Below are 144,179 nucleotides of genomic sequence, written 5' to 3' on the forward strand. Positions count from 1 at the left end.
CACCAGGGTTAGTTATATTAAGTCAATTACATTTTTACAATTGTGAGCGAGGGATGGTTAATTTAGTTTGACCCAGGAACCCCCCGACACTCCCCCAGATAGCAGATGGATGAGACGAGTGACCACGGGCGTGAGGGAGTGTGTGTCTGAGTGTGTGTGAGCCCACTGGATTAGTCTTCATTTGGTGCCTCTGTCATAAGGGAGGCAAAGACTGAACACTGTGTGGCAGAGCAAAGAAAACACACAGGGTCAGTCAAACACACACAAACACAAGCGTGCGCTATTAACCTCCCCCCCAGCTCATCAACTTTATTTTGCAATCTTCCCTCAGAACCATTAGAATACCCTGAAGAAATGACTTTCCAATTAAAGGGGATCTAGAAGAAGAAGGGTTTTTTCTTCTTTTTTTATCTCCGGCTCCTGGAGTTCTTTATTCCAATAATTTAAATTGGAATTGATTTTTCAATTTACCCGCTGACTGCTACGGACACAGAGCACAGGGCTAAATAGAGCTACCTTCCTAGAATATTTGTCATGACAGCGTGCTACATGTAAATTTGCTCAGGCCTCCTAATAAGTAATATATTTCCTCCTGTGAGAACAATCAAGCAGGACAACAAATTCAAGCCTTGTGTGATTAGAGCATCAGTTAGGAGGGCACTTTATGTGCTGTTTTTCAGAAAATGTGTTATTTTTCCCTCAAACAGGTCCCTACTAATTGTCAAACAGAACAATTCTATACATTTTTTTTTATCTAAACCAGCATGTACAACCATATTGGTCTAATTAAGAACTTCAGAGGCATAATCTTAGCAGTTTGTTTAACATTAAATTTAGTGTTTGTGGGTTCTCTGTCTAATATTTAAAGCCATAATTCAGGTCAAACTTTAATATCACACAGCATTTCCCACATGGAGGAAACAGTAGTCTGTCCCAGGCAGGGAGCTAGAGCCTCACATGTTTAAGTTTGACAAACTATGCCCATGAACTCCACAACAACAGCAGTTCCAGCTGCGTTCTAATGAGCATTTATTGTGTCTCTACTACAGCGAGCGCTTTGCACAGCCCGCTTCAAAGCCAACCGGATTCTACTCGAGCTGTTTTACAGATGCGTCTAGAAATCCGAGGCCGTTCTTCTGTGGACGAATGGTTCTGTCTTTTGCTCCTGACAGCTGCGCGGGCTTGTTGTTCGCTCTCTCCTGAGTTGTTTTAATAAAGTTGTGCTGCAGGAGTAGTGAGAGAAGATTAATGGACGCACAGGAAGTGTGGCAGTTGTGAGAGGATGCAGGACAGAGCGGGCCAGCAGCCATCTGTTCCCTCTCCTTTACAGCTCTCTTAATGGAGAAGCAAACCAAACAACATGGATCTGAGCCCTGCAGACAGACACACACAAGCACACACGCAGACACGCACACCTCAGTTGCACACAGCTAAACACAAAACATCACTTTATGTGACAGAGATGAGAGCTAGGCTTTTGTCATTGTATTCCCCCTTGTTGGAAGTGTATGTACGCCTGCTGGTGTGTGTGTGTGTGTGTGTGTGTGTGTACGCCTGCTGGTGTGTGCGCTTTTTTTTTTTGCTTTTTTTTTTTTTTTTTTTTTTACCTTTCAGCGAAATAAAGTTGGGTGTGAGCCACGGCTGTGAGATTTAGATGAAAGACACAGCCTGGATGGAACGTGATTAAGAGATATGTTCTTGAGGCAAAACAGGACTTGGCATTTGCTGAGACAAAACCTAATCAAATTAAAGCAAAACATGGCCATTGTTGTGGAGTGTGTTCTCTGCTTGTGTCACGTTTGAAATGAAACCATGTAAAATAGATACGGGCTGGTGTCTGCGCTGCATCACCAGCACAGTGGTTTTATTCAGATTTACACACAGGCACTGACTAATGATGGTTGTGCCCAATGATGCCTAAAGCACTTTATAGAGCTGTCTGGGTTATAAAAAATGTTTACTGTGATGGAGCTGAATGGCTTGCTGAAAGAGTATTATTGTTTACAAGTTATTGTTTTAAATTAATTCACTCAGCAGAATTGTTAAATTCTCTATCCAGCAGGCACGGCCACCTCCAGTTCATTCTTCCGTCAGTCAGTATTCGCTGATGAGCCTCCTTCTCCCGTGAGTTCCCGCTCTTTACCGCTGCTCCATATTTATTATTAGCCTATAATGAAATCTATAGTCCTACTGTTTCTCATTTTGTTTGTTTTGAATGAACGCAGACCATGTCACGTTAAATGACAGCATGCATCGTCTCCCTCTTTCTCCCAGTGAAGACATCTGTACGACATGATGAAGTTTCCTCTCTGAGTATCAATCCTGTAATTGAGCTCAGGGAGAGGAGACGTGATGTGCACACAGAGGAAGTGAAAGGCCTCCCTCCTTCCCTCACACACACACACACACGCATGCACACACACCACAGTCTAACGTCCCCTTTTTTTTTTTTTTTCTTCTCCGGCACACACAACTCTTGCTCTCTTCCTTTCTCTACCTGGCTTTTACATTAAATTTGTCAGTCAGCTCTCTTTAGATGCACATCAGCTGAAATGAGTGCATTAGCGTTAGCTGCCATAATATCACTCACTGTTCGGGGCACACTGCACTGTGGCCCGGGCCCCAACAGAGAAGAGAGACACAAGTGGAATTTCATAATAGTGTCTTCACAAGCTTTTCACAACACTACATCCTGAGTGAGACAACATCCTGCAGCTACAATGTCTTTACTCGTGTCTCTTTATCTGTCTTGTAATGTTGCTTTCACTTTCTGCTCTTACGATACCGTAGATCATGAAGAAACTGAAGTGAGACCGGATTAAATATTAACACAACCTGACACAGTCCCCACCGGAGCTGCTATTCCACTTCAAATGATACAATTAAAAACATTCCCACATGCACTGAGTGGAACACTGTCAAGAACATGCTGCATTACAGACTTAAAATAAATCTTATACTAATCTATGGAGAACCTGACAAGAGGAGGCCAAGGTTTCCATGCAGGCACTTAGCTGAATGGAGAGTTTAAAAAAAAAACAAAACAAAAAAAACAGAAAGAGTTGAGGGCCTTACATTATTTATACGTGCTAATGGTGGCTGGTTGTGTGTGTGAATGAGCAACAGAACAATCTTCTAAAATAGACACACAGCTGTAATCAAGGACATACATTTCCTCTTCTTCTCCTGTTCTCTGCTAACTGCAGGGTCAATTGGAGTCAGTTTAGTAGCATTTGAAACTCTCGCAGTAGATTATCTCCTTTTAATGGAGACGAAAGACAATGCAGGGGTAGATTGCAGTTGCAAAAAGAAAAAGATTACCTCTGCCAAGCTATCCTGAAAGTTCCTACTGTACATGAGATATTATTGTACATCTACCACAGATAAGAACAATAGCTCATGCGCTTAACATAGTTCTGTCCGCAAAAGGAATCCATTAGTCTCATTGTGTAGCCCTTAAGCTCAGCATCACAGGGGGGAACCCACCGTTGCTCCGCTAGATCCACGCACATGTGCCTCTCATTTCCTATGGCAGTCCAGAAGTATCCTTCAACATCCTATTGTAAAGTTTACCAGGGGAGAGGTTCAGTGTATTAAAGTGCCCTGAGAGAAACGCTAAATGATGTAAATGCAGGCAGCTGCTTGCTGCCGTACAGTAGACAAGGAGGCCCAGGCGAGGCTGGATGTGTACAGTATCTATATAACATTATAGGCTCTCTTTCATGTCCTCGTGCTCTCTAATGGGAACAATATGAAGACTAATGGTATAGTAAAAACAGGGAACAGTGCTTCAAACCAAACGGCAACATATTCTGTTTCTGCTGTTGTTTCAAATGTAACACATTTAGGTGACAAAAACTGCTATAGTTGTGTGCTTTATGAGGTTATAAATGAATGTGCCGAGGCGCCCTGGTAGCCTAATGGTTAAGGCATATACCACACAACCACAACGTCCATGGTGCGACCCACGCTGCATGTCATAACCCTCTCTCTCCCCACATTTCCTGTCTCCATCCTGTCTTTCAAATAAAGGCAAAAGCTTGAAATGAATAAATAAATGAATGCCAACTTAAGTCACATGACAACATTACCATGGCTTAAATCCTTATTGATCATTAAAAGTCTTGTAGTAACAGATGACTTTTGGCAATATGGTATACTGTACATCTTTAGTTCTAACCTTTTTGTTCTGACATACACCAACAACCCAGTCAGATGAACTACCCCTTCCCCACATGTCATGATTCAAATGAGTTCCTTTGAAATTATTTTACACTATCAAAGTAGATATTTTTGCAACTGTATCATATAAGTGACCTGTCAATGCCCTACGTCTAATTACATCCAATTTGTTTTTATCATTTCCTTTTTAGCTAACTATTTCCACTGTTTATCTACTGCTTTTAGCAAACTATTTCAACTTTTAATCCATTAGCTCTCTTTAACAATGTATCCATTGCTATTAGTTAACTATTTCAACAGTTTATTCTCTACTTTTACCTCTATTTCAACCATTCATCTGTTAATATTAGCAAATTGTTAGACTTCTCTGCTCGCTTGCTGATTCGCTTTCCTGCCCTCTCAATTGCAACATATATTGTTGAGGTGTTACAGCTGACTCAATATACGGATATATTTTTTAAAAAAAATATGAATTTCTATTATTTATAATTAATTGAGCTTCTGCACAATCTTTCCACGTACCCCCTGGCAACTGCATATGTACCCCCTTGGGTGCAAGTACCCCTGGTTGAGAATCACTACTGTAGGTTGTTTACTGCTGTACTATATTCCATTTTTTCATATCCAGGGGGTCATCTGTTCCAAATCTGTTTCACAGTCACAGTAACATTGAACATAAATGACCATGTAAGACACAAACTCATGAGAAACACTTTTAATCATGATAAAAATAAAGATAGTCCAACAAAGCACGATTTGGAAAGCAAATACAGCAACACTGTCTCTGATCATCATTTGATAGTGTGCTGACACGCAAACTCTATTAAGCTGTCTTCAAATATGCAAAAATGATATGATTTTACAATGATTACATATTCACTTCCCCAGCTGGCTGGCTCCAAGCGTCTCCATTTGTCATCGACTATTGTGTCCAATTATATGATTAGCTTTGAACACTCCAGCACTTCGAGAGCTCTCGTGTGTTCTGCCGCGCAGAGTGATTCACAAACAAAGTCATTACAACATGTATTCACACATATCAAATAACAAAACAGATGGCCACTGCGCTCGCCGCCTGATTTGTTTTCCACACGAGTGGTATAAAAAAAAAAAAAAAAAGTATTTTGTCTGAGCTGTGTTTAATGCTGACTGTTTTTATTCCCAAAGAAGAGCAGCTGGCTGTCGCGCTGTTAGATCAGCTCCTATGAAAGACAATCTTGTTTTCATTAATTTCTCTACAACAAAGGCACTTGTTGGGAAGATTTAGAATTACAGCGGGTAAAGCTTCCGGATAATTCATCACAGGGACTTGACAGGAAACTTAATTGTTTTAAATGCCAGTTGCTGTGAGCAGCGTGGCTGGTTTTTCTTTGATGTCTAACAGGTGGGACAGATAGACAACCCTCTGATGTTTCATTTGACCTTTGACCTTGCAGTTATAAATCCACATGTAGTCCACTAACCAATAAACCCATCATCATGTGATGAACTGCAGTTCCCAGAATTCCATGTGAGATGGAACTCTTGTAGTCTTCTCCTTCTTATTAAACACAGTGTCCTTATTCTAAAGTGTGCAAACCACTGTACAAACCAACCAAACACCATATGGACTCTCATTGCATTTGATCATTGTATCATACTTACTTATTACACTAATCAGAATCTCTTCAAGGAAATGCACAGTGAAAAACAGTTCATTTAGCTCTGTGTCTTCAATTGACTGACCAGTTCAGAAAGTTGCCGTGATGCATGCGGTTACACCACAGAGTGCCTTTACTGTCTAATTGCATGAGACACTACATAGTTACTCAGCTACACTGACTCACTGTCTAATCCGGTTAAGACTGTGTGGGTGTGACAGACACACTAACTCGATTATTTTAGCATTGGCAACACCAAATCGATTCTTAGTAGGGGTGATGTTTGTGCAGGACATCTATCAAAACAGTCACATTCGAACATGAGTTTTTTTCCCTTCGTTTAAATTAAATGGTCTCTTGCCAGAGACAGAACTGTCACACACAAGGCACCTTCTAACTCATCACTTGTTTGTCATTTGTGGAATAAATTGAAGATAAATAGCGGATCTTACATTGTGATGCTTACACTCGTAGCTGAGACCTGACACAAAAGTACCAGCCAGTGCAGAAAAAGGTTTTCTCTCTTAATGTTAAGGTTGCTTTAAATCTAGTGAATAGCCTCCCTGACATCTCTTGAGGATGTTACTGTAAATGCACTCCAAAGTGACTGAATCATTTAACATCTGATCAATACAATTCGCATTGCACCATAAACACACTTAAGTCTGATTGCTGGTTGAGGAAGCAGTAATGACAGTAGTTAACAACTTCTGTGTGGGAAGATGGAATCGAAGCTATTTCACAGGATAAAAGCCAAAATATTTGTTGTTGTAAAGCCAGATGAAATATTATTAAATGCATTAAAAAAAGAAAAAGAAAAAGGAAAATGATAAGCACATAAACAAAAACCTTGCACATCCACCTTAAAACTATAGAAAGCACTGTTTCTCTTGCTGTGGCAGGTGGATGGGATATAGTTGTGCCATGCTGCCATCACCTGGTCATTAAATTTACAGCAACTTTCAGGACACTTGGGATGTAGTTCTAATTATGTCCTGTATCAAGTGGTTAGGCTTAGCCTCCACTCCACAAAAATGACAAGATGAAGTGACAACAGTCAAACAAACTTAGTTTCTTTGCATGTCAAATGCATGACGTCATGAAGCATTGATGGTTCTATTTACTCAGTCATGATGCAACACTGGTTGCAGCACAGGTTACAAATATAGTGCAGCCGCCAACCTGCAACCCTGAACAACCAACCATCATTTCCTGTAGATATGCCCCTGTGGGGGATGTCAAGCCCTTTACAGTTCTTGGTTGACGTAGAGAGAAGGCGATGTTTAACACATAATAACATCACCAAGATACTGTGGGCTATGTTTTAAATGATTGTGAGCTTTATTTTCGCCTACATGTGTTACACCTGAGCCACAGATACTCTCGCTTTGTCTGCCAGAGCAAAGATGCACAGAAAACATTTCAAGTCTCATGGGTGAGTCAATCATCTCTGAACACAGATGTTTTTGCCATAACAGCAGCACACCCATACTGTGAGTGTAAATTACACCTTGGAAATTAATTGCTAGTTTTGATCCTTTTGATAATGAACCATGTACACAGTGAAGCATTCAGTGTTACATTGTTCCAAAGCGTACACAGTACATATCGGCGTGCTGTTTGACATGGAAATGATGGCTGTTTCATATCATTGCGCTGGTCAAGTTGCTCATTGATCGGACGCTACCCGTGTGTGTGTGCCTGCTCTTCCGTCTCACACTTCGCAGATAGTTCCTGTACAGAATCACGCTCATCACCCTGTCCTGGAACTGCTTGGAGACGATGTAGTACAGAATGATATCTAAGACTGTGCTCAGGTTCATCAGAAATGTGGTGAAGACTGCCCATGTGCTAAACCCCCCGTCTTCTCCATTCCCTAGCAAACGTAGCACTAAACAGATATGGAAAGGCACAAAACACACCAACACCTGGATAATGAGTGTGATTATAATCCGTATGGACTTCTGCTTCACTTTAGGTTTGAGTTTAGAGGTGCGGCCGTGGATCAGATTATCTATAATGACAATATAGCAGCCAATCATTATACATATGGGGACCAGGAAGAAGAAGATGAGCCGCACAAAGTTGACAAGGTTGTCATGGCGCAGGTAGATGATGTCTTGCATTTTGACGCAGGTGGTGGAGTTGGAGATGCGATCAGGGTCGTGGTCAAGGAAGAGCAGTGGTAGAGTGCTTCCCAGAGTCATGAACCAAACCCCAAGACTCGCCACCACGGCCTTGGGGACATTCCTCAGCTCCTTGCCGTGCTTTGGCTGGACGATGGCCATGTAGCGGTCAGCACTGATCAGAGCAAACAGCCACAGGGCCATGCAGGGGTAGAAGATGGTGAGAGCTGCACTGATCCGGCAAAAAAGATCTCCAAAGGGCCAGTAGTCATGGTGGTGATAAACCATCCTGAAAGGAAGCAGCAGGATGAAGGTAAGGTCGACCACCGCCACGTTTATCATGTAGACAGTGACTGAGTTCCTCTTCTTGGTGGTGAGGGCAAACACCCATAAAGCAGTGAGATTGACTATGACTCCTATGATGAAGACGAAGCAGTAGAAGATCAGGCTTGCCATGCGGTACTCCACCGGGCCCTGCTCTGGCCTCACAGCAGCAGACACCACAGACATGTTGGACGAGTTTAGATCCAGCTTCATACTGAAATTTAAAGAATTCAGCAGAAAAAAAACATTGTTTAGTGAGTAACAGTATGTGGCCTAACATAGCACTGGTGTTTGTTATCATTAAACAATTCCTTTATCGTAATTTTTTGCTATTTATGGGCCATTTGTTTTCATGATTTGAGTTGAAGTCCAATTAATTCACTTATGTTGAAAGGTCATGTGTTTCTAGCAAGGTCCTAATAAGAAAAAATGAATTTTGATGTCTATGTGGAAGGCAATACATATAAAATTAATAAAATCTAAACTGAGTAATTCTATAACCTGCTATCAGTTACAAAAATACTACAGAAAAGCGGAAACAGATGTGTTCTTTGATCGCAACTTTGACTAAAATAGTTTGTCAGATTTTAAGTTTGAAGTCCCAAAAGATCTGAGGAGGAAATAAAGCACCTTACTTTTGAACATTATGTAGAAATAATCTCTCATTAGTCCACGAGTTTGAAATCTACAGAAAAAAATTAAAAATGAAAAGAACAGAAGCACAATGATAAAACTCCATAAAACGGTGAATGTGACATGAAAAATGATTTTGTACAGAAAATCGGGAGTTGAAATAATCAAAGGCTGCTTCTAAATATGTACATGCCTGTGTTACAGTTTGGAGAACCTGCTGCTTGATCATTTGAATACTTATTTTTAAAAGCTGCGCAGCTGCGCTATGAAAGACACAATAAGATGAAGGGACCTTGTCTGTCTAGATGTGTCATTCCATAATTAAATATTACACAAACAAGCAGACAAATAGTAAATATATGCAGCATATGAATTACATTGTAGAAAGAATGACAATCTGTGTAATCTGTGGTAAAGGTACAAAATGGAAGTGGAAGTGATATTTCTTGCCCCCTGATGGTGTGTCTTGATAAGAAATCATGTGACGTCTGTGTTGAATACTTTTAAGTAATAATTTTTTTCCAGTGTACCCACTGCACTGTGTATTTTGAGAATTTCGATTGTAATCAATACCAGTAATACCAATTACTGTAAAGCTACAGAATAATGCAAATTAGGTGACTGAAACCAAAACTACCCCAAAGCACACATAAAGCAAATAGCCTATAAAACACTACTCTGCCAAAATGACTTGTTTTCTCCATCTTAAAAGTCAAAGAGATCAGGTAGCCTTGCCTGGACAATAAAAGACTGCACTTACCACAGAAATCACACAAACATGTTGACAAGCTTGTGCCAACAGGTTTATGAAGCGGCACAGCGATTTATCTGAGCACTCTGGTCTAACAGCCAAAATGGGGAAGTGAATGCTTTCTTAAAGGGTAATGCGCTGGAAATGGTGGCGAGACTGAACACAGACTAAAGCCCCCATCACTTCCTGTGTTGACTGTGTGTGGTAGTAGTTTCTGTACTTTAGATTCCTTTACAGTATCTACGTAGTCGGAACACAAAGGGCTACAGCTTTCCACTGTCTGCAATTACACCCCCTTAAAGAAAATGATGTGCCATTAGAAGTGGGAGTGTGTTTGGCAGGCAGAGAGATGGCAGATTTAGGGCGAGTTATTGATTGGAAAAGTGGGGTCTGTCACAGCACATTAGTTCTCAGGGGAGTAATCCACAGCAGGTTGCTGTGAGAAGCATCTGCTGCTGGAGAGAAGTAATTAAAAACAGGATGTTGAGGCAGTTGCCATATAAACAGGAAATAAGACGGCGGTAATAGACACTTCACGCTGATGCTGTGAGATGGTTTTACACCACGCCGACTTAATGGATGCAGAGCGCATACCTCAGGTGAAACACTCAAGGTCAGTCTGGACCCGGATTGAATACAGATTAATGTGTGTGATTAATGTGTGTGTGAATTGGTAACAACTATGAATTAGGAGGACATTTGCCCCAAAGAACATTGTCCAATCAAAACTTCTTCCCCTTATCTCCTATACGGTGTTTTCCATTGCCACTATAGAATTCTTATGAAATGGAAACTAAAAATCACACTTTCCCATATCCTGCATTTCCTCTTTTGCCTTGTGACTGCACTCCACTGTCCACTTGACCTCCACAAAAGGTCATATTGATTTGTCATGTTTGTTTTGATAATGCAGTTTTGAAAGTTGGTTCGCTTTGATGCTGATGATTTTTTTTTTTTTTTTTTTTGCTATATTTTCAGTACAGCGTTCATATGGAGTCTGCTCATTCTGTCTCATTCTTATTCCTGGGAAATAATTATCTATCGGCTCGTCCTCTCGATGTGTCTTAAAACTCTCATACCAGATGGTACTTTGTGTTCATTGCAATATGTTGTTATGACAACAGTCTGTGTGATGTTTTCTCTACTTGTCATGTGGTTGCTTCAGTAAGTCCTCCACTCCATAATAAATACTTTATTATTCACCAGTAAAATAAAATATATACTATGTGCATATATACTTACAGGTCTGACAGCATCAAGTTCTGTCTTACTGAGCTTCCCTTAACTGCCAATTAAATCATTTCCACACTGACATTCTTGCACTATATTTAACTGACAGAGAACAATATTTAAATAAAAGATTAATTGATTATCTTTTGTTGCGTCTGTCAATATTCATATTTGGTGTACAGCCCATCTAACTTCCTTTACAATCACCTCTTTACCTTGGACTACACTGTCCTCTAGAGGCTGAAAATAATCACTACAAAACTTGCAGAGACAGCAGTCTGTGCCCCATGATGGTTTTTTGTCTTAGGATACTTCTTAGGATACTTCATTTCTTATTATGTAAGATGATATTATTATATTAATGGATTCATATTTTAAGCTTTTCCAAACTAAGTTTTTTTCATTTTATGAACATGATGGCATGGAATTGTATCTTTGTAATCATCTCATGTATTGTTCTGTGTTATGTCTCCTTTCCCCCCACCTGTACCTCTTTTTTTATGTCCTTTTTCTCTTTCTCCATATCTTCCTACAGTTGGTAACTGAACTTAGATGCTTTAATTCAAAAGAGAAACTCAAAAGAAATGCAGATAACGTTATTCAATTAATTTAACTCTAATTAATTTCTGGACATTACATTTATATTATTTACATAATTATCTGTTTATATGCTACTATATCTGCCAGGTTTCAGAGGTGTAGCTACATTGTGTTAACTTCTTCCTTTAAAACAATCACAACACAACAATTGGTTACTTTTTTTGTCCCAATTGTCATAGACTATTATGTAACAGATAAGGTAATGCGCTTTAGGAAAAATATGTTTTATTGTAAAAGTGAAACTTAAGATCAAGAAGTACCGTATTGTGTTTTGTTCACTGTGAGAAAATGTTCTGCTCTGTGGTTTTGCTCGAGCCTTAGCAGTTGCTTTGCTGGCTGGTGAGCTTTGCAATCAACATGATGAAACGTACGCTGATGAACTTTTCCTGTACTTTGTCTTGCTTTCCTTTATCTTCACTTGTATCTTGTTTCTGTGCCATCTGTTGTCGAGGCCTGCTGGGTGTAGGGACGGGATGATACATGAGGAACGGCTGAGATGAGAATTGTTTCTGTTTTGCTTGCTCTACTTCCCCTAGTGTTGTGCAATGCAAGTATTGCAGCAAAGTTAGAATTTTTCTGATAACAGCTTTAAATAAATGATTAATGTCCATTCATCTCTCAGATAGACCAACAAACCTTATTATAATGGTAGTATCATGTCAATAAATGACTCTATGACAATTGATGTATGAATATGAAAAAGAGCATCTTGAATTGCATGAACATGATCAGCAACAAATAAAACAAATAAAACCATATCATCAGCATAAAGATGTGTTTGACATCAATGTGGAGAAGAGACGTCATTCTCATTCATCTGCTATTTAAGAAATACTACCAGAGAATCAGCACACACCTTCCTTTTAGTTTAAAGACAACACACATGCTCTATGTAAATGGGTCACCTGTTTTACCATACGATTCATTTTGTTTGTTAATCTGTTGATATTGTACTAATACTGTGGATAATTAGGCTGGGGTACTACACCAGCCCAGGATTTATGTTCATAGTGAACTATTCCGTTTTGGTTTTTTAAAACCGTAACCACATATAACAGCTCTGTCTAACCCCCAACCAAGTGTCTTAGTCGGTACCCATACCTAAACCATTTACCATAACCATAATATGGTCCTTAACCTTAACCACACCTTAACCGCACAGTAGTTACCCTGCATGTATTGTAGAAATAAATAATTTAATATAAAAATGTTAAATGTCAATATCACTTTGTTAGTATTTTTGCATGTTACATATTTAATTTGGAATAATGGAATTTCTGGTGGCTCCTATACTGGTGACAGTAGAACTGACTCACATTGAAACGATGAACAACACAGGGCCTAACACAAGGATATACTTTTGCTACATCATATGACTCCTATCACTTATCCAATCAACCCCCACACCATTTCACTGTCAAAGGACTTCTTTTGTAGAAAAGAAGAAAATAATCATACTACACATCAACAGAGTTGAGTTCTCTCACTGTTTTGCATTCAACAGTGACATTCAACCAAGATTGTTATCCACGTGACCTGTTGTATGTGTGGTAATTGCTGTATGCTGATCATACATGTGGTATCACAGTAAGTGAAACTAAACCCAACATAAAGACAAATCCCACATGAAACACATTGAAACTGCTACTTTGTACAAACAGAAACTATTCCATATGTCAACAGATCCAGCATTTTGAAAAAATGAATTGACACCTGATTTTAGCATGCAAATATGTTATTACTGCTTTCTTAACTACGTTGAAACCAAAATTGACAATGCTATTTAATATTTTGGTAGAACTCAAAAAACAGCTCAAAATACAAGCTTTGACAAATGACATCATCAACCACACCCACTTTTATCGTGAGGAAATAAATGCTAAGCAGACAAATATGGGGTGCCCCTCCAACCACTTCAGCTGGCAGGCAGGCTGCAATAATGAGTGCAGTTTATCAATTATCCTGAGATATTGCAGCTGAGTACTGAAACTTGAGGCAGAAAGGCTGAGGATATTTTGGAATGAAACTCATATCTACTGAGTAGATTAACAACTCAGTTATAAAAGTAACACTGTGAGGATGGGCTCAGATGTGAGGTTGCAAATGGTTGTTGCCTTCAAGTGAGTATACTGCTTTTAGGAATATAACTCTTCACATACATGTACTAAGTTTTCACTATTTTTTCACTATTTTTCTAATCAGCAGTGTAATTTGAATGTGGGTAGGACTTCATGTCAACTTGTTGATGTCTAATAATGTCTTTTCCAGCTCTTTATCAAGTGACAGTCTTCTTCCACCACTGCTCTGCTTTGGGCTCTACCTCACCAGCACTCAGGTTACTGGCAAGCATGCTTTCTTTCCTTGGCTGCAACAGTCTCTGCTTTCTTGACCAATTCACTAATTATTAATTAGAAAATATATAAACACAAGAGGTGCTGGATTGTCCCTCTTCTCAGTCATTCTGTTGATGATATTTCATAAACCTTCCCTTGTGTAAACAGATCTGGTCCAATACACCTGAATTCCTACAGAATGGATCCAGATGCTGAGTAGCTGCTTGGAGTCCATGATGGTGTAAGTGAGTCCATTTCAATGTTCAAAACCATTTGAGACACAAATTGACTTAGCTTGATCGATGTAAGCGCACTGAGACATAAAAGTATCTCTTATCTTGTGTAACTTTTCGTGCCTCAGTTTTACTCTTATCGGTGTGATCTCCTCTCTGAGTGTCTCTCACTGGTTGTACCTAGAGTTGAGTTGGTGAGTTGGATATTGTTGCCATCAATAATATCCCTGGAAGAGCCTTCAGGTGAAGTCCTCCCTACACTGGAGAAGGACATGCTGACTTGCAGCTTCAGCAGCCTCATGAGTTTCCTCTTGTAGCCCTTACAGGCAAAGAAATAGATAAAAGGATCCAAGCTAGAGTTGAGGTTCATCAGACACACAGTGATGTGCAGCGACACCTGAAAGGCTGTGAGGTCAGCACAATCAGGGCTCGACGACAGCTTGCGGATCATGTACTGCAGGATGTCAATGTGATAGGGGCTGTAACAGACGACAAACACCAGGGACACACAGCAGATTACACCGATGGCCTTGCGGTTCCGACCGGACTTTTCGGTCAAATGGTTGTTCTTGGCTGTGGAATGGAGTTTGGAGCACAAGACTGAGTAACACACCAGGATGGTGATCACAGGGATGACATAACCAATGAAGACAGCGCCAATCAGAGTAGTGGCAATATGGTCGATTTTCTCAAAGTTGGGGTATTCCATACAGGTGATGAAGCCATCTGGTTCCTTATTGGTCATGGGCATGCCGAGCAGGGGGAGTGTCTGTGCTAGGACTAGCACCCACACGCCAACACAAATGTAGCGCACATTACTAACCTTCCGGAATCGGGCATAGCGCAGTGGCAGGACCACAGCAATGAAACGGTCTACACTGAGGCAGGTCATGAAATTGACTCCTGCGTAGGTGTTGATATAGAAGATGAGGCCTGACATCTTACATATCACCTCACCCAGAGGCCAGTGGAAGCCCAAGGCGTAGTAGGCAATCCTCACAGGAAGAGAGAGGGTGAAGAGGATGTCGGAAATGACCAGGTTGAGTGAGTACAAGGTGGTGGAGTTGATCTTCTTCAGATTGGGACGGATGACATGGAGGGCGAGGCAGTTTCCGAACAGCCCCACAAAGAATACAATGCAGTAGAAAATAGGCATGAGGACCTTGGCATAGTCCCGGTGGGCATATAAGGTATCGCAGGTAGAGTCATTGCTGGTGGATGGAGGGCTATGAATGGTAGGCACAATGGTATGATCCATCTTGATAATTTAGGAACCAGTAACTGCAAAAGGGAAAACAAAATGTGTTAAGGCTTTTGTTAAATTCATTTTGATGCATGCCTTTATTCTTTCCTTTCCTCTTTTTTTCTTTTTCCTCCGATCCAAAAAGGCAATCAAGAAAATGTGAATCAAGTTAAGATAAAGGACACAAAATCAGACATGTTATGTCTATTTGAAAAGATACAATGAAACACAAAGAAGTTATAGTAGAAGTTATGGTAGTTCTCATTACTGCTTTCCATACTACCTGTAAGGCTAAAAGGACGTTTCCTTGGAAGTGTTTATTGGTATGTGTTCATTCACACTAATTATGGTATTTCTGTATTAATATACATGACATTTCCATTCCAGTTTTCTGTGAATTGTAACAAATTATATTTAATGTAAAATATACAGAATATAAATACAAAAAACCTTTATTTTGATGCTTTCAACATATAACAAAGGCTCCCATGAAGGCTGAATGAATCCATGAATTTGATTTGTTACCCTCATAAAATAATAATTTCTGTTTCAAGCACATGAACTCTCAGCGGATGTATCATCAGTATCTCACTGTCAAAAAATGCTTAGTGAGACACAACATGTTGTGGCAAATTGAAATTGTTTCTGTGGTGTGTGGTGCCTCCTTGTGGTTCTTACTAAGCAAACAACCTCTAACTTCAAGTTCTTCAAATTTCCTTTACCTTTGCACAAGGTTTTGAACAAGCACAATTCTAAAAATAAAAGGTGAAGTTAAGTTCAAGACAACAACTATTATGAGTACTTCATCACAAGTAAGGTACAAATCAGATGCTGTTTGATTGAGAATGTAAAGGACCTTAAAGGACCTTTTCAACTCTTTTCATTCGCTAGTTTGATATATCAAGACATACTTTATTATTTGAACATGGTTGCATGACACTGTTAATAATTTTAAGTAAAATTTAGTCCTGTTTATACATGAAGAGGACAATAAAAAAAAAAAAAAGACAGATTATTTACCCATTCAGCCACTAATGTGTGTGTTTGACTCATAGGACGTGGCTGTTTGTTCATGCTCTTTGTGGCGAAAAGTGACATGAAGGAAGTCTGTGAACAATAACAGGGCTTAGCTGTGATTTTGAATGCAGCTGCAACACGTTCACACTTACTCTCACACAGCAAAAAACGTGGTGTTGAGAGGCAGCCTTGTATATGAGGAAGTCAGCTTCCCAAGGGTGGTCTGTCTTCGAATGGTAGGCAGGGGGAAAGTCACATTATTTGAGCCAAAACTAAAACCCACTCCAACTACAGCTATATGCTCACGGCGCGGTGGAGAAATGTGTTTCCGGCATTCTGTATGGAGCAAACATGTGGCTTCATTCAAATGCCTTTCTTATTAAAATGATTTAAGTTAGTTAGTTAGTTAGTTATTGTGTTATGCACCTACAAGTGCCCAGCCCACATGGACTTACAAGACACCAAAATAAAGTTGCAGTGGTGAAACATTTGTCAAATAGAAACAAGAACTAAACATCCCACTCACAGTACATTGCAAACAAAGAACTTTGTCCTTTTATCAACTTCTACAAATAAAATCAGCCACACAAAAGATTCCTTTCCTGAAACACAGCTCAAGTTTTCAAAGTCTTTTCTCTGCAGGGAGAGCAGTAATTCTGCCCGTTTCTATAGCTAATGGAAATGTACCTAAACGTAACTGTGCGCGCAAAGATCTTTGACTATTGGATAAGTTCTGCTTCAGATAAGGCTCTGCACTTTTCATCAGACAATATGTTTTTGAAATTTGTATCAAACATCAACAGACCATCTATCTTTGTACATCAGGAACAGTTTTCATGGACATCATGAATATTACACATTAATCTGTTTTGGGAAATAAAAAAATAATCAGTCTTTCCTTCTAGTGAGCCGCTGTTCAGGCATATTCACAACTCTGTTCCAAAGTCCAATCATCTCACATTTATGTCTGACATGTCGTGGTTCCCATCATATCACTACTAATGGCCAAAACTGGTGTACATATATTTTCATAAAAAAATCTGTATTTTATGTCACAAACATATTTTCTATCTTTCCAATAAGAGTCAGACTGTTGAAAGTTTGAAAGTGGTTTCCTGCTGTTCATGGATGTTGTAACTGTGATTGAATGCTTTCGCTGTGCTATGAACATGTACTTTTAACACTGAACTTCTTTAGTAGACTGCCAATGTTATTTCAAAAGATCCACCATTCATTATTTCTAAACTAGAGGATACATTTTGCAAAAGTGTGGTGACTTGTCACTGAAAAATGGCATTCAAATTCAATGTTTTGTCACACTTTGTGCAAGAGTACGTTTCAGATGTTTCCATGTGGTAGATGTTTGACTCTGGAGTACAAGGTATTTTCCACAACTCAAATCAAGTCATTACATTACATTACATCATTACAAACAAAACTGCAAACTGTTTTCTTGTTGCTACGAGTCAAAGGACACACACACTCGCATATATATACCTATATATATATATATATATATATATATACACATATATACATATATACATACATCCAAATACACTTTCAATATCTTATCTACGTCACTGAGAATGATTCATGATTCACTCTATGAAAAAGAAACATACCTCAATGATGTATGATTTTTCTCAGATTTAACGCCTCCAGAAGTCAAATTGATCCACAAGACTTCTTCTTGTGCCAAGTCTATGTCAGTTACGCAAGTTGTCCTGGTAGCACTACAACCACTCTGCCCTGAATGAGAGCAGCATGACATATAGAAATCAAGATCCGCATCTGCTGCCAGTAACCATAGTGACAAAATATCCTGTCGTAGGTTTCCCTCTCTCTCTCTCTCTCTCTCTCTCTCTGTCTGTGCGTGTGTTTATCTCTGTCTCTCGGACCTCTCAGACTTTCTATCTCTCAGCACACACTTTTGAAACACCTACTGATTGCACCCAGAGAGTGTTACAAAATGTCAAGTGACGCAAAACTGTTGTATGAAATATTTAATAAGACCTTTGTGACTGATAAAACTTTTGGGTCTAAGTCATATGTGACATATATCAGGATTGAAAAATCTAGTTTTCATATAGCTGACAAGCCACGTGTGTACCCATGGGAGGATGTGGCTTCAGCTGCACAAATGAGGCCATCAAAAAGCTGTTGTTTTTATTAAACACCGAGCTGGTTGTATGAACTTGTTTTACTAATGCCAAAGTTGCTTTTTGAACAACAATTACATTACAATCTAACAATTTCTACTTCAACTTCATACTCTTTCAGTTTTTGACTGACTTCTCTTTAGATCATGCAAATGGGTGACAGAAACTTCCCCTTTGCTCCAGTTTTCACCTTTGTTTTGATGTTTTGAGCTCAGAATGACTGTCAGAAAAGGAAATCAATGTCTCATTTAACTTCAAACAATTATTTCTTTTAAAGCACTTTGAATTGCCTTGTTGTTGAAATGTGCTATACAAATACACTTGCTTTGCCTTGCCTTAAAGGATATACGATATAGTAATTAATCATTATTAAGCACTTTTTACAAGTGATTAGTGATTAATAATTAATTATTACTAATCACTAATTACTACTAATAAATTAAATATGATAACATTTTTCTGCCCAAAACCAGCAATGACTTCCTGGGGTGAGAGATCACTAAGGCTACACCAAAACAGAAAGCCTCACCAAATAAAACACATGGTTTATGATGTAGGAGTAGTACACCACTGTAAAAACACAACAGTGCTTTGGAGTGAAAGATCAGAGGCAATGTAAATGTGACATATGAATGCGGTAAAGCCTTGATCTTATACAAAAGAGCCTTTCAATGTTGTGTACCAACTGTTATCCTGCGGTTTTCACACCTTTGAATCACTCCCTCCCTTCTGGGTACTGCGTTCTACTATAACACATTTTAATGTACAGGATATGAGCTTAGGTGGCACATGCAAGAGAAGGGAGCATGAAAAATGGCACAATATGTGAAGCACTGTCTTGATGATTTGGTGGGTTTGAATGCAAAAATAATATTCTCCTTTCTTATTCACCACAACCTTCATTCGCTCAAAACAAGTCCGGCGGTGAGGCAGAGGAAGCATTTTAACTTCCTCATGGTCTGGCCTTGTGGGTCTGACTCACTGCACTTCAGACAGCCAGATCCCACCCATTGCTGACAGACAACAGGCATAGTGTTCTGCCATGGCTATTCATAGAAGACAATGGTGGGGAATACCAAAGTCACTCACAATATTTTTACACCTTGTTCTTTTATTTTCAGTTGAAGATATCAACCAGTTATTATCCTGATATGGTGATAATAAAAAAAGAAAACAACTGTGCAGGGACTAAAAACTGTGAGATAGTGGTCGATTTCACCAAGCTTTTGATGCTAATCAATGTTCTGCACATCCTGTACATAATAAGGAAGTTATGAGAGAGAAATGTCAAGAAGGAAATCCTCTTGAGTTGTATCTGTTGAAATATTCAGTAGTATACTTGATCTGTCATGGAAGAAGGTTGTGGATCTATTATAGCATTCATTTGATGCTCTGATTTATATGTTGCCTGTCAGGAGTCAGGAGAGGTGGTTGAACCTAACAGTGGCCAGTTTAGTTTATATTGTGACTACAGTTTTACAGCAATTGTAAATTTCCCAGTTTTAAAAACTGTGTTTCACAGCTGCCTTGGATGTCAGAAATGCTGTTGCTTTGAGGAACCAAGATGAAAATGTACGCTCCTGTGGCAGAAAATGAAAACATTATCTTTTTCAATACCTTTTTCAAGACTGAAAATAGCACCAGCCTGTGTATGTACAAAATCTTTTAGGGGTGCAGTTAAAAGGAAGCATTTACAGTGTACAGTAGGTACCATACATAATATGAAATAGTATTCACTACATGGTGATGAATGACGTCTTACTAGTGTGATGAAAGGCCTCTCTACTGTTGTCCAACACGTGGTTAAGCTCATATTGCGACAGGTTCACAGGAAACCTCTGCAGCTGCCTCTCTTACTTCTTAGGAAAGAAAATTCTGGCGGTTAATAAAATTCACACCAGACTGCTAACTGATCGGACATTTGAGCCCTTAACATTTACAGCACTTTTATTTTTAATAACGTGACTCAGAATGAACCAACCACAAATTCTGAGAATTACAATAAAATTCACATTATTTATTGAAACAAAATACTTTCAATTCACGGCTGTGTATACCCCAAAAAAAGTAGGTACATAAACATAAATCATGTATACTGGAGTGCTTCTACATTTTTACAACCATCATATATTAAATAGCTTCTTGTATTTACTGTTAACGCTTCACTTAATCTTTTGATTCTAGCACATGGAAATCACCCTTACACATCAAAGTTAGCACTTTAACCTAATAGTCATTGGTTCATCTGAAATTAAATGTGTTGGAGTATATCTGTCATAATATTACGGTACTGCAGGTGTCTGTCTCAGAGTTCATACGGCTGAAGTGACGTTTTACTGCTGATCAATTGGAAAAAAGGCTCCTGTTCAAGCAAGACACTCTGCAATAAGTATGCTGTCACTATTATTCCACTTATCAGCTTGCGTGCCATGCCACAATAATTTGTTCAAAACCGTATTTGTTTGGTTATTACATATTATATATTATTTCTTTGCCAATAGTAAGCCCTAAAACAATTTTAAATTATGTTAGGTAAATTTAAAATACCACATGGGCAAAAATATCCTTTTTTTTCTCTTTGCACAACATTTTAAGGCATTTTCATCTAAAACCTGTCACCACATATCAGATGAACAGTGCTCTCTTCTGGCAGCTGCAAAGTACTGCAGCTTTTGAGGCTTAGCTCTTACACAGCTGGGGTAAAGTAGAGCAGTATAGGTTGCAGGTTGGCACTTGAAACCTGTTTACAGTACACAAAAGACTTGTGCTGTAACTTCAGTAAGTCACAGGATGGCAGCAATATCTTAACTGCTCTGTCAGAAAAAAAATTCCCCTCCAAATAAATAAAAAACAGTGCTGCAGACAAAAGTTATAGCTTGGTACTTGCTCTGTTACTCAATCACTGTGCATACGCCCAGTGCCCAGTTATGAGTCAAGCATATGACTACATGTCGCCGACACAGATAGTCTGCAGGTCTGTGGTTAATGATCAAATATACAATGAGGTAAATAATAATTGCAAATCACATAGAGCACACATAGAAGAACTCACACTGCTTAACAGTGAATGTACTGTGGCTGTATTATGTCTAGCTTTACCAATAGCCTATTATTATTTTCTTCTGACCTATTTCATGGGGCAAATATCCAATATGTCCTTCTTCAGAGAAACCACAGAGAGAGAAGATAGTCTTTAGTGTCTTCTTTGAACAACAACCTTCTCTGCCCCACCTCAAGACCCCCATCGCAGTCTGCACCTCTCCTCTACTTCTCCTTCGACGATCTATGTGAGAAAAGACATGATAATTATACCTGTGGCTTTATTCCCTCCTGGAGCTGCTTGGATGTAAGAATCAACCATACAGCTGCACTGACTGATGTGTTCCTTTATAACAAAACATAATCGCTGTAGTTTATTTGGACTCAATCTCACATACACCGACCTGTTGCCTTAAATATGTACCAGTGCACCAAACGTGTATTGATATGCAGAAAACAATCCACAACAAACTACCCATTCACTCCTGTTTGAGTAACTTTCATTTTAAACTGCAGTACCCAGCTGTTTAGAGTATAAAATGTGCAACCCATTTTTAGAGATTTATGTCTCCAGTGGGAATGAATGGGCTTGGAGCTGAATGCCATAGACACAGTATGGAAATTGGAAAGTACTGAAAGATGGAAAGATTGGAGCAAAGGGCCTAAGAAGAAGAAGAATAAATATGGAAACATACAGTACTCACTTTTGGTCTTTTTATGGGATTAATAAGAAATACATACATACATATATATATATATATATATATATATATATATATATATATATATATATATATATATATATATATATATATATATATATATATATATATATATATATATATATATATATATATATATAATACCAGCCTTATCATTTAATACTTAATATTTAAGTGTTGTTAAAGCTTCAAACTCACTTCTTATAAACTTTGACTTGTTGGAAACTTATTGATGAGATGAAATTGCATAATTTCAACAAGAATTCTGAATTGCCTTCTCAAATGGAAAAAAATAGTAGTTTCAAGTTTCAAGGTCCAGGTTCATATTCTGAATCAAGTTCATATATTCACAGATATGTTCCTAAAATATGGTATGTCAAGGGTATTTGTAGTGGTGGTTCATGAATAATGATTGAAAAACATTTCAAGAGGATGTTGGTGTTTGACAGCAATGTGTCACAGGAAAAATGTAATCATCGTTTCCTAACGTTAATCATTACTGTGGTTTAGATAGATAAAAAACTTTTTTGAATGTGCAAAAATGCTGACTGATAAAGCATTCACTCTGTTATTTTTCAGAATATTCCCACATCACTATTTTGTTTGGGAATGTATCGTTGCATGCATGCTACAAAATTAAAAACATTAAATTGGTCAAAAATCAAAAATCGGCAAAAAAAGAAAAAAGAACAATTGAGCACAACATCTTTTTCAATGGATCCATATCGTAGCTAGATCATATTTTAAGCCGATACTTACAATATCTGATATGATTCAGGGGTCAGTTCCTGCTGACTTTTCCGATCTCATCAGCCCTTGCTATCCACTGTGTGTGCCCAGATCAGAGGATGCTGCTATCTCTGTGTGTGAATATACAATGTGTAAAAGCCAGGGCATTGTCCTGCTGTTCTCCATCTTCTTTTGAAAAACCGCTCTTGCTTGGAGAAACAGACTCTTTGTTTAAGATTGGAGGAGGAAAAAAATCACACTAACTAATACACAGGGTCTAAACAGTGTCTAAACACACACTATATGCTGCTATACTGTTCTATAAATTTAACAACTGTATGTATTTTTCTTTATTTCTTACCTCTCCCTTCTTTCTGTTTTAATTTTTTTTTCTATAAAGTGTAATTGGATTTCTCTCCCTACTCACTCACTCTCACTAGCAAAAAGAGCAAATGGACTAGTCATGACAGAGTTAAAAATACGATATTTGCTTCTAAAAACTGTAAGATTGAAGATATTTTTAATTCAGTTTGGGGGTTGAAAAGCAAAATCATGATAAATGCACACCTGCAGATGCAGAACTTCTATATTCTTTCATTTCCTGGACACTTAATCTAACCCTTACTATAAATGCCTTAACCTAACCCCAACTACAAACGCAGACGTGATGTTTAATTACAATAAAAACCAATAGCTCTTTGACGCTCTATAACGCACATGCATGAGTTGCAACACTGGGGGGAAGGTCCTCTTGCACATGAAACTTTTAGCACCCACAACAGCATTATATTTAGTAGAAAATGTTGCACATACTTCTGTGCTGTATTGTGTCTTTGTTCTCACGCTAACATTAATTTCTCATACTGAATCTTGTTATTTCACAAGTACTGCTGGATGATGTTGCGCAGTATTGTGTACTGTATACTGTGGGGGTCTCCCATGTGCCGACTGTGTCTTTAATAGTTTTTCTTTCCTTTTTTTTACTGTGTATGTTTTTATTTTCTGCATTTAATTTTTTAAATTATTTTATTTAACCTTTGTTTAACTACAAAGTCTCTTGAGATACATTATCTCTTTTACAAAGGAGACCTGGCTAAAATAAATTCACTGTCCACACTGCAAACCAATATCCCTCTGGCATAATACGATTGATCAATTAATCAATACATCATCATCAAAACACATTGGTAATCATTCAAACCAGTTTAACACTTCTTTGTTATGCTATTTATACAAAGTACTTTCTATGCAAAATCACAGAGCACCATTTCCAAAAACCCAGGAAATGTTAAAGGTTAAATTTAGATTTGAGACTTTGCCCACTATAAACAGAACTGCACCTGCTTAAATTTGTAACACACACACACACACAGAGACCTGGGACCCAGCAGGAATGAGGCCTGTTAGGGGGAGCGGTAAAGGTGGGTGAGGAAGTGGTGATGATATTCATCTGTGCCCTCCTACGCAGAAGTCAAATGTGGGTAAGAAAGAGAGATGTACTCCATGTACCCAGAGTTCTTGTATAATATGAGATATGTACTATGGGGACCATAGGAATAATGTGTTTGATAGTAGGAGAGCACAGATTACAAATAACCAAAGTTTCCATGAATAAAATTTATAACTTCCACTCACACTTAGACTGATGACTGCCACATGTCTTGAACTGCCTGTTTTTCTTCATATAAAGGAAGTGAAAGTTGCTGGTTAGAAACTTAGGTACTTTATCTAGGTTAGGGCAATTCAACCTACACACATACACATTCAAGCAAAGAGACATCTAATGTATAATATACAGACATTGATAAACCAAATTTATTTTGACACTGTGTTACTGTATGACACACACATATATTCACAAGAATGGCAATAAGAATAAGAAAAGCAATAAGATGCATCAAATTTTTAAAAAGAAAAATTTAATAGATATGGAATAATATTAAACTGCATACAGTGTTCTCAAACAAAGGTGAGAACAACACTTTTACATGTGAGGATACATTTTTGTTGAGCTGGAAATCTGATATTTCTTGCGTTTGCATCTACATCTACTGCATATTTACATGCACAACTATCACAATATCGTAAATGAAAGATTTATCATTCATTTCCAAAGAGAGCATCTATACAAGAGACAAAAACGGACGTTTTTGAGTTTAACAGAGTGAACTGGGCCTGTACTGTGACATTTGTAGGCATATCACTTGTAACCTCAGATGTGGTTTCGTTCAGGTGTTGCTGCTGCTGTTCTCAGCTGTCATTTTGGAGGAGGCACCGGAAGTATACAGATAATCCTTAAACAGGCTCATCACCCGCTTTTTGTAGGTCTTAATGGCAAAGAAGTAGATGACTGGATCCAAGCAGCAGTTGAAATTCATTAGTGAGACTGTAACCTGCGGGGGAGAGAGAAGGATTATGAAGAGGATAATTGATGGGGAATGCTATAAATCAAATGAACTACAAAAATTCTTACCTGTAAGGACACCTTAAAGGCCTTCAGATCCTCACAGGTTACCTGGTGGTGTATCTTCCTGGACATAAACTGTATAACGTTGAGGTGGTAAGGGCTGAAGCATATGATAAACGTGAGGAGGATGAGGAGAATGATGGTGTTGACCCTATGATTCCTCCTTGATCGGCCAGTCACAGAGTTCTGCTTGGCTGCAGCTCGCAGCTTCAGGTTGATCTTGGCGTAGCAGCCCAAGATAATGATGAGCGGACAGGAGAAGGAGACAGAACAGGCCAGAAGCAGGAGATAAGGCATGAAGCGGGAGCCCTCAAAGTCAAAGTACTCCATGCAGGTTCTTCTTTCCTGGTTCTTGTGCACCATGCTACGGAACAGCAGAGGAGCAACCTGCAGAGACACCAGAGCCCAGACCAGACAGCAGACCCTGCGAACCACCCGCACGCTCCGCAAACACTGCAGCCGGTGTGGATGCACCATGGCCAGATATCGGTCCAGGCTGATACAGGTCATGAAGCCAATACCTGGTGGAAATAAAATGGATTTGCAAAACAGTTTGTGCTTAACACATCCAAAACAGACAAGACAATAATTTCCCTAGATAACAGGCAAAGGTAGAGGTCATGAATCTGGGTCAAATAGGCTGGCATTCTGATACAGATTTTTATGCTCTACAGGATATACTGTAGATGTTGTGCTTACATTAAATAAAGCATATTTTAAACAATCAACTCTTCAGTTTTATTGTCCTATGTGAAGACTAATATCTTTCACACATACATTCTTCAACAGAAAAATAAATAATATATAAATAAATAATAAATAATCTATAAATAATATACCTGCATATGTATTTGCAAAGAAGAGGAGAGTGGTCAGTCTGCAGAGGAGGTCACCAAAGGGCCAGTCATACTGGAGGATGTAGTAGGTGATCCTGCCTGGCAGTGTCAGGGTGAACAGAGTATCGGACAGCGCGAGGTTGACCAGATAGATGGAGGTGGAGTTGAACTTCTGCTTTTTCTGGCAGATCACATAGAGAACCAAGCTGTTGCCGCATGCACTGATGATAAAAACCACAGAGTAGAAAATGGGGAAGAGGACCACTGCAGTTTTTTGGTAGACAAACACATCACAGTTGCTCTGGTTTGGAGAGGTTTCAGCAGTGTCCTGGGTGATGTTACCAACAGCCATCCTGCCTGTTATTGTGGAAAAAGGATCACAGTGCAAATGATAAATCATTACAGGCAGGAAACAAGTGTGCATAAGTAAAGGAACAAGAGACTACTAAAATAATCTATAAAGATCATCATAATAAAGAGTACTTACTATAAGAGAGAGAGTAGCCAAGTTGACTGTTTATGCTCCTGAATCTCTTGGTTCTGGTTGTAAATTGAGTTGTGATGCCTGAAATACCTCTGCAAAAGTTGCATGAAGTGTCAAATCCCACCTCTCCTTTTGACATCATATGTCTGTCAAACATTGTCATACAGTCTCAGTAGTTACTAGAGTTGATACACAATAGGCACAAGCTATTTCAGAGCTGTCCACTGACAATTTTGTAACAAATGTGTGTTTATAGCCCCCTTAATTATAATAGTGTATAGTGTGTAAGCTAAATAAATATAGAAAATATAAAAAAATGCAGTCCACATGTTTCATAAAACCATATCATACATTGTTTTACTGTCACTGAATGTTTTGATGAGTATGAAAATGATGTGAATCATATGCTATGACCTTCACAGTCGCCAGATCTCAACCCACTTGAACACCAATGGGTGATTTTGGACTGAAGTGTCAGACAGCACATCATCATTGAAATACCAAATGAGGGAATATCTTTTTGAAGGATGGTGTTCCTCCCTCCAGAAGAGTCCAGAGACTTGTAGAATCAATGCCAAGGTGTCTTGAAGCTGTTCTGGAGGCACATGGGGACCCAAAACCTTACTAAGACACTTTATGTTGGTTTTTCCTTTAATTTGTCACCCGTCTGTATATTTTTTAGAATATTTTTTAAACATTTATATTATATTTTCATATATTTTTATTGTTTGATATCGTGTACAAACAAAGTTTAATTAATTGGTGTACATTTACACACAAGGGACACTCACACAAACACACCACCACCCTGTTTGTGTGCATGTGCGTGTATTCAGGTATTCTTCTCATTGTGGGGATGTAAATCTGTTTACAGTCATGTTGTAGGGACTCGCCTCCCTTATGGGGAATTATGGATTTTAGGGTGAAGATTTGGTTTAAAGTTAAGGTAAGTTTAGGGTTATGGTTAAGGATAAGTCTCCAGGAAATGAATGTAAGTCAATGTAATGCCCTCTGAAGTGATGGAAAAACAGCTGAGTGTGTATCTGTGTGTGTGTGTGTGATCTTGGTGTGTGTGTGTGTGTGTGTGTGTGTGTGTGTGTGTGTGTGTGTGTGTGTGTGTGTGTGATCTGTCATAGGCTACTTTTGGGGACAAATTTCAGATTTTAGACCAGTTAATTTGGGATGTCAAATTGGAGACAATTGTCTCCAATTTGTCTCCAATTTGGGGTTATAGGGTCAGTGGTTAAGGTTAGGGTTAGGGTTAGGCAAGTAATGGTTATGGTTTAGGTAAGGGTAAGTCCCCAGGAAATGAGTGTCTGTGAAAGTCTGTGCAATGTTCCCATAAGTGAACTTGATCTGATAAATATATGGTGTGTGTGTGTGTGTGTGTGTGTGTGTGTGTGTGTGTGTGTGTGTGTGTGCATTTAACACAGATAGAAAAGGAGAGAGAGCAAGTACTGATTGTGTTAATGTTGCTTTTTTGCATAAATGAAATATTCATTTTAATGTGACTGCTGTTTAACACATGTATATGCATACATCTAAATGTACTTGCAGATAGTTACATTATTGTTATAATTGTTAAATTGCTTGTTCTTATGGAAGTTAAATGCACTTATTATAAGATGCTTTGGACAAAACTGTCTGCTAAATGAATGTAATGTAATGTAATATGTGCCATGGCTATAGTTTAATAAAACAGCCTCTGCACTACTGCTTGCAGTGAGTGCAGCATGTTTTTGCGAAAGGTTAGATGGAATGATACAGTGTGAGGTTTTATATTATGTTCCTGCCTCTGAGGTTTCTCAAGTTTGTACTCTGTGTAGCTGAGGTGAAAGCAGGCAGGCCTGAGGTAGAGCTGATGGAAGATATAGAAGGAAACTGAAGTATTGCTGGTGCTTGATAAAAACAAAAAAAAAAAAAGAGAGAGAAAAAACTGTCACAATGCTGTGATGTGTGATGAATCACTAACTGTTTCTAGAATGTCACATCTACATATATCTCAACCACCAGCACCCAAGAAAGAATATATGAACAATCTTAAAAAAACAGATTCTGAGAATAGTTATGGTGGTAAAAACCTTGCAACAAAAGTGAGAGAAAGGTGCAGCAGCTTTATTTCAGCAAGACTCAGACTCAGTTGGTAAATAACTTCATTATTTCAGTAATAGCCACTACTAAATGAAGAAAACACTCATCATTTTATAGAAATGATGAGTGCTCGGAGGAGGAGGTGGCACGACCTTTCAAAGACAAACAAAAAAAAAAAGACACCCATCAACACTTTATTATTATCAATTAAAAACTCAATTGAAATGCAAAATTTGACTCAGCGTATGTTCCAGCAGTATGCTTAATCATATCAAAGTAGTGTAAGACTAGGAGTACAGTACAGTTGTCAAGCTAACACTAGAATTACGGTACACGTACGCCGGCTGCAGTATCTCATCTCGCTCACCCACCAAAGCTTTCCAGGGTTGGTGTAATTGAAATGGATGGCTGCTGGATAGGCAAAAGGTCACTAATTGTCACCAGTCAAATGTGGTTATAATACAGCTCACTTAGGTCACAATAAGAGCTTCATGTAGACAATGTCACCTGCAGGTTAGGAGCCTGCTGCACTTCAGGCCTACATTTCATGCTCCATTAATTTTGTGCAGAGAGTTAAACATCTCGTACCATCTGAATGGTGTACTGGAAAAGGAAAAGACAGTCGTTTGTTGAGTGCTCACTGGGTGTCCTGAGGGTATCTCAGTGTTAAATACTGCAGGAGCGCAGGAGGACATGGAAAGAAGATGTTTCATTTTTGCCCCCAAAAAATTTCAGCAATGTAGACCTATGTAGCGCTGTCTAACTGTTAAGATTTATGAAATAGCCATGTCAATGACTTTCACCTTTCAATTGACCTCAGACATCATACAAATTGTGTTGTATTTTGTGTTCTGACAAATACCTAAATGTACTTCAATGTCTGAGACAGAACAACTGCTTACAATATATATCATTTCCTTTTACAGTGCTCTATTTTATATATCACACCAGCACCATGACAAGTTAGGATGGAGCACATGGTAGTGTGCAGTAGTGTTTGCAGTTTTCTGGGTTGATGGGTGTGTGACATGAAAGGTCTTAGGAAATTGAAAGTGACGACCCAGCATGGAACATGCATGGAAGTCACTTCTCAGAAATGTGACCTTTTTCTGGTTGTTAAGTCAGGGGTGGGCTAAAAAAGGGAGGAGGGGGGAACAAACTGATTTGAAGAGAATTATACAATAGTCAATGGTGCAACTGCAGCCCATAAAAGAACACCCCAGAAGGCATATCGTTTTAAAGGCACCCTCATGGTGGAGGGGGACCAGTGGTGTGTTGCTGAGGCAAACTGGGAATGACTTCTGGTGTCCACAACATGTGTGGAATAGCCAGCATGGTTCCACAAACGGTGCCTAACCAAATTTGGGATGTTTTTTGCTGCCAAAATGAATTGTGTATGAAACTTCCCCCACACAGCTTATATTTAAGTCTGGTTTATCAACCAACTTCACTGTGCTGCTGTCAACCAATTCAGCAGCCAAATAAAAGCAATGTTATTGTGTTGTGGTGGACAATAACTTTTCTGATAATGGTGATTTTTTTGTACACATAGACATGCACAAAACATTTGCATACACTATATATGTGTGTATACAAAAAAATGTACAGTTGCAATACAGACTTCTAGGGTTTACTGCAATAAAACATACCACCACTAGAGGGAGTGCAATCATTAGGAATCAGAAACAGAAAATAATACAGTGCCGTTTATAGTAAAAAAAAAAATTTCAAGCAAAATGTTTCAGGTTTTAAACATTTTTTTAATTTTACCATTCACATTTTTTGTGTTACATTTTACCATTTTTTACAAATTCAGTGTAGTAAGATCACAATTGCGTGCTTGTGTGCATGCGTGCATCTACTCTAATGCACCACTGTGTGTGTCTGTAAGTGTAAGTGTGTGTGCGTGCACATAAGAAGACTGCTGGACATACCGCAGGGGACTCCTGCATTGTCAGGGGGCCTCATGTGGCTCGTGTCTGTTCTCATCATCACCATCTCCCCCCATGCATCAGCCGTCGCCTGCCCTGCTCAGGCCCTCTGCTCCACCACGCTCGCGTGAAGACTCTCAGTTCACACTTTGCATCATGCTTGTCAGCTTTATCACTGATGAGCTATTTGTTGTTTTTCAGCCAAGACTTTTAAACCATTTGCTTCCCAAAGACAAGTGCTGCTCCACTCTACATGCCTTGTTTGGTGTGAGATCGAAACAAGAACAATAATCTGAAGACAAAAGTGTTCTTGCATTGTGTGAGGAAACATCGGTGGTTGTTACAGGTGTCTATAAACAGCATCTTAAAGAATGTCCACAATGCCTTTCATTTCATAGTAAGTTTTCTTAATCCAACATGTCACAGTGTTGACACTGGTGTAGCAGGTTGTGAAACACACACCGACCCATTGTGCCTGGTGTCTGTTTGAACTGCCCTTGACTTCACACCCGTGAACATGCTGTGAATTCTACATTTCTCCAACATTTAAGAAAGTCTCATGGTACATAAAATCATCAGTTTAATGGGCTCATCACACACATACACAACTCACAAGAGCACCCACAAACAGTAACTTCTGATTGGCCTGCACACATTGACGGATTCAGTGTTTTCTTGATTGTTAGAACTGTATAAAAGGATTGAGTTCAGTGATTTATACAAGTCTGATCAATGGTGCCAGAGGCATCATTGTGAGACCCTTAGAAGCTGCTTCTGGGTTTTGGACATTTTACCAAAAGCAGTGAGACAGAAAAAGCTTTTGTTGTTGCTTCAGACAGAAAAATGATGCAGCACAATGAAACACACATCATGATTTGAAGGCCAAATCCTGAACAGAAAAAACAGAACAGTTCCACCCACTGCTTGTCATTTAATGATATAATACTGCAATTTAAAACTGGCTTTAAAGTACAGACGCAATACAATGTTTTGTCATTTTTTTGAGTGCTGCAGTGCCAGTGTTTCAACCATTGCTGAATGTGGCATTACATTGTTCAGTTTTAATACAATAATACTCAGGGAGATTTTTGAAGCTTTGAACTCACAAACTGCTCATCTGTGTGAGTATCACTGACTCTATATTGTGTGACTATTTTGTTGTTCATTGTTCTATGATGAGGAAAGGTTAAAGTGTGCTGTACATCAAAAACAGTAGCGCATTAACAGTTGTTTTTTTTTTGCATTTCTCAAGCAGCTTTGTGTTGAAATGCAAATAATGCAAAAATTAATATAATTGCATTTACAAATTATACTATTCTATTTGTGTTGTATATTGAGCACTTTTATTCGATCTTAACAACATCCACATTGCTACAGGGGGTAGTGATATCTAGTTTATAGCCCAATCAATGGTGCCACACTCCCCATAATAAGGCCTTTCCAAAATAAAATAATTAAAACGTGACATGCATTATCACCATCTCATGACTTAAGAAAAAATAATGATATCTCACAACTTTGAGTATGATAGATCTAATCAGTTTTAGATTGCTTTGTTATTAAAGTTTGTGTGATCCATTATTGATCCTCTTGTCAAATTAGCCCCCTCCCACCCACTGGTGAATCAGAGGTCAGCTACAGTACAGCACCCCTGGGGACTGAAGGGATTTAGTGACTTTTCAGCAGCATGTTGAAACAGGATCTGAAACCAGTCGATAGGAGGTTTCTTAAACCCATTGCATCATAGTGCCGTACTATGGGTACAGCGTGGTTTTGGGTGTGTACAGTTTCCGGTAAAGTAATTCATTTTTTCAAAAGCCTGAAGAAACAGGAAATTCAGCTGAGCAGCACCATCTTCAGGATCTGCATTAAAATAATCATTTCAGCTCTGAGCTCTGACCTTTGGCCTCAGCTATTTCCAACTGGTGGCATTTGTTTAACTTTTTTGTACTGTCTTTAGTCATTTTGTTTTACATTAGTTCCTCTCTACACACAGTATATGATCTGAGTTTTTTATCTGTGCTTTTTCTGCAGTTTCTGATTTGGTGTTCAATGTAATGTCTATAACTTTAAAAAACATGATAAATGTTTAACTCTGTTTTCAAAATTAATGGAGCCTGAAATGTAGGCCTGAAGTGCAGCGAATTCTTAAAGCATAGCTTAATGACCGTGTGTGTATGGATCAAAACTTATGAACAGAAGGTCAAACAAAAGATGTCTCAACAACGGCTATGTTTTTGGTCACTGTTCCTCTTCACTGATGTTACCCCAACATATACATACTACACTTAAACAAAGCCTGTATTCAACTGTGGCCAGAGACTCAAGGCTACGTTTGAAGATGTGGCCTTGTTCCACGGTCCATGCCGTGGCAGGTTTTCAGGTCATCTGAGGCGATGTGCATATTTTGAATGTCATCTCGGCTGTTGTATTATTGTTTTATTCACAGGGCATGGACTAATTATTTCAACAGCTCTCTTCATTGGGGAGCAGACTGACAGTTGCCGTCATTGGAGTGATCAGTCTGTTTCTTGGACTCGGCTGAGGCCATTTGATGTATATTAACAATAATTGGTGCCACCGCCACAATGATGTTTAGTAAACCTTTGTGCTATTTTCCAGGAGGATGCCCATGAGGAATTTTTGAGTAGCTGCTCAGTCTGCAGAGACAGATGGGAGGACTGCTGTCCTCTGCAGATCAGAGACACCACGACCTAATCATCATTATCACCTTAAAGGACATACAGTCTTTCCCGTTGTCTTGTTGTCTCTTCTGATCAACAGAAAGGCTCATATCTACCACACACACTCCAATATCATTACTGTAACATTTCATCTATCGAGTCATAAAGCGAGTCAAAAACAATGTGGCATTTGTTGTCTTAAACAAATGTAAGATAGCTATGGTATATCATTTGAGTGAGAATTTACCTGTCATGTAATTGTGAAATATGAGAAAGTCATTATCAAATTAGATTTGATGACTATGTTGGTCATAAAAAAAGATAATAAATTAAGAAAATCATTTGTGTTGTATATATGAAAAAGTATGATTTGTTTACAGTTACAAGCAAATAAATGCAAGTAAATGCAAATCAAATGTTTTACAAAGTCTGACACCTTTTCAAATACATTACATACAAGACAAACAAATTATATATTATGATGATATTTAGATGTTACTTAGTCATTCAAACAACTTCAGGTCAAGTCTTGTCATTTCTTGCCATTCTTGGAGGATGATGATTCATGACCAAAGCTTGTCTGCATGTTTATTTCTGTGGTTAAAGTACAAGTTAGTTTGTTAGGTTTCTTGTTTTCTGGCAACCAGCGCTGATGCAGTGAGGTGGCGGTGTCTCGAGTTCCAGCATCTAGCAGTGACTCCAGCAGGTTTTGAGTCTGCCAGATTCTACAAGTGAATGAGAGGCAGATGTGTGGTGACAGCACTACGCTCATTAGGCTGAATCAGTGTCACACTGTGACAACTGGCCAACTTGAGGCTTCTCTCGTCACTTAGTGCTTATTCCATTCAGCCAAGACCAGCTTGGACTCTCCTAGACCTCTTTTGAAACCGTGAATTGTTCTGGGTTCTCTCTTTTGCCTACAACGGGGCCTTTTAGGTGAGGGTAGGTGCCTGCTATGCCTGCTAAACTCATTCCCTGGAATACACCTTCTACAGCCATAACATTGCTATAGAGTCTTAATCAACTCTTTCTCCGCACCAATCTTCAATCCCCGTACTCTTCCTGACCACTGGTCTACCCCTGCTCCACAATCCCAGCTGTGTGGTCAGCTCTGGCCCCTCAGGACCTCCGTCCTTGGGCTGAAGTTGTGATATCTATTTCAGTCCACTAGAGACCAGACAGCCGCTACTGTGGCTCCAGAGAATTCCCTGTCCAGCGATTACTGATGGTAACACTCCGCTCATATGCTTTAGCATCACCTGTGTCCAAACTGCTTAGCATCTGATGGGTCGCTCTGGGCCATTAAGGCCAGTTTGCAATTATAGATGTGTGGCTGCTGGACACAGAAACAGATGTGCTTTGATCTATTTACGGTAGGGTGGACGGGGGGGTCATAACAGCTTACTTCCATGCGTGGGTCAGATCACGCACCTCTGACATCCCTTGTCTTACAGTTCACTTGACATGCACTTGTGTTTTTCAATCAGCAAAAAGTTTAGTGATGAATGGGCATTAAGAGAGAACAGTGATAGCAGCTGCTATGTGTGTGTGTATGTGTGACTGTGTGTCAGCACACATACATGATCACGCATGTGTGAATGTACTGCATGTGTGCTTATGCATTTAATCTGCATGTGCCAACCACAACCAAGCATGTGTGGAGGTGAGAGCTTGTTGAATGAAAATTCGGATGATCCTGTTGCACTAAATAAAAGGGAACCAATTCAAGCCCCATCTGTTAAAGTAGCAAAATTTACCAAGGGGCAAAATAGTTAGTGTTGCAGTAAATTTTTAACGCCTTGTCTCCTTTTTTCCCCCTCAGCTTGAAGTTCTTTGGGTGGTGAAAAATGGAAAACAAATGTTCTGTTGACAGCTTTCTTATGCCCAGGGTGTGTGAGTATTTATATCATAAAGGTGCCAACACATCTTGGTTTTACAGGCTGACCATCGCTGGGGGGAGAAAAGAGGGGGACAAAGGGGGGGTTGTCCTGTAGCTCATTCTGGTAATTACTAGATCAGTGATGAATAGGCCTTGATAAGCCTGTGACAAATTAGCTTACAACTAAAGTCTGCTGTGGTGTGAAATTCTTATTCATTTTAAAAGAATTTAGCTTTATTATCAAAGTGGGACATCTACAAATGGACCCTGCTGATTGCACATTGGGTCCTGGTGTGATTACAGTACACTCTGGACCTGGACTGCATTAAGAGTAAGGCTGTGCGTACTGTAGCTCCTGTACTGCTCAGGGCTCAGTAATAAAAGAACTCCACTCTGAGTTTAAAGTAGATCATGTGTCAGGAATATTCAGTTCCACAGTAATTTTTCTTCCCTGTCACTTGTCTTATTGTCATCACTTTGCTTATATTAAAAATTCACGGGTCACTTGAATGGCATTTAGTGCTTGTCTCCAGTGTACTGCATGCCCGTGCTAACTAGTCAGTTGTGACCACTTTTCACAGCAGCAGCAACGCCTTGGGCGAACTGTGATTTCATAATGTTTGTGGTGTCAGTGGCAGGCCTGACGGGAGAAATGGTAATAACTCCACCACTGATATGAATAATGAATGAACTCATATAATTTCATAAATCAGAATGGATGTGCAACATATGGAAATAAGCGAGTATATTCTCGCCACTGGGTTTCACTATTAAATAAAAGCACCACATTTTTAACTGCTTTTACTGCCATAATGCTGTATCCTGTATGATATAGCCTGAAGCATGCTATGGGAACTCTGTCTGCTGTACCATCACAGAGGTGCATTCGACAGAGTGCACAGAGGGAGTCCAACATTGACATTGTGCTGTAAGCAGGTCTGTCCTAAGGTGAACCATGTGTACACAGCTTTAGGTCCTCTCTGATGTAGGTGTTTCTCGGCCCGCCAGTATCGTGTTGCGAGGCCACCATCCCACTGTGTTTGTTCCGCGTGAGTGTACCGAGAAGAGTACTATGGGAACATTCATTCATAAACTTACACCCAGCAAAGCACTGCCCGCATAGAATTAATCGAACTTGAAAGATAAAAAACAACAAGGCTGTGTTGTCTTTATGTTTTTGCGCCTCACACTTCCTTGCAACTCATATTTTATCAAGAGAAATCTTTGAGAGTAGCATTCTTTTCAATGAAGTAAACATGTTTATTTATTGTCAAATTATCCCCATAATCACTGAACAACAAAAGCTAACTCCCTCAGCAAAGTAACGGTGCCCAAGAAGTTAATATGTCTGGCTGGACCTGCTCATTAATTCAGTTAAATGAAGTGAGAGAGGGGGAATCAGAGTGAACCGAACGGGAAAAAAGCCCTTAAAACCATTTCCTGTGGTTTGGGTAACTTGCAGAAAAGTCAGACGCTCCATATTTGTTTCTCCTTCTCTTGTTCTCTGCATTTTCTCTCAACGTGAATGCATATTCATCTTATTTTTCTCACTTCGCTTTTCCCAAATCTGTCATTTTTCTGTCCTTTGCAGCATTGCTCCTTCTCTCTCTCTCTGTTTCTCTCATGATTGCTGGGTCAGTAACTTGGCGGTGGACTGGGTCAGGGGGCGCAGACTGGTTTTGTCCACCAGCTCTGGGCTGTGAAGGCTAATGCCTCCTGACACTCTCAGCTCCATCAGTCCAGCCCGCATCATTCTAGTAATGCAGAAGTCATCAGGGCCTGGGATTGCGTGAGGGCTCTCATCTGGAAACCCAAACAACCTTAACCTCATTGAATTCCTGTTGAAGAATGCAAAAAATAATGAATGGATTAAGTTGCTACTTTGTCTCATTGGATTAAACCATATTGTGTGAGATTTATGTGTTTTTGGAGAAATCTCCTTAAATGTTTCCATATCAGTGATCTGGTATTGCAAAAGAGATATGGAATATTCGAAAAATATTTGCTCATGTTTAAGTCCATAAACATACACCACTGGAAGTGCAGAGGGGATGTTGTAATTTTTGTTCAAAAGGCCAAAGTTTAATCTGGATTGTGTGGCCTCTCTAGCTGGTGTGCTGGTCTTTTCCAACCATACTCCACTTCCTTTACAGGCACTCAACTGAATTGTTGCTTAACCTGCGCAGTGACCCTGCCACATGCTATCTGCTTCCTTCTACCCCAGACCCTCCACTACACTATTCCCCTTGTGGGCAAGGGTTTTGCTCTGCGTCAACCAGAGCCACAGACTTGCAAAGGGAAATCCATAAACCTTGTGTTAGGACAGAGAAAAAAAAGTCAGCATCAGTGCTTACTCATCTGTTAAAAACGGAGTGATCTGCAAAGTTTGTATGAGAGGGTTTTTGACGGTGCCCTGCTGCTTTGTCAGTGCAGCACATGCTGCAGGCACTGGCATCCCCTATTGCCTTCCAGGTCATTGGCCAGGCTCAGCAGGAGGTGGGCTTCTAGCTCCATGACACGTCCCTGATTCACAGCTGGATCCGTAACAAGGTATCATAGCAAATGAGTCGGTAAAACATCACTGGTTTGAAGAGCGTGAAAAATTGTCATAATATCATTTGTAATTCCTGATCTGAACTGCCGTTTGGAAGAGAGAGAGATAGAGAGTGAGGGAGAGAGATCTGGTAATGAAGGGGTTTTATTCCTCTTCAACATCTCCACCAGTCTCGTCCCCCGCTCTTCCCCGTCACCCCACAGCCTGACCCCCAAACTGATGCCTGAGGGGGGAGATCCAAGCTAATGTAAGGAGGCAATAATTAAACATCTCGTGATTCTCAGCCAAGTGGCTTATAGGTGTTGCACTCTTAACATGAGAGCTTTATGACACGTTGTCCCATTCTTGAATGTGGCTTTTGCTTTTCATTACACATGACTCATGAGTGGTCGTGATGTGTGCGATTGGGCCTGTCCTGCAGTGATAGTGGTGATCAGACTAGAAATATTACATCTGCTGAAAATGTAACACTGTATATGATGCTTTTAACATTTTTTTTTTTTTTTTTTTTACAAAATATGCGCTAAAATACCAACATAGCATATACTGTGTTACTTACTTACTAATTTCATTGTCTGTCTTTTTTAAACAGACAACATTTACTTACAGTATATGCTTGCAAATACTTGGTAACAATCCTTAACTATTTATAGGAATAACTTTAAAAGAAGAAGACATCCTATTACAAAATAAGTGTCAGTCATTAGAAAGCCTTTGTATATATCTATTGTTTCATTGCCAAATTGTGCCATTGTCATTAATCAAAATCTTTATTTGCATAAGGCACACAAGCAATATTTGAGATTAAATTAACAATTTAAGAAATAATAAAAACATTTGAGTGTGTGTAATAATTTTCGAAAGGGAATTTTTTTTTTCTCAAAAAGAAATGATACCCACACAATGTATTATGCAATAAAATTAGACACATAAACCCTTATGATCTTTAACCTTTCTATGTTTAGAGTACAGTTGGCTGTGAGGCTGTGTGCGGGTTTGATGGATGCAAAGAATGGACAAACATCAGCTCCCTGTAAAACCACAATGGAGACCTTGGATCTAAATGTCATGGTTTCATAACGGATACACTGACATTTGTGTGATGGGATTTAGCCATGGGTTAATATAGCCATTGCTGGAACACTGCATTGATGTCCATCTCACTCAGGCTGTGAAGTCTATCTCACCATTTTTTTGGTGCCCTCACAGAAGTTTCTTTCAAAGGGATGAATTGGATTCTATGCTGGTTAAAGCCAATTATTTTATCAGGAAAAAAAAAACCTGTTTGATATGTAGGTTTGTTTTATATGATGTTAATGTGCCTCAGGAGCTGTTGAGATCATTCTTTTTTTTTGGTGAGTGTTGGGCTGGGTGGTGGGGGCTGTTGGGGAAAGCAGGCGATCAGCATTAAAATCAGAGCCATGTAAATCTAATCAATTATACAGTTTTTCAGATAAAATGTTGGTAAATCAAAACACATTTTCCAAAAGTCACAGTATAATGAGAAATTTAAATTGGAAACAGAAACCATTTGTTTATTATAAATGCCAGGGTGAGGTGGTGACTTGCCATCCATAAATTTCGTTATCCTTTCATATTCCTTTTATCTATGACTACAGCTTTGGCACTCGTTCAAGATTTTAATGAACCCAGACTTCTGAGGCATCAAGGCCTAGTGATGCATTGTCCATTTGGATCAGGGAGTACAGAGGGGGGACACAGGCAAAAAGCTTTTGCCTTTGACATAATATTTTATATTCTATTGCCTTACAGGGGGTCATTAGGTGATTGCAACATTTAAAAACATAACAGATTGACAAGAATAAACACATATTCAGCATATATCTGGAATTAACTACTACACTGGTGATGTTGTGTGTGTGCATGTGAGTGTGTGCGCATGTGGCAAGGGGTGACTTGAATCAAAAAATAATTTTCTGTGCTTTATGAGGACACAGAGAACCCCCCTGCTCTGGCGCGACCTGGTGTCGGCTGCTTTCTTCGGCTCAGAGGTTCCTAGGGGAGACCAGAATGGAAGTTGAGCATCTTGCTGTGATCCAAAGAAAGTGTGCCAAATGCTATCAAAACTGGATTAGTAGACAACAATTGTGTTCGATGAACGGAAGGGGGAGGGAAAGAAGTAGTTTCCAAGTAACCCATGGATGGAATTTTCCAACTCCACTGCAGGAATAGATGTGCATATAAGACCCTTTGTTTAGAGGGAAATCTATATTTAAAAAATATGAGTTTTCTCACCTGATCAAATACAGTATTTCAGATTTACTGTATAAAAAACAATTACCAATAGGTCATTTAAGATGTTGTGAGCTAGGAGGAAGAGTTGAAATATGTTTTTCATGTGTTATCAGCCTTTGGGAGAGAGGGAAAAGCATTTACTACAACATTTACTATGAATATGACTTATCCAACAAAACTGATTTGGAGAGTAAATTATGGCAAATAATCACATTACAGTATATCACTGGTTCCCAACATTTTTGACTTGTAACAGTTAACAGTAAAGCACATGCAATCACTTGTGGTGCAGTTCAACCACAGACTGATGTTCCCTTCTCAGATTGTTTAAATTTGGAGGCCAAAGAGGTAAAACTTTCCAGTAATTCACAGTAAACAGCAAACATTTGAGAAAGGTCTAAAAAAAATAAACATAACAATAATTTGCGTGGCAGAAATATGTTTTCTTCCCATCTTGTTAAAAACTGTGTAACCAGTGACCCCTTGGGAAGGTCTTGACCCCCATGTTGACAACCACTGCATTTTATAAATTAAGCCACCGGTGTTTAGACCATGAAAGTACATTTTCAAAGTGGAGAAACTACAGTTGCTCTACATGATGAAAAACCCCTGTATAGTCTGTGATGTTTAAGCAAGAAATGGTTAGCATGGACATAAAATAGTTTTCTATAGTCTCCAACTCAATATATTGGCTCTACAACCTTCATAAAGTACAGTAAGTCCAGCAGCACACTCACATTTAAATACCCCCACAGCCCCAATGGCTGTCCTCTGAATGCTGACATTTGGAGCAAATCCCCTGCTGACTTAATCATGGCAAATATTGCGTGTCATTTGTGCACCACACTTGGACCTGGCTGATGGTAGTGGTAGTAATTCACCACTGCTGTGAGGGGGAACTCCTGGGGTGACGTGCCTTGTGCTCAAGTCTCTCTTCTCTCTTTCCTTTTCATCCCTCTTCCCCGTTTCTCTCCGTTGCAAACTGTCAGCCTGTCTCTGTCCCTTCTGTCTCACAGAGCAGAAGGACTCCAGAGACATAGTAGATAGAGACCATGTGTGATGCAAAGAATTATAAACAATATGGTAAAGTGACCACTTATAACCAAACAACAAATATGCATAACCACAATATCACTAATTCTGATAAACACTGGTTATCCACCTTATTTTTCATTTTCAGCCGTTTCTGAGGCTTCATTTTTTCTTGTGAATGAAACTACATTTTAACGTAGTTTCATTTGTCATCCTCTGCCACACAAAACATCACTACTACTACTCGCATGCTGTTTACCTTCCCATGTGCTAGTAGTCGTCCAGAGCCCGCCCTTCTCCGTGCTCTGGCCAATCACATAGCTGGAGCTGTACGAGGGAACGACTCCCACAGCCAATTGCTGCTTACTTTTTCTAGCACGTCACTCAAGGAAACATGGCGGCGCATGTTACCAGAGCTGTGAGACGACTTGTTCCCCAGTAAGTCATAGTTTATGTCTTTTATGCATGTCCTTCTCCCACATTCTTTCTGTCAATTGCAGGAAACCTTACCCGGTGACACAACGACGCTAATTTTGTTTTTCTCCGTGTGACGGTAGCAGCTGTTGGTCAAATGACACTTTGTAGGCTGGCGAGAAGTAACGTTACAGCAGTTAGCAACAATGTTTTGCTACGTTATATTTGTTTCTCATCCCTGGTATGTTTGTCAAAATGACGAAGCATACACTTCTTTTTGTACCTATTTGCCTGCTGCCTCTTGAATGAGTTGAGAGAAGCTGTAAATGTGCACAAAATAGACAGTATACAGTCCACTGACCGTGGCCCTGTGCTCTTTACTTCGCTCCTGAGCTTCTGCATGGAAAAAACATGTTCTTATTAATAATAAAAACACCCCTAAGGTAGTTATATAGTAAAGTACAAGACTGGCTGCTGGGAAAAGTCCCAGTGTAAGAGGTTAGCGGTAAAACGAAGTGTAGTTGTCAGCTTTTCCTTCTATGTATGTCACCTTGTGGGCTGTATATTTGTTTGATAGTGTTGCTGTGCAGCCAGAGTGTAGCTCAACCCACCTAACTGTCATATTGTTGCACAGCTGGTCTGGAGTCTGTAATAACTTTTCCACTCTTGTGTTGTCAATGTTGAGGAAGGGGTTCAATTTTGTGTTTAGGCCATCATTTTCATTATCAATTAATCTGTTGATTATTTTCCTGATTAATTGTTTGGTCTATAAAATGTCAGTAAATGGTGAAAAGTGTTTAACTTTTCCCCACAGCCCAAGGTGACATCCTCAAATGTCTTGTTTTGTTCTGACCAACAGTCTATAACCCAAAGATATTAAGTTTACTATCATAGAAGACTAAAGAAACCAGAAAATATTCTTATATAAGAAGCTGGAAACAGAATTTGGACATTTTCTTCTTAAAAATGACTCAAAATGATTAATCAATTATCTAAATAGTGGGCAACTAATCAATTAATCCTTGCACCTCTAATTCTGGTGTTCCTTGTTCCTTGTTACAGTCTAATTTTTCATACTAAACAACTTTCATTTGATTCCATGTTATGACACGTTTGTCTTATCAAGGGTCAAATGAAACAAACTAATCCAGCATTAATCTCAGGCGACCTGTACTAAACTGATCTGTGATATGGTGGCTGGGAAAGGTAAACGCAGCACAACTTAAAGAAATAGTTTAATATTTTGGGGCATATGCTTATTTGCTTTTATTGTGAGGAGTGTGTTAAGCACAAAGATGAAGCCGGGAGGTGGTTACCCTAGCTTAGCATAAATACTACAAACAGGGGTAAAGCATCTTGCCTGGCTCTCAAAAGTAAAAAAACAACTCAACCAGCACTTCTGGAAGGCACTAATTCACTCGTTGTATCTATCATGTTTAATTCATACACAAACAGAAACGTAAAAATGGCAGTTTGTGGTTTTAGAGGTAGTTATGTGCTGTAACTGCTTCTTGATGAACACCATTTATCCATCTGCCCAGTACTTCTGTGCAGAGCATCTGTGGATATAGGGCTGGTTGCTTGGCAACCTTACAGTGACAACATTACCTCAGGATGTCCCTGCACCTGGCTGTTGTTTAATTTAGCTTTTTTCTAACTGCATAATTATGATATCTCTGAAGAAACTTATGCCACCATTGGGGACAATTTACTGATTACTTGCATTTTCATTAGCTTTCAGTGTCTCCCAGAAACTACTGCTGTCTTCTGTACAACTCCAGGTGTTTGCATATTGCTTGCTTTTTTTCTGCAAGCAATATGCATCATGCAGCATATGTCTTGTCAAATTGGAGAATGTGTTCCTTAATTTGCTTCTGTGCATTTTTTAAATGAATGAGAGACACATATACACACAGGTGCTGTTGTTGTACTGTGGTCAAATACAACAGCCCTGTGATTAAGCCTACATGAGGGTTATAATGTGTATTTTTGTCCTGTAGAGAGAGTGAGTCATTTTTGTCCTGTAGAGAAAATGAGTGAGTGAGTTGTTTTAGAGAGGTGTTGATTTATTTTATGGTCATTTTGGAGGTTGTAGTTTGTAGTGCTGTTGAGTTACGTACTGCATTATTATGCTGTAAGTCATAGCTACCTCATTGATATAAGTGAGGTGGACAAAATATACATTATATAATAGGCTACATAATATTAGTATCACTTAACTGTCCAATATTCTGAAGAACTGTCCTTTTCAAACTACACATTATAAAAAACTCTTGACAAGATCCTGAAATTAAAGTCTTGACATTTTCACAGTATTGGCATGGCAACCACCCATGACAACCAAAGGTTTTCCGCTCTGCTTGGTACTGAGTAGCTGCACTGCACTTACTGGCACTTAAAGATTTGCTCAAGAGCTCATCAGCAGTCATTGTTTTCCCCCCCAAGTCCTCTATAGAGCACTTCTCGTTCACTCTGCTGACCCATAAATTTCCATCTATTGGAAACTGGAAACACTGTGGTCACTATCTTTCCTATTTATTATACCTAATATTTAGATAACTACGGCCTCCAAGAGACTGTTAGTTTAGTTTTATGACACCCAATGGAAGTATGATAATGAAGAAACCAAAGCCAAGATTAAGCCAATCAATAAATGAGTCAAACTTTGGTGATTTACATAAATCTGTCACTCGAAGCCAAGGTCAGTGGTGTAGTTAAATTTGAGAGAGTTGATTTGTTAGTTTGGTCATGTGATTTCACATTATTAATATTAGATTCTTCATTTGTATAACAATTTTGATAATCCAAGAAAAATGCCATCCATCTTCTCAAATGTGATGATTTGTTGCCTTTCTCTGTTTCATATTGTTGTAAAATGTTAATACAGAACATTAAACACCTCACAAACCAAAGTACTTCATATCATTCAAAAATCCAGTATTTCCATAAAGCAGGTCTGCACATTGATTTACAACTTTGCCTACAATTGCCTAATACAGTCTGAGATGTTAAAGGCAAAATCTCAGTATTAAAATGAATATCATTTCATGAAGGGGCGTGCAATTTCATGTTGTTAATGATAATACTGGTAAATCTTAATACAAAAAAACAGCTGTCTGAAAGTGAATGTAACAAAAACTTCAGTCAGACAGACAAACTGACAGTCTGGGATTAAACTGTCAGGGTTTAACATCTGTACAAATGTTTCTCAAACAATCATAACGTCCCACTTACCAGAGGTTTTATGTTGCTTCATAACACAAGATAATGTGATAATGCTGTAATGTTCACATTGTAGGCTAGCTGATATTTATAGGCCACAATTTATTAATCTTCTCTGACTGTTGCCATTAACAAAAAACTTCCTAAAGCAGTATCAGGTTATACAAAATAAAAATATAGAATAAAAATCTCTCCAATTAAACACAGGAAGAGGACTTTCAAGGCCTATAGAATGATAGAACGTAAGGTTGTTGTTCTAACATTTGAGCCTATCAGCTCTTAGATCAGGTGATTTTTCTGTGTTTCCCACAAGGCCCTGAAGTCTCGTAGTTGTTTGAGAACAACCATGTCACCTGGCTCCAAAAACCTCCGCTGCCTTGATTTTGTGAAGTTATCGCTGCTCATGTTTGCACGAAAACAGAGCAAGTCGGGATCAAGTTGGACAGAAAATCTAAATGACGTGCATTGTGCAGTGATTAATTCTACACAGGCCTGGCTAGTCTTGACCGAGCCTACTGGTTGAATGTGGATGGTGGAAGAAGTACCCAGATCCTGTTGCAATACCACAATACTCCACTACAAGTAAAAACCCTGCATATAAAATCCTACTTAAAGAAAAGTACATAAGTATTAGGGCTGAACAATTTCGAAAAAATATCTATTTGCATGTTTTTGACTGATATTATAATTGCAATGATTTGCGATATTAGAAGGAATGATAATTAACATCATTATTTTCATTTTAATTGAAAAGCATATTAAAATGATTATGGTGAAATTTTTGTGGGGATCTGTACCAAACAAAGATGTTTTCTTAAGTCTGTAGAATATGATGTCTAGGCCAGGACATCTCTGCAGCATGACAATATTTAATTTAAAATGATATTTCGACACACATTTCACCTTTAACAAATATTGTACCTTCTGTGATTTGAAAATTGCAGTAGGCTGTATTGCAGTTTTGATAAAATTTCGATCAATTGGTCAGCCATAAGAGGCATTATCAGCTAAATATACTTAAAGTATCAAAAGAAAAAATACTAATTTTGCAGATAATCTGCCCCTGTTATTGATATGTTAAATACATTTATAATGAACATTATTAATACTGATGAATCAATGTGTAAAGAGAATTTTACTGATGTAGCTTGTTGAGGTGGAACTAGTTCTAACTATTTTATAGTGAAGTAGTTTAGTCCAGTGGAGAGATGAATCTAAGGGATCGTGAGATGATTATTCTGGTATAGGAAAGAAGAAAAGTTCTGCTAAATACATCTGTATTCATTTTTTGGACTTTTTTCTTATATTTGCTTTTTTGTGACTTATCATGTTATTTTATGTAAATCTGAGAAGTAACTAGTAACTAAAGCCGTCATATTAATGTAATGAAGTAGAAAGTACAATATATCCCTCTGAAATGTAGTGGAATAGACGTTTCACATTCAAGTAACTCAAAACTGCAATGGCACTAGAGTAAATATACTGCACTTACATTCCCAATGACATCAGGCGTTCATTAACAGCTGGTTGCGACCACACATCATGACATATGGTCATGGCCTGGATGTCACATCTACAATCACATTTGCTACTAAAGCTGTGTGTCTATGGGTACAGCTCAGTAGTAGGCTATATGACAATAAATGAGTAGAACTTTACAGCGTTTTAATTGACTGAGTTTAATAGTCAAATGTATCCCCTTATTGAGTCATAATGTAAAATTATGCAAACACTTTAGTGCTTAGTGATGCCTGGTGGCGAAAAAGCAAGTGAAATGTGATACTGGTGGCATTCCATAGATAATCACCAGCTGGATACATCATGTTTTAGTCTGCACTTAGTAGAGGAAGCTAGTTTTAAGTTTGGTATTGATCAGCGGGACTCTGCTGACTGCTGTCAATACAGCAGGTCCATTTACATCAGTGACTCTAATGAGAGTTATTTTAAATCACACCACAGAGCCACAGCTCTGTCGCTCTGTCTGCTCCTCCAAAACATCCTGTGAATCTATGACACAGACTGAATACAGGGTCTGGTTGTGTAGATCTGACCATATTGGCTGAAATTACATTATACAATTATATTGTAATCATATTTGTATTGGTAGGTCTGTAGACCATATGAGCAATATTGTTATGACAAAAATATATATATATAGCAATATATTATTTTAAGGCTATATTGTCCACCCCTAGTCTCATGGTATATATCGTCATATCACAGACCCCTACTGTCTACAACATATCAAATGGACTGATGACTCGGTTATTAAAGTCTCAATCCCATCCACTTTTGTTTGTAGTGGTTTTATTAAGCTATATATTTGTCATCACAAACAGCCTGTTTTGGATGAGTTCTCAAGGAATTACCAGCCATGATACAGTGTTTTACATTAACACAATTATTGTTTTTCCACAGTTTAAATGTAATTACATTAAGAAATAAAAGCACATTGCATATTTTTGTGTGCATTTCTGTAAAAGGTAAGATTAGATCATGAGATTCAGTGACTGATGGTTAGCAGTCAAAGTTGTCTAGAGCTCTACTACCTCTTAGACTGCACACAAGTCTCATAGGAGGTATAATGACAAACTTCAAACTGATCTTAGAGGACCAGTGTGTAAGATTTAGTGGCATTTAGCGATGAGGTTGCAGATCGCAACCAACTGAATAGACCTCCCCTCACTCTCCCCTTCCAAGCGTATAGGAGAGCCTACAGTGGCTGCGAAACTTGCGAAAAACTTGAAAGGCCCTCTCTAGAGCCAGTGTTTGGTTTGTCCGTTCTGGGCTACTGTACAAACATGGTGGTGCAACATGGCGGCCTCCATGGAAGGGGACCTGCTCCCTATGTAGATATAAAGGGCTCATTCTAAGGTAACAAAAACACAACAATTCTTATTTTCACGTGATTATACACAGATTAAAGCATACTTACCAATATTATATTCCATTTCTGCCAAGCCCGTTGAGCTAGATGCCACTAAATCCTACACACTGCACCTCTAAGTGAGTTTAATATTCTAGTAATGTGTTTGTACTTACTGGTCAACAACATTGTGACATGTGGCTCTAATTCAAGGCACATGAATTTCCAGAGGCACAAAGATGATGATCCTGCCAAATGAGAGTGTGAACTGATTGTCACACCCGTCTGGTGTGTCTGTCTGCGTGTGTTTGTGCTTGTGATGATCGCCTAAACAAATAAGAAATAAAACATTTTCTCATTTTCAGTTGTCCCCTTTAACTTAACGTCCAATATTTTTCTTTAATAGTACTAATTTATTTTATAAAATCTTATCTTTCTGGATATTTTGTAAATATCTTTATTATATGCGATGTGTAGATTTGCGTACAGCATAATAAAAAAAATCCACCTTCCTAATAGGATTCATATTGAGTTTTTACTGGTGATTCTTGGAAGCAGTACCTACATGGTTAAATGCAGCCTCTCAGATGGCAGAAACTAGGAGAGGAATGCGTGTGCTTGTTTTATGGACAGCCTAGAGCCCTCGCCCTGGCACTGGCGGCAGACTGCTCTTTGTCACAAACACCCTCGTGTCAAAGATGCAACAGCATCCTGGAGGAAGCATTGACTGCTGCTATGAAGTCGACAAGTGATGAAAGTAGCCTAGAGGTTGTCAATTAAGAGAGCCAAGGCCTGGACCTTATAAGTTAATGGGCAGTTTCCCCTCACAGGGCCTGCTAGGGCTTTATAGCACAGCTTATAAAAACCCCAAGTGTAATGCACCCCTATAACGTTTTCAATTAAGAGAAGGGGCATAAAGCAGTGCAGACACTTGGCAGTCATGCTACAATGTTTATAAAGTGGCATTTGGCATAAATTGGGAGGGGAATTTTCAATTGCCCCAGTTGTTTTAAAGCAGCAGCTACTGTGCAGAATTTTATTTTGATGGCACTTCATGCTGACTGGAAGCATTACAGACTTCCTGGTGTCTTCCCATTACCAGCTCTTTTAGTTTGGTCATATGGACGCACAGCCTGAAGTTTAAAAGCCCTGTCTTCTCAGTTGTTAAAGAGATTGGAAACAAGATAAACAAAATTTTAATATCCACTTATAATATGATACAGTCCAAATATTAGTACAAAGTGACACTTTAAATGCATTAATCATTTCACAGTAAATTGGCAAATTTAAAACTGTCCTACAATACCAGAGGAATTTACATATAACGCAATTAAATAAAATGAAATAAAACAGAGCATTCTGTAACACCAGGTGTTTAACAGCAAGTATCTAAAAATCACAGATTATTTTTCATAAACATAATTGTGCACTACAATCTGCTTGTTTACAGTGCTGTTAGAAATGAGTGCTTAAAGGTAATCCCTTCACTCATCTGGTGTCTTCTGTGGTCGACCTGGCTTTGGCTTCCGGTAGAAAAATAAATGAGTGTTGAATAAACACCAGTGTGTTGACACCTCATTTCCTCATTGATTGGTGGTGGAAGCCAAGCTTGAGGTGTGTGGCCATAATCCAATCAAGCAAGTAAACAACCATGGGGACTGTGTAAGTAAATTCTTCAGCTATGTGAGGGCGAGCAGGTTGGCCAAGTAACCATATAAACATTATTCTGTTTAATGGTTTATCTAATCTTTCTACTAGACACATTCTTGGCCATTGCCTCGCATTATGAAAGTTTGAAACTTTTATGGATGTTTTTGAAAAATATGTGAACCACTTCAGAAAGCCTGTCTTTCTCCTTTTCCCTCATATTATGTATTAGATGTTCAGTCCCACAGTCGAACAGGAGACCATTTATTTTATCTAGTTCAATTAAACAACACCAGCAAAACACATGATGGGTTTGTCACTTTGTCATTTTTGAGCCAATGCATCAATAAATCGCTCTATTACCTGTTGTTGACCCAGCTAAGCTTGCCTTTGAAATCTGTTACAGGGCATTAAGTTAACACATGTTGCTGTGTGAAAACAAAGCTCTGTCGACTGGCGTGGGGACCAGCTGAGTAAACGTGGTTGAGGGAGCAGTGTGGAATGGCGGAGAGAAGAGGGCTACACTTGTCCCAGTGCAGACTAAGGTGGATCCATACGGCCAACAGATGGATATGTTACCCTGTATCTCCAAAAGAAAGAAAGGAAAAAAAAAGGCAACCCAAACAAGTGTCTCTGCTCTAGCACCGAAGCCTTTGATCAACAGCACATCTTCAGCTTCGGAGTAGGACTTTTCAGGACCCCAGAGTGCACATAGAATTGCATCTGTATAAACATGGCCAGGGAGGAATGTGTGAACAATGCAACAAAAGAATTTTGTTCTAGAAATGTGGGGCGGACTTGGCTAACGGGTGGTTTATGTGGTTTAGAGTTTAAGCGTGGTGGTCGGATTGAATGAGAAGCTGGGGAAATATTCTCTGTTTTTAATGATAACACAAGTGAGAAACCTGTGTTTTTGCTTTGTACAGATGTGAGCCAATACAAGTGTGGTGATGAAATCTCCACAGGAAAATAATCCTTTTTAAGAGTAGTGGAAGGTGTGAAAGAATTTTAAAACAGCAGTGTTGTGTAACTGGGTATTTTTGTTACAGCTTATGTAATTGCATTTTAATCAAATTATTTTCTGCTGTATCAGTTATGTTCTATATAAACTGCTACAGAAATCATAGGTCATGTAGGTGTCCGATGTAGTGCCTTAAATCTATTATATGTATGATCAGAATCTTTGATTGTTGCATAGACGTCAAATTATTTTACATATTACACATAGACCTCCTTAGGAGAGGCCACCCAATTTACTGTTGATAGCCATGACAAGCTGTAGCCTGTGTTGACCTATTTATTGAACTGTATTAGCATTTACTGTAGGTATGACTAATAATTTCTAATAGCCTCCTGGATGAGGGTGTTGGGCTTGTATAGTTTATCCCGTGTAGCATTAATTAGGTAGCAGTCAGAGTTGTGTGTGGGCAGGATATTGCTTCCAGGTTTGGAGTCAGCTCCTTTGTCAGAGGGCCAAAGGGTTTCTTTTGGCTACTAAATAGATACAGATTTGGGTTCAATTTACACTTCCTAAACCTGTAGGAGTACACTTGCATCACTGACATTAGATCAGTTTTTACTTGTCAGAGGAAAACTCTAGTCATGTCCCCTTCTCCTTTTCCAGGGTGGTGTTTTGGTCTTCTCACGGCACTGAGGTTGGCTCATTGCCATGGTGATGGTCGGCTAGTTCCAGGGCGATGAGGTGTAATTTACCCAGCATTTCCTGTCTGATGCACAACACCCTAATGGGTAAGGGCCTGCTTTTATAGCAGAGTGTTTGTTAACCAGGCACAGCAGGTGGGGTTGTGTATGTCTGTGTGTGTGTGTGTGTGTGTGTGGTTCTGCTTTAACATGTTTGTTTAAGCGTACAGTATGTGCACCTATAGGTGGGACTATCTGTAATAGAGTACATGGGTCCATGCTGTGGCCACTTGGCTGCAGTTCTTGGTCTAACCCCTCGGTGTCAGTATCGACAGCGTGCTTTGTGATGAGGTCTTTGAAAGCAGCTTGTGATCTTTGCTGTTGTACCAAGTGAAGTTCCATCTCATGAATTTCTCTCATTAAATAGTCCCACACTGTCAGAGTGACTGTCCAGGAAACTTTGTTTGGAATATCAATTACTGCGTCTGCTTGATAATGTTGTGCTGCCCAGACGAGGCCTGTTTTCTCTCAACACTTGGAAACAAAAATAGTATTATTTGCATGGGAGACTATGAGTACTAGTAGTTGTGGCAGAGGTAGTTGTATTGTTGCTGTAAAATGAAATAAAAAAGCTAAAGTGAATCACAGGCTAAAGCTTTACTTAAATTACATTTAATGCTAAAATATTAGTCAATTAATTGATTAGTTATTTGACAGAAAATCAGTGCTTGGCAACAGTTTTGGTAATCAGCTAAGTTTTTTATTGGATAAAACAGCAGCTCAGTTTTCTCCACTTCAGTGTCTGAGTTCTTTGGGGGGTTTTTTGACTGCTGAGTAAGCAATTCTAAGACATCACATGGGGGATGGGCAATTGTGATGGGTGTCTGTCAATTTTGACATTTTACAGACTTAATGATCAATGAGTAAATTAATATTCATCAGCTGCAGCCCTTATTGGCAAGAGATTAACTCAGTACTGTAGATGCATAACATTCAGTGTCTGTCACAAACAGAGTTGTGATATGACATCACATCCTGCTGATGTATGAAGAGTAAATTTAGTGGCCCCATGTACATAATATATTTAAGATACCTAATCAACTAATGATACAAATAATAAGGCTAGATTCCCCACGGTGAGAGGGGTGTAAATGACCCTAATGACTTTGTGTGTGTGTTTGTGTGTGTGTGTGTTTGTGTGTGTGTGTGTGTGGTTGTGTGTTTGTGAGAGAGAGATAGAAAGAAACTACTTTTTCTATTTCTGGATGAGACATATGGACAAACATTTTCGCTCTAAAAATAAATAAAAATCATATTTCTGATTTCTCTGTGCATGCAGAGAAGAGTTGGCTGGTTTCTTTTGGTATTTTGCCATATTTGGAACTGGCTTATAACTTCTCATCACATCACTGGCACAAGTTGCAGACAGGCAGCCTCCTGTTAGCACTAGACTTCATTAGAACCAGGTTTCAGTGGTACCACACACATTCAAACAGCGGGGCCATCTCGCTAGCATCAAAGGAGACTTTATACAAAGGGTTGTCTCTGTGTCTGTCTTCCCATCAGTGTCTGCTAATGATGCTGCATGCTGCACACTTTTTTAACATTGACAACCTCCTCTCCCTATCACTCATTCACACACTCAATCTCTGCTTCCATTTCTCCCTCTCTCCGTCTCTCTCCGTCTCTCTCTCTCTCTCTCTGTCTCCCTCTCCAATCGTGGTGTTTGTTTGGCTGCTGGGTTTTGTTTGTTTATTGTTTCCAGATGGCAGACGCAGACTTCATTTGTGTGGCTTTCAAGTTCCCAGAGAGCTTTTTACTGCCTTGGCTCAAGAGCTTATCCTGTTTCCTCTAGCCGGGCTTTATGATGGGCCCTTTATACGTAGCAACTGGAAACAACTGTCACAACCAGTATGCGTCGTGGAGAACAGGAGAAAGCCCAGAGAAAGTGTCTTTTTTTTTTTTTTTTTCCTTCTTCTGTATGCTCTCTGTTTGAACATCTTCATTAGTGACGGAACAGTCAATCCTCAGATGAGGGTGATTTTTCTTTTCCCAGAGGGTGAACTTCACTGGGCTTCATAGACTAAAAGAGAATGCTCATGATTGTGTTCACCACTCCGCACTTCAACTGCATCATCAGTAGTCCCACAGAGAAAAAGGATACAATGTGCAAAACTAATTCTTTGTTGACATGACGGTTAGGCAGCGCTTCCAGCTTCAGTAGTGATGAAGCTGGCAGTGTTTTTTTTTTTTTTTTTTTTTTTCCAAGACCTTGCTGGGTCTAGTCTGGGCATCATTAAGCGCTGTGACATCACTTATTTACAGGAACCCAGGAGGGTGACTCGCCCAGTAAATGTGGGGGAGGACCAGTGCATGTCTTTACTCATCGGATGCGGTTTTAAGACGGAGCAGTAATCAAAGCTCTCAGCTATATAAAACCCACCCCTTCTCCTTAAGGAGGCCTTTTCTCCTGGCTGCTGCTGAATGAGTGATTACCCCGGCATTCCAACCTGCCTAATCCCATTTTTAGCAGTGATTTAACACAGAGTGGTCAAGGCACTGCCTTCACTGACCTTACCCCCCAAAAACTGCTCACTGAAAGGAAATGTCAACCTGTTTTGCCTCATATTTGTAGGGCATATAAACAAATAAGTTGGCTGATGATGAACAGATTTTCTCAGGTAAAAGCCTTTATTCGGGGGGTTCCAGTAAGTTAGCTGTGTCCCATTCCTAATGCATTGAAAGTCACAGGTCTCCAATGAAGTCAGCTATAATCACAGGATCTATCAGGGCCCATGGTGTGTCCAAAGAGTAATGGTGCCATATATGTTGGGACTGGCAGCACAGTCATGACACTAACCCGCTCCTGACCCCGCACAAGGGGATCCAAGCTGAAGTGTGAGGGGATCCGACTTTAGTGTTCACGTAATCAGTGGTGTTTGTGTTTTACCACCACTGAGCGCCTGGCTGGCCGGCTAATCTCATCAGGGTTTGGGCTCTGGTGCTGGGGTGAGGGAGAGGACAGCCTAGCATGACCCATATCTCCGTGCCAGGACGGCTACAACACTCCGACTCTACCGTGCAGTTCCACCAGAGTTTACTACAAGGCCCTTTGCCAGGGTGTTTACTACTGAACTGTCTGGCACAACAAGATAATGCCTTTACTAATGCCCTCTAAGGACACAGCCACTCTCACTAAGGAGGGTTTGCACTTTTTCATCATGCCAGACCCTTTGCAACTACATCATAACATCGTACGGTAATAATGGAGTATAGACTGGGTTTACAGTAACAGGTTTCCATAGTGTTAATAAGTAGTGATACTCTGTCTCCCTAATGTATGTTTATGGGGGTGGGCAAAATATCAGAAACAGATTCATCACAGAGCTACAGCAATGCTCAAACATTAACCTGTATTTCAACCATCTCAAAAACTTCCACTTGTTTTCATTTTTTTTGTTCGGCTCATGTGTGCTTGTGTGTGCTCTGCTGCGTATATTTTTAAATTGCCCTTCTGGGGATGTATAAAGTTCTTTGAATTGAAGTGAACTGAGTTGAACTTACAGCCAGACATTTCACTATTACATCAGAGCTCATCTGCCAGCCTTTCTGTGCTGGTCAGACTGTTGCTACCAGAATTTTTCTAACAAAATCATCTGTAGCATTCACAAACAAACTAATTAACTAGGCATGCAATGGCTAATTTTGCATACAAATAATACAATACAACAATAACAACACAATGAGCCACATATGAACAAGGGAAAGGAGGAGTGATGCTGTTAGTTTACCAAACATTTTACCTTTTTAATACTTTAAAACTTGATAGAGGACCACTAAAGGCACTGTTCATCTGTTTTTCTTATTTATATTAATAATGACATTTTATAGTTTTTTTATGTTGAGGCTCCTGTTTGGCAAGCCATCATGCAGCTTGTATGTAGTGCATTGACCTGGACCTGCAGCACACCACCAAAAGTCTGCTGTTGATTATTTTGAATTCTGTGCTATTTGAAACATTTAAACAATAAATTCAGCTGCTTAAAATTTGCCACTCAACTCTCAGATGCTACTGCCAGTCCTGCAGCTAGCTGACCACATAGTACAGCCTGACCAGGTGATCAGGTCAAGTATTCCCCATATCTCACTCTTTCACTCTTCATCAATATAGCCCGCTTTTAGGGGGAAAAAACACAGACCAGGCAACTCTGCTTAGACCTTACTGGTAACTCTATGTGGAATTAAAATTACAAAATCGCTTGAGACCGTTAAAATATTGGTAGGGACAATTGTGCTTACACTGGCAGGAACATGTCCCTACTGTCCATACACAAAGTTTTCAGTTTGCATTTGGTGACCTCACTTGCATACCCTTTATATAATACAGTGCAGTGCAATGCCATCCCTAACTATGGCTTCAAAAAGGATCATAGAGATGAAACAACATCTGTCTGACAGACAGTGAACAGTGAACAAAGCCTGAACATTATTAACTTTGCAAGATTATGATTAGTTGAAGGGAGGTTGTTTTGGATTACATTAGTTTGTACAGGTGTGTCTAATTTCCTCCTCCATAGAGGTTAATGGCCGGCCACCCAGTAATCTCAACCAAGTGGCCACTAATCCCCATCAACAATCAGGCAACATGACTAAAACCATCAGATAACCATCTGAGAATTCATTTATAGAAGCCTTTTTGAATATATGTCATTGATGGCAAAATTGGTGGACAAGGTTAAGGCTGTTACCAATCTTGTAATATGTAAATGCTGTACTGCCTTTCTGTGAGGTTATGTAACTTAAACATGACAACAAACCTTTTGTCTCTGTTTGCCAAAGTGAGGCAGGCAGAGAGAGACCACAAATAAACAACAAATAGACAAATGCAAATTCTCATTCATTTGATGGATTAATGACAACCCTAATTCTGGTATAGAAATTCATATGTTTATACCCTTGTGATCTGTTTTTTTATGTTATACTGAGTAAATGAATTTTCAATTTTGGCAGGTTGTATGCAAGGCTCGTTTTTGATCCTAAATTGTGAAGTACCCTCACACAGTGTTGTTTTAGTGAACTGACACCGTTGCACTCACCCTGCTGCACCCATGGGATGTCAGAAACCTGCTCAGCCCCCCTGCCCCCCCTCCAACACACACTCACGCACACACACACAGGAAACAAATCAGCAGCTGGCTGTTTGATGGTCTAATTTAAACCAGTGGATATTTTTGAGCCATTTCAATCCCCTGACGTCTGTGTGTGTGTGTGTGGACACAGGGGCATAATAAAGGAAGTTCCTTTATGTGAGAGATGGATAGTTTTCCTATTTTGCTGTTAAGATGTTATTCTAAATATTTAGTTTTCCATTTTATGACACGGCTCGTCATTGATATGGATGCCAGAAATGGCGGCACCACCCTTTTGTGAGTACCTCGCAAGCCGCAGTTCACATTTATTGACGTTTCATCTGCCTTGCTGGGCTCCAAGTAAAGCACACAGTTGGTGTCTATTCACACCGAAACTCAGATCCACCACAGCAATGAAAACATTAATGAAAATTTGTGCATCTGTCTTTAAGTTCTTATAATTCACCCCAGACAACAGTGCTCTGTTCAGATTCACTGGTGTCTGGGTGTTGAGTTGTGTTCAGTTGGTGGTGAGGAGGAACTCCATATGGAAGCATTAGATCCAGTTTTGCAAAGGCTTGATGAGCCTTAACCTTTAATTTGCAATAATAATTAATACAGGATACTCAGACATCCATCTGGGAACATGTGTACAGATCAAACAAACCCTTTTAGAGTTTTAATCCTCACCCAGGCCTAATTATCACCTAATAGCTGATGTGGCAACAAACAAGTAATTATTATCTCTTTTGCCTCTATTAACCTAACCCACGAATAAAAACACCTCTGTGTATGGTAATAAAGGGTTAGTGTTAATGAAAATAGACCCCAGGTGCTAAATGTTTGTAGATTTAATTTGGATTTTAACTTCATCCTACCTAAGACCTTTGGTCTAGCATTTGCTGTTTATGTATTTGAATCTTTCATATTCACTAGGTGTGTGTGCATGATCAAACATATCATATTCTTATTATATTATCATATAATATTATTATTAGACAAATAACTTATTTTTATTTAAATGCATTAATCATAGCAGAGTCTGTTTTCGCAGAAATGTAGGCTGTGTATACTGTAAATCCCATTAGCTATTCATCAAACACACCAGGTTTTTAGACTGAAGATGTGTCACCTATACATTCACGACTGGTTCATTTGTATAGCCAACAGCCTGCTACCTAAGCTTATTAAATCAATAGATTAAAAACATGGCTTGCTGTGCTGTTAAAGACTAGAATACAGACATGCGCACCGACACACAAACACAAGCAGCATGGTAAGTTAGCTTATCTTTGATGTACACCGATTGACAAAGAGACTCCCTCCTATCAAAGGATTACAAATAAACTCCATTGAAAAGACTGATGCATAAAAGGTGGCCTATGTTCTGTCTGTTTGTCTTTGTTTGAAATCAAGTCTGTTATGAATTAGTAGTTTGTGTTTCTGCTTTTGATCTAAATGTACCACATGATGCAGAGTCCTTTTTATAGTGGATTTTTTTTTAAAGATATCCTCCCAGTTATATTAGCCATATTCACCATGAAAAGTGGACTATATATGCACCGAATCAGGCGGCAGTATGGGCCAGACCACAAGCAAATTGCCTTGCCTTTTAGTCCCATCTTCGATGATGCGGTACTTCCTCAGGCTTTTGTCTTCAGTTTGGGGCACAGCTGTCAGGCTAGGTGCTATCCATGCTCCCCTCCCAAAAACCTCAGGCCACGCGCCGCTGCACCCCAAACACTAAATAGGAGCATTAGACACACCATGTTAAGGGCTGCTGGTGTTTGAGCTGTGGCTGTGGGTGCGTGTCTTGTCCCATGGCCAGAGACATGCGCATTATCACACACACACATACACACACACATACACAACTGCACGCCACACTGCGAAAGTTATCTTCTGCTCCGTTCCCGTGTATAAAACAACAGATTTATTCTTTTGTGTTAAACGTCCCATTGTCCTATTATTGACTTGTGTTGTGACTGTTGGCTGTTGACCCCTCGCTCTGCTTTTAGTTTCCCCCGCCCAGCTGCAGATCTGCGCTGTGAAAATACCCACAAGGCCTATCTACCCATATGTAGTGTTGCAGATTTTGATTATGCACCACTGGCATCACACCTCAGCAGGGTATATCCAAACATGAAAATTAATTCACAGCTAAATGCTGCTATATGCAGTCTGAGAGGGAGAGGAGAGCAGAAATCAAACACAGGTTTACACTAGTGAGCAGCCCCAGCATTAAGAAAGAGAGCCTAAAGGCAGGCAGGGAGGGCAATGTTCATTAATGTGCAAAGCAGCTCATAGATGTAATGGTCATTTCAATAGAGGGAAGAGCCCTTTCATTGAGGGGAATTTCAATGGGCATAAGAAATTGACCTAAATAAAGTAGATGTAAAATATTCCTTGGGCTGCTTAAAAATCAAGTTAATGAAAAAGAAGAATAAAATCAGCATAATGAGCTGAAATTGTAAACAGAGCCGAGCTCTCACAGGAGAGCTACATTGATCAGTCTGACAGGAGAAAGTTTGGGCATCCTGGGGGCTGTTGTCCACCAATAAACCTCACCACTATCAGAAGTCTACCACACTTTGACTTCGCCTCTGTTTCTAAGCTTGGGATATACTGTATAACACAACAACTCACCCTTTCCCAGTTTATTATATTTTATGCAGGTGAAGGTTTTCTATGGGGATGACTTTCTAGCTGCAGCTATAGCATCATTTTAGTCTGGCTAGTATGAACTTTAGCATGAAAGTACTTGGGCATGACTTTGTCTCAGAGCAATGCAAATGGAATTGCCCCCTGATGGTTTGGAATGCACCCAGCTGGCCTTTAAAAGGTGATAATTGGAAAATACAGGATGAAGCCTCAGTCAAAGTGGGAACCTTGTAGACTGAGTTAGCCATAGCAAAGATGGAGCACAGAGATGTAAGAAGACGACGTAGAGAGGAAGAACCAAATACATGAAGGCTTTTTACTTTATGTTTTCTCTTTTGTATTTTGACTCCATCCTGTGTGCAACAGAAAAAGCTACGAAACTGCCATTTGGAGTTTGCAACAAATTCGACAAAGCCACTTCTTTCCCCAGGAGCGTAGTGATATAGGTGTTACTAACTTCTTTAGAAGGCATTATTATAAATGTAGAACATAGGGTGATTGCACACAAGTCTGCATGAAAATATATTTTCATTTACACTGCTTTGGGAATACTTTATATGGGTATGCCAAAAATGCCCATTTTATTGAATTTTTAGTTTAATAATACACAGTTTTGTTTTATTTTATTTATGTTGTTTTAATTAAGACTACTAAATAAGACGATTAACGGTGTTGTCAAACATGGTGACACTGATTCATCATCAATAAGTAAAATACACAAATGTAACTGCAGCACGTCCAATAAGTATGCATACTGTGAATTCCTGGTGCGTGAGTACGCAATTAGAATTCCGCACAGGAAAGGCAAACTTTGTCAGTACCATTTAAAACGACCACAGTATATTGAGAAGGCAAATACTGTATATTACACTGTTGTTAGTAAAAAAAAAATCCTTGCCATAAATGGTATCCAAAATTGAGTTAAATTAAATGAAAATCTTACAGATTATAACTTGTCTGGCCAATCTCTTCAACTGGATATACTCTTTAGCATCAACTAAGGGAACTGAGGGAAAGTTAAAATGTATGTTCCTACTAATTTTAAAACCTGACACAGCATTCCTTTACTTCTCGGGAAGGAAGTGGAGTGGGAATGTCAGGAGGCCTATACAAGAGCTCTTCCTTTTACAAGGCAAGATTCAAAGCATTTCTTCACTCCTCTCCTTGTGTTAGCCTAACCTAGTGTAAGCCTGTGCATCCGGTCTCCATTACTGTGTTCTCTTCCGAGAGAATGTGACAGTGATAAGGCTCTTTTGAAGTTCAGCTTTACTACAGGACCTCTACAGAGGGACAAAGCCAGCGGTCAGCTGCTAAACTGGGGAGAAAACTCAGCCAGGTTTCTTTTACTTTCCTGAGCTTTGACTATAAATGTGGACTTCTAAAAACTCAAAGATTTCTAGATATGTTTGGACATGATTCTGTGCTTCTGTTGGCAGACTGATAAGAATCCTAAGTGTTCGTATTTATGAAATGACCATATTTATGTGTGAATTGAGGAAAATTGTTGTATGATAACATTTCAAAAACACTGTGGTCATTAGGCTGCATTCCAGTCAAAACAGTCTGCAGCATGTCAACCGTCATGCCCTGTGTCGATCAGCAGACATTTCCAGCAACAATATGCCAACACCCATTCGGCACTTTGTTCAGGAAACCTTTCACTAACTCCAAATGGAAATCTTCTTGATGACTTCCTGAACCTCACGCCCGCTATTGCTATCTGGATTCCAGCAATGGACAATTTTTACTGTACTCCTGACTTTTGAACTCGACATTGCGTTTCTGTTGTGTTCAGGAATCACCACTGAGAATAATGCCAATGGCAACTCTCCAATCAGCTCGATGCCGTGTGTATATTACAGAAATGAACCCGAATTCAACCCACATTTGACTCTTCATACCAGGCCATCAGTCACAGATAAATATTTTGTTTTTGTTTTTTTTACTGTGCTGTGCTTCTGTAGGACATATGGTATCACTGTTAAACTATAGAATTACACAGGACCTTTGTGTAATTTTTTGTGTTAAAGGATTGGTGTGTTTCGGCATCATTAACTGCAGTGTAGTAGGGCTAAGTGATCACTTGTAATCAATATCAAGATTAACTGTAACCTCAGTAAAAATACACCTGTGCATATCAGTATTTTCTGTCCTCACCGTGGACCTCTTATGAATTCTTTGTACTGATAAATAAACTACATTTACTTTTTCAAGATATTCCCTTGTTAAGAACACTTTTCGGTATTTGTTTGCTAAAACAGGAAAATCAAAGAAGAATAGATTATTTTGACTTAAGGCCAACCTGACTCCACTCTGATGTTCAGAACACCTGCCAGCGCTGAACGCCTCCAAAGTAGCTGAGCTACTCTGCTATTTTCTGACAGTGTTTAGTCATAGTGTGCCCACACAACCACAATGGCATTTTTTCTGTACCAGCTCTTTTTCATCTCCAGTAGCTTTTTGATTAATTGCCCAATTCGAATCTGTAGTAACATTTAATTCTTTAGACTGTAAGCTTCACTTCGTCTTTCTTCTCTTGATTGCCATAGTCACAATATATCAAAGTGCTTTTAAATCTGGCCCTGAAATGTGTTGGTGCCAAACAAGTTGAAAATGTGACATTGAGTTTCCATGATCCTCCCAGTAAGGGAAGGAAGGGGCACTGGTTAATACCCACCCCCACCCACACCACACCACACCCTTAATGGAGAAATAGGCCAAGGTAGGGTCCTGCTCTTTCCCTGTCACTTTCCACATTGCGGTTGAGTCTGTGTTTGTGTTTCTGAATGTTTCATCTACTAACACAGCATCATTAGGTATGCTATGTCAGCCGTTACAGCCAGTATGACAGTGTAACTCCCTCAGTTCACTATTAGACCAACATTTGTCAGCCTTTGTCTCTATCCATCACACAGTAGTCATGTAATTTCACTCTCATTGCTTGTAGTGTGGAAAACAACAGTGTTGACATCTTCTGGTACCATATACTTTAAAGTTTATTAAATTATAATACTGGTAATAATATAGTAATATGTTTTATATTAAGACTAACACAGGGAAATATTGTTTACAAATGTCTGTAAGCATATCCAGGAATTGCTTAGTAACATATCAGGGTATTGCTATAAACAGTCCCTAAATTCCTTCAACATCAGGGTTAAACTAAACTATGCTCTACCTGAATGACGTTTGCTTGCCTGTATATAAGCTGTTGATATAACATTAGATGTGAGTCAGTCTGTATAATAAAAGAGACACCTATAGAATGCATCCAATAAAACCCAACATCCCTGGATTAAATACTACCTTCTTGAAGATTATAATAATAATTCTTAACATTTTTGTTGAGAATTTGTCAGAGAATTGTTGACTGAAATCTATGTTCATTTTCTGGCTGTAGTTTGTGGTATTGCTGTACTTGATGCATGATATTGTAAAGTGAAGCTAATATTTTGTTGTTTAAATAACTAGATAGATATTTAAGGTTTCTTTAGTAGCTTTAGACCAAGGGGTCCCTGTCAATATATATCATAGCATTATTATTACAGTCATTTTATGGTAGGTATAGTCAAGTAAAGTAACCTTGTGAGGCCCAGGTTGGGCAACGGGTTGTGGACACATTCACACCAAACATTGCCCCCCTCCCCCCTCCCAAAAAAAAAAACAAACAAGTTTTCTGTTGGTGTGAATCAGTCAGCACAAATCTGTAACACTGCATGGTTTTTGTTTGGCTTTGTTTGCAAATGTAGTTTTAACTGCACGGCTGTTAATAGTATTGGATTTCAACAGCTTGGCTGGTTGGTTGGATTTCTCCTCCAGCAGGTCAGAGTCTTTAACTCTGAACTCCTCTCCTCTCAACCGCCACACTTCACTCCTCCCCTTGGACCTGTCCAAGCCCTTTAGGTTGTCATGTGGAAGCTCTGTCACACTGTGAAAACTCAGGGCAGTTCATCTGAAATTTGCATCCACTTGACATTTTGGCAGTTAACTAAAATTAGATATTAAAACAAAGGGGCAAGTACTAAAGGTTTGTATTTCCTACCCTAAACCTTATACCCATATATGGTCTTATATTACATCTTTTTCACTTTAAATGAGATTTAATATAAACTATTTGTCATCTTATTAGACAAATCAGCCATGTCACACAGCACATTTCTATTTTGCATAGTATTGTAACATACATTAACATGATCAAACAATTCTGGTCCTGTGGAATACTGGAGCACCATGAAATGAAGGCAGTCTTTGTGGAGCTCTTGCACTTTCATGGGGCTCACTGACTCATCAGTGGCTGTGTTGCGGTGAAAGCAGGTACACGAATTCTCTCCATGTGGTGCTCAACACCCGCAGCAAAACAGAGCTCTGACAATCTGACAATCCCAGCTTCCTATTTGCATCGCAGCTTTTGCTGAAAGAAATGTGTTGTTGATTTAATGATGTGGCAGTTTGTAGGCCTGTTGTTGTGGAGACAGAGAAGGCCAATATGTGAGGATTATACTTAGATACAATCAACATTACATTAGTAGATAATTTAATAACTTGTCAGGCCATTTTGTGGAGAAGACGAAGTGCACACATACAGAAGAAACACTATGTGTGTGCAAAAGTTGCATAAGGAGGGGATGAGGAAGTGCATTTCTTGCCCCTATCATTTGTATAGTCCTATAATGTGTATAGTAATTGCAAAAATGTTCTAATAACTAATTTTGACAAGAGACAAGCCTGATGTAGCTAAGGGTTAATGCAGAATGTGTAGGCATACCTCAGTCATGTAAGGTTCCATGGACTGACTAGAGGGGCTTTCAGCTTACAATCCTTTTTTATGTGGGGTGCGGGGAGGGGCTGTGAGCTGCTACGGGGGGTTGTGGCCTATATAATACTTCCATGGTTTTGGCAGTCAGATTTTCAAGAAACTTCCTGGTGTGTCAGGATCAATCGGGCCTAAGCCAGTCTTAATTAAAGGCTTGGGGCTGGGCAGAAGTCGAGGGCAAAAGGCATCCCTGTTGGTCAAAAGAATGAGGCGTCTGTCATTACAACACTATAGGGAGCATCAGCTTTATGACTTAAAATTCCTCTTTTTAAAATGTCTTAAGGTTCAACAGTGACGCACACAAATTGATTGACTGTATCTTTGTTTTCCCCAAAAGAAATTGAGGTTAAAATGGCACTCCTGTAGAAATGGAAAAAAAAATCGCCTCACATTTTGATTGTTTTGTGGTCATTTAATTTACAATAGAGAACCGACAAAATCTGTAGGAGAACACCTGAAAAGACAAGAAGACTGATGTCTTCTAGTTCAACAGTGGTTTCATGTCACACTATTAGCCCACTTAGATAAGATATTCCATCTTGTAAGTCTCTAAAATTGCTGAGCTGCTTTTTCTACATTCGGGAGCACTTGTATTCACACATATATTATGAGGAATCTCTTGAGCACTTTACTATGAAAAATGTAGTAATGTTCACTCCTTTGAGAAAAATATCCATTCAGCTGTTCTTCCAGTAGCTGCTTACTTGAGTTATATAAAGGTGTTTGAGTCACAGAAAGGTTTTTTTGCATTACACCATCTTGAAGCTTGTTCTCATTTCCTCTCAGTCCTTTGTTAAATAACACAATGGTACAAGAGTGATAGAAGGTTAAGCTAAAAAGTAGATATTACTATAAATGCTCAAGTTTTCAGTGTTTTTGCCTACCTAAACACAGTGGTTTCACAAGTTGAGCAGAGATGCAGTTGTCACACAGGTGCAGTTATCATATTTGACCACTTGGGGGCACAGGCAACTTACAACGAAGAGATGAGGAGCTGTGAGCGGGGTGTGAATGTTGTGTATGTGTGTGGGGGGGATCCATTAATTAAATGGAATATGATCCAAAAGACTCAGTCATGACACATCATGTCCCACAAGAGAGGAAATAAGACAAATGCCACAGATGTCCCTTTTTTCTCTACTCCTGTTTTTCTCTAGTTGTAGTTTCCCTCCAAATCCAAATGTCAGACAGACAGCGCCTTAGTATGTTTTGGTCTCCTGAGTGGATCTTTCCAGCACACCCATCTGTCAGACTTTTTCCGAGGTCCGAGGAGGGGTACGGGGGCGTGTTTGTGTCTGGGCCCGGGTGGGTGGACGGGTGGGGGCAAGAGACCAGACGTTGTACATATCACATCGTAGGCCAAATATCCTGATAGTCTGATCTACCATCTGATCTACTGTCCCAGTCATATCCATATCCAGGCACATCCCAGCCCAGACTGTCCCATCCATTTAATGATATGAGACCATTGTGTAGCTAGCGCATGCAGCCGTGTCTTTCCATTCCTTGCTTGCTCTCTCTTTATCCCCCTCAACCTCAGCCAGTGCATCTGCTTTATCATTTATCAACTCCCCCCTTCATTCTCCTCCATTTTCCTTCCCCACCACAGGACCCTTGACACCTGTAGAGTCACCCAGGCCTAATCTTTGTTGAGTTGATTTATGCTCGAGTGACAACATACTCAAAATGAATACATTTTTTTATTGCATTCTGTTTAGGTACTTTGCTATTCCAGTCTGCTTTGAGGGTGTATCAGCAGTTGTTTTACCCTAGATAATTAACTTAAATGAAGATGGTTTGACATCTGGCATGCAAATGTGAGGCAGCACCAGTGAGAAATGTTCTCACCTGCAGAACTAATACTGTTAATGCATTCATATCATGGAGGGTTATGTAACTGTGCTAGATGAGATGGAAAGTGCAGCCACCTTGCCAGTCTTAATGCATTCAGGCTCCACAGTGTCAGATGGCCCCAGTGATCCGGGGGGCTCAAGATGGCAATGCTGTTTTACAGTCTGGATATGTGTGTCTGTATGCAGGCCAGAATATATATGTGTGTGTGTGCTGCAGTGTTTGTTAGATTAGTCTCAAATGTGTGTATCCGTATGGTTTGGTGGCGTCACATTTGAATCCTTCTGGCCTTTGGCCAAATGCGTATAATGGACATGGTTGTGTTTGTTTGTGTCCCTTTCCAACCTTGTGTTCTGTGTAGTGATTGGACAGCTGATCTGATGGCACTGTAAAAAGAACGGCCAGGCTGTTGTGGAAACAGCTTTACTGTAATATTAATATCATTGCATGATTGTCACCTTGTAGATAAGTCAGACTACCTGTAGAAACAGGAGCACCAACTGCTGCTCTATATTTATTCATATTTATTCATAAAATAGAAATATTACGTGTATAGAATCTGAATTATAAATACACTCTTGCAACTTTGTCCTGTTTTTCTTCATGAGTCGAGGCTTTTCATTTTTGTAATTTTCTCCTTTTCTCCAAATGCATTTTGGGACTGCCCGCCACAGTCCCTTACAGTTGCAGTTATCATTATTAGCCCTATAATATTGTATATATATCGTTATAGTTGTTAATATTGCTCCCTCATGTCCGTTCTGTTCTTTTAGTAATAAACATATGATATATCAGTTACACATTGTGATGTCCTGAAGCTGCAATAGATCTATAATAATTATTGGAGCACCAGTCATCATGCACCACCTGTTTTTCTTTTAAACTGTTCCTGTTACTTAATTGTTTTTGCACATTTGATTGTTGACTCCTACACATTTCACAGTTGAGATGCTGTCTGTCATGAGTAAATGATGCTGGAGTGAGAGAGGACGTCCCATTTGGTGAACACAACTCCTCCGTCCTCACGGATCTCTCTCACCCCTCTGGGAGGGGCCAAGACTTGAGAAAGAGACGCGAGCGAGGGAAGTGAAGAGCTACGTTAGCCAAAGGCAAAGGGAAGATAGTCCCAGTGCATGCTGGTCGCTAGTCCCAGTGCATGCTGGTCGCTTTGCTTCGCCATTGGTCGAGAGGCTGCTTAAAAGTAAACACCAATCAATCTTCTCTGGCTCTCTGTCTCCTCTTCTGTTTCTCCCTCTGCTGCCATTACAGACAGACCCGGTGACATGAGTTGTGGAGAAAGCTCTCCACCTCTCCTCCGCCTCTTTTTCTCTCGTGCACTGTAATCCTGACACCGAAACCGCCCCTCGGAGAACAAGTGTCAGCCTCAGAATAGAGCGTGCAGTCAGCTCCCCCCTTTTCCCCCTCTGGTTAGCATGTTAGAGAGTGCTAATGTTGATGGAGGTGACAATTAACTATACAATGATCACAGTGATGCCGCTTGTACCGCTGTCTCACAGCCTTGCTAAAGAGATAAGCGACTGATCTCAACACTAGTGGGACTGGGCAGATGACAGATAAGCACATAAAGGGCTAGTTACTTTGGTGAACATACAGTAGTGTAAGCTTGACTACCAGATGTTCTGCAAGCTTTCTATGCTGCATATTTGACTTGCAAATATCAGCAGCCTATTTTTAGTTCTTGTTGAAGCTTTGAACCTTAAGAGAGGCCTCTTGATATTATATGTAGGGTAATGATTGCACATCATGTGTACATAAGATGATACTGTTATGATGTTAAATGTTGCTCTTTGAAAACAAGATTTAAAGTGTTACCCTTAGAAAGGTCTAAATTTCCATTTGAAGCAAGTCACGGGGGAAAACTATAAGTTATGTGTAGAAGAATAGAGACTTGACTTATTTGTGCCACAGACTGGTAAGAACACAAGCGCACACATTCAATGCCGCTGATGCCTCTGCTACTGCTGATTTCTTTGCCAGGCACCCATGGCTGATTCTGATAAGAAAAAAACAGGAGTAATGTTTTGGAGACTCAACCTGAGATATTGACCACACTGCAGCCCCCACTGTCAGGTTGTGAAATGGCCCAAAGATATTTGCATGAAATGAATGAGAATCTCTCCCACATCCAGCCCTGCCACGGCCAAAGGTTTACTGTCGCAGATGTATGCTCCATCTGGCCCTGCTTTCCCAATCTCTAGTCTTTAACTGTTCTGATACAACATCATGGTTTGTGCTTGGTTGTGGATAATATTTGTTAGAGGGCTCAACTTATAATCTTTAATATAGTTTTAAATATCCAAAGTAAACATATTGAATATATTAACACTTTTTTGTTGTCCTAAGTGTAGCAGGTCATTGAGGCAAATTCATTTAGATGAAGTAGTTAGCCAAAGTGAAAGAAGTCTCATTAGACTGAGCTGTCACAACATCTCCAAAGTGAGTCATACCTCTTTGTTTGTCCTGCATGGGATTTCGGGGAATACGGGGTTGAAGGGGGTCAAGTGGTCCTCTATCCTGAGCAAACATGGACATGGTGACAGCCGTTGGGACAACAAACCTCCACGAGAACCAGGCTGTCCTGCCAACATTCTCCCCGCCTCTCCAGTACCAGCACAACCTCCCCCCCCTCCTCCTCCTCCTCCTCACCCCTCAGCCCAGGGCTGTGATCCTGCATAGCCAACATAATGAAGCCATATAAGCCTGTTATTTGCAGCTTTACGGCTTGTTTTATGAAGGTGAGCTGACAAGCAGCTCCCAGAATGGTTCCTGTCACTTTAACAGACAGCATTACCAAGAGAAAAGGAGCGTTGGGGAGGGAGGGCAGGTCAGGCCGGAGAATGGGCCGGGGCCTTTATGTTAGCCCTGCCAGGGCTTTGATGGGTAGAGGTCTGGCTGCAGGCTATCACTGGTACATTTTACGTCTTCCACCTTTTGTGAAGGGGACATTATTGACGTTTGACCTATGTTCTTATTCCCACCTCCTCTTCACTAATCAATTACCACATCGATCCATTAATCAGACAGGGGGATGGCCAGTGAAAGGGCCCGTGGGTATGTGTGAAGAATTGTGGGATAGGCCTCAGGCTATCGTGGAGGAGGGCCTTCACCTGTGGAGTGCACAGTTCAGCGTTTGGCTTAACACATAGACCTAGCCCTTACTTTAGGGGCATCTGTATGCTCTTAATTAACAAGAAAATGTTTTTATGTTTTTATCCATATACAATGCATGACATTTTAATGTGTATTTGTGTGAAAAGTGATGTATTAATATAACCAAAATAAAGCTGATCTCTTGAATTGCCAAGTTTTCACACAAATTCCTCTCTGGGTGCATGGATTATTGATGGATTTTAAATTAAGCCTAGCCATCCATTTAAGGTTCACACACTCAATCACACACACACACACACACATAGTTGTATTTGCTTCCTCAAATTAAAAAATATACTCATTTTGCACAATTGGAAACAAAAAAACACAGCTGTTCCCAGTCTAGAACCCAACAGAGTGAATATCGGCAGGAAGCGTTATTAATAATGGAGCGTTATTTAGTATGACTTCTGAAACATTGGCTCAAAAATCGGCAGCTATTACAGTGTGTCACTAAAAACAAGAATGCTTTTTGAATGAGAGCAAACATGTTTTTGTTCATCTGACTGTTTCCATGGAGGATATGCAGTAGCATAATTATGCTTAGGGCACAAACAGAAACAGATCTGACACACAGACAGCCAACAGATAAAAAAGGAAGCTGCGGGAGCGGAACCCACCACGCTTTGATTAGGTTTGGTTTGGTTTCGGTTTGGTGTGTGCTGACTAAAGCCATCACCCCAGTCTGTCTGCCCTTGCCAAATTATTTGCCAAAACAGGGAAAGATTTGGGAAAGAAAGTTAAAGAGAGAAAGGCTGCGGGCTGTTATAGCCCACCCCCTCTCAGACTGACCAAAATCCAGCCGACAGTCACCCAGCTCTTGTGGGTTTTGTGAATTGAGAAGACACTTCTTGTGTGGATTTTTCAATTCTTCAACATGTCATTTGGCCGGGAGTGCTATTGTCCCCTGCCCCTTTTCTCTCTGCTCCTTCTGCCGAGACGAGTCGTGTCATCCCCTCGTGATCAGCACTTTTGTTGCCTTTGTTTTTGGCCCTACCTCAGAAGTCCATCTTGTCTTTTATGTCCCTGCCTTTCATGCATAAGGGAACAGTTGTGGCCTGTTGTGGGGCTGTTCCACTGCATTTCCACCAGTGGGGTTTCCTTTCATTCTCTTCAAAGTACTACAATGGGCCTCTGAAGGCCTGAATGGCCAATGCAGAGTGCACAATCCTACAGAGCCCGCTCATTTTGTTTTGCCAGAGTCAATAAAAATGCTAAGTTAAAAGCTAACCCCCTTATGCCCTCCTCGAATGGAGCGACTTGTTTGACCTTTTTAAGCTCCCCTCTCAATTAACTTTTAATGATAAATTCATTGATTTTTTTTTTTACTGCCCTCTAAAGTATATTATTCTGCACACATTTAATGTTGCATTTCATTGTTCATTTATTTCACATGAATTTAGCCTAAACTGTAAATACAGCATGAGCTACACTATGATCAATACTGAGTTAAATGGATCTATCGAGTTGTCTATGAGAGACAGGCAGAGGGGGAGAGAGCTGGAGTGACAATTCCTAGTCATGAAAACCAGTTTGTAACGCTTGCAAATAATAGCTCTTATGTCCTTTACATTTTGACTTTTCCCTGTACTGAGACCTAGATAAAGACATCTCCGTTCTTTCAAGGAGGAGTGGAATTTAACTAGTTTTATGTAGAGGGATGAGAGAAGTCCGCTGTCGTCTCTGGGCATTACGGCAGAGGCCTTGCATAAAAGCATTGTGTGCCGATTTGTGAGCTGGGAGAAAGCTGGGGACTTTGAGAAGGATTACAGGTAGACAGACATTGGCTGCTGAAGATAACCGCCATGACTTCATCCTCATTGTGTAGATTAAGGCATAAAACCCAAACTAATGAGACCGGAAAGGGGGAGAAGACATGGATGGGAGGAGGAGTTAGGGGTATTGTTGATGGTGAGGGACATTGTCGTCGGAATAAGCTTTTTAAAGCGAGAAGAGGAAGATGTAGGGCCAGTGGTGATGTAATCTGAGGAATCTCTTCTGCATGTAGGAGCAGGATATTGCATTTTTATGATGATAATGGAGCACATGAACAGCATGCAAGCTCACTGAGGGTGACAGGGTATTGCTTTGTTAACTGTTGTCTGCTGTTGGTTCTTCATATCTGTTGTTCTTTTGTTGACACAATACCACAATACAATCAATACAGTCAATACAGTCATCATTGATCAAATGTTAGTGCATGCAGTATGCTATTGTCGGTCCTCCTCCTGGTAAAAGGGAGGCCAGCCCCCACTAGACTCTGCAGCCACCAGCTGATCTAATCTGGAGGGGAGCGGACTGCTCTTCCTGAGCTCCAACTTGCTGGAGGGCAAGCAAAGAAAGCAGGGGGCAGAAAAGAGAAAAAGTAGAAGAAAGTGTTTGATTCTTTTCTCTCCCTGTCTTGGGGTGTCCCTGGTTAATTTTTCAGCATTGAAGCAGTGTGAAAAAAAAACCCATACACATGCAGCATCATGCTGGGAGGAGGACCATGTGTGGGGAATGCTTCAGCCCTCTTTTTATGCCTCCGCGCTGGCGACAGCCGTGGCCGGAGGCATTATGTTTTCGGGTTGTCCGTACGTCTGTCCATCCGTCCATCTGTCCGTCCCCTTCTTGTGAACGCGATATCTCAGGAGCGCCTTGAGGGAATTTCCTCAAATTTTGCACAAATGTCCACTTGGACTCAAGGATGAACTGATTAGATGTTGGTGGTCAAAGGTCAAGGTCACTGCGCCTTTAAGTCTGTCCCATTCTCTTGAATGCGATATCTCAGGAACGCCTGGAGGGTGATCAAAGGTCAAGGTCACTGTGACCTCACAAAATATGTTTTTGGCCATAACTCAAGAATTCATATGCTAATTATGACAAAGTTTCACAGTCTCTAAGTAAAGACAGCATGTTTCTTATTGGAAATTATTCACTGGAATCACATATGTTAATATAGTGATAAGTTACATTCCACCAAAAAATACACTTAATACCTTTTATTAAATTCTTCAAAGTCTTTACTACAAACATTATACAAGTCTGGAAAAGACATGGATGTAAACTTTAACTTGACTGGTTGGTGGAGGCACACAACTGCGAGGTGGTATGTCTAGTTCATTCTAAAAAAAAAAAAAAAGCGTCAGACAGACAGGTGGACATGAAGCTAGGTAAATATTGATGACTTTTTGACCATTTTATTTCCCACCCGCTGACTGCTTTCTGCAGACAGAGGGTCTGTTTATGCTTCAGCAACACCGATTTCCTCCTTACTCTTTTTTTCCCCCATCTTTATTTTCACCAAATTTAATCTGGAATCTTAAGCACTACAGACCTCAGAATGTAGTTTGCATATTAAGAAGTAGATGATTATTGTGGGGGTAGAAACACAGATCTTTAATTTTGTGCATTTTAGACACAGCTTCTGCCTGCACCACCATGCTGGAGATAATTGTGGAAATCTACATATTGAGAGGGAGGCTGTTGTCAGGGTCTGTTTTGGAGTGGGCCTCTTGTTATCTGCTATAATTCATGTGGTAGGATGAATATTACCACCTGAATTAGGCTATTATGCTGCCAGGTGGAGGCCAGTAGAGTTACAGGAAACAGTGATCATCACGTTGTGATAATGAAACAATTGCTGCAGGAATACTACAGAATATGGACAGCCAGACTGCAATCAACAATGGCTAGATATTATGTCACTGATTTGATAACAAATTGAATATTTATTAAAATCTTATCCTTTTTCTATGCATGTGTACGCTGCAGCTAAAGAGCCCTAGTCTTTGGAAGTTAGGCACATAAAATGCCCAGACCACATGATCTTAAAAACACCAGAAATACAGTTGCATTGGTGAAACAATTGATGAAACATCTTGCATATAACATTACATTGTAAACTTTGTCTTCTTCTTAGACTCATCAAATAAAACCTGACACAAAAAAGGTTTTTATAATCATCCAACTAGAATAAACCACCACAAATGAAGGGCATTTCAGAACAAAAGTTTAGCCCTTAAGCCAACATGTAATGAGCAATAAAACATGAAAAGGGCTTCATCCTCAATCTCACCTAAATCACATAACAAAGACTTTCCTCTTCGGCGAGACCATTAAACCTGTCTGTGTCTATAGCCAATGATAATGTAACTGAACGTTATTTTGCACACAGAGATTTTTGACTTTTGGTTCAATTCTGCTTTACATAAGGATTTACAATGTAGTTGTTCCTCATGATACAATATGTTTGTGATTTAGGTTTACATCAAACATGAACATGCTGTCTTTCCTTTATACACTAGGAACAATTTGTGCTGGGAATCATGAATATTACAACCCATTTTGAAAAATAAGAAGTAAATTAATTATGCAAAATGTAGATTTCACCTCACTAATCCAGGGATGTCCATGTAAAATGTGCCAACGTAAAGATGTAGTGAGCTGCTGTTCATATTCACAAGTCTGTTCATCATAACACATTTATGCCTGACATTTAGAGGTTTGCATCCCGTATCACCACTGGTGGCCAAAACTGGTGTAAACCTATGAACTACCAAAAATGAGCAAAGACCCCTGTGATGAACTGTGATACACTTACATGTTCATAAAACCCCCAAATGTCAGATACATCACCTGAAAAAGGACGCACACAATTATTTTTACACAGTTCAGTATATGTGTGGAATTCCAGATCCTTATAGTTTGACATTTCTTAGTGACACGCTATTACCTGCTGAAATATTTGTGCACTTGTCTGGATTACATGACAGGGGATTTCAGAGATAAGGAATTGGAACTTGGGGAATACAGGAGCTGAATATGGTGAAAGTGTACATCTGTTGTCTGAGCGTGGTGCAGATAAGATGTGCAGTTCAAGGATATGTGGTTCAAGGTGGATTTATTGTAGTTAGACACTACAGAGACACTGCCAGTGAGTGTCAGATCATCAGAGGCTGTTCTGATGGATTGAAGATCAGTTGATGGCTCTATACCAGTGAACTGCTTTGTCCAAGATACTCTCTGGTGTTGGGAAAAGACAGACAGACATCTACATGTAAAATACAGCTCAGCCAGCATGGAAAAGAGCAACACAGAGGAGCCTGAAAGTTTATAAGAACAATGATTTTTGGCTGGTGAAGACAGTCATTACTTAGCCAGCATGCCCAGCCAGTTTAGTATATGACATACTGTACTGTTGGGTCTGGAAAACTATGTCTCAAGGAGGCCCATGTCTAGTCTAACACAAAGCTCACCAACCGCTCACCACATTCCACCTACCCTATCCTCCCCTCTTTCTCCCCCTCTTAGTGCCACTAGGCTTGGGTCTGCCGCTGCCTCTGTGCTAATGAGAACCAGCCCCGTCCAGCACCATATAAACCCACAAACACACACTTACCTCTGATCTCAGACCAGTAAATGTAGTCACTGTGGCCAGGGCCCACCACTTTACAGCTACTAATATAGCCACACAGCCCTATGTTATCATAACCTTTCATGTAAAAAGAAAGAAAAAGCGAGGAGAGGTAAAGCAAATGGTAACGTAGGTGCATATGGTACTTTGGGGACTGTTAAATATATAGAACACAAGTATATAGTGATCTAATAATGAGAAAATGTTGACCAGATGTGGGATGGTGTTAAAAATAATCTAGATTGCATGTAGTGTATGGATGATGCTTTGGTATCCACTAGTTGCTCACATCTGTCAGTGATGTTTATGACTTCCTGCTGTTATGAGCAGCTCCTTTGGGTTTTTATGGGAATATTGAAATGTTTAATATCAGCCACTAGTTTCAATATTTTATTTATTTTTCAAATGGACACTGGAATACAGCAATATGCTTCATTGACATTGAGGTTTCAAGGTGTCAGACTAATTCCAACTAAGGATTTTACCTTTTTCATTTGCTTTATCTTTTATATTATTTTATTTACACCTGTATCAGCTGTATCCTGTTACTGTACTGGTAATCTTTTTGTGTAATATGGAAATATTTTAACATAAAGGCCACATCAGTACAAGGTAAAACATGTACAGTGAGATAGAGAAATGTGCTTCTTGTTCTGCCTTCTAAGATCACTGTGATGAATGATTTATCAGTCATCATCTGTTATGCACAAAGAACATAACATCAGTTTTATAAAACATAAAACAGAATGAAAGAGACTATTTTAAACTGTTGAGATTCTTCTCATATAACATCAGTCAATATAACTTTTCCACTCGTGGTGCGTCCAGGGCAAAAAAGTTAACCCTTTTACCCCCCATGATACTAATCAGACCAACGCGCTCTCCCTATGTTTTCCAGTTTTCATCCACGCAGTTGGCATGCATTCGGAATAAATTAATTTTCAGCAAAAAACTTAATTAAATAAATGAGAGTCCCAACTTAATGTCCTGTCATTCAATGCTTGTGCACTGTTGGATTTTAGCAGTTACAATCGAATAACATTAAATGATGAAATCAATGCAAAAAATGTGTAAGTGTGAGAAGTGGTGACGAGTGTGCCTCATGCTCACAATGTTCATTAGTTACGGCTTCAACGCCAAATAAGTTTTAGAATCCATCAATGATTCAGCCTGGAAAGAACAAAAAAACCATCCAATTATAACATTTCTAATTCACAGCTGCTTTCTCTCTCTGCTCCCTCTTGCACCAGGTGCCAAATATCGCGCGAGCAAGCAGCTCTTAATGAAAATGTCCTGTCATGTCTGAATATGGCCGTAAGGAACATTAACGTAGAAGACACTGATGCCTGAACGACAAAAAGACTTTAAGAGACAGATGAAGCCAACAGTGTTATATATTCCATGTCTGAAAAGGGCTTTAGTTGCCAGTTTACTGTAAAATGAGACCTCCCTAGGGCTATAGAAGGAATGATTAAATTAATGTAGAGATATGCTGATTTTGGTCTGTTATTGACCTCTGCTTCTAGTGTCTTGTCTCTAGCCAACATCAAAGCACCTCCACTCCCTCTCCCCATTCTCAATTTCCTTCCTTTTTAATGAAACCTATTCTTAAATTACAGCCACCATCTTTTTGTGCTCTACTTATTATAATATATTTGCCTTTTAAGTAGGTACTCTTAACTGCACTTTTTAACATTTCCCCCTGAGCAGTATGCACAGAATAGACTGATTTCATTTAGGTCTCAACAGCCCCCTCTTGCCCCTTACCACTTAGCACTCCCACCTCCATCCTCTCACCCGCTATTTTCCTTTCTAATTTGCTGTTTGCTTTCCTTTCTGCTCTTCCCCATCAAATTGGGCCCTGTAGCTTTCTGTCCCTGAAATGACTGTGAGCTCTCCCCGTTTTCACTTGTCTACAATTTGCATGGCAGAGCGCTATGACTGCCTCCATATTCACCATATTTTCTCCCCTTTTGTGAGAACTGTTCCCAGTCCAAAAAGGTTATGTATCTTCAAGCACTAAAATGCAGGAAGCAACCTCAATTGGTTGGTAACTACCTGCTACAACAGCAACATCTCAGTGCAGATTAGACCTGATTGGGACTGGAGGGCATGTGGAAGCGTAGTTGACAGGATTAAGTAGCTATTGAAGTGACTTTAGCTCCCTTAGAGAGCAAAAGACAAGAAAAGCAAATAATTCAACCTTCTTTTTTTTTTTTTACCAGAAGGTATACCCCCCCCACCCCCTTCCTTTCTTTGTCTTAGTGTCCTTTGTCTAAGGACACTATCTACCAATAAGATCCCTTGGAGGGCTTGTGATACCCAGCAAGAGGTAGTGGTTTGAGAAGCTGTAATTAGATATATATCTGATCCTAAACATTTAGCTATTCATTAGGGCCAATCGTTTCAGAGGCCAGATTGACATAACAAGTCATTAAGACGTGTGTGATTATCAGTGTGCACAGTTTCCGTGTGCGTGTGTGTGTGTGGATGGGAGGGGGAACACAAGCCAGTATCACTGTATGTGTTTGTGACTTTGTCTGTTAACCCTTGACACATTTGAGTGTGCATCATATAGAGCAGGGAGATGTGATGATGAGCATGTCAACAATTTGTAAACGTGGCATTTCACCGTGTGGCATCTTGTATAAATCATTTATATTTCTATGTTGTTAAGCTGTAAAACATGAACAACATGATGTGTGTTTTCACCTTCATTTTGCTGCGGCACACAGTCGCTCAGTGAGTGCTGCATGAAAAATTAAAAAGCTTCTAAAAATAAAATAGCTACCAAAAAAAATTGTTTGTTACATGTTTTTGCCAAACTTGTAAGACGCGTCCTCTGAAGAGCTAAGACGCTGTAGAGCATTTGAGAGGAGCACTCAAAATGTACACTGATGTATTTCACCTCTTTACTTCAGACACTTTCACTGCATGTATAAGCATTACAACTAATGTAAGAAAAGCGTGCAGAGTTATTAATCAAAAGAAGGTATTTTTGGACAAAGAAGTGATTTTTTAGAATTACATCCTGGCATGAAATATTTGGGTCAGCACCTTGTGATACATGTTTCGACCTGATGGAGTCCAGACACTTTTGGTGCTGAATCTCCGAACAACATTGAGTTTTGTAGAGGTGTTGCTCAGGAGGTAGAGCGGGTCATCCACTAATCACGGGGTCAGCTGTTGTGTGACTCCTTCTGTCCACATGTGGAAGTGTCCTTGGGCAACACACTGAACACTGAATTGCTCCTGATGGTCAGACCAGCACCTTGCATGATAGCTTGCTGCCATTGGTGTGTGTGTGTGTGTATGTGTGAACGGGTGAATGAGCGACAAAATTGTAAAGTGCTTTGGGAGAAAGCACTATATAAATGCTGCCATTTATCTATGTGAACTGCAGCAGGATTCCTGAAAAGCTCCTTCACGCTGGAGGTGGAAGGATATTACATTTGTTGACAGTCATTTCGTTCACATTGCAGTCACATGACAATTATAACAATCATACCTCAGCTTGTAGGTAAGCACGATGATCAGTATAGCAACGTGTCCGGTGGTTATGCATTGTATTTTGAGTTCTATGTAAATTGGCACAACCTTGTATTAGATCTTCATAGGCTCCAGATGTATAGTAGTGGCTTCAGTGGGACACGTGACAGACGTTTATGGTCGCTAAGGTCAAATGGCAATCTTGTGACAGTCATGTAACAATTATGAGTCAACATGTGAAATTGTGAATATCTATTAAGCCAAGAGATGAGAGTGGGAGATGGATGACAGAATGGCATTGTTAGCAGCTTGTAGGTGACCACTGAACACCACAGAAACAACCTGGTAGTCACCAAGCACAACCACTAATAACTGCTAAATAATAAAGAAACATCCAAAATACAAAACATCAGAACTCACTGTCTCGGGACAATGTATGCTCAAAAACTTGTTTCTTGCTTTTAAGTGGTGCAACAGAGAGTAATACATATTTCCAATTTCTGACATTTTATCAGAATGACCTTTTTTGTCTGACCATGTTCATGGTTCTGTGATTTAAGGATAACAATATTATCTCTTAATTAAGATGTAATTTGTTGATTTTGTAGATGCTTTGTTAATTACATTAGAATACATGACACCAATAATTAGTCTTTTACACTGTATGTTATACACCACAATCCAGTGGTGAAAATGCTCTGTAATTTGTATAATTTGATAATGAAATGGTATACGTTGTGTCCACTGTGTACGTTTTCAATACACAGTCACAATATTTTTTCATTTACCATGCAAACATTTACCTTTCTGGCAACAGTCCTTGCAGCTGCTGCAGCTGCCAGCATTCACACCACATTCCTTCTGCAATTTATTTGAGTCTTTATTTTCTACTTATTTTCAATAAATGTTACCAATACAGAAAATTACAATAACATCTTAAAATATTGCAATATGTTGTTCTCATCATTTACCCCTGTATGTATCCACTTGTCATTATGTACTGTAACTGAAAGAGTAGGGTTGCCAATAATGAAAGTTTTGCACCTTCTTAGCAGTTATACAAAAACCGAGTTTGGTTTTTAACAAAACATTAACACATCTCAAGCTTCCATTTTTCTATGACTCAGCTCCAACTGACACCCCTACTCATTCATTTTCTGCCCTGCCCAGATATTCAGCAGTGTGGCTACATTAGCATATGAGTGGCTCAGTGTTTGGGTGAGTTTGTTCTCAACAAAGAAAGCTAAAGCACAGGTCATCGTCTCTCATCCCTTTCAATGAACAGCTGAAGGGCAAACAGAACTCCCAAATGAAACATTTCCAGACTTTCACTGTAGTCTGTATTGAGTGGCCTCCTCCTGGATCTTCATGTATGATATAAACACTGTAGATATTATGAAGATGAATTCAGCAACAACCTTAAATTATTCATTGCCCTTAGCCCTGTATTGATACTGTGTGAGCTCATAAGTAATATATGCAACAAAGACATGTATTTGTGCATACATAGTGCTCCTGCCTGAGTGTTTTGTGTATTTGTGTAGCATACACAAACACCGTATATGTGTCTGTGCTTATGTTTGTATATGTTTCTGCTGACAGTGAGAGCGGTTGGCTCCTGCCTGCAGCCTGGCAGTTGTATACCAAGGGATGGCGTCATCACCATCACTCTGCAGGCCCCTCGCTGCGCTACATACCCCGCAGGGCAGTTCTCTACTGCCCTGGCAATGATGAGCGAAAATTGAGGAAACTAGCTTCACTGGATGTCGACTGTGCTGTCTTGGACTGTGAGGATGGTGTAGCCCTCAGCAAAAAGGTATGTAGGTATATAGTGTTTGTGTATGTGTATATGTGTATATGTATAACTGTATGTATGTGTGTGTGTGTAAATATATATATATATATATATATACAAAATAAAATACAGAGATGCACATGTATGAATGAAATGCAGCTTCGTATGGTAGGAGCACACAAACACGCATGCACTGCAGTGTGATCCTGAATGATATTCATTCTGTCTCCCTCCTTCAGACAGGTGCTCGGTCTTAATCACTGAAAGGAAAACTACCTAAGTGAGATGTTTAAAACAAGCACATTTCACCCTATTATGATGGTATAAAGGCAGTGGTGCCCCCCTATCAGAGTCCTTTAAAACAAGGTGACCATGTCCCACTGGGCGAACAGCGGGAAAGCACCAGATGCAGCAGGTTAAAAGCATTCTCCTCCCGCCCACACGACCTCCCCATTGGCCCTGCTGAACTGCCCATGAAATTGTGATTGGAGAGTGGGATAAAGAGGGGCCCGGGTAAAAAAGTTAACTAACAAAGGTTTTTAAGTCATGATAATAAAGATGATTGATATGGCTGGAGGCTGTTCCTGTAGTAGACAAAGACAATACGATGATGGCCTGTGTGACTGACAGGTTAAAAATGTGACCCTGCGATGGAGTTGGTGGATGTCAGAGCTTCTGTCTTTATTATGTTTTAGAGGGGAAATGTGGAGAGGAATGCGGCCATTCAGGCTTGAGAAGAATTCAGACTCTTGACTCTTGAGCTGTCAGCATGTGACAGGTCCATGTCTCTATCTGATTTCAACAAAAGTATCCTGCCTCAACCCACCTATTTCCTTACACCAACCCACTCATTTCACATAAAACAGAAGACATTATTCCTGACTTTGTCTGAATTTGCAGGAAACGACTGTAAATTTTGAATGTGATTTTTTTTTTTTTTTTTTCTGTCTCTTTACTCTCAAAGGTCTTTTCTCTGTTAGCAATTAGCTGACGGATTATACCTGTAAAAAGAAAGCATTAGGCCCTGGTATGTACTGGCAAAAATAAAGGGGAAAATGACATTAGCTACAGGGCAGTTCTTTTCCCCTAACATGCAGAGTAATGTCTCTCAGCAGGCTTAGCACTACTTCTTCCGCTACCGCTAGCACTATTGTACTTCAATAGTTCCCTGCCTAATAAGCCAATTACTTTTCCCTTCTCTGATCAGCACTACACAGTACAAATCATGGCATCAGTACAGATTATAGTAATTTTTCTACACTGTAGGTCCATGTTAGCCTTAGAAGAGTCTAACACAATGTGCAGAAATCCTGTAACCTATTATGTGTTCGCTAGGTCATACTGTGTAATATAAAAATTTGTTATTTACTCAATAACAAAATGCTCCTGTCCTACTGGCACACTTTCTTCATTTCCCACACTCTCAGCTTCTTTTTCCACTGTGGCAATTGGAAATCCATGGGGGTTGTTGTGTACTTAAACCTTCCCTTAAGATATTTTTTCCTGTTGGATAAACAGTGCTTCTGGTTTGTGTGTGTGTGTTTGACTTGTATGTCTATCTTTGTGAGGTCCATGTTGAGTATTAGGAAAGTGAGAACATTTTGGCTGGTCCTCACTTATGGAGAGACCTTCACAGGACTGTTTTAGGGTTCAGATTTTGTTTTAAGAGAAAGGTAAGAATTGGGTTTAGGTTCAGTTTAGGGTATGAGTTGTGGTTAGGCATTTGGCTGTGATGATTAAGATAAGGGTTAAGGGCTAGGGAATGCAGTACGTCAAAAGGGTCCTCACAAAGATAGAAGTAAATGTAAGTGTGTGTGTATGTGTTTGTGTGTGCTGCCAGGAGTACCGCTAAGATGTTTGTTTTGGATAATAATTTCCATGTTTTGAAATCAATTTGCCATAATGATTTTTTCACTTTGTCAGTATTCTTACTTTTGATATATCTGAACACTCAAATTACATTTGTCCATATTTACTAAAGAGCCACACCAAGGTTTTGTACGAGTAAAATGGAAAAAAATGCTATTGCTAAAAATTGTTTTGTTTGGAGTCACGCAATATGTGTTTTAAACCGTTACAATTTAGAGACGCAAAATGTGGGAATTAAATTTCTAAGAAGGTGTAAAATCTGCAGCTTTGTTTTATCACACACACAGAGAGAGAGAGTGAGTGTCACAACGACTTAGTTCCGTCTTCAGTAACATTTCAGATGATAACACTTTAATGAAAGCAGAAAAGAATTAAGAGATGCATATAAGTTGCCTTTAGAGGAGCTTTCTGTTCAGCATCACAACAAGACAAAAGCACAGAAATGCAACAGTCTCTTATTTGTCATGTTTTTATACTTCTGTTTCCCTTGCCTCCTGTTTTTATTTGAACTTTTAATCACTCACAGCAGGTCCCGTCAAGTGCAAAACTGCATGATGGAAACAGCTACTTATTGCTCTTTAATAATATACTTTTTAAAGAGCAACTTAAAAACCCTAAAAAATCTTTTGCTGACCACCAGTGGTTTAACTTCTCATCTTGCTTGAGTGAGTAAAAGTGTACTCCAGAGTGTGTCAGTACACTGTGATGTGACTGTTGGGTATGTTTTCCACTCCATTTGAATGCGGCACACAAAACGGCATGCCTCTTATGCTGACCTGAATTGATGGCTCTGTGGGGCACATACAGAATTATAAATAATGCAGACTAATGAAAAAGAGTCCAAATAAAAAAGTACTGTAGTGTCTTTCCTGACACTAACAAGCTGTTAAAAGATGAAATTAAAGTTTATCACAGCATACCACCTGCCTCTGTTTGATTATCAGCTGATAGAAATTCGACATCAGACCCGCCGCCTCAAACGTCGCCTGCACGCTATTTAAGTGGGTTTCTCCGCCCTTGCTGCTGTGTAACAAGCGGCATGCCTGCATGGCCAAATGGAGCGCAGCCACAGAGAACAATTCTGACTGCTGTCAACCACACCACCAGACAGGGCAGTGAAACATTGTTTGTCAGCCTGGTATTATTTTACTCTTCAAACAGGCCTTTTAGGTGTTTTTTTTAGAATCGGTTTACAGCAATAATCTAGCCAAAGGAGTTTTAAGTTTTAAGTTTTCTTCTCCCACAGTGTATTTTTCATAACTCCAGGACGTTGATCTTTTGTTGAGCTGACAGCATTAGGTTATTCAACCAATAGTCACTTACTGTTGTGGGGAAGAATGCACAATTGCAGTCCCAAAAGTGGTTTCCTGTCAACCAGTATTTCAAATTCAGCAGCAGAGGACACTTTAGTTGGCATTCTATTACATTCTAGACATGTGCAAAACATGTCTTAAACATCCAATCTTAAATATTGGCATTTTATGCAGGTCAGATGGACTGCGGCTAGACACATTTACATCTGTACTTTTTAGTAAATACCATCCTAATTTAAAACTTGTGATGGCACAGCATATGCAGTAGGCTTTGTAAACATCCCCCATAATATTTGTCAAACATATAACTCCCAGCCTTTCTTTTAATATGCCAGATTAAGATCTTTTGGAACAAACTGAATTGTAAATAGATGGATACATTGTGAGTATGTTTGCTCTGACAATTTCTACAGTGTATACTGTAGCTGCGTTTATATTCACCATGACAACCGCACAGTTGACACTGCGTGCTTGCCAAGAAATGCCAGGCCTCAACAGTGGTCTTGTAATGTATGTCTGGTGCTTTCTAGAGAGAGAATGGGAGCAAAGCAGGGACTGAGCTCACTAAATGCCATCCTCAACCACTGTTTTGATGAAGGCAACAATGGGTTAGGTGAAATGCAAGGTTAGTTACCGGGTATGCATGAGTAGGCCTTAAATGGGGCTACTGGCCAAATATCCTCCTATTATGTGTTCATTAATGTATTCTTTTCATAATCTGTCACCTTCACCTTAAAACAGGGAAGGATATTCATGACAAAAAGGTACACTAAGAAGGTCAGTGTGCCCCCTCCCCTTGAAAATTGAAATCCGGGAGTGCCTGCTTTAATTGCCTGCCACTTTGACTCCAAAAAATGTCTGCCCTGCATCTTGGCAGTAATGCTGGCTGCTTAAAAAGCAAGGAGATGAGAGAGGGAGTAAAGGGTAGAAGCCACCCAGAGCTTGCTAACTGTCACCATGGACCCATAGGGGAGAGAAGGAGGAGGAGAGAGGGGAGGGAAGACAAGGCTGACTGCTCTAACACTCTTACACATATCATCATATCTGTATGATCAGTGGGGTGGAGGAAGAGGGAGGGCAGGTTGAAACCCCGGAGCGGAACTGACGGCTACACCTGTCCTCTCTCCTCATCTCTCCCTCGCCGTCTTGTTCTTTCATTGTCTCTCTCTCTCGCTCCTCTCCCCTCTCCAGGGTCCTCAGGGTTAAGATTGTTTATCTCTCTCTCACATGTTCTTTCCCTGTATCTTAGTGCCCTATCGTCCAGTATTACTGGTGCTTCTCTCTCTCTTTTCTCTCTCTTTTCCCCACATGGGTCCCTCCATCCTCCCTGACTCCCCCCTGCCTCCCTGCCGTAGAGATTCTCTCCTAATCCCTGGAAGTTTGGAACTAATGAACTAACTGCTGAGCCGCTGCCACGGAGCTTGGTCCCAAACTATACTGTACTTCACACTCGATTTCCTCTCCAGATGGCATGGTGGCGCGGCCGACACGGCGGGGAGCACCTCTCACACACTAGCACGCGCTTGCAAATGCACACAAGCCCACAAGACATGCAGAACACAAATATGCACACACACACGCAAGTGTGCACATGTAGACACATGTACACACAGATAGACACAAATACACAAACACGCAAGTGCATACACAACTCGTTACAGCCGGCAGAAAGTGCCCACTGTACATCACTCAAGTATGACAGAGGACCTGTGGTGTTTCTTTTTTTCTCCTGAATTTTGAAATATTCTGTTTACTATCATTATATTATTGAACCAAGACAACTTGATATACTTAAATGAGTTAATTCACTATTTTTTCATCTTAACTTCTCTTGATAGTGATCAACCCCTAAGTAGCTTTTATGGAACCCATGTGCAAGCCAGAAACCAGTTGTTCCTGGATTTTACAGTTTTATGAGTACATGGGTGTAATTACAACCACCAAACATGCTTGATTTTGCCATGTTTAATTGATGCAGCTTGTGAAAACTTGGTTTTGGCCTGGATGGTTTTTGTTAGCAGAATTACAGGAATTATATCTTAGAGTAATGATTAGACAGTTAGTGAGCGATTACACATGCTATACCATAAAATTAAATTTTTAAGGTACTTTTTCAGATACTTTTCCATTAAAAGTTTTATAACTGGTGCCTGTAACAATATGTATACTGAAAATTACAGAACATACTGAACATAAACCTAATTACTACACTACCAATGCTCTTTCTCATTGCACATAAAGCGGTAGTATTAGACCACAGAACACCAAAGAATATAATGCAATGCAATATGGCAAGACAAACTACAGCCTGAGGAATTAGCAGAGAACTGAATCAACACCTACCTGTCACAATCTTGACAAAAATTAAATGTAAATTTCGTAAAGGTATTGTCGAGCTGTAGTTCTGAAGTTCATAATAAGGTACAGGTGTCATGTACCAAATTTTTCTCCTTTTCCTTTTTTTTCATCCTCCTTCCCCTGCTAACACTATTAAAACCACTGGTCCAGAGATAGACCTTTTCTGGTTGCAGTGAGAGCAGCTGAGAGCAGATTAGATGGCACATTGTTGAGTGGGTGACATTATTACGGTCTATTACCTTTTCCTGGTTGTAATGCAGTCAATATATGAGCTATGGTCTATGCATGAACTGTGTCTGACACCAGAGATTTTCAACTTTACATAAATTATGCAGCCAACTGTTAACTGATACATGACCTCAGTTCAATGCTCATTGTGTTATTCCAGAGGACACTGAAAGATCTGCTCTCCATTTAAGTGGATTCAAATGACTAAACTCTTGACAGAAAGAGCTCCTGGGAAATAATGTTAGCCAGTTGAATTATGAATACTGAGCATTCGTATTTAGTGTGTGTGTAAGTATGTGCGTGTATTTACATCCATGGGTATACATGTGCTTGTGTGTGTGTGTGTGTGTATACTTGTGTGCTCAACACCTCAAAGCACCCAGGAGACATGAGAGAAACTCCCAGTCAGGCTGCCAAGACTCACCAACGAGATGTGAGCTGCTCAGCCAGTAAATAGACCCTGTCCCAACTAGATCAGAAACACCCTCCATTCCAAACCTTACTGTCTGTCACAGCGTCTGTGTATGTGTGTGTTAAGTGTCATGTGTCAGGTATCGATTGGAGTCCTCTGGGAGGGCATGATAGGCGAACGAGAGGTCAGGGTGCATAGGAGAGTGATGACAGTGCGGTGATTAGCATTCGTTGCTTAGGTATGGAGAGGGCGTGACATAGAGAGGGAGAGTGAAGGTTTTTAAACATTTTTTTCATATGTATCTTTTTAGATATAGAAGGTAATCAGTGATTTCATTTGAACTTTCTCTGGTCTTTTAATTTTCTTTTTGAAATGCTCACTTGTGCAGCGTCTCCAGATACCGTGGGTTAAGGGCGAGGCGAGGATTGAGGCCGGGCGAGGGACTGGAAAATGCTGAGACATAGAGAACACAGAGGTCCTCTCTCCCTCTCTCATTATCCTGTTACACTCTTGTGTTTTCACTGGCAGAGCCAGAGCCCGCACCGCTCTGTGCTACGTGGGCTGCGCAACGCACCCAACACTTGGAGAGTAACCCCAGTAGGAGGAGTGATGATGGAGAAGGGAACGAGAAGAGGAAAAAATGAAAGGCGGAGGAGAGGAATGGAGCAGATGTGGGAGCATGAGGGGGAAAAATAAGTAATGCTTTATCTCTATCATTTCGTAAAAATGTTAAATCTGTCTAAATGGCAGGGCAAGTTAAGTAAATCTGTCCCTCTGGTAGCCATTTGAAACCATTTTCAAATTGTCTATTTCTGCTACTGACACAAGTAATACTGTAAAAAAACAAATAAATGAAGATGGAGAAGAATGAAAGTTAATAAATTTGTTGATATAAATCTCATCAAATCAGTTAGTTATACAAATGATAAAAAAATAAGATACACCCCAGTTTAATACATAACACCAAGTAAGAAATATAAAAATAAAAGGTGTAAAAAGGACTATAACATAACTTCAGTAAATCTACTTAATAAAAACGTGTTTTCACAAGAAAATTTAAAAAAAACTGAATGAGCTATTAGTTTGACTACATCTGATAGGTCAGTGGTTCCCAACCTTTTTTGCTGACCTCTTAAAATGAAGCTATGTCTACTTGCAGCCCTTACAGGTTACATATGCTACCTGGTAGTGTCCAGTTAAACCAAGTTTTCCTCTCAGATTGTTTCATTTTGGAACTTTTTAGGGGCCTGGAGATTTTATATCTATTTATCAATCTATCTATATCATAAACAAAAAGCAAACAAATATTTAAAAACAAAGTCAGAAAAAATAATATAAGCTGACTTTTGTAGCAGAATTATTATTATTATTATTATTATTATTATTATTATTATTATTATTATTATTACATTTGTTTCCCTACGTTTATTCTCATTTAATTTTATTCTCATTTCATGACCCCTCAAATTTATCTTGTGATCCCTCAGTGGAGTCCCGACCCCCAGTGTGGGAACCACTGTAATAGGTAATTGTCTTTCAGCTTTGTCATCCCTAATCCAGCAATATTTCACAAACAAAGCTGGTGTGTTCTCATAGTCCTTTTTTTATTTTTTTAACAAAAAGATGTGCCACATTGAGCTTTGATCACTGCAGTATGTGCAGAGCTGCAGTCAAAGCTTTGCACAGTCTGGGTCTCCACCACCCAGTGCGCTGTTCTTGGCTATCTGTTGTCTTCATGCAGTTGCTCGTCTTACATGTGACATATGTTTGTGGTTTACTTGTTTCTTTTTCACACCTTCTTCATCTCATTGTTGCCTTGGTTGTATAAATTGATTGAGACACCAAGTTGAGTCAGTTCCAGGCAACTGGGAAATAAATCTATCCTCAAAAGAATGGGCCAAGACTTTTTTTTTGATTCAATATGATTATGAATTGACTGCTTGTGGAATCATATTGTTACAATATGATCAAATTGTGTTATATTTTACTAAACAAAATCCTGATTAATGATTTCCAGCCAAATGCAAAAAGTCTAAAATCAGTTACTGAAGATTTTTTAAGGAATATGTAGAGTTTTCCTCATGTAATGTGTAACAGTGCCAAACTCTGTCTTACTCTACCTTACGGTAATAAGACGTATATTTTGGTGCCAGTTTAGATACAGTGGAAGCTTTATATAGATACTAAATTTAGCTGCAGATGATATGTGGTGTACCAATAATTATACAGCTTTCAGATAAATGGGGAGGGAAGATTGCCACATGCATTGACCTGATTTATTATGGCTGTGCTGACCCATAATAGCAGAAAGCACCTGGTCTGTAGCTATACTTAGCAGCCTAGGTGGGAGTTGTGCTTTAGGCAAGGTAAGGCAAGTTTATTTGTATAGCACATTTCAACAACAAGGCAATTCAAAATGCTTTACCTAAAACATAAAAGGCATCAAGACAGAATGTAAAAACAATACAAGGCAATATAAAAATATTTAAATACAATTAAATTAAAAACAGTTAAATTGGAAATAAAAATAAGCTAAAATAGAATAAGACAGATAAAACAGGAGATTGAAAGTTACAGTGCAGTGTAAGATATTAATCAAAAGCTTCAAATTTGATTTAATAAAAGGCGGCGGCAAACAGAAAAGACTTCAGCTTGATTTAAAAGAATTGAGAGTTGCAGCAGACCTGCAGTTTTCTGGGAGTTTGTTCCAGATATATGGAGCATAAAAACTGAACTCTGCTTCTCCATATTTAATTTGACTCTGGGAACAGAACGCAGACCTGTCCCAGACGATCAGAGAGGTCTGGATTGTTCATAACATAGCAGAAGATCAGAAATGTATTTTGGCCCTAAACCATTCAGTGCTTCATAAACCAACAGTAGTATTTTAAAATCAATTCTTTTACAGACAGGAAGCCAGTGGAAAGATCTTTAGCAAGGAAACCTGAAATTATCATGTTTAAGTCTGAATCAGGCTGAACCAGAACATTACTACTTTTTTGTTTTTAGTTTTATTCAACAGGCAGAACATCTGTAAAAAATACTAGCCCTTTCATACATGCACCCCTTTATGTTACTCTGATGGCAAATTAACATGTCTGTCTCATATCTAAATAAACATCTTACTAGGTAGGACGTAGTAACATTTCCATATCACTTTCAAAGCGGCACATGTCTAAAATGAAGGCTGTCAGATTAACATAAAAACTGCAGCAGTTCAAGGTAAAACGTGGAGAGAAATGTACATCTTGTCTCACTTTCTAACATCACTGTAATCAATATATTTTTCTCAGTCATCATCTCTTACTTACAAAATTGGTTTAATAAACTAAGAAACCAGTTAAGAACTTGATCTATTCATAGTCTATTTTTTTTCTTTCCCCTCGTGGTGCGATTTTAGTGGATTCACTGAGAGAAGCGAGGATGAGGATCCCTCGCACTTATAATGATCATTACTTAAGGCTTCAACTTCAAAATAAGTTTTAAAATCCATCAGTAATGCAGCCTGTGTCCTTCTTTTTTATCATAACAATTTAATTTCCTCTCACTTCCTCTTGATCACCTATCAGGTCCATACACCATACACAGGTCCACACACAAAAGCAACAAATGGTCCCCAAACATATCCTGTTTTTATGTAATTTTTTTTGAATGGATGACTTGATGACATCTGCCAGTGTTTTAATACTTGGCCTGCAAGTCTTTTTCCAAAACAGTGCATTCATTCTTTTGGTATGCAGAAAACAAAGATATATCATTATTTGTTCCACTAATGTAACAAACTTAGGATCCATTGGAATACTTTTAGAAATACCTCTTCCCAAGACTTTTACATTCCTGTATTCCCAAATACAGTGTAATAATGTCCCCTTTACCTCGGTACATTTAGTGCATAAATGTGGAATGTTATTATTATATTGGTTTAATTTTATGGGAGTAACACATGTTCACTTCAACCAGTCATGCTGTAATAATCAGTCTAGTACATACTGACTGAGTATGAGCTTCAGCACATGCTGATTTCCAGTCCTCTGCTGTTATATCAATTTCTAAATCTTCCATCCAAGTGTTTACATTATAGTCAGATGTCAGGAGAACTTGATAACAATGATAATATTTTTATTTTGCATTCTTGTTCATCAAATTTGGCAGAGAATCAGATTATAAATTCAAAGGCTGAGGTAACTTAAAGCAATCAGATTCAGTTTCTCTTATTTTACTTTGCTGTGCTGTGTAATGGAAAAACACTCAGCGTGCCAGCTTAACTCAAGTCATAGCTTGGCGTGACTATCACCAAAACAATGGAAAAAGACTATGACTATGACAATGTTAGCAGAGCAGATGACCATATAAAGATATCCGTCACAAGCCAACGTTGGCTTGGGCAGAAAATAGAAAAAGCGTTGGAAACCGAGCATTCAGAGCAATCTGAGGCCGGTACTTTTTATTAGCAGGGATTACTTCTACATACATTTACATGTTGGCCACATTTAACATGGACATACAATATTATAACATTATATATATGACTGAAAATAAGGAAAAGCATAATAAGTCCCCTTTAAGATATTTATTCTGACAACCAGAGATATGAGAAGAGGTATCCAACTATTAATTGATTCTGTGATTTTTTGTTTTTCCCCTTGGGGGTTCTAAGTTAACCTAAAAAATATTGTCCAATTTTGGCACAATTTGTATTCCCAAAAATGTTAGTTAGGATTTGGAATAGAGGATTTGGTGTTGTTAATTGCATATCCATATCCATTTCACAAAATAACAGTTAACTGTAGTAAGGCAGGGGTAGCTCTACTCAAAAGTGAAATAAAATTACATCATCAGCATACAATGAGAGTCTGTTCTGTTTGTCTGGCCATTATTCTGGACATTTCCACATGGGAATACACTTCTATTGCAAAAGAAAAGCTCAGTTGCTAAAGTAAATAATAACTGGGATAAAGGGCATCCCTGATGACATCCTCTTTTGATTGCAACTGACTTTGATGTATTTTAGTTAGTATTTCTCCTGTAGGATTTAAATAAATTAACTGAAGACATTTTTGAAAGCTATTCCCACATCCAAACCGATTCAGCACATTAACAAGATGTGGCCACTCCACCCTCTCAAAAGCCTTTTTGGCATCTAATGATAGGATGGCCTTATTGGAAGTCTCCTCCAGACTATGAATAACATTAAGAACCCTTCTAACTTTATGGAATCCTTGACATCCCAAGATAAATCTGTTTTTATCCCTTTGGATTACATCGGGTAGTAAATCTCGTAGTCTTTTTGTCACTTTTTGGCCTCATGTCTTCACACCTTTTGCTAGGCTTCCCTGATTTTGGCAGTAATATAATCAGGGCACCACTAATGGAGTTAGGGAGATTCATTTTATGAAATGCTTCTAGAAACTAGGGCTGTAGTCTGCTGGTTGACTGGTCGATTAGTTGGTTGATATGCTCTCGTCTGACCAAATTCTCATTGGTCGAATAATTGCCGTGTTACTTTCATAAGGAGAAAAGTGCCACATCAACAGGCTTCCAGGATTAATCCATTATCTCCTGCGGTGGGATGGACAGACTAACAAATTACCTGTGAAAATGAGGGTGTATTCAAAACACCCTGGTTGTTTTCAGAACTTTGAACTCGCCCAACCTAATGGAGACTGCTAAGTCTAACTGTACTCAACGTTTACAGAGCGTTTACTGAATCAGTGTTTCTCTTAGAATTATAACAACAAGAACTCCGCCAGGCCAAAAAAAAAATTTAATGTCAAAAGTAACGCCAAATATCCATTCATTAGGAAATCAATAGCGTTTGGGAGTCTCTGTGCAGCATGAGTCTACCTCTGTGTCATTGCCTGGGAAACTATCGGTAGCGTAATTAAGGAATACAGCATTGCGTACTATGTTTGGGTAGCAAGTGGGAAAGAGTGAGCAGCAGGAAAGTGACGGTGGATGCGAGCGGAGCAGAGGAAAAGGTTAGCAGTAAGCCATCAGTCTGGCAGTAAATGTACAGTACAGACTCTGGTGTAACAGTTAATCAATGCTAAAAAGTCACGTCTGTTGTTTCCCTGAGTGCTGGAAAAGTGAAGGGGGTTAGCTCCAAAGTTAGCAACAATAGGTTAGCCTAACCTGAAGACACAAAACAGAGAAATAGAGAACGAAGAAATGTGTGACTGCTGAGTTCACTGTGTACTCTGTCCCGTTACATCCAATCCCCACCCCGCGATTGTTAGTTGAAGATTATGTACAATTTCAGTCGACCAAGATTTTCTTTGGTTGACTACAGCCCTTGTAGAAACATTTCTAATAATGGTTTCAGTAGTAAAGTAAAACTTTTTATATACATCTATCAGGAACCTATCTGGTTCTGCTAATTTTCTAGATTTCGTGCAGACATTTGCCATCCCAGTTTCTTCCTCTCTAAGTTCCACCTCAAGCTGACCTTTGTTTTCATCAGGAATAATCGATTAATTTATCCAGAAATCTATTTTGGGCCTGCAAGTCCGATTATACTGTATTATTATACAATTATATAAGTTTTGTAGCTTTTGTACTTTCTGAATGCCTCATTAACTTCAGTAGGATTTACTACTATATTGTTGTTATATTGTTGTTATCCGAGATTGATGGTATTGATATTTTAGTTTATAACTGTTTAATTTGCCATGATAATAATTTACTAGGTTTATCCCTGTGGTCATAAGATTTTTCATGAAGTCATTAGATATTAGAAGCTGATAATTTATTATATGCCACCCTCAAAAGCAACAATTGTTTTTTCAAAGAAGGAGTTCTTAGCCTAAATACCTTTTTGGTTTTATATTTTTGATTCCAGTTGTTGCCTTTTTTATTGCATTTTTCTAGATTATAGATTTTTGACAGGATTTAGTGTACAATTAAGTCCGCCAACAATTATATATTTGAGAAACTAAGTTTGTAAAAAAAAGGGGGAGTCATATTTATTAGGGCCATGTATATTCACTAAATTCATTATATGCCCTAGATAATTAAGTACCTGTAGTATTTTTAGTACAAAATGGATACATGGTTTGGGGGAATTAATTTCCCAAAATCATTCCAGTGCAGCTTGTAATGAACTGTAACCGAAGAGCTGTAATGAGATCTTGTCATGGCTAATTAAAGTGTATAAATAATCATATAAACTAGCTGTTTTTCCACCTCAGGCTGTCAGTTTTGACCAACTATGACAAGCAGATTTCATGATTTACAAATTCCTCCTTCTCTACCCTGCTAGTTATGTCTTGTTGTCTGCCCTGACAGGATAACGGGTAACACAGTGTGTCTCCAACTGACAGAGTGAAGGCCTGAATCTCCTTCTCCTACGTCTCAGTTATCAACGTAGCCTGAATTAGTCAGTCATCTCACTCCAGCTTTCTGGAGTGCAGCGTGTCAGTTGTCAAAACCCATCCACGATGACTTGAAGCCTGCTAACACACACACCGACACACACATACTGACAAAGACAGATGAACAAATGCGTACACAGTCTCACTTCAGGCAGGCAGCCTTCACCTGCGATAGTCTACAGCTCATTTTAAATGGCATCGTGAGTTGCGCAGCAGGATGCAAAACGCCAGCTCTCAAAAGGTAAAAAAAAAAAGAAAATGGAAAACAACTAAGCTCATTGTGAGTCATAATCTCCCACTCTTTTCACACTCAAACCATATATGTATATATATATACATATATGTATATATATATATATATATATATATATATATATATATATATATATATATATATACTTTCAGAATAAAAGAAGGAACACTCTACTATTTATATATTATTGATATATATTTAAATATATGTCTGATAAAAGGTGCAATGCACATACAAATTGTTTTTTGAGAATGACACTGACTTGTTAACATAGTTAATTATCCTAATTTATGCTGTTTGTCCCACATTTTTTGTTGACTCCTGTTTAGACTCCTGTCGAATACACATTTTATGTTATGCACAGTTCATGTGCCCTTGTTTTCTATCCAGTATATACAGTGACTACCTCTGCACTGATGTAATTCAGATCGAATAAAGGGTCATAGAGTGTGAGTCTACACCCAGAGTCTGTCCAGAGGCGATGTTTGACGTTGCTTGTTTTAAGCTGCATGACGGCAGGGCTGGACATCCATGATCTGATGCTGGAGAGGAAGGTGGTCCCACTGTGGACTGTACATACATCAGTTTGGACGTGCCAGTCTGATGTGGTGTCTACAAGGCAGTAGCCATGCTGTGTCACGTATACACAGCACTCTGTAGGATCCTGAGCGTCAAGGCTCAGGCTGTGTGTTAAGGAGCTGCCCCCGCTCTCCTGGAAGGTCAGCCGCTCTGCACTTGAAAAGCTTTTCGTGTGCATCTATGCATTCGACGAGCCTGCTTGCCTGGCTGACTGCTTGCCTGCCTGCCTGCCTGTGTGTCAGTTTCTAATGATGAAGATGATGGAGGGAATCAAAGAGGAGATGGAGCTGACGTTGGGGTGAGCTCTCCATGGGACACCAGGTGATTGGGGAGGGAGCTTTGAAGCAACTTGTTGGATGGCTGTCCATTAATGTAAAATATTTCCTTTTCAAAGGGCTTTATTCAAGCTTGGAGTAGCGGAGCCCATAGGGGTCAAGGTGTCTGGCAGAATAATCTCTTTCTCTAAAGAGAGAGATAGATAAAAGAAAGCATAGTGCAGTGACCTGGCCATCTCCTTAGCCATTTCTGCCGTCATGGTTTCAGAAATACCTTCGTAAAAGGAGAAAAGTGCAGGAGACAATCCTTGCAATGAGCGGTCTCTGGTTACATTAAAAGAATTTTATACATGCACGTTGCCAGTAAATCAGGCTGAGGCTAGAGCGAGAGACTTAGACCTCTCCAGCCTATTTGATCTGTGAATGTTATAAACCATGCTTTTTGATCATTCCTGGATCTCTATTTATTTAGTTTGGTCAGGGATCAATGTGACTCATGGCACATGAAGCAGCCAGTGGTTCTCACAGATCAATTTTCTCCAGTCACCATGAACTGTAGAGGGACAGACAGAATTTTATCCACCAAGTAGCAGGTTTATGAATAGTGAATTATGGCTTCGTAAATCGCTCCATCCGTTTTAAGTTACCACGATACAGTTACGGGTCTATCTTGGCTTATGAGAGCGACAGTAAGAAGGAGCAAGAGAGAGGTTACTGCAAAACTTGAGTAAGAGTCAAAGATCACAGTGCACTCATCATTTGGTGTGACAATCCCTCTTGTCTCATCCAATGAGGCAAAGGGGAGACATGGATGACACACAGCAGTCCAGCCTGCTCATGACCCCTATTAAATCCGAGCAAATCTTTGATATGTACTTTGATACCATATTTTATTGATACTGGAGGGGTGTTCATAATATCAAGTACAGTTCTGCATTCCAGGAGATCAGAGCGAGGGCTGTTTTGTCTCAAAAGCTGTCCCATGACCCTTGAGGGGTCCCCATAAGCTCTCACACAACTGCACCTAGGCTGACTCTAGTCCACTTTAGTTTTTACAAGAGATTGTGATGTATGGGCTCGCCATGTTATATCTGTCTAAAGTTTCTCTTTCATGCACACACCCACATTTCTTCAGTGATCCATCTACTAATGATCAGCCTGTTTAGGTATTCTACTCTAATGTTGTTAAATGCACGTTTGCTTCACCAAGTTGCCATCAAGCATGAAGTTTAATCGCATGGCAAGATGCCACATTTGCCACCATCCATCTGTGCAGTATTTTAATTGCCCACATTTAATTTCATGAATAAGCACCTCCAAAACCTTTCCGATACACACGTTAATCGCTGTCAGTTTGAGAGTATTTGTCTTTAACGTATTTTTCAGTAGCATAAGTGGAATCAGAAAACAAAACATTCCAATCTGAACATCTCCACAACACGCTCACACACAAGCACTCAATGTCTTCAGTCTCTGATCTGACCTGACAACTCCTAAGCTACCGTTTCCTCATGTTGCTTAACTCAGACCACATTTCTCCCAGAGAGCCTCTCTCCTCTCACTAGCCGGACCTCTCTCCCCATTCCATCCCTCTTTCTCCCTGTTCCTGTAGCCCAGCATCTGGTTTGAATATAGCGGCGTGTGCTACTGTGTTACTGATAGAAGTTGGGACTGTAGGCCTCTCTTTGATTTTTTTTTTTCTTCTTTTTTTCCATCCTCCTCATCTCTCTTCCTGCTCAGCTCATACAATGCTTGCGTTGAGAGAACAAAGTTGTGTGAGCAGCTTCTGTTGTTTATTTGTGGATTATTGTGTATAGATTGATTACAGGAGAGTGTGTTCAGTGTTATTTTGGGCTTTTTTAATATATTAATGTTTTTTTTTTATATATTATTTATTCCAATTGATGTATGCTTTGTCAATTGCCTACTTTGATCACATATTTTTTGTGTATGTGATGCATACATGTGACATATATACATATGTGATGTTTATTCTTATGACCATGCTTAATGGCCAATATCTTTGTGGTTGGGACATTTCCTTGAAGGAATTGGATTTTTATTGCTTTCTTAAACAATTCATACAGTACTCTTTTGGTGAATGGAGCTACAACAAATCACCATCAGTTTTCAGACTCTTTTTAGCATTTTTTGCTAAGCAAGTAGTGATCTGCTCTGATGCTAACTTTGCTTGCTTTCAAAATATTCAGTTTTTAATCTTACAACTTTACACTGTTTGAAGGAATGAGCATCTTTATTAGTAATTCCAAAGTGCAATCTGACCAAAAAATGAAATAAAATAATCATGGCTTATGTCCTGTCTTGCAGACAGAGGCCAGGGAGACCATTCCCAGGATGTTAGCAGAACTGGACCTGGGCCGGACAGAGAAGTGTGTGAGGGTGAACTCGGTGTCCAGTGGCTTAGCTGAAGCTGACCTACAAGTCATCCTGGAGGCTGAGGTTCTCCCTCCTGCGATAATGTTGCCCAAAGTGGAGGACACACAGGAGGTGCAGTGGGTAAGCTACAAATCTTGGCCCATCTTAGAAGTCCTGCTATGGTTTTCAAGTCGCAATACATGCAAAAACTAAACAAGACTAAAAATACCCATGACATTTCTTTCTTTTACCTTTGGGTGTCTAAAACTCTGTGGTATTCTTACACAAACTCATGAAGTAAGGGGAAACCACAGGAATCTTCAAAGCAATCATAACAAACTTTTCCATTTCTCAGTAAAAGTGGGAATCGATCCCTGCGGCAGGACTCAGGGACAGACGGGGTGTTTTTCTTGGCTGCCGCTCAAGAAACGGATGACATTTCTTCGGATTAGCTTCAGAAGCTCGATAGCTCTCTGTAACAACACAATGGTGCCTTCTGCCACTGCTGAACTTACCGCTTCAAACATATCGTGGCTAAGAATTCTTTAAATCACAATTAAAGTATTCCTGCCAGATATAGGCATAATAAATAAAACCTACACATCATTAAATAAGCAAATGTATTGCAACCATCCACACATATTGTAAAGTCAAGTTACTGAAGTTCTAGTTGATGTGAAAGATCAGAAACTGATATCTAGACAGTCAAAAGTAACTCAGACAGCAAAAGCCAGTTAATCGCCTATGATTTCACTCACTAAAAGTCTTCATAGATTTATCACAAACTCATAAACCACATTTGATGTCAGACATTACAAGCTTTGCACTCTCGGAATGGTCATTGATAATTACACCAATGAAATAAAGATTGCCCATTAGTATTGTTCCCAGTTTTTTTTCTTATAAATGACTGTTTACAATTTGTCTATACTAACTTAGCCTGTGCCCTAGTTAAGAGGTGTTTGTCTGGGCGTGGCCATCCCTCTGGCTTTATATAAAGGGGCGCTGTACGGATGTCAGGTCCTGAAAGGTCAGGAGACAGTGACATCATTAATGCAGGGCTTTCTGATCAGCTCCATATGGTTCACTTACCAGGAGGAACCAGGTTACTGTCTGCCTCCTTCACGGTCTGGATACAGATTAGCGGTGCTTTATTTACATTCAATTCAAAAGCATTTATTACTCAAATTTGTCACCTCTTAACCTCTGTGTGTGTGTGTGTGTGTGTGTGTTCTCTCTTTGCATGCACTTTCACATAGGTAAGCAGTTTTTACTCCAGCATTTTTAAGTGGATAATTTATGGTGTAAAGCTACAAACTTTCAGAACAGTTTTTGGTGACTGAGCAAGAGGAGAAATTAATATTTGTTTAAGAGAAAAAGAAAGAGAGATGTAATCAGCAGTGAAAAGAGGGTGTCTAGTCTGGCTTTTTCCCCTCAGCATTACTGTGAAACTCACACAAACACAAACACACACACACACACACACACACACACACACACACACACACATACATGCATATACACTCATACATGGTCTTGGGGCAGGAGCAGGAAGTTTTTAACTAGTGGCTTAATTAGAACACGTCTATTTCCTGCTGCCCTTTCTTCCACATATAATTGCTGACAGGTGTTCACCGATTCTCTCCCCTCACTCAGCCATTTCTCCCTTTGCTGCTTTTCCCTACTTAAGAAAGTAATTTTTGTTCTGCATTAATTTCTTTTTGTAAAACCTTCCACTTTTACTATTATTACTATGCTGAAAATAGCCAGCAGCTCCAAAATGTGGTTAATTATCTTTCTTTTCACCTTTTTATACTTTTATACCTTTGTTGAAAAAGACATTTTAAGTTTTATAAGTCTGTTTCTGTTGATGTACGTCAACTCTTAATATTATTTAGAGAAAACAAATGACAGCTCCGTGTGGCAGAAATATCTGTGAGTGCAACTCTGTTTGCACATTTGATTTACAGTGTGTTTATCAGTGTGTTTCTGCAATAGCAGGTGCATGTGTGCTCCTGAAGCAGAGTCATGTCTGTAACTCTGGATGGGACCTTGATTCATTCATGTATGCTCGTCTAATCTCATCTTTGACCCTTCAACTTTTTTTTTTTCTCCGTCTCATTCGCACATGCTTTCCTGTGTGTCTGTAAGCATGTGTCTGATTTTCTCCACTCATGTAAGGCAGCGCAGTAAATCCCTCACTTGTTTATTTTTCTCCCTTTTTATTGATATTAGCACAGGAACCTCCAGACTGATTTGTCGCTAAAAGATGGACTTGCTTGTTCCCCTTTGTGTGAAAATCTTTAGCTCTGCCTTTCTCCTCTCCCCCAGCCCTTGTGTGACTGACAGGCCTTATTGGGCTATAACAGGCGTAACTCCCTCCTTTGTCTGAGGACAATTCTCACACAGATTCGGAGCCGTGTGCATTCTTTGCCCACCACACTATTTGGTGTGCACTGGGACCGAAAGAATCGCACCCTGTCCCGCTCCTCCTCCTCTACTCCTCCTCCTGTCCCCTCCCCTCATCCCTTTCTCCGCTTCCCCTCTGTGAAATGAACACTTCAGCAGGCCGGAAACATTTAATCTGGCCCCCTTTTGAAGAAAATTAATTGAAACTTGTCCCACTATAGCTTCCTTTCTCTAGCTCCATCTCTCCCTCCTTCTCTTTTCATGATTGGGTGGCGAAATTGTCAGAGGGCTTGTTTGTAGCGTGGCTTTGAATGGCAAGAAGAGGTGTTATTTCTTCTTTTTTTCTCTTTTCTTTTATTTTTTCAATTCAGTAGTGAATAACATAAAGGGTCCTAGTTTTGAGAGCCATTGACAGCTAATGGTTGCTGTACACGACAGAGGAACAATGAACAAGCACTATAGTGCCTCTTATGCAGTGTAAATCAGGCCCTCAAAGTGTATAATAGCTGAAGAGGAGAATACAGCAGAGGGACAGAAACATGTAATCAGAGAGGCTTGGAGGCTCTTTAGCCAGCGGTGCCGCATTGAGCTGTCATTTGTTTTCCTTCAGCAGAATCCAAACAGTCTGCTCAGCTCGCCGCAGCCTTGTTAGGGGTTTGCGTGGCACAGCATAGTGGTGGTAATCTCTGTGTGTAATATCAGCTAGGTTTCCCCACAATGGGCCATATCTATCTAGTTTCCTATGTCACAGAAATAGGTTTATCTACACCCTCTTTTCACACTCCCTCTCGGACACCCCCCCCCCCACCCCCACCCCTTCCTGTGTTTGCGAATAAGGGGGGATATTATGCTAAGCCCCCAGCGTTAGTTTTTATGTTGCCATAGCAGCCTTGCTCCCACAGGGTTGTGACCTCAGATGATTACAGTACAAAGCCTATTGGGTCTTGAAAACCTCTTTGAAGATGAAAAGTCTTTGATGGTTTGTATTTATGCAAATCTCTCAGATATGATTTATCCAACTGAGATTGAATGGAGAGATGATTAAAATTGCCCCTATTTTTGAAATCCTTCAATGGAGGCCCACTCTTTCAGTTTTGAGAACAAGAGTGGTGAGTGCGAGCACGGGGGTTATTTTGCTCTTCATTTAGAAAAATAGCAGTGCTGTACCTGAGGTTATTTATATCTGTCTTTTTCCTGGTGTGTCAAAGAGGGAGTGAGAAAAAGGAGAGGAAGGGGGGACATGGAGTTAGACATTTCTACTCTGAGCTTTTGCGCTCTCCTTTTTTTTTTTTTTTTTGGACTGGCTTTGAAAGGAAATATCTGACGGAGGGGGCTTTTGTGTGTTTCCAGATGATAGATTTTGGAATTTGGGCTACCCCACTGGCAGTCCAGGGCTAGCTGTGAACTGGTCTGTTGGAAAAAATTGGAATGCTTTGGTCTTCAAAGAATTAAACTTGGTTTTAAAGCCCTACTTAGGTGAGCTTGCATATTAGCAGGAGTTGTGCAGAAGAAAGGCCTCAGCAAAGTGTCACATAACACTCTGATTGTTGCTCCGGTCTCCCTGTTCCCTGCCATGGAGGGGGGATGCAAAACAGAATAATGTAGGAGTAAAACACACTCAAAGACATCCCAAATCTTGTTTCTTCTCTCCTTTTCGGTAGTTTGTTTCTTCTTCGGTTTTGCCGGGCGTATGCATGTGCTCATGCGTGTACGTGTGCATTTACATGTGTGCACACTCTCTCAGGGGAGCACATGCTGTATCTGTGCAGAGCCTCTGAAAGAAGGTAGAGCAGAAGACTTCAGACGAAGGGGGAACCCTGGTGATAATGTAAAATATTTCATTTCACTCGCTTTTGTTGCTACTCTCCTGTGCTCGCTCTCTCCGCCATTTGAACCCTCATAGATGGGTTTCTGAGTAAGGACTGAAATGGGAACAGTAATAGGTAATAACAGGTAATAAAGGTGTCAGGATTCATATCAAAAGTGAGTTTGTGCATGTTAAGATTTCTTCTTTTCTTCTCTCTGTCTTACCCCACAGTGGATTTTGAAAGATGTGTCATATCATTTTTGTATTGTTACCGCTGTAACATTTTTTCTTTTCTTCCAGTTTTAAATTCATCCTGACACAAGAGCTCAATATCTCAGTAGGACTTTCCTGTTCTGACATTCATATAAGTAATAATGCATTGAGGAGTCCACTGAGGGCGGCAGCTGCACTTTACTACACGATTTACAGAAGAGCAGGAACTTGAACAGAAATACAGTCCAGCATTGAAGATCTCTGCATATTATTAACAATATTACAAATGAAAACTGATCATAAGTCTGAGAAGTTATTATTAAGAGCAAATGCTGCAGAGAATAAAGTATATATGCTCTAACAAAGCACAAACGTCTGATGAATAGGACGACTATGACTGTACAAAGTAGTGCAAACAAATGAATTTATTATGTTTGTATGGAGGAGAATTGTTTTCTATTCACATAAGCAGTGAGTGTAGTTAATGAGTTGTGCATGAGATTGTCCCTGTGTGTTTAGTTTGTTGACAGGTTTCAGCACAACTTGAAAGGACGGGCACTGACAGAACCCATTCGCCTGGTCACCTTTGTGGAAACTGCTGTGGGCCTGCTTAATTTTAAGGTAAATTACAAACAAACCCCCAAAAACTGCCTGCGTAAGACATTTTGCTGTTTGTCCATTGTTCACTTTAGATTAAAGACTGCGTCAGCGAGCGAAGCTCTCCACGTGTCCAAAATGAAAGGGATTCAAAGCTTTCGGACAGTCTCTCAAAATGAGCCTTTTTTTTGTTTCCTTTCTCTCTGTGTCTCTCTGTATCCCTCTCCAGACATGCTGACATTTTTTAATTAGAACCATTTTAATATCATCATAGCGGAAAAGTTCTTAATGATATTTTGGCAAGCTTCAAAGCAGTTCCTGATATAGTACAGCACGACCTTCAGCTACATGGGGAAAAGGGCATGGTTTGGGGCATTTGGGGAGAAACAAGCTGTCCTTCCTCCTTTTGATTTGTCTTTTAGTTCTCCACTCTAGTTCTGTGACTGTGTTTGTGGTTTTTTGTGTGTGTGTGTGTGTGCGCGTGCGTGTGTGTGTGTGTGTGTGTGTGTGTGTGTGATTTGATGGCAGGGGGTGCCTCTGTGTGCTTTCTTGAGAACACCTTGTATCTTTGCCCAGACTGAACCCCGGGTTACAAGCACAGGGAAAAAAAAAAACACTGTTGAACAGCTAGTGGTGAAATTAATTTGGAAGCCAACAAAAGCGGGAGAAACACTCTTATTGTTTCACACTCTTCACCACAGACAATCACCTTCCATTATTTAAAAAAACAAAATCCTCATTCAATAGTAATTGTGGTGGCCTGCCAGGCTAATTTTACCAATACTTTTTGACATTTTTTGACATTTTTCAATTCATTGTTTGACATTTTTTTGGAGCAGGTGCCTTTTTTCAATACCTCACCTCAAAAATATACAACAATAGATCTTTCAGAGCTTAAGCTAGATAAATAAATGAAAGTAGTGAGGTTTGATTCCCAACCCTACTTAACAAGGTGTCTTGGGACAGCCAAGAGTGAAGAGGCATCTCTTAGTTCTGGTATATTCTGTTTGCTTTTGTGTATTTATGTGTGTCTGCAGGTGGCACATTTAGTAGGCTACCATATTAATATCACTCTCTATATAAATGAAACTGGAATGAAAGTAAGGGTTTGAAAGATGTGTTCATTACATATTTGATAATAACATGTTAGTGTCTAATGATGGCTGTTTTTAGATGCTTTTCTGACACTCAGAAACCCAGACTGTTTGAAGTTTGAACTACTGCAGGAATATTGAAGTATAATTAGATTTATTCAGTAGCGTTTGTGCCAAGATGTCCAACATTCCTCTCCCTCTTTGCATCTGTGTCACTTTAGTCAGCCTGTATTATACTAATGTATATTCTCTCCAGGTGGTCTGTGAGGAAATCCGTCGCCTTGCTCCCAAGGCTGGTCTTCATCATGACGGCGTGGTGTTTGGCTCTGATGACTTCTGTGCAAGCATAGGTAGCTATTATACCTTCTGCTTAACTTTCTCGCTCTTTTCCATGTGCTGTTCTCTCTTTCTCCTTTCTGGATTTTTGGCAAAAAAAACAACAGGTTAAATTGAGTTTAATAGCCTGTCTGTTATTAAATGCCTCACAGCTCTCTATTTTGAAGGAATTATTGGATGACTGCAGGCTCAGTGGTTACAAATACAGTATTTCTTTCATTGAAAAAAGAGATGATTTGTGATAGTGGGATATGTGACTGATGATACATGACAAGGTGTCCTGATATACAAAGATAATGAATGAAAGGGAGCTCATTATTTTCTATATCAGGAAACAAAAGGAGTTTCTGATCACACTTATGCCACCATGCTACTTACCACAGGTAAAAAAAATGTTACCAGTTAAACCCACAATTAGGTGTATTTACCAGTTACGATCTGTGGTTAAAATGTTGATCTGCACTCTTTTTGAGGCTGATGGACACTAAATACATCAGATAGTGTTTTCCATGGCCATGACAAACAGTAAACTGGATTTATCAGCAGCATCTAAAGATTTAATCTGATGGTCTGGAGCGCAAGTTTACCAGGAGAAATATTCAAATGTCGTGACCTCTGCACTCTTTCATTCATCTGTCCGTAACCCCTCACTATCCTACCTCTTATCTACTTGCACATGTGCTTGGCTCGCTCTCTGAGATCTTGAGATGTATCTTTTTTTCTAGGTGCCACACGGACTAAGGATGCCAGGGAGCTCCTTTATGCGAGGCAGAAGGTGGTTGTGACCACCAAAGCATTTGGGCTACAGGCTATCGACCTGGTCCACATCGACTACAAAGATACGGAGGGGCTGAGGCAACAGGCCCGAGAGGGAGCTCTCATGGGCTTCACAGGTAAAGTTCTTTATATCCGATTGTCAGATCTGCCTCTGGCCCATTTAACTAAGGTCACTTTAGTCCTGATTTCATTATTTATGTCTGCCACCCTTACTTCTGATACTCCTGGTTTCTCTAATTGCTTCACATCTTTCTCAGTGGTTGTTCTTTATGTGTAGCCCATCTTTTCTTCACTCTTGTCTGTGGCACCATAATGGACTTCTCTCAAATGTTTCCTAAAACAGTAGAAAAGTGCCCAACATCTCCTGGCTTTTCATGTAGATATACATGTTTTGCACATAGCAATGAAGATCTTACCTCTTTGTCTGTGATTTTAGAACCGGCTGCTTGTCTTCATCTATTTTTTTATTTTTATATTTTTAGCTTCAAGTGAATTGTGAACAACGGTGCACAACCGTTAAATGCTTGTCTGACATTTCTGTTGTGCCCACCAGGGATGGTTTTGTGCCCATATGTGTGCACTTGGGTGCATACCTGCTCGCGTGCAAATGTGGGTCTGTGTGCAAGTATGATTAAAAGGAGTTATTAGAAAAGAGTGGTAGCATCTACTTTAACAGCGCTCTCTGTGTGTCTGTAGCCAGGCAACGCTCTCAGAATGTGTGTGTATGTGTGTGTGTGTGTGTGTGTGTGAGTGAACACAGAAGGCAGGACAGCCTGTTCCAAAGTGGATATTCCACTCATTCTTCCTTCGCTGCAGCAAATATATGTGTTCTGGTGTTTTCTGTCCTGAAAATTGATTATCCAAAATCTGATATGTTTTCCCTTTGGTCTGGACCCACACAAACTGTGAAAAAAAAGAGAATTGCATTTCATAATATACTGTATGCTTTCTATGTTGTAAACGTTTAGATTTTTCTTCTCCTATGTGAGATCATTGAATAGAACCACACAACGTCAGACAGTAGTCAGCTTTCACACTGGAAATGGAAAGAAAAGGAGAGAAAGAAGCACTTGGCACTTTCATGGAAAATCGTGAATCCTGAGCAGACTCTCCACTGGCCTTAGATACACGTTACCTGCACTTCACATCATCAAATCATCTTGTAGGTGAGCTTCTTGCTGTCTCATACAGCAACTGATTTTCCAGATGACCTCATTTGCCACCTCTATTCTCTGGTGCTGCAGGCTTGTGAGTGTGTGTGTGTGTGTGTGTATGTGCATTTCTGGGCATTTTTTTTCTGTTTAGATTATTTTAACTTTTCTTAATTTAACATTTGTCTTTTTTCATTTCTAGAATGAGAAATTTACCCACTGAAATTGGATATGTTGCCTATTAGGTTTAGCACAAGGGTTCCTCAAATGTATGCAAAATTTATAAATATGATGCTCTCTTTTACTTTTTTGAATCTTAATGATTTGGGACTAATCTATTTCAGGAAATAGAAATTAATCAAAGAAGGCAACAGCCTCGTGGTGATGTTTATAGAAGGTAAAAGATATAAAAGCTAATGAAGGCAACAGCCGGTTGATGAAATAAATGGTTAGATTTGATATGGTACAGAACCATTCAAGGCACTGGATTAGTGGCTTACAAGCCATGGGCACTCTGTATAATCTTAGTTAGTAGCTATTACTGGCCCGAGTGTGCTTAAGCAATAATACGGTGCAGCCAAAAGCCTCTACCTGTGCAGTAATTGACCTTGGCACTATCTAAGCCGCATACAGCACCCATTAGCACTGAGCACAGAAAACACTGGTGAAACACAAACACCCGGTGCTACTGGTGCACCGGACAGTGTGGAGGCAAAATCCTGCAAAACCATGACAACTATCAGGTCTGTTGGGAAGGAACTTAATTAATAAAGAGGCTTTAATAGTGCAGCGTCTTTTACTTTTTAAGCGCCGTGTTTCACGTGCTGTAAACGGTTTGCTGCTGCTAAGACTCAGCGATCCTACTAAAACATGTTTGCCTGTCGGAAATAGAAAACGATTCCACAAAATTCTCTGCTTTTTAGGGTCCACATTTCACTTCCATCCCCGTGACCCTGCCCATCATTCGCCTGAGAGCACTTTGCTAAATAGCAATCCTCCAATGAGATGCCAGCACCACATGGCAGGCCGGGATTGGCTGGAGGGCATGAATGATGCATTTTAGGAGAACCAATGGGTTGTAACTGAGGGCACCTGAGTCACCCTGTCTGTTTCTTCGCTCTGTCATTCTCCTGTTGTCCTACACACACACACACACACACACTCTCTCACACACACACACACACACACACACACACACAAAGAGACACCCTCTTACAGTATATTTAAGCCTGCCAATTTCAGTGTGGAAACATGCTCCCGTCTTCAGCTACAGAAGTAAAACAGGTGGCAGAGGAGGGAAATACACTCCTCTTGCTTCACTCCTGGAAGGCAACATGCATGCTTTCACCCGACACACACACACACACACACACACACTCACAGGTTGTTGCATAGAAACAGATTCATAATATTCACAAAGAAAAAAAGGAAAACCAAAATACTGGAGGTGCGCAAAGACACGCACACACATAAACATAAAACCACATGCAAGATTGCACACACACATACACACACTCATACACATCTCCAGCGTGGCCCTGGGGAGTCCTCAGGCTGCCGTCCAACAGAAAATGTGCAGTTGCAGTCCCTCAGCCTTACACAAACAAATACACACATGCTTGAATGCGTTTGCGCTGACCTCCATGCAAATACAAGATGAACATTACAAATTAAATGCATTTTCACGCCTCGTTGGAAGGTATCTGTTGATCAGAAGTTTGCCGTTAAATGAATGATGTCCTCTCATTCCAATAATTGTTCAAGCCTTTAACTACAGTGTGTTGACTGTGTAACTGCCGTGTATGTGTGTGTTTTTCTGGGGTTAACCGGGGTGAGCGGAGCTGGATGAAGGGAGTGGGTTCTCTACTCCCCTTTCCTCTCCTGTCTTCGCCTCTCCTCTCCCCTCCTCGCCTCTCCTCCTCTCTCCTGGGCAAAATTTTTTGCTCGTGCAGCCCGCCCGCCCAGCCACCTTGAAGGATTTGTTGTCAGCGACAGAGCTAAGCCCTAAAGTGTCGAGTTCCTGCTGGCTGCCGCTGAGCCGTCGTTCTCACCAGACGTTTCATAACCTTAACTTATCACTACAAGTTTGATCTGCAAATGTACATGGGATTATGTCTGTGGCGTTCGCCCACATTTAACTGAGAGGGAGTGGGAGCCGGAGGGTGGGGATTGTGTCAGACAGAGCCTTAACTCCATGTTAGGCTTCTGTTTCAGTTGGATATATTTCTGAAATTGCCTGAGGAAAGGTGTACGACTACTGAGACTAAAGCATATACAGAAATTGTATAAAAGCAAATATAGAACTGTATTAATAGATAAAACAATTATTTTCTTCATATTTACAAATTCAATTAGGGATTTTATTTTTGTGAAGAAAAGTGTATGGTTTACTGAACTGTTTGTGTGTGTGTCAGCTGTGTCTAGGTTCAGTCAGGCTCTCACAGGCTGCCCTATTGTCAGTGTGCTGTTCTCGATGACTTCAGTCACATATTGAAATCTAACTAAGCGTTCAGCAAAGTGCTTTGTTGCAAGCAGAGAGAGGAGACACTTGATGTCCTTAATGACGCACAGTATCGTCTGGTCTTGTGCTGGCTCCCTGACTCACCTCAGTGACACATAAACACAACACAATTTACTCTTCTGCTTTTCTTGTGCCTGCTGCCTCTCTGTGTCATCGTCCCTTTCTCACATGAACGGTGCCAGCTGCAACCAAAATTACTCCCAGTTCTCAGACTTTGTTTTTTTTTTCCCCCGTCAAGTTATGTACGACCTTTACTTTTATAGTTTTCATACAGACAGATGTGTTTAGTCATTATAATCAGGGAGAATGTATGGCACTCACTGTGTTATTGATAGCTCTGTGCCAACAAGTGAGAACATTGTTCTTTTAACTCAAATGGCTTTTTTATTAAATGTAATGTGAAGCCACAGAAACCCTGCCGTTATCATTAGAATATGTCACTTTCTTTCTGTGTGTGTGTGTGTGTGTGTGTGTGTGTGTGTGTGTGTGTGTGTGTGTGTGTGTGTGTACAGGTAAGCAGGTTATCCACCCAGGGCAGATCCAGGTTGTGCAGGAAGAGTTCTCCCCCAGTCAGCAGAGGGTCCAGTGGGCGAAAGAGCTCATCGCTGCTTTTGACCAATATCAAAAGGAGGGAAAGGTAACGTTAACTTCTTATAACAAAAAGTGAAAAGATTATTTTTTTCACAGAAAAAAAAAAAAAAAGATTATACTACTAATGTTGTGTTTTGGAGAAGAATTGCTGACCATAGTTGCTGAGACAGTTTGTGAACAAACTCACCAAAAATAGGTTGTATATTAATATGTATGACTTGACATATGAGTAAATGTAGTTGTATAAATTACATATTTTTCTTTGCCTAAAATGTCATTTTTAAGCAGCAGGCTTTTTAGTCCACACATGACTCAAAAAATTAGGTAAAAGATATCCTGACTTCACAAATAAAACTTTTTTTTTCATAAAACCTGTTACAAATTAAGAAAAGGGGATAAACTGAGTGTTTAAAAAAAAAAAAAACCAAACCATACTCAAACTAATGGCTCCAGCATGATACCGTGTCTGTGGTGACTGTGTGTTGAGATGACAGAGGTCTGTCTGTGCTCTGAGACTCGGACTGATCCTTTGTGTACCCTCTCACACACCTCTGTAGTTCCAGATAATGCATACTGTACACCCCTGGGTAACTCTAAGAGACAACATAGGAGACAGGGGGGTAGTCGGGCCAATTAAGTGTACAATATTATTGTTCCTAATTTAGTGCATGGTTGGATCCTGTGTGTTGAGCTCTGTGGGTTATCTGCTGAGGTAATACACAATCTGCCCACAACTCTCTCCCTGCCAGGGCTGCGCCTACTAAGCATCGCCCGAGGGATTCATATCCTACCCATCCCTCTGCCGCGGTGTGTGTGTGTGTGTGTGTGTGTGTCTCTGTGTGTTTGTGTGTGAGGGGATGAACAGTGAGCAGGGTCAGTCCTTTTGTCTAACAACACGACAGGTGCTTGCTTTTCATAATTCTCACCTCCAGCTATTGACTGCATTTTTTGTCTTGAGCTTTCTTGGAGATTTTTTTTTTTCCCCAAAACAAATAGGTGCACTAGTGTCACCAATAAATGCCACTTTGATGTCTCAAAGTAGTATTTTATACAAGCAGATGTGTAATTCACACATTTCCTTTATGGAGTTCCATTTTCTTCTGAAACATACATTACAGATGAAAAATAAGACTGAAAGTGCGCAACCATTTTATCACACATCCCCATACACACTAAATAGGCCCTATGATGATCCCCTAAACTGGCATTTTCTGATTTTTGCACAGTAATCTTAAGTACTTCCTCTCTGCCTGTAAACATCATCCCTAACCGAGAATGTTTTTAATATGTAAAGCTATATAAAGTGCTTCTGCTCTAACGTTGCTCTCTCTACTCTCGTTTCTATTGGGATCCTGTTCAGGGTGCGTTCACCTTCCGCGGCAGCATGATTGACATGCCCTCGCTGAAGCAGGCGCAGAACATCCTAACACTCTCCGCCACGGTGCCGGAGAAGTAACACGACTGGAAAACGGGAGGAGCCGCACGCCTAAACCCTGACAGGAAAGGTCAAAGGAAACTGGAAATGTTGCAGGTCTCATGACAGAAACAGCACATCAGAAACTTGTTGTCACGTTTCCTGACATAAGCGGACAGTGGGAATTGTGGTTTTAATTTAAGTTTTAAAAAAAAAAAAAGTCTTGAAATGTTTTGTTGATTAAATTAACTTGATTGAGTGAAGTTTCACTCTCGCTGCTGTGGTCTAATTTACATTTGGACTATCACCTATAATGCACTGAACAATATCAATTCTGCACGTATCTGCCTCTTGAAACTGAAACTGTTGAGGATTATTGCCCTGTGTGGGCGCTTTCTTGGCACGCTTTGCAGTGCATGCTCCATCATGTCAGTCTCATGTGCCCATGCCCTCCCGTCTCTCCTAGGTCATGATGAATGCTCTCCCATCTCCACGGTCCAGACAGCTGGGCAAAAGGGTAAACAAACACAACAAGCCACTGTTGTGGATCTATTCATCGGGCCCCAGTCTTCCAGTCAGGCCTCAGCCCCCTACCCAGGGCCTGACTCACAAACATCCAACTTCTTCTCGCTAAAAAGAAACACACAGATGGAAGAGCGTAAACTCACAATTTAGCTTTTTGTGTGCGAGTCTCCTTAGTAAAGACATGCAGCTCACTCTTTGGCAGCTGGGATCCTGCGGTCTTGATGAGGAAGGCGTGTGGCGTCAGACACACCATGACCTGTATGAAACATAGACGCATGCTGCAGGTATTCTATATCAGATCTCTCATTTAACACTAAGAGTTTAACTTTATTTTTTTTAGTACACCTGTTATATATCAGCATCTCCAAAAACAATTTCAGCATCCACAGTTGTTAAACGGTTACATTTTGAAAAAAAATCAACTCTTAAACGAGTTCAGTAAAGTCGTTCTCTGCGCTGTCACAAATGAATGTACAATGGAGTGCACGTCTGACTTCCAGAGACAGTGAAGTGGGTGTGATGTTAGAGTGAGACAGATTAGTGGCCATGTTGCTCCAGCAGACCAGGACCGAGGCTTTGTCTCTCTGACTGTGGATGGGAGGATAATTGGGGGGGTGTTGAATGGTTAATAGTGCCATTGGTGACCATGGTAATGAAAAGCACCATACCTCCCCTACCCCACCTCATCCACTCATCTCTCTCTCCCCTCTCTCTCTCTCTGTCTCTCTCTCTCTCTCGTACTGTATGATCTATTGTGTCTGGGGCAGGACTGTGGTCTGTGCCAGGCCAGGCCAGACAAAAAGATCGAAACCACTCCTGCACCCAGCCAAAGAACCCTAACAGTGAGCTGTCTCTTTGGCATTTGGCCACATATTTGCCTCACCCCTGGTCCACTTTTTCTGTCGTGTATTCACATTCAGCTTGTTTGTTTGTTTTCACCCAAACTACTATTATACCCTGAGGCTGGTGGGCACAACTGCTATTATGTCTGACTTTCATTAAATAAATCCACACACAGTATTCTGATAGAGACATTTCCTGGGGTCATGCAAGTCTTCAAAATGAATGTTGGAAAATCTATATTTTGAACTTGGATGACTTAAACAGTTTGATATTTAAACAAGATCTTTCTTTGACTCATCAGTAACAGAATTTGCAGATTGTAATTATCAGGTACTGACATGAAACATAACGTATCCTGTTTGTTTTTTTGTCGTTAAATCAAGCTATGAATACTTTATTGTGACTTTTTAAACTTTCATTCATCATTTGTTGCAACGAAATCTTGTTGGAATATGATCTGAGAGGAATGCAGAACAAGTTGCCAAAGGAAAAAGAGACTTTTATTCATTCATGAATAAGTTCAACTTCAGTCAAATTTGTATTTTAATTGTTAAAACAATTAAATTTAAATAAAAAGCTACTCCTTTGACAGTTTCATCCTGTAGTTTGATTTAATGTCCGATGCTGACTATTCTCTCCTTCAATGTATCTGAAAATTGCAGTCGCCTGTATCTGAATGGGTATTTTCTTTAGTTTGATGAATTAAAACATTTAACACTTTGGCATTAATATGCAATTAAAAAAAAAATCTACAGTCAGGATTGAGTCAGAGTCAGAGGCTTGCAGAAAGTCATTCTCAGACTCCGGCTCCCATGAGAATGTCCAGCACTCAGACTTCAACAGAGGCTCACCAGGTGACTTTAGTGGTGAAGGAGAGCAGTCTGACGGGACAACTTGGCTTTTTCCCCGAGCTGCTCTGCACCAACAGGTGTCCCTGCAGACAGGAAGGAAGATCTCAAAGCAGAGGAAGCAGTGCAGGGCATCATGCAGGGAGGAAGCAAAAAGGGCAACTCTTCTGAGGATGATGAGGAAATAATTTGGCCAGTTTATGTTTTTAAAAACAAAAAAACATCCTCTTGTGTGTGTGTGTGTGCGCGTGCCACATATAGGCTAATCTCTCTTTTTTTTTTTTTTTAAATTCCATCTAATAATTCTGCTCTTATTTGTTCACCCTTCCCCCTGTTTGATAAAAGGTGAAACAAACTACCTCCTTTGGTCTTATTAAAGCTCGTTTTGCTCTGCTTTCATTGCACCTCGACGAGTTTTGCAATTCAATAACATTTGAGAATGAAAAAGTAAAATATTTCAATGACATCTCTGTAGATTAGAGGAATGCATCCCTGTCTCCTTGCGCTGTGTAATTCTACATGACATTTCTATTATGTGTGGAACTGATATAATCTTCTCAGTCCGCTCGGCAGTTTTATTTAAATACATTTCCCCGGTATTCCCTGAGAGAGTAAATTACAATTAACACGATTATAACCTCACAAAATTGTGACGGGAATCAATTAGGCTGCGAGCAGTATTTCATAGGCCGGTAATGTGCTGGTCGAGATTGCTTTCATAAATTATGAGGGACAGCGCAGGCGGAGAAAATGCATGTATGCAAAACACTGTCAGAGGAAAATTAAAACGAAATGTTTTACATATTTTTCCATTAATCTAAATGGGACCCGTGTGGCAAAGATGGTTTTATTCTAATTCCCCGCCCGGGGATGCCCAAATAATGACTTGATGTTTTAATAGACTTCTAATGACAATATATGACAAACTAATTGCAGCAAAAAAGATTATTCTAAAGCAATAAAATACCTCTTTACTGTAGCTGCTGCACAGTTTGAAAAGTGTAGCTCTATTAGCAAAAATGGCTTAAAATCTAACGTGCAGAGCTGAGCAAGATAAAACATTTAGTTTAAGCTTATTAACTCTGTTTCAATATATGGGATTATTGTTTAAATGAATTTGAACAATACGCCATCATCTGAGAAACTGTGACAAAACTGTGTCTACCACAATCAATTCTTGATTTTTAGCCCTGAGGCAGACAGCAAAATGTGTTTTCGTTATCAGTTATTGCTTTCAATAATACTAATAATAATAATAATAAATAAAGCTTTGAATTAAAAAAAGAAATTAGTTCTTTTACTTTCCTCTGATAGGATTATTGAATTTTGAAATAAAAATGAAATAATTCAGCTGCATGAAAACTGATTGCACCTTTTTTGAAATGCAATTTAAGAATTAAATGTAATATAGAAAGTATGGCAGAGCGTGATGAAAGGAGGCGGATTACTTTAGAAGTATAATAGAAGTATTCTACCTTTACTTTTATGTCTCTTGTTTGGGACATTTTCTCTCCCATACTGCAGTGACAAGCAGACCAACAAATGTATTCCGTATAATTAGCCAGTTTATTCTGAATGTATGTTAATTTTAGTTTGCTTTTTTTCCTCAGAAACTACAAAGTGTGTGCGTGTGTTGTGCGTGTGTGTGTGTGTGTGTGTGTTTTTACGCACAGCCTTTATTTCCCCACTGATGACAGACACATGTCCAGCCTCCTGCTTTTTTCTTTTCTTTTTCTTTCTTTTTTTTTTTTTTTAGTGCGTTTGCATGATATGAAATTCACCGCGGCCTGTCTGTACTGCATGAGTGATCTGGCACATGTGGACCATTACTAACTTCATTTGAGAAGACCTTTTGTCTGACTGTCCCCGTCAGCAAGGCGGTCCAAGGGGACGGAGCGGCGTGGCAGAAATCAGGATCAGACATGTTAAACCCCAACCCTCCCTCTCCCCCCCGCACCACCCACCCACCCTTACATTGTGGCATAAATCTTTTTGATGTACACATACCCCCAATAAGCCTTTCAGTAGGCCTATTTATTAAATTTCTCAACGAAATATATATTCCTTAGAATAATTTTGTTAATATTGGTGTAGATGGACAGTATTTCATCCACAGTACCAGACAGGTATATAAATATTCCGGAGTCCACCTGCTTTAGCCTAAAGGTGACTGGAGGGGAGGCGTCTGTCTCTATTTAATTTAACCCACCAAAGTTATCCGGGCCTCTGGAGGCCCTGCATGCGTCGTGCAAGATTTTAGCTCTTGGAAGTCCGTTTTCTTCATAGTCCAAGCCGTCCGAGGTGTGTTTACCTGGCGGGTTATCATCTGCAAATGGTAAAGAAAAACACAGTAGCATGTAAGCAGAAATGAAACACATTTTATCATCAAACGTGATGTCCCCTATGGAAATTAAGAATTAGGTTGCCCCATGACGATTTAAAAAAAGAAAGAAAAGAAAAGAAAAGAAAAAAAGGTAGGTAAAAATATTTTAGGTGACTTTACCTTCCTCTACAACCTTCCTCTTGGCCTGACTCCCCCCAGACTCCCTTCTCCTTAACGGGCCCAGATCAAAGGCTGACCGGCCCCGGCGGAGACCACTAAAACCCGCCCGCTTTGTCTGCTGTTGCCAGGACTGAGGAAGGGTGTCGGGGAGGAGGAGGAGGAGGAGGAGAAGGAGGGGTGGCATGGTAATGAGACTCGTTACAGAGCGACAAAAAGTCTCTGCAACTTTTTTTTTTTTTTTTTTTTTTTTTTACCTCAAGTGTCCATCTGTCGTCAGATCTGACTCTTTCAAGTTAAATGTGTAACTGCTGATTCCAACTTCTCTGCAGCCTGAGTTCATTTCGTTATTTCTTGCCTATTTTTTTCATGTGGGATACCGCAGCCTATTAGCATGCTAAGGTTAGTGTATAACAGGTCATGTATTATCAGAATGTATATATTTTTTTCTTATTCCAAATTTAAGCGGGATGGATGGGCGTTACGCACGCGCGCATTCCTGTCATAACTGACGCACCTACTTGCTGTCACCTCCGCTTTAAATTAAATCATGTAACTTTACCCACCTAGACTAAATGGGCTGCTTGTTTGTTTGTTTGCTGTTCTTTGTTGTCCCTGAACGCACCAGACAAGACGAAGCAATATAAAGTTTACGCGACCAACATAGACAGTTTAGAGGAGGGAAAAAAAAGTAACAGCACCTCATAAAATGAGCAGGTCTGCGGAGGTCTGCGGCCGCGCGCGCAGATCAAATCTCACACCTGCCCCTCACAGCTAATTAGGCAGTAAAATGTTAATTCAATGAGTGATGGGTTGCATATTTTTGTCATGTTGAAAATGAGATCTAACATTAGAAACAAATTCTCATTTAGGCGGAGATGCTCGACTTGTGACTTTTCAGGCAAAAATCTGATGTGTGTGTGTACGCGCGCGTGTGTGTGTGTTTGTGTCTGTGCTCTCTCTCTCTCTCTCTCTTTGTTCTTCCGTGTTCACCTGGACACAATATCAATATCTGAGGATCTTCTAAACGCTTTCACAGTGTCTTCATCGACCATCAGTTCTTTTTTTTTCCACCCCCCAATTCACAGCTGATGGTTTTGAGCGAAATTGTGCAAAACACCAGATGAGTTTGTTGGGACTTGCGCTGTACGTCTGATGTGACGCATTACTGGGTTTGGCAATTTTAACCTCCAGGCTTCAGAGTTCAAAGTTTACAACCGAATACGAAATCCACGCAGCTCCTCTTAAAACGTAACACTCACACGTCACAGTTTGAACTGTAATGAATCAGCCGCGTTAAAAGCGGTGTCAACACTCGTTTACACATTTAAAGGCGGTATAAACTGAACGACACAATTAATCCGATGATCATTTTTCCATTTCTCTGCATAATCGAAAACCAAGGCTTTTGATCTGCACCCGCCTCCCTCTCCCTCTCTCCTTTTCTTTCTCTCTCTCTCTCCCTCTCTCTCTCTTCCTTTCTCTTTTTTCTCTCTTTCCAATTGAGCAGGTGGAGGCCGCGCACCTGCACGCACAGCTGCGCGCACCTTGTTATTGCTGCCGCTGCTTGACGCACAGATGAGCGCAGCACACAACCAACAACACAAACCCGACAATATATAAACCTCTCCAGTGCCACAGTTCTCGGTAACTCAGCGTGTTTCACTTCTTTCATGGAGACGTGCGCAATTTCTATGAATGATTTAAATAAGTAATTTCCCATTTGTATAAAAAGCTAATAAAACATCCTCACTATTTTATTTGTTTTTTTTATCAAATATTCTTCAAGCGGGATAATGATATATCCCAACCGTCTTGCAGTCTGCCTCTTGTTTGTCATGCTCCGGACTTCAACATGACACCATCTAATCCAATTAAACACGATAACCCTGGACTCACGTATTATTCTCTTCTTTTTTCCTTCAAGTTGCTGACAAGCACTCTTGGTTTTGTGTGAAAGAGAGAGTCAAGAGCCCTCTCTTAATCCTGGGCACGACTAGGAGTGATTGAAAAGTGAAAGAATCATTGGTCCTCGAGCTGGATGGTGTTTTCTTTGTCCAGTACTCTGGCTTTTTCTTTTCTTTTTTTTTTTTTTTTTAGTACGGTCATCATGCATAGCAGTCGATTCATTTAGGTCTTTGAAGAGAAATCACTTTTACTGAGCTGGTGACAGTTATTAGTTTGCATGAGAGAAGAATTGACTTTATTAAAGCAAAATAAATCATCTTTAATTATCTTGTTAAATAGTTCAAACTTTCTGTAATCCAAACATCCCACTAACTGGGATTTAGGAAACAACTATACAGAAATTTTGTCCGTATAAAGTGCGTCTAATTAGTCGTTTAGACCCGCGTCTGTTATAAAAAATAACATTCAGTCCTCTGTATGTCTCACCCCATACTCCTCACTCACACTTTGGGATAAATGAGTGACATTTTATTGTGATAGGAAACCACATTTTGACTGTAGCTCAAAAAACAACTCTCATCAAAATTCTTAATATTTACAAAATTAAGATTAAACACTGTCATGTAAAGTTTCCTCCCTGTTCTTATTAAAATTGCCTCCAGTTCGGAATTAAAAGTGTTTCTTAGGAAAAAGGGGCCTACGTGATTCCATTAAGCTCGAGCCGACATAACATATTGTAGGTGTTGCGAAATGACAGGTAATTGACATTAATCCGCTCTCTCTGAGACTCAGGGGGGATCTAAAGTAAATGGGGATACGGTTAATGAAGCACCACTTGCCCTTTGAATCTCGGTCACAGTGTGCAGCGGGGAAGTTTGGAGAAACTTCATTTGTTTAACATACTTTCCAGGCGTACATGCTGAAATATGATGTAGGAAGGACTGCGCTGCAAACGTTTAAATGAGGCAGATTTTTTTAAAACTGCTGTTGGAGCAGATGCTGTTAAAATTAAAAAGGAAACGAGCTCAGAGCCGGATCAGCACATGAGCTTACTTTTTAAGTGATGACTCAGTTTATTGCTCTCAGTTTATATGGCATCTCAGAGGCGTTGTGAAATTGACGCTTGCCTTGTTGGCTCCAGTAACGCGCCATTACCATAACCCTTCCCGTCTTACTCGCAACCGCACGGTCGTTATTATGCTTATTATAATTCATATTGGAAGTCTTCCCTATAGGAGCTATGACAGACAGACAGAGTCCAGGTGGGAGAGGTAGACTTTCAGCCGAAGGAGTCGCACCTCTCCTCTCCGCGCGCACGCTGCTCGGTGCTACAGGGGCCTGCGTAATGAGAGCACCTATGGGGCCCTCCCGGATGGAGAGGTGTCCTAACCTCGCCACGACCGGTCAGATTTGAAGCACCGACACCTGCGCGTCACCCCGTCTCCTCCTCCTCCTCCTCCTCCTCCTCGTGGTTCCCCCCGGGCAGCGCCTGCCACAGACCCCATCACCGAGAGTTCATACTCCGCGCACAACTTTTGACAACGATAATGATGCGCATGGTGATGCTGAAAATCTAAGGAGGGGCTGTAAGTAGGGAAATAAGGACTCTCCGCGCCTGTACAGGGGAGGGGCCCTTGCATTTCTCCTCAGGACCAATTCACTTCTGATAGAAAAGCACCACTCTGAAAGCCTCCCACTGAAATGATGAATGCATAATCTGCTGGCTGGTCTACTCACAGTCCATAGGGAGGCAGCTTATATTCAAATGTCTGCTGTACAATACAGGACTAGACCTAAACAAGATGTTATTAAAACTAAGCAGATAATTAGCTTGTGTAAACACTAGACATTTATTATTACCACACCTCTCTTGAGACTTTCTATCTTATGTTTTTGGATTTTTTTTTGGGTGAACTATCAGTCATGTTAATAAAATTGCACCATCTCTCAAGGTTTAGTGTCACTAAGATGGATAAGCTTTGATAGTTTGTGAAATATCCTGTCATTTACCATGGAAAGTGTCTGCGGAGGGCCAAAAGGTGCCCATCCCCAACGGAGCTGGCCTAATTATACAATTAGTCTTGTGATTGGGACAGTCCAGAGCTAAGTGTCCTGTGGGACAACCAGACACATTATAGATGTCATCAGTATCTTCACAGCACGTAAAAGAGCTCAGCTTAATAAGTGTGCCGCTTATGTTCTTAGATGAGGTAGAGGTTTGCGATTGCTTGGATCGTTTCAGTCTACTCTTTCTGTTTCTTCAGTGTCATTTCATGAACCCTAGTTAGGGCCAAACATCTTTTCTGCAGTACAAAGCAGCGTAGGAAATGGAGAAGTGGATGGAGAGCTGTCAGGACTGTTTCCTGGACACCATTAATAGCATAGGTCATCTTGGTATTCAATCATTTATGCCTTAAGCCTCTTCTGGGGCCTCAGTCGACCAATACCACATCTCTTTGAAGCCATCGGTCAGATGGAGACCCCATATCTCAATCTCATTGCCTATCCAGCCATATTTCCTTTCTTGCTTATCCCTGGTCAGTTGGAAACATCAAGACACCACATTTTCTTCTGCCCATCCAGAGCCATATCTGTCATTGCCAAACCCAAGTCTGTTAAAGAGAATGGGTGTGAGGCTTGTGATGTTTGGGATCCACACAGACACCTCCATGAAGTCAGAGGGAGGTCTTGGCTCTGCATGGTTGAGGAGGCAGTGGTGCCTCCACACTGGATACTTTACTGCTAGTGCACTGGCTTATCACATTGGATTAGAGCTCCTACAGTGAGACTGTAAGCTGAGGATGATTGGTAACCAACTTCACCAGTTGGCCCGTGATGAACAGGGGCTCAACTACGTGAAGACAGTTAGACGTTCATAGGCAGAGCAGGAGTCAAACTCTTATCTATTGTGAGCTGCTGTTGGCACAGATGGTCCCTTCTATTTTTTAATATTAACAAGACTCTTGAGTTCAGTCTGCTCGTATTGCCTCTTTCCATACCTGGACGTAGCCCTCTTCCTCCTCTACTCCCTCTTTTCCAAGGATGCCCTCTCTCCCCTCTCCCCAGCTGTGACAGAATGATTCCCCCCTCTCTAAATGCTGACCTTTTCTGCAATAAAACGAGATGCATTCAGGGCCAGTTCTCTGATGTTGCAGGCATGATAGTTCTGCACAAATCTGGTATACTGATACCAATCTGTGCCCACAATGGAGAGTGATGGTGAGAAAGAAGACGCAAAGGAATGGGGGTGGATTAAAATGGTGGACTGGCACTATGCTTTTGAAATCATTTTGATCAATCATAGATAGGTTTTTTTTATGGTATGTCAGGTTGAAAAGGCAGGGAGATACATGGATTTAAATTTGATTAGCGGGGATTGTGGTGGTGAAAGTAATCCCTTATATATAAAGAAAGCAACAAAGGCCTCAATCTGGTATTTTTGACATCAATGTATCTTCAATAACAACATGTGGAAAGTATATTATGGAGTTATAGTTTGTATGCCCACAATGTGAAATGGAGTGTTTTGGTGCTCTCATTGATCCAATATCATTTGCCTTTGCTCACAGACTTTAAAAACTGCTTCAACATAAAAAAATGCTTTTTTTTGAAATAACCAAAACAGATTTTCAGTCATACAGGGTGTTCTTCATGTGCCAGAGATGATGCTGTTTCTTTTAGTTCAGTCTAAAGGATCCTTTAAGCAGTCTCATCCCTGGGCACAAATCAAAATATCTTACACTAAAAAGTCCATCTGGTTCTCTTTTGACAGAGTATAGTTCACCCTTTTCCCTCCACCCTGTCAGACTAGTTTCCAAGTACGCTGAAGCCTACATCCTGCATTTAGAGGCTTTTAGGAAAGCCCTGTCATAGAGACTACTGGGGCAGCATGCTTACGCTTATCTGCACTTTAGTTTCTACTTTCTGGCCGGTGGGCTATATAGGGGCCAGGTAGCAGGGCCCGGCTCATGCGGTTGTCCGTGGACGACCTTGCTCTCCTCACCTACTGCCTTGGAGTGGCTCCCAGTCCTGGGATGGTGCTTTGGACCAGCACCAAGTCTCTACCCCCACAGATGTTACTGAGCCACCAGATATTATGTCAGTTTCTGAGTGATGTATCATGCTCGTCTGAATAGCAGCATCCCTGATACACGTGACAACATAGAAAATCTTTAAAGTATCCAGATCCCTAGAAGATTTAGATAGTTTTATAATTATGTCTCTGCTAGTGTTGCACTAATATGTCATGTGAGTTTTCCAGGTCATTCATTAAATAACAAGATGAAGAAAAAAAGTGATCATCATCGGTAAGGACAAGTAGAACATATTTTTGAAAAGACTTTTTTTCTAGTTTAAATATTACAACTAAATAACTGATTAAGTGTCCAAAATTGGTACATGGAATATTGTTGGGTTTTTTCAGTTTATTTAAGCTCATACAAAAATCATAATCAAAAACTGTTAGTATGTCCAAATGTATTATGCTTAAGAGGTACCTGCCTGTTGGCACCCATTATTGCAATTTTCCAAATGCTTTCCCTTTAAATTCTTTCTGACCAGTAAAGACTTTTATTTCCCTTTTGTTCCCTTTTCTCTATTTATTATACTAAAAACACATATTTATGACAGGAGGGTTAATGGCTGCACAGATAACAGTGTATAGAAAGATATTTAGGAGAAAAACACAATTTGCCCCATGACTTGACTCGTGAAAGATTCTAACCAGGTTTTTCTAAAATTAAAGTTAATCAAATAAATGTATAAAAACTATTTGAAATTAGGTCTTTCAAACTGAAGAACATTAATAAGCTTTTGTGACTGTTGGCATATCTTAGTGCCACTTAGAACAACACTGTTTAAATGTCAGTGCAAAGTGCACTATTTGCAGGTTGTGATTATATTTGTTCGTAGAAGAGCCTAAACCTGCAAGACCCCATCGTTCTTTTAGGATGTTTTAGAATAAGACAAACATATTAAGTAAAACGTCTTTTTTTTATATATCAAAAATACAAAAATCATGATGTGCTCCCTGAGTAATTGATTTAATGAAGTTCCTGTGAAACTAAAACCAAGTACAGGTCACTTGAGTGACCCCCCGGCGTGCCCATTGTCAGATGTTTAACTCCCGCACTCCTTTGGGAAAGACATAGGGGCTAATAGGTGAAACCACAGCTGCTGAAGTTGGGCTGGAGAGGAGCGACTTTCCCCCTTGTAGACGTCCGACGAGTCTGAGTGTAAAAAACCGGACGAAGAATTTGTTGGTTCTCCCCCAGCTCCCAAAATCCACGAATCAGGTTAAAAGAGTCCCTCCTCAAAAATACACAAGTTTTGAGTCGCTTAATCTGCTGCTGAATTGTCCCCTGCAGGCTGGAGTGCATGTACTGTAAAACCTATAACCTATAGTGACTGTTCGCAGAGCAGAATGAAAGCTGAGTCTGTGCGCTTTGCTTCAACTGGAAGAAAAGGAAAAAACCTGCTCCGAAGGCAGTCTTTAGAGTTGAGAGTCTCGAGTTAGCCGGGAGAAGGTGCAACAGCGACTGGATCCACGTTGTTTTCTGACATGATCATGAAACTTAAGATAGTAGCCAGGTAGGGAGCTTTGGGGAAAAAAGTTGGCAAAACGCCTGGATAGGAAGTATGTGGCCATTAAAGCAGAGTGTTTGTAAGAAAGGGAAAATCTGAAAGGCTGAGATTTCACGCTGCGAGAAAGTTTAGACTTGGGCAGACAAACAGGTGTGTACTTAAGTGGCAAAGAAAGTTCAATGTAAGTGTCTGGACATCAAATTTCTTTTGTAGTTTACAACCATTATTTAGGGCATAGCAGTTCTGATCACTATTTGACTCTAGAGAAAAGTTTGACAGTTCACAAATAAATGAAAAACACATTTGCTTAACTAAAGATCAGCTGCAGTGTTGAAGTGAAAAGCGTCAATAAAATCTGAGCGACATCTAGTTAGCAAAAAAAATGAAATGAACAGTTTTTCATCTCCACTGTATTTTTCATCGTGTTGTATTTGAACCTTAATGAATTATATGCAAGTCAAATACAGACAACTTACCGCTAAAACACGAACTGAATGATAAACATAGTTAAGAATATTTTACCCATACCCTCCACTTCGTATTTACAGTTTTTTTTTCTGTTTACTACTCACTTTTTAGTGTCCATGTTAATATTTCGGAACAGTAGAAGTGTGATTTAATCTTGTAAACTGAGCGAAAGCGGGCCAAAGCTGTCACAAGGTGCTGCTGTTCTTCTAAATTTGATTTCTGGGTTTGGGGGGTGGTGGTGGTGTTGGCTGGCTGGGTGGGTGGGTGGGTGGGGTAGCTGGTTGTTTCTCCACACCTGCTTCCTTGTCCAAATACAAAGTTAAATAAGTTCTTCTGCTTTTTTTCCCCCTACCTCATTTCCAAAAAAACGGAACCTTTTATAAGGTGAGCCACGCGTATTCCCATTTTTGGGGGGCGCAGGTGCTCGGACCGAATGACCTGCATTTCCAACACTACACTCTTAACTTTTGTGACCAAAATGATAACTTCACAAGCCGCTCTCGCGTGCATTGTGCCAACAGCATTCAGGAGATGGATAATGCTTGTAAAGTCTGACAAGACGGCATTTGTTTTGGTTCTACGCTCGTCTGAGAAATTATCATTCAACCCTTTAAAGGGCGCAATTGAGAAGCAGCGGCGTTTTCACTGCGACTTTCTGCTTTGTCCTCTCCAAAGTGGCGTCTGCATGTCTGACTCTGCCAGTTACTGATTTGCAGGCAGTATGTTAAGGTGGCCCATGTAAGTGATTTCCACGGGCATCCCACTAAAGGAGAACAAATCGCTGACAAAGGAGTGCCTTTCCCATTCAGCAGCGTCGTTAGGACAACCAAAAAGTATTTCTCAGATAATAAGTTCTACTTCAAAGCGTTTCTCACTGAAGGGTGACTGCCTCACTCCTTTTATTAAGTCTCCCTCCTTTTTAATGCTGAAGGAACTGTCTCTGGTTATTTCTCATCGTGTTTATTTTGTAACATTCATTGAGCTCTTGTTTCCAAACAGAACCTACAAGAGCAGGCTACTCTTCAGGTCCTTACTCCTGTAAAAGTCCACGCACAAAACGAGAGGGGGCCCCATGAGTGCTTATACTTTGAATGAAGCATCAGATAAAGTGTTTTTAGAAAGAGGACAGCTATAAAAACTGATAAAAGCCCCATAACGCAACTGAACAAACCTGCAGTTGCTGCTTCATATTAAAGCCTCCACATGCTGCTGCTGTGTTATTTTCTCAGACTATAAAAATCGGTTAAAAATGAATTTGGAATTAGTTTTTACTCCAGTTTTGATTAAGTGTGTGTGTTTTATGGCCTCAGCCCCAACATCCTCCAGGCTGACCTGAGTCAAGTGTCTTAATTGATGCAGAATGGAAGCTCAGAATAATTCTCAGTGTGTGTGTGTTTTTTACGAGGTGTCAATTTGCACGAACTTTTTTTTTTTCTATGTATTTTTAATGTGTCCGATCCTCACCGAACAAATGTAACCAGGGTGTCTGGAGATTGTGCGTCATCTACCTGCCAACGGTGCATCTGTGACGGCACCCATTTCAGGAGAGGGTGCATCCTTGGCTTTGATTTAAGTTCATTTAGTGGCAGTTAGTGTTTTTCAAGCGAACATATTCAAATGTGAGCGTCTCACTACCCAATTGCCATAGAAATCCTAACGCACCATGAAGACTGTCAAAGCGGCCAGCCTTCCTCTCAGAAGCTGCAGCCTTTGAAGTGGTGCAGGACTCGCGTTGGTCAATTTTAATTCTATAGACTGGACAGGCAACTCTTTGAAAGTGAGATTGTGCGTTTTAATGGAGGAAATAAGAGGGGGGACTTGTTTTATACACTCCATACAAGGCCTTGCTTATTGTCAGATATCTTTTATCTTTTATTTTTCCCATGAATGATTCATGCCTCGGCTGCTTTGTGCTGTCGCGCCTTTCAGAGGTAGCGCCATCAGGGGGCTATAAGTTTTCCCTTTAGCTCAGTGATTAGTTTATACCAGCCTTATTGGCCCTTTAGGCCCCTTTCTGATATAACAGTGGATATTTTATAGAAATGTCAGGACAGTAAGTTTCGAGAGATATTGGTGTACAGCTCACATAAAAAAAGTAGGAATTATTTGACAAGAAATATCCACCTTCCTGAAATACAAATCCAAAAAGTAACACAGTCCAGCTGAGTATATGTATAACCAGTCAATTTATATTCTAAAATGCTCCCAAAACTCTTATTAATCAAATAAATCATAATAATTTGACACTTGTTAAATATTTACTGTATATGTCCTGGTATTTGTTTATTATTAATTTTTGCATGATTTTTATATTGTAAATTAAAATTTGAACATCAAGGGTCTGCACAATCATAGCTGATTCATCTCTTTTTTTTTTTTATCCATCATATCCAACTGGCACCATGCACCTCAAAGAGAAAGACAGATCACTACAAAAAGGCATGCGAGAAAGGGACGTTTCACATTACAGAGCCTATTCAAGTAAATGTTTTCTTCTTTTACAGAACACAATTTAAATTTTTTTTTTAAAAAAAAAATTAACATAAAAAGTTAAAAGAAACATCAGCAGGGTACTACGCATCACCAAAACTGGTATTATTTTTCTTTGGTGTTTCTGTAATTCCAGTACAACATTGATACCAGCAAATAAATTACAATGTACAAAACAACTTTTTTTTCTCTTTTTTTTGTAATTAAAACTACACAACATTCACAAGCATCAGTACAATTACATATATACAAATCCTACAGGGTCAAAGCCTGTCAGTGTAGACATTTAGGGTCTCAAGGGACTTACTCGTACTCTTTAACGAGCATAACACTTGTGTATTTTTGCATAAAATATAGTCTTAAATAGTTCTTAAATATTACAAAATTCCATCCAAACACATGTATTGTATAAATCTGAAAAGGTAAAATGAGAACCCTTAAGACACTCAGATGTTTGCCTCCTCATTTTTTTCCTTCTTCTTCCTGGTTTATCAAAGTTTGTACCACATCTTAGAGAAATCATATGAAATTAGAAAAAAAAGAGCTTCATCTATTTCTGTCCACTAAATATTTGATGCCACTGGTGGGGTTATAAGCATTTGTTTTTCCTCATAATGTCTGGAATATGACAGTGATTGATTGCAGGCCGGTTATTAAACTGCAAGGGGATGATGGGAGGTCACATGAAAGATGTCATTTCAGCACACCAGTTGAGTCTTAAGACATGCAGTTAATTAAACCCTGCATATTGCTCTTGTAAGAAAAAAATGCTTTTGAAAAGTTCTAGTGAGAAATGGGCTCACGTGATTATTTTTGATCTTCTCAAATAAGAAGCAATTGTAACTTTAAGTTAAATATGTTGTTTGACAGATTGATCTACATTTTAGGAAAGGTCAGGGGGCACCTCAGAGACATTTCTTCCTCGTGTTATTAAGCCCACACTGCATCCATGATATATGTGAATTGTCTGCGTTAAGCACAGTCGTTTAGTAAAACCACAATGAAAATATCTGATCAATATTCCACGGATTTACACACTTATACGGGGTCAACTAGATGACAAGTTTGACAGTCACGTGCGTCTAAAAACAGGGCATCAGAGCATTGTCCTTGGGTCTGAATTTCTGAAAGAGTCCTCATCGTCTGAATCTGACGTTGGCACATCGCTGGAGGGGGTGTGGAGGTGGTTGGGCCCTCCGCTCCCCTGGCACACATACCACTCGTTGAGGTTGGTGACCTGAGGGGAGAGGTTCGCGGAGCGGTTCCTGTGCGGCTCGGAGTTGGGCGAAAGAGGGTCTCCAAGAGGGTTTGTGGAGGAAATGTAGGTGACGTTGGTGGAAGGGGGCGGCGGGGACTTGCAGTGCACTTTCATGTGCTTCCGCAGTGAACTCGGGTGTGTGTAGGATTTGTCACAGCCGCGGACTTTGCAGTAGTAAGGCTTGTCACTGGTGTGGACGTGAGAGTGCTTCTTCCGGTCACTGCTGTTGGCGAATTTTCTGTCACAGCCGTCGAACTCGCACTTGAAGGGTTTCTCTCCTTGGATAAATGAGAAATACATACAATTGGTGTCATGTGCAATAATGTCACTGTCATGAAAGAGTGCCATTATGGGGCATATACATTTTTTTTTTTTACACACGTTTATGGCATCACTAGAGCAGAAAATTAATTTGCCACATGATCATGCATCCTTCATATAGTCTGCTCTCTTCCAACTCATTCAATCACGGCTTCTCACCAACTTAAATACAACAAGAGGGTAATTTCTCATTGACTGCACGGTGTGTAGCAGTCTGCACTTCTCCACTGGGGCTTCCTCCTCGGCAGAGCTCATTCACTACTACAACCACTACTCCACACCCACTTGTCCAAAGCATTTCCCTGTGTGAACACGTGTAACATGCCTTAAGGCCTTCTGGTTACATGTATGTGTGTATGTGGAGAGAGGGGGCACTCAGGAGACCACCAGGAGCCGTTTATGTACCGTGGTGGACTCTGGTTATAACTCATCACACACACACATACACACATACACACACACACACACAGTGTCACACTCAAATTAAAAACATGCAGGTTTATTTTTTTTAATATCTTAACCTGCATAAATAAATTTAAAAAAATGGATTGGAGTATAGTTCCAAAATGATAAGTGATAAACACACGTTACCTGGACTTTGACTAATATTTTTGGGAGATTTCTTATTTCTGTCTCTGGGGATTCTGCATCATTCAGTGATGTGAGGAGGCCTATAGCATGAGGCCAACATTAAGCTCGTTCTTGGCCAAAACACGACCCTCCATTAAAGTATTAACAACAAAAACAGCTCTCAAAAGGGGAGCCAGGAGATCTTAACGCAGCTGCAAGTTTCTCTGCCACCACTCACAGTCTTAAACTTTAAACACTATGCAGCTCTGACCAACGTTTCATCAAGACGTGTTTTAGTGTTTTGGTTAGATTTTCTTTCTCTGCATACAGCAGTGCAGGAGTCGTAGCATATAGCCCATATATCTAATGGCTAACAGTGAACCAATACCGAAACTAATAAATCTGGCACATAATGAGATATCGTGCATTACGTGCATTGACTGGTTCATATATAAACTGAGATTTTGCGTAAACGTCCTACGCCTGGGGATAATTACATTTACGCGTGTTCCAGCGCTGTCCTGTATGTACGTAAGCACGTTTTACAAATCATATGCCCTAATCCTTTCACGCCTACTGCAGGCGTCTCGGCGAGTAAAAAAAGTTTATATTTAAGAAAGGAAATGAAACACGTTTTAGTCACTGTGCCAATGCGTCATTGAATAAAAACTTTTTTGCTCGCTTGTGCGCGCAATTACGCACGATCATGTCGATCCGTTTAGGATGTGAATAGTAAAACATGGTCGCCTCGATAGACTATAATGCTCTGCGGCCAAGTGATATTGTTCACGTTGCGATCTGCAAGTTTTACACAATAACATCTACTGACCTGTGTGAGTCCTCTTGTGAATCTTCAAATTCTCCGATCGAGCGAACACTTTTCCACATCCCGGGAAAGGACACGGGAAGGGCTTTTCTCCCGTATGAACTCGGATGTGATTTATCAGTTTGTACTTCGCTTTGAAAGCCTTTCCTTCCCGTGGACATTCCTCCCAAAAACAGACGTGGGAGCTCTGCTCCGGTCCCCCGACATGCTCCACCGTGACGTGGTTGACCAGTTCGTGCATTGTGCTGTAAGTTTTAGAGCAGGGCTTTTTTGGACTTTGCTCCTGGTCAATCCATTTGCAGATTAGCTCTTGCTTTATGGGCTGCCGCATGTATCTTAAAAACGCCCCAGCCGCTCCGTGAGGAGCAGAAGCGATGTTCACATTGAGGTTCATGGAGTTGTAGCTGTGGAGAGAGGAGGGTCCATAGTGCTCTGGCCTGTGCCCGAAGTGCTCTGGCCTGCCGTAGATGTCCCCCGGTATACCCAGGCGCATCTGCCCATTGAGGGCATGGTGGTGGGCACCTGGGGACGCCTGGTCGTGAAGTCCAGTGAAAAGTGAATGGGCCCCACTTTCCGCGTGCCCATAAGCACCTGTTGGGGAGATGAACATGCCATGGTGATGAGGGGAGGAGGCGGAACTATGCTGGTCGCCAAGTGCATGCATAGCAGAGGCTGAGAGTTCTCTCCTGAGGATGAAGTCCCTGCTGCTTGAGTAGCCTGAGTGGGGGTGAGCCACGGGGAAACCAACTGTGGTCTGAGCAGAAGTGAAAGATGCCGCGGTCTGGGCTTCGTGATGGCTCTGAATGTGCTGAGATGGGCTAAGTTTGAGAGCATTTGTCTGTGCCATGTGCTCTGGTCCAAATGGAGTGAGTGCCACTCCGGGGTCGTTGCCCAGCTCCCCAGGGTGGAGGTGGGCATGGTGGGAGAGAGGGTGATGCCCCCCTAGCCCCGGGAAGCCTGTCATATTCTGATGAGGAAGGGGTTGAGTCGCTGCCAAATCCGCTAATCTTATCGCCGGATTCCTCTTGCTTAAAGGGGGTTCCATAACTACACTGACAAGTCCATCCGTACTCACCGCAATTGTTTTTCACCACACCACGCTCTCTAAAACATTAGGAAAATATGTATATAAGGGGTCTATAAGTTCTTTTGTCCGGCTTCTAACTCTGCTTGCTCCTTTTCCCACTCTGTCCTCAAGCGATTGGCAGAACATACAACAGTTGGAGGACACAGTGGGGAATACAGTTTAGAAATGGCACTGCGGGTATTGGACGGATTTCGGTGACTGGCAGTTAGGAGAACGAAGCGATTGGCTGTCGTTCAGCGCAGGGGCTCAGCAGGGTTCCGCCCCCTCACTCTCTTTATCGCTGTTGACTCCAAAAAGTTGTACTCACAAAGTTACCAGCAGATCTGTTTGTGCGACGTTCTGTTTACTGGTGCTGGTGCATGTGGATGACCGAAATGTCAGTTTATGTGACAAGTGCAGTCTAGTTTATCGCTGGTTTGGTTTGTCCAAGTATATTCATTTACTACTGATTTGATGCCGAAATAGAAAAAAAGAAGCTTGCTGGTGGTGGATGAATATGTGTGACTAGTGTTAAAGATGTAAACAATGCATAGAAGTGTAAATAGACAACAATGATGACGCAAAGTTTAATTATTTAGTATTTAGACAAATGATTTTAGTTATGACGAAACATTAGACATGCAGCTCTCACAATACAAGACATAAAATGGCTTGTCAAGAAAATATAAATAATAAGAGCGCACTTTGGAAATGCATTGCAACTATTCTGCTAAATAATAAAATAGCCTACAGACAAATAAATAAATAAAACAAAATAAAAACATCCGAGGAGTAGCTTGCATTTGCTAGATTTAATAGATGTTGTTCATTTTAACCCTATTATTCCCTTGCAGTTAGTTCTATGGATATGATTTATTATATCTTAATGTAAATAACAAGACTTAAATTCAAAGGTGCTTTGGATTGAGTTTTGGGCAGCTTAAGACTGTCATCCCAATTATAATAGTTATAATATAAAGTTAGGAAAACCAATAAAAAATGTCTTCAATTTTTATTTGTTAAGACATTTTTCATAATGCCTCAATAAAAAAATCCCATTAAAAAAGTTTCAGTCTTGGCTTAAATATATTAGAAGTTTCTGGAGATCTCTGAGTGAGTTATACGTGCAACAACAAACTATTACAAGAGTAATACCAATCATTTTATTTCAGTGAGTGTCTTGGATTTTTCCCCCCTCATGTTAAACCATTATTTACCAACTTTTTCTGATCTTATAATTAAGGTTCGCAGACACTTGCTAAACTGTATTTAGGTTCATTTCAAATGACGCCATTTGAATAGTCCCTGCTGACAGCAGGACGTGTATCTGTCATTGATATGTCTTAATTCAGACACCTTTCCAATCTATTTATGATAGCTGGTCTCAAACTACAAATCATCATATCATCATGTTTTGCAAAGTTTTCCTATGTTGGTCAGAAACTGCCCTTAAAATTTTAAAGCCCCAAATTATTCAACTCGCAGCATATTTTCCTCCTCGTGAACATGTTTTATAATTGATTTTCATCGTGTTAGAGAAGGAAGGGTGTGTATGTTATGGGCCTGTTGCACGTGCATGAAACTGATTGATGAACTTGATAATCAGCAACTGAAGAGAAGATAAAGCTTTTACTTTAAAACTCATAAAATCTGATACATATGGTGTCGACGTCCTAAGAAAATACAACTTAATAAATATATAAAAGTGAATCAATTTACTATTAGACATGTTTTTTTAACTTCAGGTGTTGAAGCAATAATTTCGTCTCTCAGTTTATTAGAAGCTGGTCATATTTCATTTTCACTCGGACAATGACTCTGTGGCATATTTGCATGATTTTGTGAATTTCTTTATTTATTTAATATACTTTAAAAAAAAAACCGAATCCTTGTAGTTGAATGCTCGTACTGTTGTCTCGAGGATTATTTAAATAATCAAAATATGCCCTGCTCCAATGAGAGCTTCTGGAAACCCCATAAAACACAGAGGAGCAGCGTTGTTTATGATATGTTGAAGGGCCCCTGTTTCATACACATTAAGGCAAGCACCATATTAAAAGCAGCCTTAATCTTTAAACCGGAGAAATGCATAACAAGAGTTATAATTCTGATTATATCAAATATTACTACTGTGTTACTATCCACAATACTTGAGCTGACATTTTGTAAATATCATATAACACGCATTACCTTTCTCGGTCACAGTGCTGCCGAATTTCCCACATTTATCATGTTTTTAAACATCACATGAATGCAAATGGATTTACGTCCCATAAAAATCCTTAAATTATTTAAAACAACAGAAGAGAAGCTCGAGTTTGAACTTTCTTAGAGGAATGGGTTAATTTTTATTGACTTATAGCTTCCAAATTAAAGCTGTCGATGCCTCAGAAGGAAGAGGGGGACGTCTTAAAACTCTCTCTCTCTGTCTCTCTCTCTCTCTCTCTCTCTCTCTCTCACTCTAACTGCCTCTCTCCCTCTCTCTCTCTCTCTCTCTCTTTAAAACAAAGACGCTTTGTCATAAACAGGGTTATTTTACCAAAAGGAGTCAAGAGGGCAACATATGTGGTCTTAACGGGTCATAGGTCAAACATCCATGAAACACAAGGTCACGGAAACCACACAAGTAACCTTCCAGTGTGTCAACATATTGATATTGTCAGATAACAGAGAGAGTAGAAATACGCCTTTGGCCCCCATTATAATACACAGCCAGAGCGCACTTATGTGATCAAGACTCCTGACTTTATAGTTGGTGTTACTTTTTGGCAGCTCATATCGAGTAATATTTCATCTGATGTATTTTTTTATATATCTGAACGTGTATTGCTGATCCTAAAACCTGTTGAAATACTGGTCTTTGGGGGATTTTCAATAGGCTAGACCCTCTTTTCTTCTGCAAGCAGAAGGAAAAACCCGCAGCCATGTGCCTGTGGCCGATTGATTTTTTTTTTCTTCCTTTTTAATTTTCTTTCGCTTTTTTCCCTATCTGGGGAAGGTTTTGTGGTTTTCCACAGAAATAAAGAACTTCTTATAGGGGTCGGCAGACGTGACTTTGAACTTGGATCAGCTCCTGCGTTTCCTGTGGTGCGGGTTGAAATAGACTTGGAAGAATGGCACACAACGCTCAGCCTGTCCCACTCTGAGCTAAGAGACACACAATTTCAAAAGTTTTTAAACGTTTCCCTCGCCTTCACCATTATTTGTCGCATAGAGAGCATCGAGAGACGAGAGGGGCAGAGAAATGTGTTGTTGTAATGGAACCGGAGTGCTTGTTGGATTTTTGATGTGGTGAAAATGTAAGTAAACTTCCTTTGACTTATACGTGAATGAGCAGCTGTGGTGTATGGCCTGCATGTCCCCGTTTGAACGCAGATTCAGTGCAAGCTTGTGGTGGAAAGTTGCCAGTAAATGAACCAAATCCTTGTTTTAAAAAATGTGACTTCCCTCTGTCAATTCTATGTTTGTACTGTACGGGGAACTAAAAGAGGAAATCCCTTATAGAAAATATAATGCAAAAAAAACAAAAAACAAAACAATGGCTGTATAGCCTGTTGTTTTCTTAAGGGCATCATTTTGGGAGCTAAAACACTACAAACCCATACTCACAGAAAACACCATAACACCCTGATCCAATATCAACTGAAAAACCTTTACTGCTACTTTATTATTGTGAGTTCAGGAGAGGCTCGACCCCCACAGGTCACCAATGGTTAACGCTGATCTAAGCGCAGTGCACCACCATAACATGTTCCTTAATTGGTGTGGTGAATGTGAGAACCACCGAGGAAGCAGAACCGACAACATATGGAACCTTTAAACCAACCAACAACAACCACTGGCGGTTACCAGTGTGAGCACTGGGGCACCACTACAGGCCCAGTTGTGATTCAACAACCAGTGAACAAACCGCTGGACTCCATATAGAGCTACACAGGCTTTTTCAGCTGTGGAGAATAAAGAGTTGTCAGATTTGAATGGTTCTATAAACGCTATTTACTGATAGATTGTTATTTATATATATCAGCATTTATGATCCATGAGTGTGGCTTTAAATACAGTTTTTTTTACTTGCACTGAACAAAAGGAGATGTTTTACAGCTGTACACTGAATCTATAGAAAAAAAAAAAAGGTTTTGTTTTGCATTATTACATTAATACCTGTTTATCATGCTTTTTTTTCCACCACGGAGACTTGATGCGCCCTCAGTATTTTGCTAGAGTTTGGGTGTTAATTAATTCATTATTCAGTATGATAATTAACTGCAGATGTCTGGAAATTGTTTTTCATTTTCTCCACTTCTGCGGTTAAACTGACATGCGTGCGGAGCGTTTTGCGTGAATAGACAGTGCCATTTTAGGTGGCATGGTTAACCATTAGCCACATTTTTTCATAGCAGGGCTCCGTGTAGTTTCATACTGAAGCGTGATCATTAAAAAAAAAAAAGTGCAATGGTAAACTTTACTAATGTTTTGTATTATATTTAGATAAGGCACATAACCAATAATCAATTTTCCAACCGACCAATTTGATTATTTTTTTTTTATATAAATATTTGCTACTATCTTCAATATTATAATTCCACATCAAATGTCATATTTTCATCTTACACACTACAACCTGGCACCCACAGAATACGAGTTAAAAACAAACAAACAAACAAACAAACAAAAAAACACGCATGTTCTTCTCTCTCTTGTCGTGATCCTTTCGCCTGTATACCCCCCAAATCTTCTCCTAAAAGTAGGCGGTAATTATTAGTGGAAAATGGCGTTGCACTATTAAGTCGCCAAATCGCTACCTGCTATTGGAGGGGCACCTGGGATTGATGAGGCGCAGTGGCCAATGAGACTGCGAGGAATGAATGAACGGGCTCCAGTTAAAGGGGGCGGAAGAGGAGGTAGAGCCAGTCCACGGAGAAACAGGGACCCTCCGCGATAAACACAGGCAAGCCAGAGAAACACATACATACCCAATCGGAACAGCGATTTTTTGAGATGCTCCAACTACTCTCGCTATGTGTGTGTACAGAGGACACATAGTAAGATAATTATTTAATTCTTCGTGCGCATTTTAACGCAACCAACTGTCGCAGCCCAGAGGACAGGACACAAGGAAACTCTCCACTTTGTTACGTTTGGATTTTTTGAGGCGCAAGTTAAGTACAAGTAAATTCACTGTTCGATAAGCCGAGCTGATTTTTTTTTTTTTTTTTTACTCATGAGCGGAGCAGCGTTTTGAATCACGTCTGATATGGTGTTTCCAAGGTTGGAAGTTGAATCGTTCGGTGCCAGCATCACCATTTGATTTTTTTTTATTGAACTTATTCGCTCTAGCTCGTAGCCCTGCGCTGATTTAAAGAAAGAAATCGCATTCTGAAATAATGTTATTGGATGCCGGTCACCAGTTTCCCGGACTGGGAGTGGGCTCATTTGCCAGGCATCACTCAGCGAGCGAGATGCAGGAGAGAGACTTGAGTTTGGCACAAAATAGCTTTGTAGACTCCGCACACATGGGTGCATTTAAACTGAACCACGATCTCTCTCCGGGACAGAGCTCTGCCTTCACCACCCAGGCGCCGGGTTACCCCGCTGCGGCTCTGGGGGCTCACGCCGCCCATGTCACGTCGTATGCAAGCTCTCCTTTTAACTCCACCAGGGACTTTCTCTTTCGTAGTCGTGGCTTCGGAGAATCCTCTCCGGCGAGCAGCCAACATACTATTTTTGGCCCCACGACGGGATCCCTCCATCACTCCCACACAGACACTCAAGGCCACATTCTGTTCCCCGGGATCCACGATCAACATGGGTCCCACGGATCCCCAAATGTCCTGAATGGGCAAATGAGGCTCGGACTACCCGGAGAAGTTTTCGGACGGTCCGACCAGTACCACCAGGTTTCCAGCCCGAGGACCGACCCGTACTCCGCGGCGCAGCTCCACAACCAGTACGGCTCCATGAATATGAACATGGGGATGAACATGGCAGCCCACCACCACCCCGGTGCCTTTTTCCGCTACATGAGGCAGCAGTGCATCAAACAGGAGCTCATCTGCAAGTGGATCGACCCCGAGCAGCTCAGCAACCCAAAGAAGTGTTGCAACAAAACTTTTAGCACCATGCATGAGTTGGTCACGCACGTCTCGGTGGAGCATGTTGGTGGACCGGAGCAGTCCAACCACATCTGTTTCTGGGAGGATTGCCCCCGGGAGAGCAAACCGTTCAAAGCGAAATACAAACTGGTGAACCACATTCGGGTGCACACCGGCGAGAAACCTTTTCCTTGTCCATTCCCCGGCTGTGGAAAGGTCTTCGCACGGTCGGAAAACTTGAAGATACACAAGCGAACACATACAGGTAATTATAACAATGCTGTGATGGCTTTTGTTGATTTAGTTCCAATAGCAAGATTGACGTTTTTTGTACCTTACATGTGTACTTATTCCGTTGTTGTAAACATGCGCCTTGCCAAGAGCAAACCCAAATTCTGATCTAATTATCAAAGGCTATTTTAGGCTGCTAAAGTAGATAGTATTCAGAGACAGACTCAAAGTAGATTTAGGACTACATCCAGCAGAGAGAGGGGGGAGAGAGAGAGAGAGAGAGAGAGGGAGGGGGGGAGACATTAGTTTAAAATAGTGGAATTATTCATTTCTCCATTTTACGGTCACATCGGCCACATTTCTTCTAGTGTAACATATTTCTCAACGTGCAGAAAACAAATTCACGGGCTCTGTCCATGTTTTATTGTTTGGGGTCAACTTTAAAAAAATGGGTCAAAGGGGACTGTGGGAGCGCGTTGCGTGCATCAGAGCAGCTAGGCTGGTAGTAAATCGTATCAATTGGTTTAATGTAGCCTGTTCACCATACTGTGCTTTTTACAGCTCACATCTTTTCTCCCATTAGATTTTGTCTCACTTTGGCCTCGGGGAAATTATTAGAATTTAATTCCTGATCGATGTGTTATTTGTGTTTGTTTTGGGGACTTGTGGTGTAGTTAAGCCGAGCACCAGTAGTACTGTTTGTGCGTAAGGGACGCGTTTTGTTTTCTCATGCGTCCCCTTGATAGGAGCTAAGGTGCTAGACAGGGCCATTACCAGCCTTTCACATTTGGACTTATTTTCTTGGGAAATACATTATGGTGTGGCGCCATGAAATTGGTCAGGTGCTAATTAGATTTTTATTGTCTCCAAGCAAATGGTGCGCCTTCTGTAGGCCTACTGAGGACGGCCTTGTCCCCCCTCTCTCTCTCCCACCCCCTCCAAATCACTATGCGCATTATTTAGGCTAAATAAGATGAAGCAGCTCCCCCCCATCTCATTTTAGAATAAGCTTTAAACTTTGAAATACCGCAGTTGGGTTTGTAAAATTTTAGTTTTTAAATTGACATAGTTGTGATTTTAGAGAGACACTGTGCACCCAACTTTTGCATTTGAATTGTGCGCATCTACAAATCTCCTTGTTGTTACATTCAGCCTGAGGCATTTCTCAGTAAAAAATAAATAAATAAATAAATAAATAAATGTCTGACTCTGTTTCGTCTTCTTTATTGTTTTTTTTTTTCCTGCAGGAGAGAAGCCGTTCCAGTGTGAGTTTGAAGGTTGCGACAGACGGTTTGCAAACAGCAGCGACCGAAAGAAACACATGCATGTTCACACGTCGGACAAGCCTTATCTTTGCAAAATGTGTGACAAGTCCTACACACACCCCAGCTCTCTACGAAAACACATGAAGGTAAATACCTGGTGGCAGGAAGAGTGTGCTTGAGTCAGTGACAAACTGAATGCTTGTGTGTGTGTGTGTGTGAGCCAGGCCTACATAATGTTTGTTTATTAGTAGCACATACTACATTATTATGTTAGTGACTGTGTTTTGGATGTTGAGTCATTTATCCCTATCTGAATCCACAGGCTCTTCTTTTTTTTTCCTAAAGTGTGTATCAGATTGTAAATACATGTGTTTCTATTTTTTTTTTCCAGGTCCATGAATCTTCCCCACCAGCATCAGACTCCTCACCAGCAGCCAGCTCTGGTTATGAATCCTCTACGCCTCCAGGACTGGTGTCTCCCACCACCGAGACCCAAAGCAACACCACCCTGTCTCCAGCCTCAGCTGTGCACAACACCACCAGCCACAGTGGCCTATCCTCCAATTTCAGTGAATGGTATGTTTAGGACTCAGCTGAAATGAAGCAACACACACTCATTTTACAGCACTGGACCATCCAGCAGGAGATTGGGACATGTGCACACAAGAGGCACACAAATATTTGTTTATTTTTGATTTTATTATTTTTGATTCGCCAGGGAAGATGACAATTACCAACAGAGGAAAATATGTATAATAGTCTAAGTGTATTTCATATTGTAAATAATTACTAAAAGCCCACTTTCCCATTGGTTGTGATAGTTTGTCAGTCTTTGGTGTATAGATGTTTCTTCAATGGTAGCTATTTCTCTAACTGGACTTTTAGTGCACATATAACGATAAAATTGTACTATAATGTTGAATATTGTGATCCTAAGGCAAATTGATTGTACTATACTAAACATCTATGAACTGGAAAGAGTGCCAAAGTTAACATTTAACTCAAACAGACCACAATATTATGCTTGTGAATGTATATTTTAGTTTGCTGGGCTTAACTTGTGATGTTTTGTGCTTTGCAAGTTTGAATTGTGAAATACTATCTGGAAGATTGTGAGGAAAAATAAACGTTGTGCCGTTCGGTTTTCTGTAACTACACCCTTCCTTTTGTAAATATCAACTGCCATATTTATCCATTTGTAATTAAATTATGGTATTTACTTGCTACAGATGAAACAGTATTTATAAAGAATGTTTCTTTACTATAAATATGTACAATTACGAGCTAAACATGGGCAGTTGTTTCGTTAATGTGCTTTTGTTCAAAGTTTTAAGAGGTGTTTTCTTCCTTATTGTGATAAAAATTTTACTGCATACAAATATAATAAAAGGTGTTGCAAGTGCTAAATATTTCCTTTGCTTTTTTGTGCTTTCCATTTTGTTAGCTGCATGCTCAGCAGTAAGTTGCATGTTCAGCAGGCTTTTGGTCTGTTTTGGAATTTATCAGGCATTGTAAGGAAACTTTATGACATCTCAGATTTTATCACTTAGTCCCCCACTCTTCATTAATTCTTCTTGCTCTCAGTTCTTGTCCCTAAAGAAATTATGGTGTTTTACCTCAAACTTTGCAAAGCATGCTTACAGGCCCTAAACAGTGTGGCTGTTGTTGGTGTTAAGCTAAATAAGAAATCTGTGGTTTGAAGCGGAGTGTACACAAGACATTTCTTAAAGATAAATTATACCTATAAGAAGGATTTTGACTAGTTAAAATAATCTGGATTAGAGTTTAAAAACTGAATTTAAATAAGAAAAACTCAAGCAAACTAAGCATTTTCAGTCTGCATACTCAGCACACTGTGTGTGCCTGCTAATCTGCTCACTGAGGGGAAAAACTGAAGTTTTTCCTCTTCCATATATCATATCTTATAACTACATTTCTCCAGGTCATTTACTATGAGTTTATAAGAAAACACAGCCGTAAATGTAACACCTCCCCCCACAAAGCTGGACACTTCCCTGCACAGGAGCTGGTGCAGAAGCAGCCTTGAACTTGAACTTGACTCGGCTTAGTCATATAGCCTGTGAGAGCTGTCTGCTTCTCCGTGCTCCAGTTGTAGCCTGTTATGGTGAGGTGGATATGTCTCTGTAGTTCTGTTATTCATTTATATAAACGCTTCAGACGTGTGTGTTTTAATTTAACGTTTTATGGTGCTGTGAGTGAGGATAATGACATAGATTGTCAATGAATTTGTATTGCTCTTACAAATCTATTGCTCTTAAAGGAACACATATCACAGTCCGAGGAGGTTTAATGTATTAAATATGCTGGAGACAAAGAACTGAAGTGTTTGTCAGCTGGTTGTTTGCTGTTCTGCAAATCGATGGACTTTACTAACTGTGCATGGAAGTTGCTGTCATTGTTGTTATATGAGTCGTGTAACATAGATGTCCAGGAACGTAGCAAACACGTAGTGGGACTTGTTAGTGATGGTGGATGTCCGCTGCAGGCCGATTCTGCGCTACAGCAGCAAGTGGCCTCTGCCTGTCTGTCTGTATAGAGCTGCTAGACTGCAGGCAACGTTGTCTCTTAATGCACAAGCTGCTCACATTACTTCTCACAGTACTGTTGGATCTCCAGGGAGGGCGATGCTGATTACAATCAGGCAATGATGTCAACTAAAATCAATTACAACCTTTTATTAAAATGTTTTTTTTCTTCTTCTTCTTCTTCTTTAAAATGCTTTCAAAAGCTTTTCTCCTGGTGTACACTATTGCATTATCAGCCGATCAAACGAGGCGAAACTCTTTTCTGGCGAAAGAAAAAAGTGAGTAAACTGAGATCGGTTGATCTGTGTCCCAGAGGTCTACGAGCGAAATATTGGTTTATATGCAGAGCATTTAGCGCTTGGAATCACCTCCTAATGGCCCCTTCAGTGGCTGGCCGAGTGACCGGCGGAGGAAGGTATGACCTGTGGGGAGTGGGAAAGGTCATTTCTACACAGTAGGCCTATGTCGATGCCGGTTCCTGTTCGGCTCCTGCTGAGCTGATATCGATCCGCGGAGAAGGAAGCGGACTTTTTAAAATTCTTTACACAGCTCCTTGTACCTTGTTGCCTGCCCTGTACTGTAAGGATACGAGACTGTAACACACACCTGCTTCACCGGGCCCTTAGCTTGTAGGAGATGTTTTTTTCAGGAGTCACATTTGGAAACTTTTTTTATTTTATTTTTGTTTATTTATTTATTTATTTTAACATTCTGCATTAGTCAAAGTGGCGTAATTGCGCTCAGGCGGCAGGGAGGCAGGGGAGGGCGAACTGCGTAAAACCTGCCTCTCCACATTTGTAAAAAAAAAAAAAAAATAGCTTGATGCTGTAATGGTTTCTTATAATTACATTATAGATATTCAACATTTAAAGTACAGAGTCTGATCGAGTTACAGCCCCCTTTTGCACAATACACATCTGAATAGATCTCTCTGTCGCTCCATCACATCCTTTATGGCCGGTTGATTCAAAAAGAGGAAATCAACGAGGAAACAGCAGCTTTTTACCTGGAATCACCTCATGCACAGTGTAGACTATAATGAAACAGCTTCTCTTACAGTTTACATGTAAGCATGACGTGTTCAGTGAATATAGCATCAGCAAATATTTGAGAATTATTATGTTTTCTTTTATTAATCACCTACTCCACGTGGCAATGCGCACAACTTTATTTACTTATTTACCACTATGCCAGTGAAGATGAGTGTTGAGCCTCCTCCGTGTGTGTGTGTGTGTGTGTGTGTGTGTGTGTGTGAGGAAGAGAGAGAGAGAGAGATGAGGTGGGGGCTGGTCCGTATTTGGGGATACATTTTGGATCAACACCAGTTGACAGGTCCAGCATGACGATATTTGGGACGACATTGTTTAAATTAGGCTTCACTGCATACCAGTTCAGTATATGAGCTAATTGGGGTTAGGTTGAAGCTTGAGCAAGAGGGCGAAGCAAGGAGCGGTTATGATTATAGGCCTCCAGGGAATGAAATCAAGTCAGCGCGTTAAAGTGCCGTAACACACACAAGCGCGTGTTTGTGTGTGTGTGTGTGTGTGTCCGCGGAAGTGGCTTTTGGTCAACAACTACAGCTACATATTAGATCTGTCAGTCATTACAGGTTATTTATCTGCGGTATTGGCTCATTGGCGACATCAGTGATCAGTGTGTGCTCGGTTATGTTTAGATAATAATGGATTAATTCGCTTCCTCTCTCTCTCTCTCTCTCTCTCTCTCTCTCTCTCTCTCTCTCTCTCTCTCTCTCTCTCTCTCTCCCTCTCTCTCTCTCTCTCTCACACACACACACACTCGCTCTCTCTCTCTCTCTCTCTCTCTCACACACACACACACACACACACACACTCACTCACACCTCACACACTCACACACTAAGGTTGCAGTAATTCTTCACGGTTAACTCCTTTTTTTTCTTATATTAAATAAATATCTCCCAAATTGTATTGGATTGTGTGTTTTTGCCCCCAGATTCCCCCCATGTTCACGTTTCAGGGTCTGAAAAATAAAACTAAAAGCACCAGCAGCCCTAAATGATCTCCGCAGCATAAATCCATGCTCCTGGTCATTCATAATTCATTGTATGTACCTGCGAAATTGTTTTTGTGTTTGTTACAGGTGTGCATTTGGTTTGTTTTATGGTTTTTAATGAAGCCTGGTGACAGAGCTACACCTGTTTTACCTTTTCTTGATAAGACAGCAACGTCAAGTCAAATAGACTTAAGAAGGTGTGTTGATGCGCAGCATTTCTAGACTGTACTATATACTGTAGATGAGTATATGTAGACTGGGCCTTTAAAAGTGTAACTACACAGAGTAAAAACTGTTACAATGCAATGAAATGATTACACAAATAAACAACAGATAAATAAATGAATAGATTGATAAATAAATAAATAAACGGCCCTGGTGTATCATAACATGTGATTATCATTATAATGATTTCCTTTTTTTTTTAAACAAACGTCCAAGCTTCAAGATTTTAATTGCCAAATAAAATCTTTAAAAGCCAGTAACAAATTTGCAAAATAAATAAATAAATAAATAAATTGGCCTAAATAAATAAAAAAATAAATCACATGGACTTAATTATAAAACAGATATTGTACATACATTTTTACCCATTTCTTCAGAACACGACTGTTCTTTTGTTAATTGATGACATGACAATGTGAAGCTCATATTATTCATCTGCTAGACTCTGTTAAATCGACGTGCTGTTTTCAGGCCTTTCTATTTCTGAACTGCTGCGTCATTATGAAATCAGTCAAGACTCAGCCTATATTTCAATATGGAGTTAAAATACATATAAAGTATATACTTATATGTATATACGTGAGTGTATGTGAGTCGTGGCTACACATCTATATTAGTTTAATTTCGTGCCTTTTAAACGGAATTCGTTTCTCCATGTGATACTCGCCAAATGGGCCTCTTTAGTAGAAAAACAGAGACACCATTAAGAGCGTGTCGGCGACCATGTTTTGAAAGAAAACTTTTAAAACAAACGCCATATCCTCTAATTGAATTTCAACTGCTCTAATGAAATGAATGTGTCCGTTCGCCGGCCAGTGTTATTTATAGTCACACCAGTGTCACTTCAAACAGAGGGCCTGCTTGGCTAAAATACAATTGTAATATGGACTGTAAATTTCACATAACATCTCCTAAAAATATTAAATAATTATCAAAACAAAACATGTATATGTTTAAAGGAATATGTTATGAGCATAATGCAGCTTATTTAATTCCTGTATTGTTTTATTAAAAAAGAAAATATAGATTTTATGGCCTGATATGAATTAAAGTGGGTGACAGTAATATTTTAATGCAATGATTTCGCCACATGTTTATTTTGATATAGGCTTAGTAATATGCATGAAGGCCATTTGTGACAGGCCCTTCATGCTAATCTGTCTCTTTGACTCTCTCTCACAGTTAATAGAGAGGTCAGTGCAGCATGCAGATCAGTGTAGTTCATTTTATTACGTATTAATACTTTTATTAATAATTATAATATAAACACATTAACTATAATGTAATAATTGCTGTGTTACTGGAATTTTCTCTCTTCTTCATTGTTTGCTGTTTGCTTCTTTCCTCAAGAAAGAAATCTCTCTCTCTTTCTTTCTTTCTTTCTTTCTTTCTCTGTCTGTCTATCTGTCTGTCTCTCTGTGACATGGCTTATGTTGTGTTTGTACTGAAGTCGATGTACAGTCTGCCTTCCTGTGCAACGCGGCCCCCATGGCCTTTCATCTGAGTTCAGCGGCCGCCTTTCTCACACAGATGAATGTGTTTCTGTGAAAGAGCCGGAATGGCTGTCACTTCTCCTGGCATGGAGGAGAAACAAACAAAACCTCCTACTCCTTTAAGGAAGCTGGCGCAGGCACCTCCCATCGGACACAAACACTACAGAGTCAGAAGCACAAATAGCCTCAAAAGCTAAACATTCTCCCTTTCATGCAGAAAGCCTGGCATAACTGGTCCTCTCATGCACACAGAGAAACACAAAGTGGAGAGGTGCAGAGTAAATGACATACTCGAGCTTGACTGAGGTGTGCTTATTGTTGTGGTCTCCCCCAAAAAGTGTTAGAATTAGACTAATCCCTCACAAACTCAGCATTCTCCCCTGCTGTTGCTTTTGCAGGGAGGTTCTCAATATGTCTCCTACACAACACCTTGCCAATTCTGTTTATGTGCCACAGTGGGTAATGTTCTGTTAATATGAGGCGTTTTCAGGTACCTCTCTTCTGCTGCAGCCAAAGGCTCTCCAAGACAGGAGCAGGTGTACCATCAAAGACCAATTACGGGCAAACAAAACACAAAACCAACCAGGCACACAGTGGCTAATATCACCGCTTTGCTGTTTTTTTTTTTTAATGTATTCATGGTTTATGCACATGTTGGGTCTATGCATACAGTATCTGGAGTATGTGACAAGTTGATGTCAGAGTGCAGATGCTGAATGTTTTGAAAAAAGATATGTATTAAGCAAACAAACTGACACGAGGCCCCCCTACACAGACACCAGCACACAAACACATACGCGCATGGACTTCCTCTCCCATTCAAAACCACACTCAGCCTAGGAAATTTTCAATTTCCCAACACCTGTAAACATGCTGTTTTACCTCAGCTCCTTTGATCTTCAAACAGACCAGAGTTGTGCCCTGGGGGGCAGTGTGTAGAGAGGTGACTGGGTGGTGTGTGTTTTCCTGTTTTATGGGAATGCTGGAAAGTAATGGAACATACCTCGTGGCCATTTTGTATTTCATATTTTAGGTGCATGCTGGAAAAGTCTGCCATGCATTCTTCATCATTAAAGACCACCTCACATGAAGCTGAAACAAGACTCATGTCTGTCAAGTTCAAGAACATGGGGCCTAATCAGAACCAAAGGAACATGGAAAAAAACTGAAAACTAAATGATAAAGTGCTGCTTTAGCTCCAAATCCATTGTTTCACCTTTGCAGAATAACTAAAAATACCACTAAAAGACTAATGTAGTCAGAAAAATAAATTTGGCAGTTGAGAAAATAACTCATGAAAGCAACATAAGACAGCACAAATGCTTAATTTTGACACCAGATCGGCTCATTTTGTCTTGTGTAAAAATATGATCACAGTGAACAGACTAACATAACTTGTCTGTGAGATGTTGGTCAATATCTTATTAAACCAGACAGCACTGATAGCTCATTAAAAAGGCAAATTTGTGCTTTTTGCTATGCAGCTTGCACAAAGTGGACAGCATTTGATTTGTTTTCTTTTACACTGACTACAAATTCAAAGGTTACCGCTAAAAATTTGATAAAGGTGTAAAAACATAATCTGTGAGTCACTGCAAATCAGCGCTCCTGGTTGATCTTTCTGCCTGAACATTCATTGTGACACATTAGAAAAGTTTCTGAAGGAATGTTTTTTGGAAAAAAAGAAAAAAAAAAACGATTCATGCCAGTGAACCAAGGTGTGAACGTGACGTTCATGGCCCCCCTCTGCTGTCACTCACATTCAATTCAAGAGTGATCAGAAAACAAAAGTCTCTGCTCATATTCAAATAGATTTATATGACATGACACAGGAATGAGTTGAATATGCACACACACACACACTAGCTTCCC

At 40.0% G+C, this 144,179-nt stretch overlaps 6 protein-coding genes across 6 annotated transcripts; 2 read left to right on the plus strand and 4 right to left on the minus strand.

The window, feature by feature from the left end:
* Positions 1–4,882: 4,882 nt before the first annotated feature.
* On the minus strand, positions 4,883–12,422 carry gpr18 (G protein-coupled receptor 18). Its single transcript, XM_067604049.1, has 2 exons — positions 9,666–12,422; positions 4,883–8,486 (listed from the first exon to the last, which is right to left on the minus strand). The coding sequence occupies exon 2, from the start codon at positions 8,483–8,485 to the stop codon at positions 7,466–7,468; it is 1,020 nt and encodes a 339-aa protein (XP_067460150.1). The 5' UTR covers position 8,486; positions 9,666–12,422; the 3' UTR covers positions 4,883–7,465.
* Positions 12,423–12,538: 116 nt separating this feature from the next.
* gpr183a (G protein-coupled receptor 183a) lies at positions 12,539–18,197 on the minus strand. The gene is made up of 2 exons (XM_067604048.1): positions 17,938–18,197; positions 12,539–15,333 (listed from the first exon to the last, which is right to left on the minus strand). The coding sequence occupies exon 2, from the start codon at positions 15,308–15,310 to the stop codon at positions 14,189–14,191; it is 1,122 nt and encodes a 373-aa protein (XP_067460149.1). The 5' UTR covers positions 15,311–15,333; positions 17,938–18,197; the 3' UTR covers positions 12,539–14,188.
* Positions 18,198–24,837: 6,640 nt separating this feature from the next.
* si:ch211-184m13.4 (uncharacterized protein LOC798560 homolog) lies at positions 24,838–26,818 on the minus strand. Its single transcript, XM_067602647.1, has 4 exons — positions 26,755–26,818; positions 26,271–26,624; positions 25,438–25,952; positions 24,838–25,357 (listed from the first exon to the last, which is right to left on the minus strand). Exons 2-4 carry the CDS (start codon positions 26,617–26,619, stop codon positions 25,193–25,195), a joined length of 1,029 nt encoding a protein of 342 aa, XP_067458748.1. The 5' UTR covers positions 26,620–26,624; positions 26,755–26,818; the 3' UTR covers positions 24,838–25,192.
* Positions 26,819–41,535: 14,717 nt separating this feature from the next.
* clybl (citrate lyase beta like) lies at positions 41,536–111,180 on the plus strand. Its single transcript, XM_067604050.1, has 8 exons — positions 41,536–41,616; positions 79,080–79,293; positions 96,258–96,446; positions 101,254–101,355; positions 102,682–102,775; positions 103,487–103,654; positions 107,723–107,847; positions 109,162–111,180. Exons 1-8 carry the CDS (start codon positions 41,573–41,575, stop codon positions 109,255–109,257), a joined length of 1,032 nt encoding a protein of 343 aa, XP_067460151.1. The 5' UTR covers positions 41,536–41,572; the 3' UTR covers positions 109,258–111,180.
* Positions 111,181–124,423: 13,243 nt separating this feature from the next.
* Positions 124,424–128,402, minus strand: zic5 (zic family member 5 (odd-paired homolog, Drosophila)). Its single transcript, XM_067604051.1, has 2 exons — positions 127,359–128,402; positions 124,424–125,916 (listed from the first exon to the last, which is right to left on the minus strand). Exons 1-2 carry the CDS (start codon positions 128,398–128,400, stop codon positions 125,477–125,479), a joined length of 1,482 nt encoding a protein of 493 aa, XP_067460152.1. The 5' UTR covers positions 128,401–128,402; the 3' UTR covers positions 124,424–125,476.
* Positions 128,403–133,495: 5,093 nt separating this feature from the next.
* On the plus strand, positions 133,496–137,420 carry zic2a (zic family member 2 (odd-paired homolog, Drosophila), a). Its single transcript, XM_067604053.1, has 3 exons — positions 133,496–134,778; positions 135,992–136,155; positions 136,401–137,420. Exons 1-3 carry the CDS (start codon positions 133,806–133,808, stop codon positions 136,593–136,595), a joined length of 1,332 nt encoding a protein of 443 aa, XP_067460154.1. The 5' UTR covers positions 133,496–133,805; the 3' UTR covers positions 136,596–137,420.
* Positions 137,421–144,179: the final 6,759 nt, after the last annotated feature.

Source organism: Thunnus thynnus, chromosome 11 (genome assembly GCF_963924715.1).
Source record: "Thunnus thynnus chromosome 11, fThuThy2.1, whole genome shotgun sequence".
Lineage (NCBI taxonomy): Eukaryota > Metazoa > Chordata > Actinopteri > Scombriformes > Scombridae > Thunnus > Thunnus thynnus.

Excerpts from the sequence above, each read along its gene's own strand:
- gpr18 (XM_067604049.1), bottom strand. The coding sequence starts at position 8,485 with ATGAAGCTGGATCTAAACTCGTCCAACATGTCTGTGGTGTCTGCTGCT.
- gpr183a (XM_067604048.1), bottom strand. The coding sequence starts at position 15,310 with ATGGATCATACCATTGTGCCTACCATTCATAGCCCTCCATCCACCAGC.
- si:ch211-184m13.4 (XM_067602647.1), bottom strand. The coding sequence starts at position 26,619 with ATGGCTGTTGGTAACATCACCCAGGACACTGCTGAAACCTCTCCAAAC. Across the intron at positions 25,953-26,270 it reads CTTTGCAAATACATATGCAG|GTATTGGCTTCATGACCTGT; the intron begins GTATATTATTTA and ends TATTTCCACCAG. Across the intron at positions 25,358-25,437 it reads CCTTTAAGGTGTCCTTACAG|GTTACAGTCTCACTAATGAA; the intron begins GTAAGAATTTTT and ends TCTCCCCCGCAG.
- clybl (XM_067604050.1), top strand. The coding sequence starts at position 41,573 with ATGGCGGCGCATGTTACCAGAGCTGTGAGACGACTTGTTCCCCA. Across the intron at positions 103,655-107,722 it reads AGCTCTCATGGGCTTCACAG|GTAAGCAGGTTATCCACCCA; the intron begins GTAAAGTTCTTT and ends GTGTGTGTACAG. Across the intron at positions 107,848-109,161 it reads AATATCAAAAGGAGGGAAAG|GGTGCGTTCACCTTCCGCGG; the intron begins GTAACGTTAACT and ends GATCCTGTTCAG.
- zic5 (XM_067604051.1), bottom strand. The coding sequence starts at position 128,400 with ATGGAACCCCCTTTAAGCAAGAGGAATCCGGCGATAAGATTAGCGGAT. Across the intron at positions 125,917-127,358 it reads TCACAAGAGGACTCACACAG|GAGAGAAACCCTTCAAGTGC; the intron begins GTCAGTAGATGT and ends CATTTATCCAAG.
- zic2a (XM_067604053.1), top strand. The coding sequence starts at position 133,806 with ATGTTATTGGATGCCGGTCACCAGTTTCCCGGACTGGGAGTGGGCTCA. Across the intron at positions 134,779-135,991 it reads ACACAAGCGAACACATACAG|GAGAGAAGCCGTTCCAGTGT; the intron begins GTAATTATAACA and ends TTTTTCCTGCAG. Across the intron at positions 136,156-136,400 it reads CTCTACGAAAACACATGAAG|GTCCATGAATCTTCCCCACC; the intron begins GTAAATACCTGG and ends TTTTTTTTCCAG.